Source organism: Panthera leo, chromosome A2 (genome assembly GCF_018350215.1).
Source record: "Panthera leo isolate Ple1 chromosome A2, P.leo_Ple1_pat1.1, whole genome shotgun sequence".
Lineage (NCBI taxonomy): Eukaryota > Metazoa > Chordata > Mammalia > Carnivora > Felidae > Panthera > Panthera leo.
Window position 1 is genome coordinate 108,415,773 of NC_056680.1, and position 144,179 is coordinate 108,559,951.

The 144,179-nt window shown below is 38.5% G+C and overlaps 2 protein-coding genes and 1 pseudogene across 3 annotated transcripts; 1 reads left to right on the forward strand and 2 right to left on the reverse strand.

Annotated features, from left to right (window-relative positions):
* Nucleotides 1-9,587: 9,587 nt before the first annotated feature.
* TSPAN13 (tetraspanin 13) lies at nt 9,588-41,589 on the forward strand. The gene is made up of 6 exons (XM_042919531.1): nt 9,588-9,840; nt 32,284-32,451; nt 33,155-33,235; nt 33,869-33,982; nt 35,215-35,328; nt 40,463-41,589. The coding sequence occupies exons 1-6, from the start codon at nt 9,778-9,780 to the stop codon at nt 40,535-40,537; spliced, it is 615 nt and encodes a 204-aa protein (XP_042775465.1). The 5' UTR covers nt 9,588-9,777; the 3' UTR covers nt 40,538-41,589.
* A 4,725-nt stretch (nt 41,590-46,314) lies between these two features.
* On the reverse strand, nt 46,315-57,862 carry AGR2 (anterior gradient 2, protein disulphide isomerase family member). 2 transcript variants are annotated; one of them, XM_042919545.1, is made up of 8 exons: nt 57,787-57,862; nt 54,833-54,978; nt 54,522-54,585; nt 54,351-54,403; nt 53,818-53,891; nt 51,507-51,570; nt 49,028-49,111; nt 46,315-47,841 (listed from the first exon to the last, which is right to left on the reverse strand). In XM_042919545.1, exons 2-8 carry the CDS (start codon nt 54,969-54,971, stop codon nt 47,792-47,794), a joined length of 528 nt encoding a protein of 175 aa, XP_042775479.1. In that variant the 5' UTR covers nt 54,972-54,978; nt 57,787-57,862; the 3' UTR covers nt 46,315-47,791. The 2 variants fall into 2 exon arrangements, with proteins under 2 accessions (XP_042775479.1, XP_042775487.1); XM_042919553.1 differs by lacking the exon at nt 57,787-57,862 and adding an exon at nt 57,571-57,690.
* Nucleotides 57,863-121,820: 63,958 nt separating this feature from the next.
* On the reverse strand, nt 121,821-129,092 carry LOC122213492 (annotated as a pseudogene).
* Between the last annotated feature and the right edge of the window lie 15,087 nt (nt 129,093-144,179).

Genomic DNA, 144,179 nt, shown 5'->3' on the forward strand with positions numbered 1-144,179 from the left:
TTCTGTGGAGATGATACTGTGCCAGTTCTGAGTCCCATCTTTGAGAAGATTATTAGTGTCTTCCTTGCTTTTAGAGCACTGAGCCACGTATGTAGTCAATTCACAGACACAGCATGAAGAGGCCTTGAGATGACATGGAGAAGGGGTGTCTCAGGTGAACTCCAGGATGTGAGGATGGACCCTCCAGACCAACTTGGCTGCTACCTGAATATCACCAAACAACCCTGTCAATTCTGTACGGAACAGAAGAATTGGCCAGTCAAGCCCTGCTCAAATTCTTGACCTATAAAATGGTGAGATATAATAAAATGGTTATTGTTTTAAGCTATTAAATTTAGGGGTAATGTGTTATGTAGAAATAGATAATGATTAGGGGTTTCCCCCAAATTTATATAGCATTACCAATAATGCATTGTGATTGTAAGTTGTAAAGCAGAAAATGTTAAACTAAATTATTGATAATAAAAAATAGATTTCAATCAACCATGCTAGAGGAAACACTGAATTATGTTTCCATCCTTTTTATGGAAAATACTACAAAATGGTTGTCATGTAAAGAAGAAATCAGAGTAAGAAGACAAAAGAGTAGGGAAAATGTATTATAGAGTTAGATAAGTGGTTAGTAAAAACAATATGCGTTTTGTGAGGTTTGTAGAATTTATCGTTTATTTTAAAAATTTATAATTTGCTGTGTTTTCTTTTTCCATTTTAGACAATTACTTTTTGCACCTAAGTTTTTTTTTTTTTTAATTTTTATTTTTGTACTCTAGTATCCTTTTTCTTAAAGAGCTCCTCCAAGTTTTCAGAACACTGCAGTCAAAGGGAAGGTCTTACAAGCTTCCAAAGAGAGAACAAAAAATATAAATTGTCATAAGCAAAGTATCAGGAATCAGAAAGACTGGATTTTTCAAAAGAACTGCATGATAAAATTTATTAGAGAAAGACCTTCAAACTTATAAAGAAAAACAAATTCCAACCTAGAATTCAATACATTAGGAGCCATTAATAAAATGAGAAGGCAGGATGAAAATATTTTCTGACTAGTGTATGGTCTCAAAAAATTTACCATGCTTCCTATTTCAGGAAAGTTTTAATCATGTGCCAGTATACTTAAACTTGTGTAAATAGGATATGACTTAACTCTGACACACATTTATTTCCAAAAACTAGGTCTCTTTGCCCTAAATTGTACCTGCTAGACTTTGCCAAAAATATCTTGGAGACACAATTGGCACTTTATGGTAGCAACAGTTAATATACAAAACCCTCTGATGTGAAATGACAAAGGTCACCTTATCAGCTACATTCCCTAAAAAAACAGTTACTGTTCAAAAGAAAAATTTGTGCAAGAAACTAAGTTTGAAAATACACTGATGATTTTTTTGTATTTTTTTCTAGAATAACAATAATATCGTTTATATGATATAAAATCTCAGACTACTTGTACTTCAGGCTGTAAGTTTTTTTCCCCTCCTCCACTCTTCATCAGAGTAATCATCAGAAAGGGATCCTCGAGGAACATGAGGACACTCCAGGAGACCCCCTTTACCCTTTTCCAATCACTGTTTCCACACATACCTCCCCAAACGCATGACTATCCTGACGTTTATGGCTACCCATTCCTTGCTTTTATTTAGTTTGCCTCTTTAGTGTTCATCTCTGAATACTGCATTAGAATTGATGTTTTTGAGTTTTATATAAATGGAAGGATGCACTATACATTCTTGTATTTCTGGTTTCTTTTAACCCAGTGTCTGTAAGACACATCCATATTATGGAGGTAGCTGTATTTTGTTCAGTTTCAGTTTGGGATACGTTTCCACTATGTGAGTTTACCATGATTTCATTATCTATTTCCAGTACTGATGGATATCTGAGTTGTTTCCAGCTTGAATGATTTCCAGTGTGCCAGGACCTGCATTATACTATATCAATCTTATTTTAGAACTCATAAACTGTTTATAGGTAAGAGTCAGAAAGATACTTTAAAAAAAAATTAAGTACATTTGGTCACCCTTATAAATGTCAGGTTTCCTTTCATTTTCTCAAACATAATGACAGCTTATTTTAATAAATTCAGTTGACCCCTATAATTGTACCTTTTCCTATTCATTTTTTACCTATTTTTTCTCTGATATATGTGTCTTAACGAAGGCAGTATTATTATTAGCTTTCAGATATAAAAATTATGTATTTACTGAAGTAGCCACTGGACTAAATAAATGCAATACACAGTGATCTACAGGACTCAAAATGGAAAGCCTTAGATTTCCAGAAATTTCTTTCATGTGATGGAACCTTAAAAATATCATCAATTTACTTCCAATTGTACTCTCATTGGTACATCATTAATATAGCACATGAAAAAAAAAATGGAAGGGAAGATGTGGAGAAAACAGAGTCAAAGGGTAAGCAGATTATCTCATGCTTAAAGCTGATTGTCCCCCCTCATTACAGGCAGCTGATCAGTGGTCTGGTTGGTTTGTCTGGCCGTCAAGCAGGATTTGCCTATTAGGCCCTGGAATTCTCTGCAATGCTGTAAAAGCTGAATTTGCTACTACGAATGGTCACAGAAATTTAGAATTGAGATTTTAGTGCCATAGCATATGACAAGATAGTCATATATATGCATATATTTTAGTCCCATTGACATTACATAGAAGGAAATAAGTCGGTAAAAGGAAGAAAAACTTCAAGTTTAATTTGTGGTTGAAAGAAAAACTTTCTCTGAAAATGAATTATCATTTGAAGTCCTTTGGCATTAATGTTGAAACATTCTGCATAGCAAAAGGGAGACAATATTATTATAGGATGGAGGAATATGTCACATACAATTGCTAAAACCTGGCAAAACATCAAAAAGGATAACAGGGAAAATAGCGGAAGAGAGAGATTTGGAAGGAGAGAAGTAACAATTGATCAGCTGCTTTGTCTTATTCTTGGCCAAGAAATTCCCTTCTTATGCTTCACTGGATCCAAAAGATTACAAATCATCTCAAATGGAAGATTCTACAGTCCTTTCTTTTATTTGTCCAGGAGACAGAAGAATATCAGAGAATAATGGACCAAAAAAAAAATGTGGAATAAAAAATGTATTTGTCATTAGAAATCATTTAGCTGGATCAATTTTAGTTAAAACCATTGACAGACATTTTAGGAATTGGCATTTAATTTATTTAATAGTATTTTATTGGTTAAAGCAATATACTGGGGTTTAGCTATAGCAAGGTGTACTGTAGTTGAAGTGTTTTAAAATTGCTATATTATTTATGTGGCCATAAAATGTGCATGAACAATTTCATATTCATATTTCTGAGAAGTCTAAAAAGTTTTTTGGTAGAGTAGTTAACAATGTTGTACAAAAGCTTAGGAGTCGTTTTGTTTAAGATTTATTGAAAACAGTGAAATCCTTGTATTGAATTAATAAGAGGAAAATGTGGAGGTGCGCTTGGGTGGCTCAGTCTGTTGGGTGTATGGCTTCAGCTCAGGTCATGATCTCACAGTTTGTGAGTTCAAGCCCCACGTCAGGCTCTTGTGCTGACAGCTCAGAGCCTGAAGCCTGCTTTCAATTCTGTGTCTACCTCTCTCTCTGCCCCTTCCCTGCTCACACTCTCTCTCTCTGTCTCAAAAATAAATAAATACTAAAAAAAAAAAAAAAAAATTAAAGAAAAATTAAAATATATATATACATTGACCTTAAACTTGAATGGCAAAAAATAATAAAAAATTAAGGGGCACCTGGGTGGCTCAGTCAATTGAGTGGCTGACTTGATTTCGGCTCAGGTCATGATTTTGGAATCATGGGATGGAGCCCCATGTCAGCCTCTGTGCTGAGCATGGAACTTGCTTAAGATTCTCTGTTGATCTCTTCCTCTGCCCCTCTGCCCTGCTTGTGTGCACACACTCTCTCTCTTTCTCTCTTAAAAAAAAAAAAAAAAAGATTAAAATAAAAAAGTTAAGATAATATCAAGCTAAATCTAAACCATGAAGAATTTAAATTTATTTTTTAATATTAAAAAATTTTTTTTAAAACAAATTATTCTCGTTAATTTTTTTTAAATCTGTCTTTTAAATGTTTCTTTTTTTGAGAGAGAGAGAGAGACAGAGCATGAGCAGGTAAGGGGCAGAGAGAGAGGGAGACACATGATCAGAAGCAGGCTCCGGGCTCCAAGCTATCAGCACAGAGCCTAATGTGCCGCTCGAACTCATGAACCATGAGATCGTGATCTGAGCCAAAGTCCGACACTGAATCGACTGAGCCACCCAGGCACGCCCCTGTTTAAAATTTTTTAAACAGACTCTTTTTTATTTTTAAGTGAACTCTACACTCAACATGGGGCTCAAATTCACAACCCCAAGATCAAGAGTCACATGCTTTCCCAACTGAGCCAGCCAGGCACCCCCATGAAGAGTTTTTAAATGTTCGTTAAAGCCTGAAGTGGATTACCCAGATGAAGTTAGAGAATTTCCTTCCCTGATAAAATGATGAGGACTGAAAAATTCAAAGATGGTTTGAAATGTGAGTAGGGAAATATTTTTAGGGGAAAATATAGTTAGACTTATTTTTCAAGAAAATGGACCTCTCAGATCTATTGTGGAGAGCATAATTGAAGCCAGTCCCAATGTCCATCACTGCATTTGTGCTGATGTTTCTAGCCAGTGACTGAGTGTGGCAGGGATACTGAGGCAGCTGCATTGCAGGAGAGTGTGCTAGATTCTTTGCACATCTGACTCAAAGACTCTTTGCTGGCCTTGCCAAATCTTCTTAAAACCGCCCTGAAGTCTAACACCTTCCTCTCTCCCTCCTTCTCTCCCTTCTTTCCTTCCCTCTTTACTTTCACGGAAGTCAGACCTCTGTTGCATTCTTTTAGTGCTCACAGCCTTCTGTAGCACCTGGGAAACCTCACAGATGTGTCTTCCAATAAATCTCTTGCATATCTAGTACAGTCTTGGTGTCTGCTTCTCAGAGGATCCGGACTAACGCACAAGAATGCTGTTTCCCTGGCTAAAAAAAAAAAAAAAAAGAGGAAGAAAGCAAGCAAGCAAGCAAGGAAAAAAAATTAAAACAAAGGAGAGAGGAGTATAGCAATCTCCTAAATTGTTAAAAATTCATTTCACATTCAAGGACCAAGAAATTATATGTAAAGCTAATTAATTTAGTTTATCTTTGTTATTTCCATCTAAAACTATTAAAAACAATATGCTTAGGAGACCCAATTTTAATTAATTAACTAATTAATTATTTTAAATATTTATTTTTGAGAGAGAGAGAGAGAGAGAGACAGAGTGAAAGTGGAGGAGGGGCAGAGAGAGACGGAGACAATTCAGAGCAGGCTCCAGGCTCTGAGCTGTCAACACAGAGCCTGACATGGGGCTGAAACTCAGACCACGAGATCATGACCTGAACCGAAGTCGGATGTTTAACCAACTGAGCCACCCAGGTGCCCCAGAAGACCCAACTTTTAAAGAAAGTAAGTTTCAATTGTCCATTTTATTGATTTTATGGCCAAAGACAATTTTATTGTACAAATACAAAACTTCCTCTTCCACTTAATAAAATAGTCTCTGAGCTTAGTCTCCATTGAAACTCTCTGAGAACTATAGTCCAATGTTCTATTCTTTTTCTCACATTAAAAAAAAAAAACAAAAAACACAGTTTGTTAACAAAGGGGCAATATGGAGGCATTATATGGAAAAAGGACATTACCTATGGCAGATTTTATTTTCCAAAGACACACTGCAGCATTTCCCATATATGTGCTCCTCTGCAATGTGACCTTGCAACCCTCCCATAATAGGTCTGTGTTCCCTCACCTTAATATGGGCAGGCTCATACTGCTGTGGGCATACCAGTAGGTAGAAGTGACCATTCATGGATCTGTGAGTTGATATCTCTTACTAACTTTGGAAAATTCCCGACCATTATTCTCTTTATATATGTCTTTTGTCCCATTTTTTTTGTTTGTTTTGTTTTCTCCTTCTGGAACTGCACACACACTATTTGATTTTTTCCTAAAGGTATCAGAGGCTCTGAACTATTTTTTTCACTTTTTTTTTTTATCTTTGTGTTTTAGTCTGAGTAATTTCTATTTATCTCTCTTTCAACTGAATTTTTTCTTCTGTTTTGTCCAGTTTTCTTAAATCACATTAAATTTTTTTTCTGATTGTATTTCTCATTTCATTTACATTTTTTCCAATAATCTTGATCTTTCTGCTGAAATTCTCCATATGTTCCTGCATGTTTTCCACTGAATATTTAACACATTTATCATGTTTAGTTTTCAGGACCTGTCTGAAAATTTGAACATCAGGATCATCTCTGGGCCTGATTCTATGGATCATTTTTTTCTTTTGACCATAAGCCAAATTTTTTTGATTATCCACACCTTTCATAATTTTTGATTGTGTGTCACAGAGTGTATATAAAAGAACTGTTGAGAAGTATTAAATGATACAGGCCTTATTCTATCAGGCTGCTATGCTGGGTGCCTACCTCGATAGAAGAAAAAATACAGGTTTAATTAGATTCAGTCAGCATTGGCTTCAAATATTTTGATCAAGACCTTTTTTCTACAGGAAGGAGGTCTGTATGGAGAACGCTTTGTACTTTGTGCTCAGTCACCAGCTTTCTGAACCTTGGAAGTTCTCTGTTTTATAACCTGGCTGCTGCCATTTTGTCTGCTGTGGAGTGGTCTTTGTTCTCCAGTCATGTTCTCTGCTTTCAGTCATGTCTTTGTAAGATCTCTCCTTATCCTGCTGTTCTATTTCAGGCATGGAGGATTCTTACAATATATCATAGGGGGATTTCTCTCTTCTACCCTCTTAGCCTTGAGTAGCCAATGCCTTGGATTAGGTCAAGAAGTCAGATTGCTCCATAGGGGTCTTTCTCGTCTTGCCCATCCTGATCCAGCTGTTAACCACTTTCTTTGTATTTGGGGAAGATCTGTGAACCTTGAGATAGTTGGGGAAGGAGTACTCTTCTCTGAACACAGACTTTGAAACTTGTAACCCCTGTACTAAGTGAAGGTTCATGGGTTAAATCTGGCAAGCAATAATAGACTCACTCTGTAGCTGGAGCCCCCTGGATTATACACTGTCACACCAGTTCACACATGGGCAATAAAACATGGTTAAAAGATCACCTCATTTCTCTTTGTCCCTCTCTATGCAGTCTTCTTTCTACAGCCAACCCACACAGGATAATGGCAACTGTGAACTTTTCTTCCTAAGACTGTCTTATTACTTCCCGGATTTTCGTTCTTTTAGATGTCTTTAGGTCTTCAATTCTCTGACAGTTTTTGTTGTTGTTGTTGTTTTGTTTTGTTTTAAACTGTGAATTTGTAACATATCTGGCTCATTCTTATTGCGATGGAAATAAGTGGTCTTTTATAAATCCTAAGGAGAAATTCATCATGTTCACTACCTCCCACCCTCCTCCCAATTTGCAGTAGTTCCTCGGTTTTCCCTATCAAAGCCCATAAATCCTATGAGGCAATGCTTCTACCACTACAACTCTTGCCCGGCTTCTGTAATTGTTCCCTAAATTCCCCTTTAGACTTCAGGAAAATCATAACTACCCATTCTTGCTAGAGCTGAGCCGCTCCATTATTTTTTCTTAGCTTCCTTCAACTTTGTCCACGCTTTAAAAAATAGTCTCTTTATTAAACTCTTTTCAATTATGCTATTTGAATGAACTATATCCTTCCTGCTGGACCCCTAACCAATAGGTGGCCTTTCGTTGAGATAAAGAAAGAGATTCAGCCCACAGGGAGATAGTAGAAGATATTATGAAGGAGACAAAAAAAGAGTTGCCATGACTAGGGGGAGCAATGAAGTGGTACAATATTGGTGGCCTCCAGGAATGAGAAGTGGATGAACCGATCTCCTCGCTTGGACTTCTTTAGTAAGTTTTTGGCTTTTACAGTGGAAGGCTGAGCAGCATTGTATTGTTTGGGTTGGATGGTCATTTTCTAGAGTGATTTTTGGAATACTTCCAAAATCGGGGTGTACAGAAAAGATTAATGTGGAATACAAAAGCAAAAGAATCAATGGAGCCTTCTTGGTGTGGTGGGATTTGGGGAAGTAAGGAGAGCTTAGAAGACAGAGCAGGAAATTCCAAGAACACTAACTATTTCAACCAATTGCAGTGTTCTACTTAACATATGTTTTAGGGCCACCTGGGTGGTTCAGTGGGTTAAGCGTGGGACTCTTGATTTTGGCTCAGATCATGATCCCAGCATTCCATTTGTGAGTGCTGACAGCATGGGGCATGCTTTGGATCCTCTCCCTCTCCCTCTGCTCCCCTCTAATAAATAAATAAACTTAAAAAAAATCCATATATTTAGCATTTGCTATCACATAATTTACTCAGTATGAACCTTTAGGTTCCATATAAATATCTGAACATTTCTTTATAAGAACCTGTTTTGGTAGATGGTACTATGAAACAACCAAGCCTTTACTGGCTTAGCTTAGGTGCCTGGAACACAGCAGGTATTAGAAAACTATTAGTCTTGGGGTGGCTGGGTGGCTCAGTCAGTTAAGTATCTGACTTCAGATCAGGTCGTCTGTGGCTTCCAGCCCTGCCTCAGGCTCTGTGCTGACAGCTCAGAGCCTGGAGCCTGTTTCAGATTCTGTGTCTCCTTCTCTCTGCACCTCCCCTGCTTGTGCTCTCTCTCTTTCAAAAATAAATAAACATTAAAAGAAAAAAGCCTATTAGATCTACTAATACTGGCCTACACTTATTGAGCACTTAGTTTGTGCCAGGCACTGTGCAAAAAAGTGCTTAACATAATATCTCAATTTATAGGTGAGAAATCTGAGGATACAAGATGCATTTCCGCAGTAGACAGTCAATAAAGTGATAATGGACTGACTTGAGGTAAAGACTGTATCATTTAAATATTTTTCACAATTCTTATTTGGGAAAAAAAGAAAAATTTATTGATATTTAGTATTGAAAGACAAAAATAATCTCTCCTGATTTTCTCTGGCATGCACGTATTCATAGTTTATCGGTATTTGCAAATTCCTGTAGGATAAATTTGACGTGACAGGAGTCACATTTATGGGCCATGTACTGTACCTATTTTCCTAGAGAGGCCGAGAATTCGCTCTCTCCTTTTATTCCTTCCCTTATTTCCTTCCTTTTATTTCCCCCCACTTCATTCTCTCTTAAATCATTCACATTCGTTTATTTATTTCTCCATTTATTCCTGCCTTCCTTCAAACAAGGCCAGGTGCTTAATTTTAAAATCTCATTCAAAATGGTGCCACGTCATCCACCAGGGCCAAGAACCGAGAGGTGCTGTCATATTTCTCCCTGCCAGCGTGGATCTCCGTCGAGCCCCGCCCTCTTCTCCTCACCTGCTCCCCAGGAAACGACAGGGAGGCCGCTGTCACACGGTCTGGCCTCGAGCTAGGTCCCCTACGGCCTCCACCCCCTCCCCCTCGGCCCCGGGCCGTCTAGCCTCTCCCGGCTGCCGGCAGGCGGAGCGCATTTATTTGCATATTTCTACCTTTGTTCCCTGCCGGCGGCCAATCAGCGCGCGGGGCGAGGCGGGGGTGCTGGGCGGGGCTCGGGCTCAGGCTCCAGCTGCTGCGGCCGCAGGTTCCAGAGCGGGTTCGAGCCGCGGCGGGCGCGCAGCGCACTGCAGCCGCAGCCCAGGCCTCCCACCCCGGCCTCGGCCAGGCCTCAAAGGCAAGGACAAAGAGGCTGTTCCGGAGGCTCCGCCCGAGCCTCGTTTACCTGCGGTTTCGGCCACCACAGGCTCCAAGATGGTTTGCGGGGGCTTCGCGTGTTCCAAGAACTGCCTGTGCGCTCTCAACCTGCTGTACACAGTGAGTACCCTGAACCGGTTCCTCCCCGCCTGCGGGCTTTGCACCTGCTCGGTTGCTCCTTGGTTCCCCTGCCTGACCAGCGACTCTGACTTCATTCCGCACCCCTTCCCGTCTTCCCACGCTCTGCGCGCCCCTGACCTCACCATCACTCCCTGCCGGAGACCAGGAGCCGGCTCTTGTCGCAGTCTCTTCCTTTCCCTCATTGTGAAGCCGCCGTCCTTCTGGCTCACTGGCCGCGTCTCTGCCACATTGCTCTACCCCGCCCCCTCACCCACCGCCTTGTTTTTCTGTCTTTTGACCAGACCTTTCCACTTTCCCATCCCTATCCCTTCTGATACTCGCTCCTGGCTTCCAACCCCGCCTGGGACGGGTTTGGAGGCGGGAGAGCAGCCTCAGGTTTGAGGACAGTTTTGCAAAAATAGCGTGATCTGAAACTGACAAGGCGGCATATGGATGGTGTGCATCTTGGTTAGCTCTCCGTGCTCTTGTGATTTAAATTGAGGTCACCGAGTAGGTTCACAGGATATCCGCAGCTTCCGAAGTTTGTTTCGTGCTTACATAAAGGGATGCCTTTTTTTTTTTTTTGTCAGTTTGTTCATACTGGATGCTTTTTCCATGTGGTCTCCCGATTTATTAATATCCTAACTCCATTTTAAGCAAAATCCTCCAGTAAATAAGCAAGCCTCCACCCAAGTCATTCCTTTCTCTGCTAATAAGCTTGGGCCTTTTAGTTTTAATGGTGCAGTCTACCTCTGTGATTTTTGAGGTGCAATTCTGGACGAATGGAGAATGGGAGAGCAGTTGCCGTTTATTGATTGCCTATCACAGCCCAGGTCTTCATTCATGATTTCATTCCTCATTCTGACAGCCATCTGAGGCAAGGGACATTGTGTAAATCTTAAACATAAGATAACAGACCAAAAAGGGTTTTAATAAGTTGGCAAGTCAGGAATAGAACCTAGGCTGTGAGATCCAGATCTTTCCAAAGGCTTCTCTCCCAGGTGGAAGAAACTTCCTCTTCTGTCATCATCCCTCCATCATAGTCTATCTCCCTTCTATAAATACACCTGCTGGTTTGCAGCACCCACCCTGAAAACAAACCCAGTTCTCCTGTATTAGCAGCGAGCTAGGCCATCTGTGCAAGCTTAGGTTACATCCTAGGAATGGAGAGGCTGCCTTGTGGTCACCAACAGGAGAGAGAGGCTGGATTGGTTTACCATTAATGTTCCTTTGTACATGAACATGCTTGCAAAGCTTTGAAGGCAAGACAGTGGAATCAAGTATGCTTTTCTGGTTAGTTAGTAGGAATCTAATCAACATGGTCACAGATAGTAGACTTGGGAGAAAAATTGTAAAACACCTGGTGATTCAGCTCCTTGTAATTGGAGAACCATGTCAAGTTTCAGACCAAAATTCACCTTTGTCTTGCTTGAAGCATGCTTATCTTATTGACTGTATATTAAGTAAGTGCTGACCAATTCTCCAGGTATTTTCTTTTCTTGGCATGAATGGCCTGCTATTCAAATTCATCATTTTGTGCCCTGACTTTCGCCCTCTCCCCATGATTTGGTCACCTGTTCCCCAGACACTTAGTCTTATAATATCTGCTTACACACAGTAGAAAGTCTACTTTGCATGCTTACTTGGCTGTGGGGCCTATATAAATTAATGTGCAATCTATGTATGTATATCTATATCTATATACACATATATATGTATAATATATATTATATATACATGTTAAAAGACAAGTTATTTTTAAGTCTAGTTGTTTTCAAGATATGTCATTTTTGGTTGTATTTAGTGTGTATCAGGAAAGCAAGGAGAAAGGTGATCTAAAGGAACATTTTAAGATTTTTATATCTATTCCAACTTATTGGCCTTCAGAATGTATTCTATTGATTTTTAATAGTTATGTAGTAAACCTTAATTAGAAGTCACAAGGCTATATAATAGTTAGCACCCTATTAAATCCTAGACTTTTTAGATAAAACGGGCATTTCTTAAGATGAATTAGTGTCTACTCTTTATGCATTGTGAACAAGCTTAAGTAAGTTCAGCAGTTTAAATTGGAGGTGAATGAGACTTACAAGTTGGACCAGGTCTTAAATAGATGCTGACAATAGCCACTACTATTATTTAGATTCCATATCTTCCTTGGAACATTTTAAGATGAGAAATGTGAAGTAGTTAGGATTGAGGATTGAGGTTGAGGGTGGATTGAGGGTGAAGGATTGAGGGTGAAGACTGAGGAGACATTTCCTTCTAAGGTGGAACTAGGTGGACCTTTCATAGGTTCCAATCCCACCAGGGTAACTACCTCTAAAATAGGCGCAAAGTTGCAGGATGAGTCTGAGATCATTCCTGAAAGTGTTAGTAAGATCAGGATTGCATACGGGAGTGGCAGGTGTAAAGGCCATGGCCTGCTTTTGTGTTGAAGCATTTTCTTGAGGAACTTAAGACTCTACAAGCCCAACTGTCCACATGCTCAAGTGGCCTGCTGGTGAGCCTAAATTGAGAGCAGAATTCATGATCAGACCAGAATGCATGTCACTGAAATAGCTTGGAAGGAACTTCCCCTGAACCTGTCTTGGACTTCTGATCACTAGCCAACGGAACAACAGTTGATTTTTGTTGTTATTTATGGTTGGGTCATTTTAAATCAATAGGATCCTTAGCTTTGAATAAGTTTAAGTTAGTGTAGTGAATATAAACTGTTTATAGATATGGTAGGAAGAGGAGAAGCCGAGTTCTCTTCCCTGCATTTTCATGGTGTTATGAGAAAACGAAAGGCTTGCTTCAGAACTTCGTATTAAAGTAACTGAACATTTCTTCATTCAGTAAATATTTATTTATTTATAACAGGCACTGTTCTCAGCCTGGGAAGACAGCAGTGAACGAGACTGGGCTTTAAAATTAATGTGCTTTGTGAAGCCTCGTTTTTTAAAATGCACTTTTTTTCTGTATGACCTCAGGAGCTTTGTTCAGTGAATAAATTTGCCTCGTGTATATCCCGCTGAGAACATTGAGAGGTAATAAACACATACAAAGGCAAATACCAATTCTGTGAAAACAGGATCTAATTGGGATTCGTGAAGTGGGAAAACTAAATGTGATGTAAGGGAGGGACTGACGTTAGCTGACGTAAAATTTAGGACTAGGAGACATCTTTGTGGATTAGAGAAGTGGGAAGGGAAGAAGCTGTAATAGAGTCAGGGAAACATAGAAAGAGTGTGAAACTTTTTCATAGTGCTTAGGATATAAATGCAAATGAGAGCTACTTTGGGAAAATGGTCTATTTTATTTTTCATGGTTTATTAGAAAATAATTTTGGTTGGAAATGTTCTGACAAATCATGAAAAACAACTTTTTTAAATTATAAGTGGCGCCTGGGTGGCTTGGTCAGTTGAGCATCCAACTCGGCTCAAGTCATGATCTTGGGGTTCTTGAGTTTGAGGCCCACATCCGGCTGGGCTTGCTGCTGACAGTGCAGATCTCGCTTCTGTTCCTCTTTCCCCCTGTCTCTACCCCTCCCCGGCTTGTGCACTCAAAAATAAATTAAAAAAATATATAAAATTATACTTCTGATTTATGGGGAATTTTCAGAATATGAAATAAATGTTATACTAAAATATGTTAACATTTAGAAGATTTATAATTTATCTCCTTGTGCTTCCTAAACAGAGAAGAAGAGGCTTGAAGGAGTTGTGCTAATTTTCAATATATATATAATATATTATATATAAAATACACATGCACATGTATGAATAGTTTTAATTGAGAATGTAAAGAACATAAATAACTAATCTTAAAATGAGAAATGTCATTTCAGGAGTTTGTTTCTTTTTCCATATTCATTCTTTAAATTCTTTCCAAGTTTGTTTTATTGATTTATTTTTTGCAATTTTTTTTCCCTATACCTTTGGTTGCTTTGGGAAAAATCTCCATACAGCATCAAAAATTATACTGATTTACATCCATTCTAAGACCCTGAATTACAATGATTTACCTCTTTCTCTCTCGGAAATTGTATTGTCTTAAAATAGATAAAACATACCATATTTATAGATAAAAAATATATCTATACAGTCTATAGGGAGAAAAAGGGATTCAGGAAGAAAACGTAAGTCTAAATACCAACTCTACAACTTGCTTGGAATTTATCGTTGGGCAAACAGCTCACTTTATTTGAGCTTCAGTGTTTCCATTTATAAACTGGTGATGATATTTTTCACTCTTCCCAATGAGTTTTTAGGATAAAATGGAAAAATGTGGGCAAACGCTTTGGATGTACTACAGAAAGCCAAAAAAAAAAAAAAAAAAAAAAAAAAAAAAAGTTGTTCCAGCCTCAAGTGGAAAAAGTTTATTTTAAATTTCTGAATTACAAACCTGCGTGTGATGATGAAAATATTTTTAGGCTATTGGGGTTTCTAACACTTAAGGGTAGTTAGTGTTGACTCAAGCAGACTCTATGGAGGCATGAGTTCATGGCCTGAAAATAGTAATGTTAATCTTTCAGTTGTAAGGAAAAAATGATGGAAGCACAGTAGGTGTAAATATGGAATGATTAACCTGTGTATGTTTTTTTTTTTTTTTTTTTTAGTCACTCTGGTCATCAGGGTGCTGGAAAACTATAATTTTGTTCAGTCGTAACTCTAAAATAAATGCCACCAGCACTGCAGCCAAAGAAAAACCTATGTATTGCTGTCACTTTCAAATGACGACACTTGTCATTTTTCAAAATTCAGAGCGTCAGTTTTCAAATTATTCCTGTTTCATATTTTAATGTGTGGTTAGGTGTATGTGATTTCTCCCTGTGTTCCTGTTCACACTGCTGAATGAATTTAAAATGGTTACATGGTTGCTGAATATTTTCTTGCATTTTGAATTTAAAAATGATTCACTGTTGACAAAACCTGAGATTTTTCACATGATGCTGTTGTGCTGATATTTATAGTCTGCCTTTGTGCCAAATGCGTTTGTAAAATTTCCCAACTTTCGATTTAAAAATGGTAACCCAAATGTGCTATTTATGCCATTTCTCACTTGAAGTGAGGTTATTGACTTTCGTAAAGTTTAACAACATGAGTCAAGAGGCATTGCAAAAAAAGAAACAATTCATTTTGGGAAAAATTGCATTTCAGCCCAAATCCGAAAAGTGAGATTTGAGTATGTCAGTGGCTTGATTTACACACAGTTTTAAGTGGTTTAAAAATGGGCTATTATCACTTGGAACACATTTGGATTACTGGTGAAGGCAGGTTAGGTTTAGATACTCTTCCTTCACCTGAATTTATCCTCCCAATTATTTTATGGCTGTGAAATGAATGACCCAAACCCATTTGTGATAATAGAGGAAAACTCTTAGTGAAATCAACCCAAATTCTTTAACACGCCATTCAAGATCTTTCCCCACCACACAGAATTCCCCACACAAAATGCCCTTTGTTGCCTTTCCATCTTTGCTGATCCCCTGCCCTCAACCTATAGTACCTTGTCCTGTCTTTGTAAAGTTACTCGAATAAAGCCTCATTTCTTTTCAAAGGCGTTGTTTCCTTAAATTTTTCCTTGGGTATCTTAATACTCAAGTGCCACTCCAGACTAATTCAGTCAGATCCAGGAGAGAGGGAAGGCATGTGATTATTTTTTTAAACCTTTTTAAAACTTCCTACCTAATTCTAAATTACACTGAAGGCTGAGAGTCAGTAATGTAAGATTTTGTTTTACTCTGTCTTTGCCCTTGACCATACCTACTCTCCATATTGTAGATTGCTTTGTGTTTGCTATTTACCCCAGCTAACCATTAACCGTTTGTTGTTGTTGTTGTTGTTGTTGTTGTTGGCAGAGATCATCGCTTTCCCTTTGTTGGATCCTTCAGTGTGTAGCATTTTCTTTTTTTTTAAACACAGAGGCTATACTCTTCAAATACTTCTTGAATCGAATTGAGAGAATTGGCTGCCCCCTTTTCACCAGGAGTAAGACATACCTAATGAAAACTTCATAAAAATGATAATTTGGTCAAAATTAAATCTAGAAGACAGCCAAATATTTTAAAACGTGGAAGTTAGCATTGGGTTACAAAATAATATTAAGTAGGCATTACATTTATATATCCAACGTAGAATCTAATGTGTTTCTTGAAATACTCTTTTTTCCTCTACTGTTGGCCAACCTTTCATATACTGCTACTCAGGTTTTCCTGTAACGTTTCCCATGAACAAATACACTTCCTCTAAAATTGGACTGTAAATCATAGTTGGCTAGGGATTTCACATTACTAGTCTAATATACTGTTAGTCTAATATAAATACAAGATGAAGCCAAATAATTTTCTTTCCTTTATTCATTCCAATAATAAATACCGACTGAGCATCAAGAGCAGTGAACAAAACAAACCGAAATGTGCTGCCTTTATTGGTCTTTTATTTATGGGACAAAGTTAGATGATAAATAAGTAAATACATTATATATCTTATGAGAAGGTAGGCAAGTGCTGTGGAGAAAAATGGAGTAAGAGGAATGAAGAGTGGTGAGGCAGTGGATAGGTAGGGGGGGATAAGTACATATTTAATATATGGCCAGGATTAGTCTGCTTGGGAAGACAGCACTGGAGTAAAGATTTGAAAGTGATGAAACACAAATAGGAAATAGGAAGTGATGAAAGTGATGAAAGACAAAGAGGAAAAGTGTTTCAGATGGATGGAACTTTGAAAAAGATCCACTAAGAGGAGCATTCCTGGTTTATGTAAGGGACAGAGACGAGTCCATTGTGACTGGGACAGAATGAGCCAGGTGTGGAGTGGTACAGGATGTGAGTCAGAGAAGGTCTGAGGTGAAGATTGTGAAGGGCCTTGAGAACCCTGGGAGGATGAGAGCTTTTATGCAGAATGAAATGGGCAGCCATTGGTAGCTTTGGGCCTGATTTTCATTTAAAAGATTGTCTGGCTACTGAATTGGGAATAGATGATAGAGGGCAACAATGGAAGCAGTGAGATCATATGTAAGGTTACTGCAGTAATTCAGGCGAGAGGTGTACCAGTATAATATCAATGGAACAACATTATTTTCTGATGGTTTGGAATGAGGTGTGAGAGAAAGAGAGGAGTCATGGATTACTCATGATTTATGGCTTAAGCCACTGTCAAGATGGATCTTCTATTAATAGGAATGGAAAGACTGTGGGTGGAGAAAGCTTTGGGAGGAAAATAAGGGGTTCAGTATTAGATATGATTGGCCAATCAGATACCCAAATGGAGATGTCAGGTAGCAGACTACCAACAGTGCAGTTCAGGGGAGAAAAGTAGCTGGAAGTTTAAATCCTGGGAGCCATCAACATAGAGAATGGTAGTTAGAGATTATATTGGATGACATCCACAAGTTAGTGAGGTTAGAGGGAGAATAGCACTTATCTGTGGATTGATCCAGGGGCACTCCTAGTAAGAGTTTCAGGAGCCAGGAAAGAAGCCAGAAAAGGTAAGAGGAAAACCTGGTAGAGGTTGGTGTCCTAGAAACCAAGTGCAAATCTTTTTTTTTTTTTTTTTTTTAAAGTGATTTTTTTTTTCAACGTTTTTTATTTATTTTTGGGACAGAGAGAGACAGAGCATGAACGGGGGAGGGGCAGAGAGAGAAGGAGACACAGAATTGGAAACAGTCTCCAGGCTCCGAGCCATCAGCCCAGAGCCTGACACGGGGCTCGAACTCACAGACCACGAGATCGTGACCTGGCTGAAGTCGGATGCCTAACCGACTGCGCCACCCAGGCGCCCCAGTGCAAATCTTTTTAAGGAGATAGAATTGAACATCTGTGTCAAATGCTGTTAAGTAAGATGAGGACTAAGACTTGATTCTAGAATTGATCAGTGGAATCATTGGAAAGAGCAATTGCCCTCCTCCTTTTCATATGATCAACTCTGTACCTCTCAGCAGTATGGGCAAGGTCCTAATCACTTTTCCTTTCCTGGGTGCCCAACACAGCCTTGACATATAGTTGACATTTAGTTAATTGAATGAAGGAGTCAGTGCAGGGCTCTTGCTTCCATAACTCTATTTCTTGTCTCCCAGAACTGCTCCAGAGAAGGAAGGGGTAGGATACAGTTGGAACTTGGTTGGCAGCCGTGAGCGGCGCCTCAAACTGTGATCCTTGGAACATGATAAGTCAGGATCCCTTACTTTTGATACCTTCTATATCATTTCTTAGCAGATATTATATAATAAGTATATGTTATTTTGTGCCTGGTAAGTATAAAATCTGCTTGGCACCAGGGAGAACATAAGGAAGAAAAATATGTGACAAATGCACTTCAGGCTTCTTTGTGTCATTTGAAGAATGAAAATGACACAAAGAACTGAAGTCTTGGCTTCAACACTAAATGTCTGGATATTTAGCAATATCTAGATTATTTATAGAATCTTCAGATTTCTATCCAGATGTTTGGCATGGTAGAAACACATGCTTGATCATCCATAGCTGAGTTGTTCTTCAGTTTTCCACATTAGGCAGAAGTTCAGAGGGAGAATTGAGCGTTCAAGTGTAATTGCTCATTGTGAATGTTGAAGCATGAACAGGGAAGACAGTCTGGGGCCTTTGCTTTCTTTATATGTCTGGGTGGGGGGTACATTTTGGTGGTACAGTCCCTCTGAACCTTATTACTGTTTTGAATTTCTCATCCTCTGCTACCATCACAACCTCTCTCCTGTTTTAGTGCTGACAAACCATTTTTGAATAATTTAACTACAGAATCGAATCCAGTTCTTTTCAAATGTTCTATCTTCCTTTTTCATCCTTAAAGCAGTTCACTTACATAGAATTCAGATGCTAAAAAAATGCAGAAGTAACTAGAAATATTTTGGAAACAATTCACATTTTTCTTTGCATCTCATTTTGAAATGTGGATATTTGATGAAACAATGAAAATCTTTTTTATAGCTTATATAGAGAAAGGATAATCTGGGACATCATGAAGCTAAATTTCTTTCTCCCAAATACTGTATTGGTTAGGGACTAAGCGTTTGCCTGTCCTTAAAACATAATGAGCGCTATCATGAGCTCTTTCTCATTCAGCAGTGTATTTTAAGTACCTCTTCTGTACCAGGCATTTAGCCAGGTGCTAGGAATATCAGAAAAAACATGTGCCTTGCTTGTGTGGCACTTAAAGTATAGAAGGCTCAGTGGAAGAATTGGAAGTATGGCTGGAGGTGGGGAATAGTGGCCAATGAATTACCTCCAGTGGTAATTCAGGCTCTGCACATCCTTGGATTTGTTAGCCTGGGATTTGGACTTTATTCTAAGATTAGAGACAAAAGATAGCTGGCCTGAGAATGGCCTGATATTGCTGGCTTTAAAAAAGGACCAAAGACCACTGTATTAGCAATAGGTAATAGAAACCCAGCTACTGCTGCTTAAAATAGTAAGCTTTATTATTTTCATGTAGTAAGATGTCCAGAAGCAGGTAGTGTAGTCCAGAGCAGGGGCACAATTCAAGGATCTTATCAGGCATCACTCTTCATTGTTTTCCTGCCCTGCCATCCTTGGCATGTAACTTTCTTCCTTTTCACCAAGTTACATCAGCAACTCCAGGCATTATGACTTGTTCCATTCCAGAACAAGAATGATACTGTAAAATGCTTTTCCTTGGAAAGGTGTATCTTTTTTTGAGACAATTTTATTGAGGTATTATTTACATATCATGAGCTGCCCATATTTACAGTATAGAGTTGATAAGTTTTGAAATATACCTGTGAACCCATTGCTACATTCAAGACCTTGAACATATCTATTACCCCTCACAGTTTGCTTATCCTCCTTTGTAATCCCTCTCTCCTGCTGCACAACCCCTGCTCCCCATGTGCAAGCAACCACTCACCTGCTCAGCAGTAAAATTTAGGCTGGAGTTAAATTTGGTAATTCTCGAGAGCGTGTTTGCACAAAGAAGATGCTGTGGACATTTTTCTGGATCATTGATTTACCTTCTTGTTTTGTCCTTAAAGAGTTTTTGGGAGGGAGGTGTTTTCAGCTAAAAAGGAAGGGCTCATTTTTTTAAAAGCCTACATTCAAGGTGAATGATTTAGTCTAGGTAGGGAAAGTGGTCTCAATTGTGAAGGCAAAGTTTCTACAAGTATAGAGGTATGAAAAAACTTACGATAAACATTTGCAAGATGAAGCTTGTGTTAACCAGAATTCTTGATGTGTTATAGATGAGCTTTAAAGACTACGTGGATGAGAGAGCACAAATTCTTGAAATAATGCATAGAATTGGGACATCCAGGAGTTGGATTGTCAAGTATGGCTTGACCAAGGGGATCAGAAAAGGTCAGAACTCTCTTGCTCCTTTTATCTACTTCTCAGCTCAGCTTGCTTACATTCTTTTTGAAGATCTTACCATGTGCCAAGATGGCCACTGGCAGAATCAATTTTAAATTTTTTTTTTTTTAACGTTTATTTCCTTTTGAGACAGAGAGAGACAGAGCATGAATGGGGGAGGGGCAGAGAGAGAGGGACACACAGAATCGGAAGCAGGCTCCAGGCTCTGAGCCATCAGCCCAGAGCCCGACGCGGGGCTCGAACCCACGGACCGCGAGATCGTGACCTGAGCCGAAGTCGGCCGCTCAACTGACTGAGCCACCCAGGTGCCCCTCAATTTTAATTGTACTTGTAACTTACTGTGCCGGAGAAACTCATTATTATTATTTTTTTTTCTTTCAATATCCCTATTGGTTTATGGACCCATCCCATGGACCAGTAACTGTGGACAGGAGGATGAACAACCATGGTTGATAGGCCTATGTTGTCTGTCTCTGCCACTGGTACTGGTCAGATGGAGCCAGTGAAATACTATGATTAAGAGGTTTACAAGGGGTGGGGCAACTGAGTGTCTCAGTCAGTTAAGTGGCCAACTTCGGCTCAGGTCATGATCTCACTGGTTCATGAGTTAAAGCTCCATGTTGGGCTCTTTGCTGCCAGCTTGGAGCCTGGAGCCTCTTTCAGATTCTGTGTCTCCCTCTCTCTGCTCCTCCCCCACTCACACTCTGTCTCTCTCGAAAATAAACAAACATTAAAAACATTAAAAAAAAAAGGTTTACAAGGGATGAATGTGCTGGCTTATAAAGGCAACATGTGTCCATTACAGAGGTCATTCCTCTTCTGAGCAGTAATTTGGTTCTTCTATTCCTAATTCTAGAATATTCTAGCAGCTCCCTCATTTGAAAAGCTTAGTGTTTTGTTTTAGTACTTCAACACAAACCTAAGCTAGATTACAAAGAACATTATACACAATGTATTTTTTTCCTTGTTCTGTAATGGCATTGCATGTATCCAGAAGTGTACAAGTACATGTTTATTAGTTTTAAACAATTTTACCTGCTGCAGTGATGTTGAAGATAGACTTTTTACTCTTGCCTCTCTACTCTGGGCGATGCACTGTGTGCTTTTGTGTGAAAGTAGGCCTATGTGACAACATTTCTAGGTTGGGTAAAAGGAAAATAGAAAGCACAAAATGAACAAGCTACCGTTTGGTGGTTAACTAATAGAAAAATCCTGTGAGTAGAAGACTTCCCTTTTTTTTTTTCTTTTATACATGTTCTTTTATACATGGCTGTGCAGTCAGGTCTCATAAGGAGTAAGCTAAAGAGATACTGTACAAACCCGTAACGATCTGGCCACAAAGCAAGAAGTACATCTTATGCAGTATAATACTGTCTTCTATATTTCTATACAGTATTATATTTCAGTGTTAATAATTACCTAAATATAATGCTAGGCACTATGATATGGAGAAAAAAATGCACCAAGCAGAAAGCTCTGCTCTGTGTCGTTGGGCGTGTGACTTAGCCGTTCTGATTTATCACCTCTAAGGAAGGGGATATGTCACTGGCCAGGTAGCTTTGTGCCTCACTGTTCTGTGAGTTTGTGCTGTCTTGTGAGCCCTGGTTGAGAATTGCTTTCCCTTCCGCTAGCACCCTCCTGTTGCTTCCTTCCTCACAATCCATCCCTGTGTGGGCTACTGGTTCTCCCACCACCTCCTCCTTTTAGGACTTGGTTGGGGAAGTCATGCCAGTTGTAGATACTTTTATAATCTTGCTTTGGTGTGGCTTTTCCATTATAGCTCATCTAATCTCTCTTCTAGAAGCTCTTTTTATGTGATGTACTTTTCTTTGTTTTAAAGAGAAAACAGGAAGGGTGGGTGCTTCCTGCTCATAAAAACATTGCTATTGCGGAGTTAACGGATCCATAATCTGTTTTTATCAGTACTCTGTCTCCCATGCGAAGGAAACTATTTGTTATAGATCTAAATTTACTTTCTATTACAATTGGTCTCATAAGGAAACTTGTTATTATTGAACAAAGGATTCTTGCAGTTTCTTTGTCTACCAAGTTCTGGTGACAAACTTAGGCTTTTTAATTATACAGTTAGAATTAATTTTATTGGAATCAATAATTTTTAGATCACTAGTTTGGAAGACTTCATCCAGTCCTATTCTCTTCAAAATTACAAACCAACCATAACATATAATTACCACTACTCAGAAATAAATTGTTGCATTACTATCTTTAAAGGGCTTCTTTTCAGTAAGTCAAAGAAACGCTTATAAGCAAATCTAATTAAAGCCATATCATAAATCTTTGGGTGCTATTTCTACGTAAAAAAAATTGTGTATATTGAGGGCTTTGTGTTACAATGTGTTAGAAACACCAGCCACACAGAACAAAACGTTTATATTGTTTTCAATTATTTTATTTAAAAAAAAAAAAAAACGGGCGCCTGGGTGGCTCAGTCCGTTGAGTGTCCAACTTTGGCTCAGGTCATGATCTCACGGTTCGTGAGTTGGAGCCCTGCGTCGGGCTCTGTGCTGTCAGCTCGGAGCCTGCTTCGGATTCTGTGTTTCCTTCTCTCTCTGCCCCTCCCCTGCTTGTGCTCTGTCTCTCAAAAATAAATAAATGTAAAAAAAAAAAAAATTAAAACAAACAAACATATTTTGGGGGTTATCAGAAAATTGACTAGCCCAATTAAGTTTATGTTTGGCCAAAGTATAGTCATAACTGCAAAGTTTGTTTTGGATTGGACAGTTAAATCTATGGTCTCTTCCATCTTACAGATGAGGATGTATGTGTGTGTGTCAACATGCCTGTGCTTGAGAGCTGGATACAGGAAGGGGAGATAGTGTGGTGTCATTTTCACACATGAGATCATCCAAGTGTGACAGATCTAGAGTGTTGCTTTCTGTTATAAACAAGGGAAGATTCAACAAATTATTGGCTACTGCTTTCAAGTATATACCACCGTTGTTTTAAAGCCTTCCTTTTTCCTAAACGGAAGCAAATTACAGGATAGAATGTGGACAGTACTTGAAGGTGCACAGATGAAAATTAATGTGAAATATTTGAGAAATGAATGAGAATATCTTGATTTATGTGGCTGTGTTTGAGGAATAGTGGGAACAAAGGCTTGATGAGGCAAGTTAGAACAATTTACAAAGGAAGGCACAGCAGGAGAATTGAGAATTGGTGCCCTGGTAAGAAAGGGGATGTTAGATTTTCAAGGCTCATTTAAATTAGGAAATATTTCATGTGCACAGAAAATATGGTAGACTCTTGTGAACCCAACAAGCTACAGATGCCAGTGTTTTGCCACATCTCCCTCTTGTTTAGAAGTACAGGGGTGCCTGGGTGGCTCAGTTGGTTAAGCGTCTGACTTTGGCTCAAGTCATGATCTCTTGGTTTGTGGGTTCGAGCCCTCCTTTGGGCTCTGTGCTGACAGCTCAGAGCCTGGAGGCTGCTTAGGATTGTGTGTCTCCTTTCTCTGCCCCTCCCCCACTCTCACTCTGTGTCTCTCTCAAAAAATAAACATCAAAAAAATAAAAAATAAATAAAGAAGTTCGGTGTTACAATACAGGTAAAGGATCACTCCATTCCCTTTTCCATTTTTCCCCTCTTGAAAGTAGTCACTATTTTAAAATCAACATCTGTCATTTCCATCCATGTTTATATACTTATGACAATTTTAACTATTAACCACAAAGAACATGCGGTGGCTTTTTATGTGTTTGAAAATTGATGAAGTGGTATGTCTTATCAGTATTTATGTAATGTGTTTCATTTCTTTTCTGTTTGAAACTTATTGATTTAATAGAAATAGATTAAAATCATTTGTATTCTACTGTGTGATCACATTAGAGTTTATGAATGTCATATTCATGGTCTCTGAGGTTGTTTTCAATTTTTTACTGTGACAAACAAGACTGCAGGAAAATCCTGATGTATGATGTCTAGTTGGGGACATGGGTATTTCTCTTGGGTATTAATCTAGAAGCAGAATTGCTGGTTTAGTAAGGGATACATTTCTTTAATTTTCCTAGGTGCTGCCAGATTGTTGTGTAAAGTGACTACAAAAATTTACACTTTGACTTAAATGAGTTCTAGACTCTCCACATCATTAGTGTCATCAGGCCTAATTTTTGCATGTGAGATGGTATCCTGTTGTTCTAATTTTTGTTTTCCTGATATATAATGTGATTTAACGTCTTCCGCGTGTTAATTGCCTTTTGGATTCTTCTTCGGTGGATTGCCTATCATTGCCTTTGGCTACTTTACAGTGTGCTTTTTGTCCTTTTAAATTGTTTTGCAGGTATTCTTTAATATTTATGTGCTGGAAATATCCTCCAGTCCTAGGCTTATTCCGAAGTTGTCTGGTGTTTTTTTTTTTTTTTATCATGTAGAAGTTTTAAATTTTCACATCAGGTGTAGTGTGATAGGTAAGAACACAGAATCCACAGCCATACAGCCTCTGGCTTCAGATCCCCTCTTATCCCCAGTTCTGTCTCCTCTTTGCTGTGTAACGTTGGGCAAGTTACTTCACATCTCTGTGCATGACTTTCCCCATCTGGAAAATGGAGGCAACAGTATTACCTACCTCTTAGAGTACTAAGTGCTTTATGTAAAGCACTTAGAATACTTCCTTGCACATAGTAAACATTACATTAGTATAATATTTGATTTTGGGGGCGTTGTGTTTAAGAAGTTTTTCTTTAACCACAAAGTCAAAACAGTTTTCTCTATTTTTTCCTAAAACTTTAAGTTTTGCCTTTTATATTTAGGGTTTAAATCTATGGTATTAGGTAGGGACTACTGCTATTTTTTGTTTGTTTGTTTTAATGGGCAGGGAATTGTCATAGGGCTATTAATTAAAGACTACTCTTTCCCTACTTATTTGGAATTCTGTCTCCTTCCAAGCCCAGATTATTGGCTTATTTAGTTTTGTGTCAACGACTTGATTTTAATTGCCAAACTGTTACAGTAAGTTGTGATACTTGTTTGGATTTGTAACTTATTTGGTTTTTTTAGTTTTATTTATATGTTTAATTTTACTAATTAAAAAAAATAATAAAACATGCCCAAAAGATGTAGAGTCAGGCTCAGGTTTTGCAGAGTGTGGTGAAAGCAACAAAAAAGAGTCTGGGACAGTTCCTTGTAAGCACTGACAAAGTCAGTTCCATTTGCCACTAAGAGCATTTCTTATGCATAGTGCTGGTGACTGCAGCCGGGCTAAGATAGAGTACAACAGCTATAGCCTTTCTACTTAAGCTTAAAAATGTTCCTAGCCCTTTGGTGACATTTATTCTTCCATGTAAATTAATGGATCATTGTATAACGTTCTATCCAAAACAAACCTTATTGAGCTTTGACTAGAAATACATTGAATTTGTAGGCTAAATTGGAGGTGAATTGATACTTTATTATAGTCAGCGTTCCTACCCATGAACATGTTACATTTCATTTTAGTTTATTATGTTCTTCAATTAATTTTATAATTTTCTCCATGAAGGTCTTTAATACTTTTGGTAGATTTATTTCTGTGTACCTGATATTTGCAGGGCTATTACAGATCACCTTCGAAAAAATACATTAAAAATTTGGGGCAATGCATGAGCACACTGTTGATGTTTGTATATTGGTCCTATTTATAGCAACTTTTCTCATCTTACCAATTTTAATATTTGCAGTCTCTTGGATTTCCCATGTGTATACTCCTGTTAATATGGATAACGAGAGCTGTGTTTCCTTCTCATCTGTGTTCAGTGCTCAGGCTTACTCAGTTGTCTAAGATCTCCATTACAATGCTGAATAGAAGGGGTGATAGCACCTTGGTTTTATTCCTGAATTTTGAAGGAAAGTTTCTCAGGTTTTATCATGGAGTATGATTTTTGCCTTGGGTTTTTGATGGCTATTCTTTATCAGTTAAGGAAATTTGGGAGAATTTACTCTTGTTCTCATTCTTAGAAAATAATTTTGCTGAATGCCTGTCACCTTTTTTTTTTTTTTTCCTTTTTTAATAAAGCTTTATTTATCCTTCTTATAATATGCTTTTCTTCTTCCTACTTTCTTTGACTTTGCTCTGTTTGGCTCTTTTTCCAGTCTCTCTTTTTAAATATGGTTTTGTTTTGTTCATATTGTTTTTATTTCTTCTTTTATCTTTTTAGTCAGTTTAAACATAATAATTTTAGGGGCACCTGGGTGGCTCAGTCAGTTAAGCCCCAACTTCGGCTCAGGTCATGATCTCACTGCTCGTGAGTTCGAGCCCCGCGTCGGGCTCTGTGCTGAGAGCTCAGCCTGGAGCCTGCTTCCAATTGTGTGTCTCCCTCTCTCTCTGTCCCTCTCCTGTTCACTCTCTGTCTCTTTCTCTCAAAAATAAATAAACGTTAAAATATTAAAAAAAATAATAATAATAATTTTAGTCTCATTTGGTTAGTTCTAGTACCTCAACTTCTTGGGGACTCTAATTCTTCTTTTGCTGTGTCTGTTGTATCTCTCTAGTGGTAGATTTTTTTTTTTTTTCTTACGTGTTTTGTGATTTTTGACAACAAAGTTTTTACTTTTTTCCCTGGGAATGGTGTGAGGGCTAGGACTTGCAGATGTTCCCCCTGAATCATTTTGAATTTGCTTCTGTGAGTTTTCTTTCCCTAAATACCATCACTGCCTGTGATGAGCTTTTATCTGGATTGCTTGGCGTGAAGCTTCCTGCACGTCTGGGTAGTGACACTGAGACTCCATACATTTAGACTACAGACTCTAAGCTTGGAGTTTCTCTTTTTTACAAAAAGCTTTTTAAAGGGACTCAAAATTGTTTGCTGTCTTCCTGGATGTGGTGGTACAGTTTCTATAACTGCTTGCCCTGAAAATATAGCTTTCTGGAAGACCTCATTATGTTAGCGTCTTTAGTTTCACTTCCCAGTCCTGCCTGGTTTGAAACCCAAGTCCCTCCTCTTTAGGGACTCTTCTGATCTAGGAACTCGTTTCTATCCTTCCCATCCAGGAACACCTGCCCACCCCCTACCAGTTGTATGCTTACAGTCTGAGTTTGCATTTTCCCTTCCTTTCTGGCCTGTAGGACTTTCCCATAGTTTTTTAGTGCTCAGCTACATATTTAAACAAAATATTATAATCTTTTTCAATAATTTTTATTGAATTTCAGTCTTTTTAAAGTATTTGTAGTAGGAAAGATTCTATGGTAGCTCGGTTGCCCATTATCCCAGAACCCTCTAAGGTAGGCTGAATATTATCCCTCTGCCCCCAAAGGTGTACATCCTAATCTTTGGATATGGGTTGCTATGTTACCTTACATAGCAAAGGGAACTTTGAAATGTGATTACATTAAACATGTTGAGATGGGGAGATTATTCTGGATTATCTGGGAAAGCCCTGTGTAATCACAAAGGCCCTTATAAGAGGGATGCAGGAGGGCTATCCTCCAAGAAAGAGACCCGCTGAAAAAAATAGGTTGTAGTCTGAGAGGTTTGAATATGCTGCACTGCTGGCTTTGAAGGTGGTGGAAGGAGTTACAGGCAATGGAATGCATGTGTCTTCTAGAAGGTGGAAGGGGCAAAGAAGTGAATTCGCCCCAAGAGCTTCCAGAAGGAATGCAGCCCTACTGACACTGTAATTTAGCTTAGTAAGAGCCATATTGGACTTCTGAGCTCCAGTATTGCAGCAGAATAAATATGTGTTGTTTTAAGCGACTAGACTGGTAGTAATTTGTTAAAGTGACAACAGGGAACTGATATACTTTCTTCAATGTTCTTAAAGGAGGAGTGCTTTGTATTGTTATAGGGATAAACTGACAACTATGTTAGAGACACAGAGAGTAAACTTGGTGAGGAATACTCTTGACAGAGAGCTATATAGAAGGGAGTAGGCTGTTTCTTCCCCTATTAAAAAAAAAAAAAAATCAGAGCAGAGATACCCACTAGAATGTTCTAGATAATGTTTCCAATAATAGCATAATGCCTAGCCTGAGACCTGGAATATTTTATAGATGTGATAAAGTATCCTTTTCTTTTAGTTGTGGACATTACTTTTCAAAAGGCAAAAGATTCTTATTAATGAGCCTGTAAGTTGGTAGCTGAGAGAGCAGAAGACAGTTTTCTCATTTTGCTGAGATGTTGCTGCTGTACATAAAGGATTTGGTCTGCTAGGAGGGTGCTGACAAGGATACTTGAACACTTTTCTCCAGCTGCATGGTAGGATTTCATTAGTGGCAAAATATTAGGCAGGTTTCTGTAATTGTTAAGCGAGTTGTTCCTGCCTTGTCCAGTGCCAGGCGTGTGAATTGTTCCATATTAGTTTCCTAGGGCTTCTTTGATGAATTACCTACCACAGACATGGTGGCTTAAAAACATTAGACATTTATTCCCACAGTTCAGGAGATGGACACCCAAAGTCAAGGCATCATCAGGGTTGCACTCTCTCTGAGAGCCCTGGGGGAGCATCTCTTCCTTGCCTCTTTCACCTTCAGGTGGCTGGCAGCATTCCTTGACTTGGAGCCACACCACTCTCTGCCTCTGTCATTACGTGGCCAACTCCTCTCTGTGTCTCCCTCTGCGTCTGTCTTATAAGGATATTTATGATGACATTTAGGGTCAACCTGATCATCCTGAATAAGCTCCTCCTTTTAAGATTTTTAATTTAGTCACATCTTTTGCCACATAAAATAATATTCATTCTCTTTTTCTACCATTCTACACTATGGTCATTTTTTGGGCTTACTACCTACTCCTTTACTATTTCTTTGCAGTGTTTGGCCTCCTCTATTTATCTGGATTTTTTGGATTATTGTTATGCCCTCTGACCCATCCTATAAAAATGTCTTATAAAGAGATTGTCCCATTGTAATTTTTTATTCTCTCCTACACTGACTTCTAGAGCAAGGGCCCGCAAACCACGGCTCATGGGCCACATCCATTCCACTGCCTGTTATTGTAGACTGTCAGCTAAGAATGGGTTTATATTTTCAAATGATTGAAAAAAATTAAAGGAAGAGTAATATTTTAGTGCATACAAAAATTACATGAATTTAAATTTCAGTACCTGTAAATGAAGTGTTATTGGAACACAGACCTGCTCATTCATTTGCTGATGCTTTTGTGTTACAGTAGCAGAGGTGAATAGTTGTGGCAGAGACTATGTGATCCACAAGGCCAGATGGTTGCTATCTGGCCCTTTACAGAGAAAATTGGCCCACCTTTGTTCTAGTAGGGCTTGTCCCTGGCCTTTAACGTATAGTGAGCACTAGTCATTTGTTACTGAGTATTTGACTTGTAAGAATGTCATCAACATAGTAAGGATTTGATATGATTCCCAAAAGGATTTTTTAAAACTAGGAGGTTAGTGGGGCGCCTGGGTGGCTCAGTCGGTTAAGCGTCCGACTTCGGCTTAGGTCGTGATCTCATGGTCCGTGAGTTCAAGCCCCGCGTCGGGCTCTGTGCTGACAACTCAGAGCCTGGAGCCTGCTTCGGATTCTGTGTCTCCCTCTCTCTCTGACTCTTCCCCATTCATGCTCTGTCTCTCTCTGTCTCAAAAATAAATACACATTAAAAAAAAAATTAAAAAAAAAAAACAAACTAGGGGCTTAGAAGAAGTGTAATTATTCTATTATTCATGCTTCTGATCTTTTTGGCTCTAAGACTCAAAGAATTAGAGAGTGATAAACCCGCTTCCAAATTTAATTGAATTAGGAAATAGGCATCATACCTAGGAACTGAAGTTGGGAAGTGTGATGGTTATTTTATGTGTCACGTCCAGGCTATGGTGCCCAAATATTTGATTGAATGCTAGTGTATCTATTGATTTGAAGGCACTTTTTAGATTTAACATTTACACTGAATTGACTTTAAGTAAAGTAGATTACCCCATTGTGGTGTGCCTCATCCAATCAGTTGGAAACCTTAAGAACAAAACCCAAGATTTCTTTCTTTTCTTTTTCTTCTTCTTCTTCTTTTTTTTTTTTAATGTTTATTTATTTGAGAGAGACAGAGACGGCGTGAGTGGGGTATAGGGCAGAGAGACAGGGAGAGAGAGAGAGAATCCCAAACAAGCTTCATACTGCCAGCACGAGTCTGACGCGGGCTCGAATTTACAAACCCCGCGAGATTATAACTTGAGCCAAAACCAAGACTCAGACACTTAACTGACTGGGCCACCCAGGCACCCCAAGACTAAGGTTTCTTAAAGAAGACAGATTTCTGCCTCAAGACTGTATCATAGAAAGCCTGCCTGAATTATCAACCTGCTGTCCTTGTCCTACAAATTATGGACATGCTGTCCCCACAACTGCATGAGCCAATTCCTTAAAATACATCTCTATTTCTAAATATATATCCTATTGGTTCTCTTGCTTTGGCTAACCCTGACTGATACAGCAGGTTACTGTGATGTGTTGCAAATGTGGAGCATCTGAAGTGTTGGGTCCCACGATGCAGTGAGGATGCTGAGTATAGGCAAGGCAAAGGGCTGTCCCTTCATCAACTCCCCTCGTTCCATACCTTGTGGAAGGAAATGTGTTATATTTGGATACCATAGAGTCAGAAATAAGCTCACTGGTGATGGAGTAGAAGATTTTTTCTCAGTCCAAGATAGCCTGAGGTCCTGAGAAGATGGTAAGAGAGGTGATAAAAACAAGACAGAAGCAAACGGCCTTGCTGATAGGAGAACTGGAGAAAACGAGAGAGGGACCAAGCAACTTCCGGATGGCAAAGTTTTTGAGAATTTCTTCCTTCTTCTTCAACCTCTGAAGACAAAAGCTTTTTGTGTATAATAACTGCAGTGGAGAACACCGAGTCCATGTATCTCCCTAACTTGGTTCTGTCACACTGCACACCGTTTCTTTCCTTCTCAAGTTCTGCTTTATGATAAATGGATAAAAATACAAATAGGTGTCCTATTTGTCAATGTTTGGCAGCTTTGCTTGTGTCTCGACACGTGTAAGAATTTTTAGATACCAGGATATTTAAAATTTGTGTTAATAAACTGTATTTACATATGGAAAATAAAATATTTGAATAAAAATCCATTTGAGTGACTGTTGATTTATATTTCAAAACAAATTTTATTGGGTCTTGAAATGGTGCTAGGAGTATATTTTATGATTTTATGTATTTTGATTCCTCTCAATTGTATTACACTGTCACCTGCTCCAAGAAATGGTTGGCTCCCAATTGAATTGAAGATACTGTCTCCTTCCTGCCCCACAACACCGACCCCACCCCTCCCACATACCTGTTTGAGCTTTATCTTCTATCAGTTCATCATAATCTTTCTAAGGCATGCTCTTTATTTGCTCTTTTAAAGAAGTAATTGTAACTTTGAGTTTTACAGGTAAGTTTCACTTACCTCTTCACTTGATTTTATTTTATGAGTAAATGATTAGAATGTAAAATAATTTCTTCTTGCTCACAATGCCATTTTACTCAAAATAGTGCAAGTCTCTTACACTGTTTTTGTCCTAAGAGTTTTAATGATCTTTCACTGTCTGAATTCAAATAGAATACATAATGACATCTAAAGAAGTTATTTTCGACAGTTCCTTGAGAAATTTTGGACTGTTCATAAGGCCTGGGTTCTGAGATAGGTTTCAGGGATATAGACAGGTAAGAAGATGGGGGCCCATTCTCAAGGTGCTCTGAGTCTCCCAGGAGAGACAGGCTTGGCGACAGAATGTGAGTGTGTTCAAGGGAACAGTAGAACCATATTTAAAGAACAGAGTTTATTAGGGATGGGGAAGGTTACAGTGCAACTGGGCTTTGAAGGAAACATAAGTGATTACCATGTGAAGAAATCAACATGTTGGACTGAGAGGTATTGGCATTGATAAGTTCTTCATATGCCATTATTTCAAAAGCGTAGGGAGAAATCATATAAAGCTTAGTAAACCAGATGACCTCTGACTCTCCGTAATAATTTCATAGATTATTATTAGTTTTTTTAAAGCATGACTGATTTGTTAGAACAACATTATCTACTAAGATTTGGGTGTATTCTAGTATTGAGTATGAGCAGTCATTTGCAAGATACTGAAAAATGTTCTTGATATTATTCTATAAATTGATGTTTTTCTCCCCTGTTTCTCTTTCCTTTTTCCCCTACCCCATCCCTGGCCCTTTTGGTTGTTTTTGCAGTTGGTTAGTCTGTTGCTAATTGGAATCGCCGCATGGGGCATTGGTTTCGGGCTGATTTCCAGCCTCCGGGTGGTCGGCGTCGTCATTGCAGTGGGCATTTTCCTGTTCCTGATTGCCTTGGTGGGGCTGATTGGAGCTGTAAAACACCATCAGGTGTTGCTTTTTTTTGTATCCTTTTTTAAAAGCCGAATTTTTACCCCAATTGAATTTGTTCTTACCTTTATTGATTATTCTTTCGATAACTTACAACGGATTTGGAATTATCATTAGGAAATTAATTGCCAGACAGCAACTCCTAGCATGCCCTATGTGTATTTGTTGTGTAATCACAACAATTTGTTGTGTAATCAACATTAGGAATGTTTCTTAACAGTGAAATTACTGTATGTTCATATGTTTCCATTTTCTCCTTTTCACATCGTGAAGAGTGTATTCTGAGAGTTCAGTATAGTCCTCTTTATGTGTTGCAAACTCAAAGTTCCGTTGAACTGATTCAGTGACCTATAGACCCTTTCTAGAAGGTTAATATTTGGTTGAGAATTTCAGTGATTGTTTTTTTAGATTTAATAGTAAGAAATCTTACGTATGTTTATCTATACTTATTTCTTGTTTTATACATGTAAAAATGTTTATTATAATCTAAATGAAGTTCTGGTAGATGAGCTGTTAAATATTAGTATTTTTTATTATGAACTTATACCTACAGTGTATTAATGAAAATAACAATCGTGTGTCTTCTTTTTGAACTTTCTCTAGGTGCCATTTGTTCTGTTTTCTGATTGAATCCCTTCTAGTACATTCTGATGTTGTCAGTACCTCTATTTTATATTATTTTAAGAGTATCAAGAAATGCCTTAACTTCAGTTCTCAGTACATGATTATTCTCTTACTCGTATTCGTTGTTCAGTTTTCTGTATCATGTGCTTGCTTAGCCCTGAACGAGGAGCAACAGGTAAGCAAAGGCATTTATCTCCAGCTTTGTTAGGCCACATAGGGTGTGCAAGAAAAAAGGGGGAGAAATGATTGGAATATAAAGTAACTTCTTGCTCAGAATGGCATTTCACTCCACATACCTAACATCTTTTGTTCCCGATTGCCTTTGTGGGGCTGATTGGCGCCCTGAGACACCATCAGGTGTTGCTATTTTTTGCATCCTCGAAGTAGAATTTTGCCTTCCCTGGGTAAAAAGTGCTACTACTAAAAGATGTTCACCCAGTCTTTCCCCACCATTATGCAGTGAAACATTTGTGATTCCATTCTCACAACTACGCTTTCCAAACTCTAGTTGGTAAAAGACTAAGGATCTCTGGGGCAATGGAAAATTTGTCTTGTTTCAGTCTGAGAATTTTTTGAACTCAGTGCTTTTTTAAAAAATGCATGTAAAAATTGAGACTTTTCACTCTTGGGATAGACACAGTGCTTTAATTTTTGTTACAGATTCAGTTCTTGCCCTTTGAAAACTTCTAATGGTCTTCCAAAGAGTATTTATTTTAGATACTCTCAGTATTAAAAGTTGCAGTCTCTAGCTTTATACATTTTGTCCAGGGATAACACATTTTAATGCATATACTAATGCATTTTCTAGGGTCAGCTTCTCGAAGTTGGTTGGAACAATACAGCAAGTGCTCGAAATGACATCCAGAGAAATTTAAATTGCTGTGGGTTTCGAACTTATAACCCAAATGACACCTGTCTGGCTGTAAGTACAAAGCATAATGTATTTTTTGGAGATGTATTGCATACAGATGAATAATGATTACCATGAAAGAAATGGATTTTCTGATGCTCAGTTGTATTTTTAAAATGCTTTACATATACCATGGACATTATTGTATCATTTGTCCTCAAGTATCTACTGCTGAGAGTGCTAAATATCCCGTGGCCCTGCCAGACACAGATGTTTCTGGTTCTGCCCCTAATTCATTCCCATTCTTCTCTTCCTAAAACAAGTTGTGAAAGAAAAGTAAGAGCCCATCTGCCTTCAAGATACAGAGGAGCCGTACAAATATCTTGGTTTTGAAGCATATCAGGGTAGTGGGAGGAGACCTGTCTATCCTAAATTGTGCTTTTTAACCATTTAAATGTCGCGGGGGAAGGATATGTGGATCCTATTTCCTCCCTCCCTCCTTCCCCATTACAACTTCCTGCTCCTTCTGTGTGGGAGCTGAGCTCGCAATGGACAAATTAGAGCCATACTGTTGTCCCAGGCCAGACCCCTGTATGAGGTCGGAGTTGGAGCTTAGCTCTCCTAGGAAGTTCACATGTGTTAAAATTTTGGGGAAACTCCTATAACATCTCTCTGAGCCCTGAACTGGCTTGTCCCTCAATGAGGCCTCTTTCATGGGATTATCAACTTTCTACTGCTGTGGAACACACGAACAACACCCGTGTATTATCTCAGTTTCCATGGGTCAGAAGCGTGAGTGTGGTTTAGTTGGGTCTTCCACTTAGGATCTCCCCTGGGGGAAATCAAGGTGTTGGCCAAGGCTGCAGTCTCATCAGAGGCCTAGGGTCCTCTGGCAAGCTCAGTGGGTTCTTGGCAGAATTGGGTGTCTGTCTGGTGGTTGTAGGACTTAGGTCCCGTTTTCTTGCTCTCACAATATGGCAGCATCAAAGTCAGCTTGATAATTTCCATTCTGTTAAGATGATATCTTATGTAACACACCACAAACATGGGAGTGACTGTCTATTGTATTCACAAATCCCATCCACAGTCAAGGGGGGTGATTACTCAAGGTGTGTACACTGGGGGTGGGAATCGTGTGAGCCATCTAAGAATTTAGGACAGTACTAAATAGCCAAGGCCCAGACTGGATATAATATTCCAGCCACTCATTTTTATGTGGGTTCAATTTTTATCAGCTTTTTATAACTGTACTTTGAAATAAAAGTCCTCTTTTTTTTTTTTTTTTTTTTTTTAAATTGATACAGAGCTGTGTCAAAAGCAGCCACCCATGTTCACTGTGTGCTCCAATAATAGGAAAATATGCTGGAGAGGTTTTGAGATTTGTTGGTGGCATTGGCCTCTTCTTCAGCTTCACAGAGGTATGTGCAAATAACTCGCTATCTTTCCACTTTTGTCGTAGGGATCCATTTTATATGGCAAGAGAGCATTACATTTTACCTTAGCATGGCCCTTAACTTTTGGAATGTATCGATGAATATTTTCACTGAGACTTAGTATTATAATTGTTTGAACCCTGGCTTGAAATCAGAAGACCTCACAGATCTAGCATGAACTTTAGACAGGGTGAGATGCTTCATCATTAAATCATTTAAAATTTAATGAACTAATAAAATGAATTTGGACTGGTTTATTTCTAGAGTCTCTTCTATTTATAGAGTTGTATGATAAGTTATAATTTTAAATTTTGGAATAGGTAAGACATTCATACTGTTTAATATATATAGTATATAACACACACACACATATACACATATAAAGATAAGCTTTGAAAAATCGCCTTCCAAACCCATCCTCCATTGTTCCTAGCCTTCCAAAACCTACAGGTAAACAGTATTATTAGTTTCTTATTTATATAACTTGTATTAATATATTTTTCATATTAATACAGTTACAGATAATATATGTGTCTGTAAGCAAAACCACACTCATATTGTTTGATAATTGTAGAGGAATGCTAATTCCTTTTGCATCCTCTTTATTAAATTCTCAGTCTCTGTGGACATTTCTTGATAAAGCTGAGTTGGCAATATGTATCAAATTTTTTTTTACTCATACATTATTTTGAGAGAGTGAGCGAGAGAGAGAATCCCCAACAGGCTCAGCACTGTCAATGCAAAGCCTGACATGGGGCTCAGACTCATGAGCCGTGAGATCATGACCTGAGCCAAAATCAAGAATCAGGCACTTAACTGACTGAGCCACCCAGGCACCCCTATAGCACATTATATATGTGCTATATATTATATATTGTATATATAATATAATTACATATATTATATATTTATATGTTATATACATGTATATATGTTATATATTTTATTGTTTTCAGTTTCCTTTTTTTTCTCCTCGTGAGAAGAAAAAATTCACACTTGGCTGTTATTTACAAAGTGGAGATAAAGACCAAGGTTAATATTCATTTTTTAAAAGAAGTCTCCCCTGACATCTCTTCCTATTCTAAGCATTTTTTCTGTTTCACTTTGTCTCAAGAAAGAGCTGTCTAGTGGGTTGGTTGTGACATCGGACAAGAAAATTGATGTATTGTTTAAAAACAATTCTGTGCATTATTTCTTCATTTCCTTTAATCAGTATGATTTTTTTTTTCCCCATGAAACAACTTAAAAATACAGATAGAAAAAAATCGGGATGAGCCATCTCCATTACCCCATTAGCCAGATTCAACAATTATCAGGATTTTGCTACTTGGTTTCCTTTTTATTTTGGGATTTATTTTGAGAATTTAATTCTTTATTTATTTTTTATTTTTTTAAAATGTTTATTTAAAAACAAACCATGAGATCATGACCTGAGCTGAAATCAAGAGTTGGATGCTTAACCAACTGAGCCACATGGGTGCCCTGAATTTGATTCTTTTGAGCAGCTCCGTTTTCTTCTCATCAGGTTACACTACCTTCAATTATGCCTATTTTTTTTTAATTTTTTTTAACGTTTATTTATTTATTTTTTTTGAGACAGAGAGAGACAGAGTATGAATGGAGGAGGGTCAGAGAGAGAGGGAGACACAGAATCTGAAACAGGCTCTAGGCTCTGAGCTGTCAGCACAGAGAGCCTGATGCAGGGCTTGAACTCACAGACTGCGAGATCATGACCTGAGCCGAAGTCGGACACTTAACCGACTGAGCCACCCAGGCGCTCCACCTATTTTTTTTTCTAAAAACAGACTTTATTTATTATTTTTTTGGAGCAGGTTTTGGTCCATAGCAAAACTGAGAGAAAGGTACAGAGATTCCCATATATCCCTGCCCTTAGATAGGCATGCATAGTCTCCTCCATTGTCACCATTACTCACCACAGTGGGACATTGTTACAATTGATGAACCCACAATGACACATCATAATCACTCAAAGTCCATAGTTTATGTTAAGGTTTACTTTTGTACATCATATGGTTTGGACAAATGTATAATGACATGTATTATAATTACATCATTATAATATCATACAGAATATTTTTTGCTGTCCTGCCCTGTAGGTAGGTCTTCTCTGTTCTACCTATTCATCCCTCCTCCTACTGTTTGTTTGTTTGTTTATCATTTCTGTTAAGAATATAAACTCTTGAGTCTTAGGTATCTAAGAGCTAAGAAGACATTGTTCTTTCATAGACTCTTGCTTTATATTTTATATACCATGTCCTTTGAAACCTGGTTAGAGATTTTAAAAATAATTTATCCCACATGATATTTTCTGGATAGTAAATATTTTATGGGTACTCTCACTTTTCAATTTTTTGTTGTATTCGGTATTTCACTGAATCATAGGGATGAGGCTAACTAACCGAACCAATGATTTCCTCTCATAGGTGAAACAGAATGATTTGATTTGAACTATTTATCATGCCTGAAAATAAACTTAAACCCTAAAAAAACCATTTAGAATCTGAGAACAAAGTTAAAAAGTTAGCACACGTTCTTTGTAGAAACTGTAGAAAATACAGAAAATTATTAAGATGAAAAATTACATGTATTTACTAACTAAAATTACAAATACCAATCTTTATATTTTGGCATATTACCTTTTGTCTTTCTATATTTAACAAATAAACATAAAGCATAATATATAGGCTTATGACACAATTTCTATGTTGGTGACCTCCATTCTAGACGTAGGTTCTAGGATCAGCTGAGTTCATGATCCCTTCTAGTCAAAGTTACCCTTGAAAATCTTCAAATCATTTTAAGCAGCTTTGTAAGTTTAAAATCCATTATCTAACTTTGATCTTTTTGCACTTTGGGTGTGGCCTCCCTTCCAAACTCCCTGGAAATGAGGGATGAGACAGTGGCTCAATAATAAGGCAAAAGAAGAGACTGTCTCATTTTGTCACAGCTGAATTGGAGGAATTAAGTTTTGGTAAAATGTGGCCTCCGATTATGAGGGTCTAATTTTACCCATTTGCTTTGTTTCCCCTAAGAACTGTAACATACACTATCGGCATATATCCAGGGCTGATAGTCAGAATATTTAAGGGGCGTCTGAGTGGCTCAGTCAGTTTAGCATCCAACTCTTGATTTCTGCTCAAGTCATGATCTCCTGATTTGCAGGATCCAGTCCTGTGTTGGGCTCTGCAATGACAGCAAGGAGCGTGCTTGGGATTCTCTTTTTCTGCCCTCCCGTCTCTCCCTCTCTCTCTCAAAATAAATAAGTAAACATTAAAAAAAAAAAAAAATTAAAACCGCAAAAATTCTCACCAAAAGCTCTTTCCATGTGCAGCATTTCTGAGGCAGAGTGAAGGAAATGATGCTTGGGTGGGTTGGGGGGTGTCCACGGAGTTGCTCTTTGACAACGGGTGTGTAAATATTTCAGCATTGTAACAACCAGCCTGGTTGAAGTGGTAGGTGGAATGTAAGCCTGAGAATGGCCTTCAGCACATCAGATTTCACATACAACCACAAACACTGAGAGCATCACTCTGGGTTTGAACCACGGTTCTAGCACTCATGACCTGTGTGACCAGCACTCGGTTATTTAGCCTCTCTTGGCCTCAGTTCCTTTGCTGGTGGAATAAGGATAATGATTGTTCTCATCAAGTAGGGTGTTTGGGAAGTTGAATTTGTAAAGTGTGAAGAACAGAGCATGTCACAAAGTACTCTTGGTGTGTTAAGTAAATTCCTTTTCTCTCCCTGTTGTATGTATTTCAACCCAAACTTTCCACTTCCTTAAAGTAGACTTATTTTTCCTTGATTCACCTCAGCGATCGTAGTTCCATCAGCTCTTACGTGTTGTAACTAATCAGTGCTGGTCGTCAATTTTATAACAACACCGGGGTTATTATTGTGGTAAGGGAGAAAATTGTGGAGTGATCATAATTCTCTAGAACTAGTTTAGAGGGCTCATGAGTAGTAATGAAGTCAAATATACAAAATTTAGGTGAAAAGTTTTTACAGATCTAAAGTAGAAAATATAATTTGAAATTCATTTTGTTCCGTTAAATTTTTATATCTTTTCAGTCTAGGAATTTTTGATTATTTTAAGTAAATCAACTTTGAGAGGGCAGAAACAGAATGAACACATTTCTTAATTAAAAAAAAAATTATGTTGGTTAACGCTTTGGTAAACCTGGTGTAAGAAACAGCACAATAACAACTTAGTACTTTTCTAGAATTACGGATCTTTGTGCCTTTCGGGAGGTAGGAATTGTAACATTTTTTATTGATCTCCATTAGCAAAATTTGTTACTGTGGGGTTTTTGTTACTGCTGAATTTTCCCTCAACTCAGCTTGTTTCTGAATTATCAGAATATGTGATATTTTAGCTATCCAGAAAATTCAGTGTTTGTAATAGGTTCCTAGTGCTGCTCTAACAACCACGATTGGAGTTGCTTCAAGCAACACAGGTTTATGATTTTATGCTGCTAGAGGTCAGAAGTGTCAAATGCAGACTCCTTCTGGAGGCTTTCTGGGAGAGCCTGTTTCCTTGCCTTTGGCAGCCTCTAGAACTTCCTACGTGTGCAGCTTGTGGCCGTGGCCTCCATCTTTGAAGGCGGCACGTGGACTTCGCCTCCATCGTCGAAGGCAGCAGTGCAGCATCCTTTCTCTGACTGTCCCCTCTGCATCTGTCATCACATCACCCTTTCTCTGTGACTCTGATTTTGTTTGTCCTTCTTCCTTCTTATGATTACATCAGCCAGCCCACCCACATAATCTCCCTGTCTCAAGATTTTTAACCCAATCACATCTGCATAGTCCCTGTTACCATGTAAGGTAACCTATTCTGTCAGGTTCTGGGGATTATGTTGCAGACATCTGTGGAAGGCCATTATTTGGCCTACCACAGTAGTCATAGTAATTGTTCTCAGGGCCTCTAATTTGGGCTAGTCACTGCACTTTAAAAGGAAAAAAGAAACCTCTTCCTCTTTGAACAAATAATGCAAAGCGCTTCAGAGGTCCAGAATTATGTATTGATGCACTGAAGAAATATATGCAACTGTTACTTTCTCTTTCTTTTTCTTTTTTTTTTTTTTTTTTTCTTCCATTCCAGATCCTGGGTGTTTGGCTGACCTACAGATACAGGAACCAGAAAGATCCTCGTGCTAATCCTAGTGCATTCCTTTGATGCGAAAACAAGGAACATCTTTCATATTCTGATCTTGTTCACTTTCTCTAACTTAAAGTTCAGCTAATTTGCCTGTTTAAGGAAGCAGTATCTGAAAAGTTACATTATTGACAGTGGAATTATATATTTTTATTCTTACGTTTCTCTAAATGTTTTCCTTTTCCATTGCTGAAAAAAATTAGATACTCGTGGTCTCCTCTGAACCTCAGTGGTACCTGTAATCTACTGTATTCACAGTGTCTGGCACTGTCCACTGTGGCCTTTCTTAGCATTTTTACCTGCAGAAAAACTTTGTATGGCACGATTGTGTTGATCATATTGTAAATCTAAATATACATCTCACTGGAATAATTAATTGTATGTAGCACTGTGCTGTGTAGATAGTTCCTACTGGAAAGAAGAGTTGACATTTATTAAAGCCAGAAAGGGTGAAATTCTGTTAGGTTAAATTCAGTAAGGGAAATCCAAATTCCCCCATTTTTTTTTTTTTTTTTGTCTTTTTAGGAAAGCTGTATTGTGAAAATTGTTAACATAAAAGTGATAATTTAGTTCCAGTAGTCTTTTATGATTACACTAATGTAGCCTAGAAATAGCTATGTCTTTAGGAACGTGTGGTTTAGTTTTTGATTCTTATAGGTAAGTACAAAGGAGAAATGGTCTCATGAATGTTCTGATGTGTATGTAACATTTGCTTCAGGTTTCGAGATGTAATGAGTTTGGGAAATTGAGAAAGTCTAGCTATGTAACCTTCTTATTCTTTTATAATAATTTGAAGTCCAAAAGACTGCGTTTTTAAACAAGTTACTATTAATGCATTGGCCCATGTAGCAAAAAGATATTTGATTATCTTACAAATTGTTAAATACCTTTTTCATGAATTTTCTCAGTATTGTGACAGCAACTCGTCAAATCCAAGCATATTTGAATGTGAGCTCCCATAATTTGAATTTGAAATAGTATTGTGGTTCTGTAGATTATGTTAAAAAATTAAAGAATGGAAACCTTTCTTTGTGTGTGAATGTTTCAATTAAATTAATGGAAGAATTGCTAAATGAATTGAGTGAAATGGAATTCTTTTCTTTATTGCTTTATTCGCTCTGACCGACAGTCCAGTCCTGCCATTGTAGTGTATAATCTAGCCATGGAAATGAACTCCCAGCATTGATGTCTACTGGTAGTCCTCCCCACATTCTTTCTTGAAATGTTTCAGTGTTTAATATTTTCTCCACAGTGAGAATTCTCCATAGCGTTTTTTTAAAAAGAGAAGTCATTCGTATTTATTTGTGGAAAATATGTAAGTTCCTTCGTGTTATTGACAGTTCATAAGTTCTTGCATTCTATGTGCTATATAGTCTTTTATTGGTAATTGTCACGGCGATGGGTTTTAGGCCAAGAAAGGGGGCAAATGGTCGATACATAGAATTTTAGAGCATTTGGTGGTGGTGTCACCTCTATGACTCTGGAAGACCGGGTGATCTTACAAGAAAACCAAATTGTGCAGTTCCCATGGTACTGTAAGGAAGGAAAAATAGTTTTCCCTTTGCTCTTCCGAGTTCTTGTCTTAGACCATGTTTAAGAAAAGTCAGATCAACAAGGGAAAAGCAGGTTTATTAACATGAATATCTTATGTATACATAGGAAATACCCCCGAAAACTGAGAAACTCCCCATGATAGCCAAGACATCATCTTAAATACTGTCTTTAGCTAAAGACTAAAGAAAGGGGTGTGTGTTGGGAGGTGGAAATTGGAGGGAAGGATAGTTACAGGGGTTAACAGGAAAAGCAGTGTAAACAAAGGCACGTCTTGTAAAATGGGTTTTGGTCAGTGACTTCTACATTGCTACCTTTCTTGCGATTTAGAGTCATTCTCTTCCTGGTGCAGAGAAGGAGACACCTTTACATATAGGTATTTCCTTTATAAATGTAAATTTTCCTTAAAGAAGGATTAACCTCTGCTCTCATTGCAGAACTGCTCCTGTGTCCTCTTTTTTTCAAGAATAATCAGCTCAAGGGGTGCCTGGGTGGCTCAGTTGGTTGAGCATCTGACTTCAGCTCAGGTCATGATCTCATGGTTAGAGGCCTACATTGGGCTATATGCTGTCTGCACAGATCCAAAGATCCTTTCTCTCTCTCTCTCTCTCTCTCTCTCTCTGCCCCTCTCCTGCTCATGCTCTCTCTCAAAAATAAACATTAAAAAAATAATCAGCTCAAAATAATCTTTATGTCAAAGAGTGGCATAGTCTGCTCTCCTTCAATGCCACATTGAGCCCTGGGCAACCGTAACATTGTTCCTACTTATCCCATAAGATGAGATTGGAAGTGATGCATGAAGCAAGTGAGATTTTTGAACACTGTCTTTACTTTAAGACATTTTGTATTTTCCTCGTTTGCTTTGTTAAATTTGGAAGTTCCCTTGAGATTCTGGTATCTCTTGATGTAATACTTTTCTTGGTACAAAATGATTATATGTGGAAAGGGCTCTTCCATAGCCCTGTTTGCGCTCTAATTGCAGTGACCTTATTTGGGTCAACCCAATTACGAATCAGGGTCTGGGAAGCATGAATCTTTAGGGCTACTAAACTATAGCATTCTAAGAGTGGGTGGTAGCTAATGATTAACCATTCAAGAAATAATACATTCTCAAGTACCAAGAGCAGCCTTGTTAGATTAATCTGGGCCTCTGTTCCCTTGGGCAGATCTGAAGGTGATGGATTGTCTAGCCTCTTCTGGGAGGTCTCCTGTGGATCTTTGTTTGCGTTCTGCAGGCAGAGATAAAGCTCCCATTGCACACTTTATTATAAACCCACTGGAAAGGCCTCTGAATCCCAGATGGCCACTAATGCGGCTACAGAAGTCAGGCTGATCCCAGCATTACAGGAGGGCCACTGCCTATGTGCACAGAGATGTTGCCACAAACACACGGCATCAGAGGAGGGTGAATTTCAGATCAGGGTCAGTCCTTGAGTTACGACAAACGGCTGTAATGCACACTCAAGACTCTAGAGCTCCTCTCTTCTAAAACTAACATTTATTTTAAAAAAGAAGCTACACTTGTTTTTTAAATTTCTTTTTTTCTATTTACATATTCCATTAAGAGGGATATTTATTTCTTAGAACATTTGCCCAGTCAACCTCGATATGAAGGGTGAAATTTTAGTTAATATAATGCTAATACAAGGGAAAAATGTGAGGCTATAATTCCTAAAATCAGAGTTCATGTAGCGTACATTCATCTCAGATACTCTGTGATCTAAACAGTGACTTTGGTATGAAAACCAGTTCTGCATGTTCAGCCTAACTAATATGCTACTGAGTACAACCGTGCAGAGAAAAGAAAAGAATCCAGAAGAGTGGCTTAAAATCTTAGTTCCCTTAAGCCAAAAACCTCCTCCTACCTTTTTTGTTTTTAAATATTTGTTTATCCCTGTTTTAGTTTATGCGTCCTTTTGAAAATGCACTGAGTAAATGTATGAGACGATTTCACCTCATAGCTGGTATTGCACAAATTACAATCACATTTTTACACCGTATTTTGTGAGAGAAAAACACTTTCAGACATTGTGACTGTACAAATAGGATCATTCACATGTCAATTTTATTATTAGAGTTGACAATAAAGTTAAGTACCGCGTTTTTCAGGTTTCTGGAAATTCCAGGGGATTTGTATGGAGTTGCTATGCACTTGTTATGCTTGGGGCTAGCAGTTAATTTTCCACCTGACAATGCCAAATGTAATTAGAGTGCGTGTTATTGGTCAATGCTTTCTGAACAATTTTAAGGGAGCAATCCAGTAATGCCCTTTACCCCACGCCTCCATTCAACCCCAGAGAGAGAGAGAAGAGAACAGAGGTCTTCTTGTTTGTCGTGATCACAACCGGGCAATTGTAGTCACTGAAATACCTCTGGAGATAGTGGGCAAGGGGGAAAATCAGACTCCTGTACCATGTGCCAGGCTACTTCTCATCCGTCTCCTCAGGAAAATCAGCTTTTGGAATTCATTTTCAAATGAGGGCCGGAGGGCGTTGCTTGGAGTTAGAATATATGGTAAACAATGGACTGTGATATCACTCGGAGGGTGAAACCACCTTTGCTTACTTTCAAGTTCTTGCGTTTTACAGTTTAGGAGGTCACAACTTGACGAGTGGCTTTTTCAAAGGTTAGGCTCATTTTACTTGGACTTTGAACTCTGACTCATTGGTGAGTGACTGAAGAAAGTTCTGTTCTTGACACAGAGCATGTTTTAAATTCTCCGCCAGCTCCTGTGCTCACCAGTGATTGCTGAATATAAGGACCTTAGAAGCTACTTAGGATTACTGACTGCATGAAACACACAAAAAACCAAAACAGAGCTAAGCAGTCATAGATGATCATTTGAAGCCTGCAGCTCTTAAGCAGGTGAAAATGGTTTAACCAGGCATGTTGAACATCCGTGTAAATGACTCACAGGTGATTTATGTTACCAAATTTTTTTCTAAATTCCTTTCTCTTTTTCCACCTAAGCCATGGGGCCACCAATAAAACTGAGAAAATATTTTTTTTTTAGTGTGGTAAAATACACATAGCATAAAATGTATCATTTTTAACCATTTGTAAGTGTATAATTAAGTGACAGTAAGTACATTCACATTGTTCTACAACCATCACCATGAGCTTTTTCTCCCCCCCCCCCCCCACTTTTTAATCTGGTCTAGTTAGTTAACATACAGTGTAATATTGGTTTCAGGAGTAGCATTTGGTGATTCGTCCCTTACATGCAACACCCAGTGCTCATCACAACAAGTGCCCTCCTTAGTACCCATCACCCATCTAACCCATCCCCCACCTCCCTCAGCTCTCAGTCTCTTGCGGTTTCCATCTTTTCTCTTTCTCCCCCTCCCATACATTTATGTTTCTGAAATTCCACACCTGAGTGAAATCATATGGTATTTGTCTTTCTCTGATTGACTTATTTTGCTTAACATAATACATTCTAGCTCCATCCACATCATTGCAAATGGCAAGACTTCATTCTTTTTTGATGGCTGAGTAATATTGCATTGTGTATATATATATACTTCATCTTCTGTATACATTTATCAGTTGATGGACATTTGGGTTTTCTCTATAGTTTGGCTGTTGCTGATAATGCTGCTATAAACATTGGGGTGCATGTACTCCTTCAAATCTGTTTTCTTAGTATCCTTTGGGTAAATACCTAATAGTGCAATTGCTGGACTGTAGGGTAGTTCTACTTTTAGTTTTTTGAGGAACCTCCATATTTTTCTCCAGAGTGGCTGCAAACTAGTTTGCATTCTCAACAACAGTGCGAGAGGGTTCTCATTTCTCTGCATCCTCACCAACGCCTCTTGTTTTCCTTCTGTTGTTAATTTTAGCCATTCTGACAGGTGTGAGGTTGAATCTCATCATGGTTTTGATTTGTATTTCCTTGAAGGTGGGCCATGTTGAGCATCTTTTCATGTGTCTCTTAGCCATCTGGACGTCTTCTTTGGAAAGGTGTCTATGCACCATGAGCTTTTTCATCTTCCCAAGTTCACAGTGCACACCTGGTAAACAATAACACCTGCCTCACCCATTCCCCTTAGCCTTCAGCCCCTGACGACTACCATGCTCCTTGCTGTGTTGGTGAATCTGACTAGCCAGACACCTCATGTAAGTGGAAACAACGTATTTGTCCTTTTGTGACTGACTTATTTATTCACTTAGCATAGTGTTTTCAAGGTTCATCCATGTTGTAGTATTTGTCACAATTTTTTTTTTCCTTTTTAAGGCTGCATAGCATTCCATTGTATGTGTTTATCGCATTTTGTTTATCCATCCATCCACCGATGGACATTTGGGTGGCTTCCTCCTCCTGACTATGTGACAAATGCTGCTATGAACATCAGTACACAGATAGCTTTTCCCTGCTTTCAGGTGTTTGGGGGACATACTCAGAAGTGGATTTACTGGATTATATGGTAATTTTGGGTTTAATTTTGTAAGGAACAGCCATATATATATATATATTTTTTATAATGGCTGCGCCATTTTTGTGTTGACACTGTGCCACCAACCTTTTTATTCAGCTGTTTGAAATAATACTCCCTTGACCTACAGCATTCTTCCAATTCTGTGTAGTTAGGTTGTCAACATAGGCTTTCACTTAAATTTATTTGAACACAAAGGAAAGTTAGGGAGATGGCAAGAAAGGGTTTGTTAGAACAGGCTTTGCTGATGTTTCCATATGCTTAAAGCAAAAGTTTATGTGTTTGCATCTTCTCTTTCTAACCTGTGTGTGCACACACTTCCTCCTTTTGCCATTACAGCACATATTCCTAAATTCTTTTTCACTTATCCTTTTGTTTCTTCATAGTGTTTATTTTTATAGATGACAACATAGTGCCGTGTGAGTTCATAAACTATGTAACCATTATATTTCCAGGTTGCCTTTTTTTAAAAGTATGTTTAAATAATGTTGCCATTGGCATCTTCACAGAACTCTGTTTTTCTTGAATGATTTTGAGAGATCAAATGTATCATAAGGCTAGTTCTTAGCATTTCTTGAGGGTATGTTCAAGGGTGCAGATGTTCTTTGAATGACCTTTTCACTGAATTAGTGCTCTGATGGAGAAAGCTGTCTGCTAGAGGCTTTCTCTGAGAGGGTTAAATTGTGCAATATCTAACTAAAATTGAATTCTTAAAGTGTGTATAAGGAGTTCCCCACCAGGGTGGGGAGGGGTTGTCTTCAGTTAGGTACCCAATCTTCTTGGGATGCCTTTGTACATATTCTTTTACACTAACACATATTCTGTGTTGATGCTTCTGTTGACTAAGCTCATGACTATTTTAGGCACCCAGTGACAAACTACATAATGAGGTGAGGTGATAACTTTGGCTGTCTTTGGTCTTCATTGCTCCAGTGAAGTTTGTCTTCTTGTCTCCTCTTTGAACATTTTGTGTGTCCAAAAGTCCTATTTGGTGAATGAATTAAATAGCTTTTCTCTGAAGGACTAAGTTGGGGGAAGAAATAACATTGAACACCCCCAAAAGGATTTATTTTTTTTTTAAAAAAATCATGGCTGACTATGGTAGTATGCAAGATTGTTTTCATACATATATACTTCAAATTAAAAAAAAGTAACTGTTGTAACAATAACCCTGATCTAATTAATCAGTGTGTCCATCTGTGTTCCTGCATTCTCCAAAGTCTTCTAGGATCTTCTTAAGTCTCAAGGCCTGACACAGAAGGAAAAGCTTGCAGATGTTGCTTTTTCTCTACAATTCAGTCTTCAGCAATTTGAGAGCTTTCTTCATGTTGTCAAGCACTAATGGGGGAAAAGGTTGCCACAGTCAAGATGCCACCAGCAATTGTGTTGATAGATCTAGTAAACCCCTAAACTTGGGTACTTTATTCATTGTCTAAATGGGGTTCTATTTCATGATAGGGTGAAGAGTTGGTAATCTTATTATGAAATTTTTTCCCAAAAGTATGTGAATGGCTTTTATTTACATTCCAGTTCTCTTCCAATATTTATTGCATGCCTTTTCTACAAAGCACTGTGATATTAACTGTGCAGGATACCTGCCTTTAAGGAGTCCAAAGTCTTATTAAGATACATGCTCTTATCTCGAGAATGTCCAGTGCTTGGAATGTGCTTCCCTGGTCCTCCCGGCATCCACCAGAGGCATTGACAATGGACCATGATAATCTTTGCTGCTGCCCAGATGCAGCTACACTGTCTTTCCCAGTGTAATATTTTAGGTCAATGCCGCTCAATAGACATTACGGTGATGATGAAAAGTATCCAGTGCCGGTGCACTGAGTACTTAAACTGTGGTTAGTGTGCCAGAGGAATTGAATTTTGAATTTTAATTAATTGAATGTTGAAGTGCTATGTGTAGCTCATGGCTCACATATTGGGAGATATAGTTCTACGCAGCCACTAGTCATTGAGCAGAATTGGTTCTTGGGATAAAGCCCAACTTTCTTCCCAGAAGGACTAATTAGATGTGACAACTAGGTACAGTCTCCCACTGAGGTGCTTTATCTGCACTGTCTTGTCTTTCCATTTTATGGCAAATCCAGGCAAAGAGAGAATCTTTCCAACTACTGGGAGCCGTCTTTCCTTCTGATCTTTAAAATTAAACTTAAATTCAATGTCAACAGACTGGACTACGTTATTTCATTTTCATCTTTTGGAAAAACTACATAAGGCATGCAGATTACCACTATTACTATTGTAATAAAACAATTACTACTGCATTTATTCTTTGGTAGGAGTTATGGGATAGACTGCTTGAGGGAAAGTTGAAAAGCAGGTAATGTGGTCACAGAATCCTCCAAGAGAAAAGGATACCTAATCTAAATAGTCTTCCGTTGAGATTTAAAATAAATGAGATCTAGGGGAGTATGATTTGCACAAGGCTAGTTAGGGTCAAACTGATTCTCCTCACCAGAGCTCTACTCCTAGAGCAACAGTAATAGATATGTTCACAGGAGGTAACACTTACAGAGAGCTACATCTGAAGGTTCGTAAGCGTAGAGACGATTTGAGTATCTTCCAGTGATGTCAGCTCTAACTGTCAGGGATGGGTCTACAAAGAAAAACCAAACAGGAATGAAGTCTCTGTTTTCAAGTAAGCTCTGCTGTGTGAGGAAGCCTATGTGTTTGTCCGTGGCCCACGCAAGGAACACAGCGTGTGATCTGTCTCACGGAGTTCCATGCCATCCACTCTGCATCCCGGCCAGTGGATGCAGTCCCCCAACCAGGGCCCGGAGCATTTGACAGCTTTGGAATGCTATTTGTGGGAAAGATTATGAACCCTGCTGTCCTATCTATAGCAACTCGAAAACACAATAATACATACTTTCGGGGTGGTGTTTGGTGCTTTGGTGGAAACATTGGCATTCCCTACTAAAGAATTATTTTAAACTTTTGAAATGCTTATGTGGTAATTGCAGTGTGTTACCAAGAGCAACCTAGATAATTAGAAACCCACATCCAATGCTAGTTTTCAGAACCCAGGGTTGTTTTTAATCAAGTAAAGAATGCCAACCCGTAAGAGAAGTGAAGTTCAAATAAGCATGTAGTTCCCCTGTTTTTTTTTTTTTTTTTTTTTTTTTTTTTTTACTTTATTGTTATCTGGATACATTTGAAAAATAAAGACTTAAGAGTCTTCCCTCATGCATACATATGTCCCTATAGGTTTAAGTCCATTTTTTCATGTTTTGTATTTGACTTGAAGCTTTCAAGTTAACTTTTCACTTAATGAGAAAAAAAGGTATTTTAACAATAAGGTGGATCGAAAAGGGAGATACTAGGGTCTACACACGTCTAGGCACCTTGTCTTGCAAGAGAAGATTGAAAGAGCTTAAGGTACATGTCCTGAAAATCAGATGAAGAGGTCCTGTGAGAACCAGATGCTTGTATGTAGAGTCTGTTGCTGGTACTTAAGTGGGCAGTCTTTCATTTCAGAATGTTGGAATGGTACCAACTGACATTAATTACAGAAAGCAGACATCTATTTGTTCAACAAAGACTTAAAACCTATTATATTTCTGCTACGTGCACAGGATACAAACACACGGTCTACTCTTTGTAATAAATTAACATAAGAAAAGCTTTTTAACAACCATTGGCTCACAAGCCATGGCCTGCACCCTGGAACCACTAAGAGAGCTTTAAGAAATACCTCCAGCCTCCCCGCCCCCCCCCCCCCCCATGCCTTCCCCTGCGCAAGATTCTGATTTAACGGGTTTAAGATGTGGCTGGGTAGCTTGAGTTTTAAAATCTTCTAGGTGATTCTAATATGCAGGCAGTGTGGAAACTCCGGAGCTGGAAGAGCAAGCAAGCTGCCTGAGGTGGGTTTTTTGGAAGGCATTGAATGTGGGTTAAAATGCCCTTAGACAGGGATAGTATGAAAAGAACTCCTGCACAGAATGTAACTGGGTGACCTATAAAGTCCCGGTTTAAGGGCTCTCAGTTTTCTAAATCCTAACAAAATGGAATCTGTACTATTAGCTCCAGTTCAGCTTTTTTCCTTTATATCCCTCACTTGTTCCTCTCCCCTGTTAATGTGTCTTTAGTGAGTTAGATGGTCCAATAGTGAGTTAGAGCTCAGTGAGCGTGGGCTCTGCCATGGGGTGGATTTATTTATACAGTGTCCTTAAATCACTCTGACTTGGTTCAAAGCCACTCCCAATTCATTTGTTTAATCGTTTAACAAATATTTATTGCCAGCCTACCGGAGGGTCATTCTGCAAATAGGAGGGTGAGAAGAAACAGACACAGTACCTGCCCCCAAGAGCTGTGGTACTGTGGGGGAAAATATATACTAAACAATCACCCACTAAATGCGAACTTATCACTGAGATAAGTGTGACTCTTGAGAGGAACATGATGTCACAAGAGCACATAGTGGGGATTGTGCCAGGTCAGTGAACGACAGGGATGACGGAGGAGGTGATGGGGGAAGTGCATGGGGGAAGCAGGAAGACCTTTCCAGCAGAGAGAACAGCACCTGAAAAGTACCGGTGGCTGGAAGGAGCATGACTCCTCTGATTTCTTTTATTCCAGTGCATCTTCCTCACTTTCCCCAAAATAATTATCAAAAATGTCAGAATGAAAAATCCAACATACGAATTGGAAGTTTGCCAGATGAAAAATAAGTATTTACAGGCCTGATGTATTCAGGAAAATGGGCAATGCATTTAAAGAGTTAATGGGAATGCTTCCTTTTCAGATGTATTTGTGACAGGACATGATAAGTTAATGTTAGCAGATGAGAAACAGATGAGGAAATAGGCAGAAGCTTGAATTTTCTAATGAAAATAGGTTGAGAAGTGTAAAGGAATGTCATACCCCTTGTTAGGGCATGACAATGGCAATGGCCATGACTGAATAGGAGATGGGGAGGGGGAGTCGAGAAGAGATACCGCAGCACGTGGGAAATGACAGGTGTGCTTAATCTCACTGTCACTTTTACTTACCAACAAACATGATTCTGGGGACATACTGGCCATCAGGAGAAAGGTGTTTATCAGTTGTTTCATACTAAGATTAAAAGAAAAGACAGCTTTTAGTTGGTCTGTTCTTTAGTTGTTTTCATACTTGTTAATCCAGAAATGTGTCCGTTACAGGGCTAGGCATCTTGAGATACTCTAAGGCACATCTCTTCCACAGAGAGTTTATAATACACATGGGGAGGCAGGTTATACACATGAAATAATAAATAAGATAGAACAGACTGTAATTCAAAACCTGATGTAGAGGACTGAATGATAGGATCAAGAGGAAAAACATTCAAGAAGTGAGAATATGGAGGGAGTTATAATGTTTGGGAAGACATGTTGGGTGAGATAGGAAATAGAATAATGAAAGAAACAGAAGTCACATTTAGAGAAATTACAGAAACAAACAGGCTTGTCTTATAGCACTTACCTTTAAGGAATGCACTGTCAATTGAGAGATACAGGTAGGAAAATGAATATCAAGGATCCAGTTGGTGAAGTGTTATGATGGAGGGTGTTCAGGTGCAGTGGGTGACCAGAGCAGGACATTTAGCCCCGTGTGCAAGTTTTACTAAGACTTTCTGAAGTGAGTAGGGAGGAGTCTTAAAAAATGAACAGGAGTCGGTTACGTGGAAAATGAGGTCACTGCAGACAGTGGGGAATGACTGCACAAAGGTAGAAGAAAGGCACAGCACTTTCTGGTCTGACTACGTGTTTTGGGAGGATTGAAATATAGGGGATGCATGAGGTATTGGCGAGAGAAGATGCTAGAGAGCTGCTTCTGGGGCTGGCTCTTGAGCAGTCTTTCATACTATGCCAGTGTTTGCATTTGTTCATGAGTAGACAAGAACAACTGGAGAGATTTAGAAGAAGTACCATAACCCCAGTTTGGTTTTTGGAATCGTTACCCTGATGGCCATGTGGGACTAGCTGGGACTTATTTTGTAGGCACAGAGCCATTTAGCAATGCTGTAGTCAACTAGGCGGAGAAAAATTGTGACACTAAATAGTAGTCCTCATTCTACAGGGAAATGACCAATAGCAAGAATATGTAGCAGTTAGACCACAGGGTTTCTTGACTGCTGAAGGTGAGTAGGAGATTGCCATCTAGAGTAACACTTACAGTGAAACAGGGAATAATGAAAGAAGAGCTCTTTGAAAATCTTGAACCAAGCTTATAAATTCAGCCTTGGACCTGTTGAATTTAAGCTTAACTAATGCAATATCTGGACCACGATTGCACACACAAGTTGGAAATCGTCATGTGTTTGGATGAGATGTGGGGATTACCAGTGTGTGGGCATTGGTTCAAGACAGCTGTAGATGAAGTTGTCCATAGAGAATATAAAATATGAAAAAGACAAGTATGTCAAGTAGAGATTCACCAAGTCACTAATACTGAAAGTTAGAAAGAGGAAAGTGAACCCATGGAAGAGCACTGAGGAAGATGAGAATGCTCTTTGTTTGTTTGTTTTTTTTAATGTTTATTTATTTTTGAGATGGAGGGAGAGAGAGAGAGAGTGAGAGAGAGAGAGAGAGAGAGAGAGAGAATGAGCAGGGGAAGGGCAGAGAGAGACAGAGACACAGAATCTGAAGCAGGCTCCAGGCTCTCAGTTGTCAGCACAGAGCCTGACACGGGGCTCGAACCCTTGGACTGTGAGATCATGGCCTGAGCTGAAGTCAGATGCTTAACCAACTGAGCCACCCAGGCGCCCCGAGAATGCTCTTTGAAGAAGCCAACCTATGTCAACTTGGAAAGAAGGGGGAGAGAGAGAGAGAGAGAACTTGCAGTAGAAAGCACTTGCAGACAGAAAGCCTGACCAACAGGAGGGGTGTTGATGGTGAAGGAAAGTGGGAATGAAGGGAAGCTATTTTGCATGTGCAGTGATTTCATTTAGACCACCAGGAAACTGTCTCTCAGGGAGAGAGGATACAAGGACTAAGAAGGACTGCAGGCAAAGGGGCACAGGAAGAGGCTTGCGAAGACAAAAACCTTCCAATTATTACAGCCACAGAGAAAATCCTGACCACAAGAGCGCATTTTTCAGACAAGCTAAAATTATTAATCACTAAATAAAAGCATATGCATGCAAGATAGATTATTAATGAACTATGTTTCTCTCTCTCTCTCTCTCTCTCTCTCTCTCTCTTTCTCTCTAATCTGTGAGAGGAGACATTTGGAACAGACCCCAGTCCGTGCCGTGTGGCTAGAATGCATAGGAAAAGATAGATTGTCGATTTCAAATAATGAGTCACGGAGGAATGTCAGCAATGAAAAAAGTGAACTTACAACTAGATTGAGGAGGACGAACTGCTCTGCCAATTTCTGGATTTCTTTATTTTCAGCAAACACTTTCTTTAAAGCTAGAATACAAAGAAGAATCACTAAGTATCCATTTCATCAGTGGCTGAAAGCATTGCTTTCAATTGTATTTTAAGTTGAACTGTACTTTTATTTTATTTTTTTAATTTAAAACATGTGTATTTATTTGACACACACACACACACACACACACACACAGAAGGGGAGGTGCAGAGAGAGAGAATCCCAAGCAGGCTTCGTGCTGTCAGTGCTGAGCCTGATGGAGGGCTCAAACTCACAAAGTGTGAGATCATGACCTGAGCTGAAATCAAGAGTTAGATGCTTAACTGACTGAACCACTCAGGCGCCCCTGGAGTTACTTTAAAATAGGTTCTTACTACATAAGATGTTATGTTTCATTCAACTATGCTAGGTGCTAAGGATATAAAGATGAATGACCTGAACCTTGGCCCTAAAGCTAAAAGCCTATAAAGGAAATTATATTTAGAAGAACAAATTACCTTGACTGTGTGGGCATTCATCCAAGTGATGAATAATCATTAAGGGTTTGTTGCTGTAAGAGACAAAGAGCGATTGGGTAATTTTTAATGAGTAGGATTTCATGTACAGCTACGTATCACTAGGTGGCGCACTTGCGAGCTTTAGGAGAACTCTGTAACCCTCCTCTTTACCTTGTCTTGGATTTGTATAAAGCTTCTTCGTATGTCTGAGTCCAGATGAGTTGGTCACCCCAACCTAGAACAAAATGAATCAGTATATTTAAAGCTATTATAATTTCAGACTAAAAATGTTGAAAAGCAATGGTGAAGACTGGGATAAATATACACTGGATACCAAACAAGTATAAAACCCTTTAGAGAAAGCAGAAACATTGATAAACTTTGATGAATTTAGAAGAAACACATGCAAAAATATGTTTGGCACACAAGTCTCAGCTTCTCAATTAAGTGGCATTGGAAGCCGACCGGAAGCTCTCTCCTACCTCTGGAGAGGGTCTGGGGCAGTTTGGGTGCCGAGTCCTTTGTGTCCTTCTTAGCTCCTGATTTGACTGTGATATCTTTGGCCAGAGTGTAAGAGAGGGCGACAAGGAGCAAGAATGCTGACACTGAGATCTTCTCCATGGCAAATCTGATGTGGAAATAAGCAAAATATCAGTAAAACAAAAGGGAATGAGCAGCTTTAAAATCTTCAGACTGCATCACGGCCATGGGATACAAAGGAATTGAGGCTTAGCTGGTATGAAAAACTACCTTCCACAGAATTTTCCTAAAAATACATAGTGTGGATATCTATTGACTTTTCTACTAACAGGCGTACAACCGTGTGTGTGTGTGTGTGTGTGTGTGTGTGTGTGTGTGTATACTGATGTAGATCTCCATAGAAACCTACAGTATAGAAATAGGTTTATAGATATTTTTTAAGAAAGTAGATAGATGTATATACTCTTATAGCTAAAGGAGTTTACATTTAAACTTTATATTTTGAAATTTTGAGTACTGGACGGCACCTTAGGGGCTACTCCTCCATTCCCACTACCCATGCCTGATGTTATAGATGAAGAGTCTGAAATTCAGAGAGATGAAAGCTTAGGAGGTTGGTACAGAACCCAGTCTTATGGATCTTTCCATTTGCAGGGCTGGCTCCCATTTTCCCATCCTGAAACAAGGGCCCTAAACATACACACGTCTCCAGCCTTCTTGTAAAATGGGGACATTGCCGTTAAAGAGTAAGATCTAAGTAAAATGAATCCTTATTTAAATTAAAACCTGCCAACTTTGTCGCTTCACTGAAAACTTGTACCCACATAACTCTCTCCCTAGTCTAACATTTACTCAAATTCCATTTTTAGTTCTGAATTGACTAAAATATGTCGATGCAAGTTCAGTCTACTGAGACAGTTCTTCAACTCTCTCCGTGGGCCTGTATCAGTAGGTGACTGTGGGCATGTCTTTCAGTGCCCAAAATATTCTATGGGAATCATAATACAGAGAACCAACCCATGGGTATCTCTTTGTTAATTTTTTTTCCCTTCCTGTATTTCACAGTTAATTCTTTGGGAAAGCTTCACTACTACAAAGCAGATGCCTATAAGTAGGAAAGTGAACGGTAAGATGAGATCCATGAGTGAGGGAGGGAGAGAGCTAGCTGGTAAAGAGAGTTGCATTAGCAAGTTGCTGTAGTTATTGATCACATGCAGAATTGGGGATGGGGTTCCAGGAAGGACAAAGACTGAAATTGCTTAAACATATCTCACTCATATTGGTGTAGGTCTGAATAAATTCTGCAAAGGAAACAGGATGGATTACCAATGGTTAGTATTTTTAAGCTGGGGGTGGGGGAGACCTTTCTCATGTTCTGATAGCTTGAGTGGAAATTGTTGTTGAGCGTTAGCTGTTTTCGAAAAAAAAGCATTGCTAAGTTACCAAACCCAGATGATGGCTTGGATTAAACTGACCAGTTACTATCCAAACCATCACAGGTAGCCACAAACGTCTAACTCAAAAAAGACAAACAAAAAGCAAGGATACGCTTCCTTCATTTTCTACACAGATAGCCAACAATTCCCAGCCTTCTTAGTACAAAGACATCTTTTTAACACTAGAAAAGAAAAAAACAAAACAAAACAGAACTTTGACATGAGAATAATTGTACTTTTTAGATGTTAGTTGGTTCATAACAAATAATTACTTTGTGGCAAATAATTACTTTGAATTTATCAACAAACATTTGATTTTGTATTTTACTTATAGCAACAGCACCTCTTTATGTTAGAAAAAATAATCACCAACTGATGGTGAGACGTTTTATCTATTTTGCTCACCGGCCGTTCTTGTTGCCTGACTGTCAGGACCCCTTGTAATAGCTGCACAGCCTACCGGCTGGAACTGCTGACATAATACATGCATTTTATGGCAGGGTGACCCATTGAAGCCTAATGTCACTCCTGCTTTATAAATACACCACTGTGGGCTCACTCCTGACATTCATTCTACTGAGGTTTCATGCGAAGTGGACTCTGCCTGCAAATTCCCTGCATAAACCACCTCAAAACAGAACGCCAGCGTGCCTGGGTGGCTCAGTCAGTTAAGCCCCTGACTCTTGATTTCAGCTCAGGTCATGATCTTAGGGCCGTGATATCAAGCCCCTTATTGGGCTCTGTGCGGGGCATGGAACCTGCTTAACATTCTCTCTCTCTTCCTCTGCCACTGTTCATGCTCCCTTCCCCTCTCTCTCTAAAACAAAAGAAAACAAAAAAAATCACAATGCTAACCATAGAAAATGATGAGAATTTGGATACAAACACACACTCTATGAAACGGTGGTTGTATGTCCGTCCTCTTATCTTTAGCAAGGAATGAACTTGCAGGAGGTTTCAGTGTCCCTGTTCGTAAATGCTTCAGGAAAGCCAGCCCATCTCTTTTCTTGTAGCCCATCCCATGAATTTCAAGATTGAAGGTGCAACAAGAATATCTTTACAACAGAGAAAAAGAACCATTTTTCTGATCTGCAGTAATATTCCCAAGTGTAGTTCCTAGTGGGCAGTCTGAGCTGAGATTTCGTAGTCCTGGGGAACTGTGCTTTAGCCAGTGGGAAAGAAGCAGAGCATTAGATGATGAGCAGCACATAGTGACAGAAGACCGTAGGCCCTGTCCCAGGCTTGAAAGCTCTTAGAGCTCACCCACTCTTAAACCCCTTGTTTCTAAAAGGAGAAAGCATTACCTTGAAATAGCTCAGGAATGCAGCCCTCCACCAGCTCTGGCCAAGGAAAGGTCCTGGTAAGACTTTGATGGAAATTCCCTCCCCGCATCTCATTTCATTGCCCTGGGAACTACCTTGCACTTCTCTCTCTATTGATTCCTGTAACTTGACACGGTAATCAGAGCCCCAAACTCACTCTAGCCAGTGCCCTGCCAACATTATTGTCGGGAGACTTACCTGGATTTCCCCACCCACTTGTCTGTGCGAGCCAGCTGGCCTCACTGCGGTCCAAACCTCCTAGTGAGCCAGCTCAGCTGAGCCTCTATTTATGCTCCCGAGCACAGCTCAATCCCACCCACTAATCCCGTAAGGACAGGTTGCAAACTCAGAAAGGAACTTTCCTTTACCCCAGCAAATAGCTCAAGAGTCCCTTGTTTGTAAAAATAGCATCGCAAAGGGTATGCTTTTCAGTGTGCCTGTTTTTAACTGTTTGTGAAAGTCTATTGTTAAAGAGATTTGGAAAGTGGGCAGCGTGCCAAATCCAGGTAAGCTTTAAATGAAGACATTTGATTTGCCTGGAGGCTGATTTGTCTTTACATGATTGGATGGAGTGTGTGGTGTGTAGAATTTTTTTCTCCCCCTTGGGCAGATTGCCTTTTTTGAGTTGAGAACACCCAGGGGTGATTCACAATTCAAACTTCGGCAGTCATTGGACCTGCTACTCTCCATTGTGGGACACATTATTTTCTGCCATACACTTCCTCTTCCTGACGAACAAAATGTACATTCACCATGGCTATGAAAAAATTGCAAATCAAGCATGCATGCACAAAGTATTTCAAAGCTGAGGAAGTCATTGAAAGAAGATACCTAACACTATGAGTTTTTATTAATTACATTGTCGTTGAAAATATGCAACAACTTCCCTCCAAAAAAGTTCAAAAGTGATCCACACATACTCTCATTTAATGGCAAACTTCCCTGCTAGGCAAGCAGAAGCCATTTACCTCAGTTTTCAGACCTGGAGCCTCATGTCTGCGACTTCTTTTTTCACTCAAGATTATGTAATTATTTACGAAAGATTTTAAGACTGAACTCAGATTTTATGTAAAACATTTCAATCCTGTGTTTTGTTCATGAAGCTATGTGCAATCCTTAAAAGCTCAGAATGGATAAATCTTTAGCAACAGAAAATTAACTAATGGGATACAAGCCCTATGAAAGTAACTTTTTAAAATGAGTTAAGATCATAATGTTTCCAAACACCTTCATGTAGATATATTTTTTTTGATAAAACCAAAATTTCCATGGGAAAAATAGTGATTCCCAAAATGCTGAATTTTCTTTCACTTCTAAATGAGTTTACAGAGAGGGGCCACCTGGATGGGTTAGTCGGTTAAGTGTCTGACTTTGGCTCAGGTCATGATCTCGTGGTTCATGAGTTCGAGCCCCGCATCGGGTTCTGTGCTGACAGCTTGGAGCCTGGAGCCTGCTTCAGATTCTGTGTCTCCCTCTCTCTCTGCTCTTCTCCCACTCATGCTCTCTCTCTCTCTCTCTCTCTCTCTCTCAAAAAATGAATAAACATTAAAAAAAATTCGGGGCGCCTGGGTGGCTCAGTCGGTTAAGCGTCCGACTTCAGCTCAGGTCATCATCTCACAGTATGTGAGTTCAAGCCCTGCATCAGGCTCTGTGCTGACAGCTCAGAGCCTAGAGCCTGCTTTGGATTCTGTGTCTCCCTCTCTCTCTGCCCCTCCCCTGATCATGCTCTGTCTCTGTCTCTCTCTCAAAATAAAATAAAAACATTAAAAAAAACTAAAAAATAAATAAATGAGTTTACAGAGATAATTTCTTTAGATATTTGAAGACAATTATTTGAGTTGAACTTTATTTAAAAAAAAATTTTTAATGTTTACTTATTTTTGAGAGGGAGAGAGAGACAGAGCAGAGCATGAGCATGGAGGGGCAGAGAGAGGGGGAGACACAGAATCCGAAGCAGGCTCCAGGCTCTGAGCTGTTAGCACAGAGCCCGACGTGGGGCTTGAACTCACAGACTGTGAGCTCATGACCTGAGCCCAAGTTGGACCCTCAACCGACTGAGCCGCCCAGGTGCCCTGAGCTGAACTTTAAAACTGGAAAGGCTTTTACATAAACCCTTAGTCTATTCAGCTCTTAGAGGATTCAACTCAGCCCCCGCATTGTGCAGATCAAATAGTAAAGATGTTTAAAAAACGAATGACTCTGAAGGTCCCACAACTAGTTTAGGGCATTGTCGGGACCAAAGCCCAGGTGTCATCCAGTGCATCACCTGCTCAGAGTGGACAGTGGGTAGGATTTGGGGTCGCAGGATTTCAGTCTGAATCCTGCATCCTGGTGCATGCTCCCTGGACAATCAGAGCTGGCATTTAACTCCTCTGAAACTTCGGTTCCCTTTTCTATAAAATGAGGGTACTATGATCGTAGATGACTGTTTTGAGTGTTAGATGAGATTTTAATGAATTAAGAAATGAGAAAGTACCTGGTGTATTAGTTTGCTAGATCTGCTGTAACAAATGACCACAGGCTGGGTGGCTGAGACAACAGAACTCATTGTCTCACAGTTCTGGAGATTGGAAGTCTGAGATCAAGGTATACCAGCAAATTGGGTTTCTTCTGAGGCCTCTCCTTGGCTTCTCAATGCCATCTTCTCCCATCTTCACCCAGCCTTCCCTCTGTACTTGTGTCCTAATTTTGTCTTTTAAGGACACCAGTCATCTTTAACTTCATTACCTCTTTGAAGACCCTATCTCCAAATATGGGCATATTCTGTGGTACTGATGGTTATGATTTCAACCTGTGAATTTTGAGGGGATAATTCAGCCCATACACTTGGTGATTAAAAGTGTCTCTGGTTTGTTATAATTCATCGTAATAATATCGTAACTATTTTACTATACTCCTGTGCCTGCTGTTTTGTCAATAAATACCCGGTATTTGTCGTAGTGACTAAGATACGGCAGGAAGGAAGTAATTATTCGAACATATCTTACACACATCGTAATGACTGTGGTATCTTTGGCTCACATATCTGTCTTGGTGTGAAGCAATGAGGGTTTTGTAGATGGTACCAGTTTTTCTTATATATTATTAAATGTCGTTACTTTTAATAGCGATGTCCTGTAATCAGTCTTTCAGACTTGCCTGATACTGTAAAAATCTGTTGTTAATAAATAACCATTTTATTAATTTTCTATTTATTTTGAAAGGGAGCGCATGCACACGAGTGAGTGGGGGAGGGACAGAGAGAGAAACGGAGAGAGAGAATCCCAAGCAGGCTCCACGCTGGCAGGGCAGAGCCCAGTGCAGGGCTCGCTCTTAACAACCGGGAGATCATTACCGACGCTGAAATCAAGAGTCTGTTGCTTATCCGACCGAGCCACCCAGGTACCCCTGGAATTCATCCTTAAGAGGAAGTGTCCTGTAGTGGTAAAGAGGGCGAGTTGTAGATTCAGACTGGTTTGAGTTCAAATCTACCTTTATGATTATTACATTTTCTACTAACCCCTTCAAATTACTTCAACTTTCTGTACTTCAGTCATCTCATCTGTAAAGTGTGGATAGACAGCAAGACGTGCTTTATATAATCCGTGTAAGATTATGTAAAATAACTGAAGCAAACTGCTTAGAATGGTAAGTAGCACATAGTAAGTGTTCAAAAATATTAGTTATTGTTACAGAAGGTATCACTTGCTTCTCTGTATTATAATCATTGAGGCCTTGGTCCGTTAACTCCATTACATAATATTGAGTGTGTGAACTCCGTGACAGAAGAATCTTTGATTCCTCTTTGATTATAGCCTATCATAGGACTTAAGCTTTCAGACCATGTTGTTGAAAAAATGAATTTGTCATCGTAACAACCTCACCAGATATGATTCTTTTAAAAATAAAGAAAATAAATTCAGATGTGTGGCGGTAACTGATCCAATGACATGAAACTGATGAGTAGAGAGATGACTCAAAGCCCTCATAATTGCTGATAATGAATCCAATATTCCTTTCAGTCTACCAAGCTGCCTTCTGATGTTAGGAAGTAAAGAGAGGAAACTGTAATCAAATGTTAACCTTCCCAAATGGAATGATGATGAGCTTTATGTAGAGGAAGATGAAAATAGCTTCATGTCCTCAAGGACTTTGCCTCCGCTGGAGGCTTTTCAAAAATATTCATCTAACCAGCAAACCAGACTGCTGAATAAATAAGCTTTCTCTAAACTCTAGCTTAGAGAAATAGACACATAGCATTAGTGTTTTGACATATAGGATGAGTTGATTGCCATTGCAGTTTAATCTTGACATACGATGGGGGCTTTTGTGTACAAAATTAATTGTTTCCCACGTCTTGGGGTTTAAATGCTATTCAGTTTATTAAAGGTAAAAATTTCAAGCCTAGCTTTTTCCTAAATCTACAGGCTTAAGACTCAATTTCAGTAAATTAAATTTACCAGATTAAATGTAACCTATGGACTTCAATACATTAAATTAAAAGATCATAAATTGGAACCCCCAGGTGGCTCAGTTGGTTAAATGTCCGACTTTGATTCAGGTCATGATCTCACGGTTCATGAGTTCGAGCCCCACGTCGGGCTCTGTGCTGACAGCTCAGAGCCTGGAGCCTGCTTTGGATTCTGTGTCTCCCTCTCTATCTACCCCTCCCCTGCTCATGCTCCGTTTCTCTCTGTCTCAAAAATAAATAAACCTTAAAAAAAGTTAAAAAAAAATCACAAATTGATATTTTTATTCCAATAGATTAAATTCAATTAATAATTTATTTTACAAACTTTGTTAATGAAATTCCCTCAAATGTTTTTAACTCAAGTTCACAAATTTAATACCTGCATAACTAATTCTTTTAAACTTTACTTGTTTTTATGTTTATTTGTTTATTGTTTGTGTGTGTGAGAGAGAGAGAATCCCAAGCAGATCCTTCGCTCTCGGTGCAGAGCCTGATGTAGGGCTTGATCCCATGAACCTGTGAGATCACAACCTGAGCCAAAATCAAGAGTCAAATGCTCAACTGACTAAGTCACCCCGGCGCCCCAGTTCTCTTAGACTTTTGAAATGCCCCACAGGGCAGATTTGCAGATGTCATTAGCAAAACCATTCTAACCACTTTAGCAATTCTTTTAAATATTGTAAATAGAAATTACTGGATAGTAATTTGAGTACTATGAATCATTTAAATATTGCTCATGAACAGTAAATATCATTTTCAAATTAATATTCTAATTTTAGTTTATTTTTAATCAGTCACAGGCTAATATTCAGATTCTTTAAAATATTAGCTTTTCTTCTATCTTACCAACACTTAAAGAACAAACACATAAAGGTATTCCAATGCTTTCAAAACTTATTCTTCCATTTCACATAGAAGTCTTGATACTATGAATCTGAGTGAGGAACTTTGTCAGTTTTATTCTTACTTCCATTCCTCCTAGGGGTTAGCAAAGAGAGAGCAGATTTACCTCTCATGTGGACAAATGTTTCTGGGACTCAAGTTTGGGACTATGATAGGCATCAAAGGCTGCAACATCGTCACTGACATGTTATACTGAGAGTTGTACAATTAGGTGTGTTTCTCAAGGGCAAGTGTAGAGCAGAAGCATCAGCACCGAGCCTTGGTCGTATTCTTCCATTTAGGAGAGTGAGAAAAATGTGCTTGTAAAGCACACAAAGAAGCAGACAGAAAAGTACGAGGACATCCGAGACGTGCCATGCCCTGAATCCCAGTGTAGCAGGACCCCCAAGCCCTAGTCAACAACCAGCGTCAAATGCAGGTGAGACAGTTCAGGGCTGGAGCAGGGTCCCTATGCATGGGCTTATAAGCATTCGAATGGTTTCCAGAGCTGTTTCTGGAAAAATACTCACACACGGATGATTTTACAGTTATTTCAGAGGGCTCATTTGTACACTCAAACTAATTTCAGGATCCTTTTGCAGGATCCATACACCCCAGGTTAAAAACTCTTGCTCAAGCATTTGTGTATCTATTAGCCATCATAAGGAGCCCACAGCTTTAGGATTTTGCATTTGTACTTGTTTTATAGCACAGTCTAACATTTCTTCCTGGCTATCAGAAATTTTATACCTGGTACTAAACTGGAAGGAATCCTAATCTCATAGGCATTAAAGTCTCTTGTTTGACCTGAATGAAGGTCCACGTTTGGAAATCCTTTTAGATCATGGTAGAGGTGTGCCTTATTATAGGGAAGAAGAAATAAAAAGCAATTTAAAATGTATCCAGTGTGGGTAAGTGCTTTCCCTATGAACTCTAAAATCTTTTTGAAGATGAGTATTTATAAAGGAAACATTAACATCGTCCTGTTAAATTGAATTGAAAATCAGGAGAATTTGAAGTGAATAACCTCATAAATACTTAGAACCTTCTGTTGAAGTGATATGCTAGTGACGAGTTTGGATAGGCTGGGATCAGGGGTAATTAAAAAAAATACACTAGATGCTGTAACTACTTTAGCTATATATGAATGAAGTTTTCCTAATACATTAAGGAGACGTGTCCTTAGCAGTTGGAGTCTGACCCTAGAGTCAATATTGTTACATGACAAATACACTTCTGAGGGTGGGGACCTGAACAAGCAAAGATGCTGTCTGAAGCTGTCATTCCTCCTTATGCAAGTGACGTTTTTAAAAAGCCTAATCCTACCTTCTGAGATAGTTTTACTATATAGTTTCAGATCCATGAAATTTCTTCTGGTGATTTTTTACCTTTATTTCTTTAAAAGCTATTATACCATTATTTTCATATCCAAAGTGAATACATTGTCATACAGTCACGAGTAGAGTTTTCTGTCTTATTATCTGGCCCTCTGTGCACTGACATGACAGGTGTTTTATAAGGGACAGTGGTAAATGAATACAATATGCAATATGGAAACACAAAAACATTACATGTCAATATCAGCTTGATATATAAAACACATGGTATACTCTATCACATAATACAACACTTCAAAATTAGTGAGGTCTTCTTTAACAAGCAAAAAGCTTATAAATTTTAATATTTTCACCTACAGCAGAAAACACTATTTACTATTAAAACAAATGGGTTAAAAAAGAAAGTACTATTATACTTATACTTTTCTCACCTTACAAATAGTCATAAGTAACTTTCTAAAACCTCATTTTTGTGTGTGCCTATAATTGAATATATTTCTTGGAAGATCAAAATAATCCTTCTGTGACTCAAAATTTCCCTTGAGTGTGCTTGTGTGTGTCTTTTATATACCAATTAATTCTGTTATATTGTTTCTCCAAATGGAATAATTGGTTTCAAAATCAGAGTTTGGATAATTGTGAGGTTTTCAAAAAAAAAAACAACACTTCTATAATGTTGACTTAAAGAAATATGATCACTAATGGCTTTCACAAATTGATCTTTTTGGGACACTTTGCACTATCCAATTTTTATGTTTTATCCTTAAAGTTAAGCACCAATGAAACAGTAACACGTACTCGTGTTCTCAGTATTCTATTTGCCTGTGTTTTCTGTGTGACTCATTCTGTAATAACTTTATTCTCAAAGTCCTCAGCAATCAGTCAGCCCTGAAAGCAAACAGGGAAGAAACTCGTCACATTTACTTTCTTCCTGATTTAAGACCTCGTCATCATTCCAAGACTAAGTTTTGTGATGTTCACCACATTGTATTTTTCTCATCTTTTTTCCAATGTAAATATCACATTTGTTCATTATTTATAGCTTTTTTGACTCTCCACAGTAAGACAAAGTGGGTTCTAATTCAGTCAATATTTAGGATTTTATTTTATTTATTTATTTATTTATTTATTTATTTAGTGTTTATTTATTTTTGAGACAGAGAGAAATAGAGCATGAGTGGGAGAGGGGCAGAGAGAGAGGGAGACACAGAATCCGAAGCAGGCTCCAGGCTCTGAGCTGTCAGCACAGAGCCCGACGCGGAGCTCGAACTCACGAACTGTGAGATCATGACCTGAACCAAAGTTGGAGGCTTAACCGACTGAGCCACCCCAGCACCGCATAGAGAGGGAGACTCTTAAGCAGGCTCCATGCTCAGCACAGAGCCCAATGCAGGGCTCAATCCCAAGACCCTAGGATCATGATTTGAGCTGACATGGAGAGTCAGACGTTCAACCAACTGAGCCACCCAGGTATCCTGAAAGGCAGCTATTCTATAAGGAGGTTTTCATTTGGAATCATTCAGGTCATTTTGTTTAAAATACTAGAATTAGTACAAGGATTTTTTTTTTCAAGCACCAAGTTATGTATAGGACATGTTTTTTAAAAAAATTCGAACAAATACATGGACATCTTTTTACAACTTAAAGATTATTCTTATCTGATTCATTTCACTAGCCCTACTCAGACTCATTTTATACTGCTCTTAAATGAAAATCTTCACTTCCTCAAAGTAATTGCAAAAGACTTTTATGTGACATGTCCAAAATTTGTGTCATGTACAGCTCAGATCAGTTTAGAAAACAGGGATTAATGGCTTTCTGAAGATGGACAAAGGAAATAATGCAAAAAAAAAATCTGTGCAAATGATTGAAATTTCTGAAATGATACATTTTAGTGTATGTCTTAAATTGTTATTGATAGCTATAGCTATGATCTCTGAAGTTTTATTAAGGTGCTAACACAAACAGTTTTCTCAAAATGTAATTGACTACTGATCCTATGTTGAATATTCTTTTGATTCTTTTTTTTTAATATTTATTTATTTATTTTGAGAGAGAGAGAGAGAGAACATGCCTGTGCAAGAGCAGGGTGGGGGGCAGAGAGAGAGAGGGAGAGAGAGAATCCCAAGCAGGCTCCATGCCTTTAGTGCAGAGCCATACACGAGGCTCAGACATGGGGCTCAATCTCACAAACCGTGAGGTCATGACATGACCTGCCGAAATCTAGAGCTGGTTGCTTAAGCCACTGAGCCACCCAGGTGCCTCTCTTGACTCTTGGTAGTAAATTGGGTGCCATGGTTAGACCATTTTCCCATTGCAGTCCCGTTTGTCAATGTTTATCATAAGCTTTTCCTGCATAATTTTGCCTGTTAGAGTCATTTAAATAGTTTGGTACTACTGCACTATGGAAAAGTGGATAAAAGGACTTCAAACGATAGCTTTGGGATTACTAAACTAACACATGAATTTTAATGAAGAATTTTTTTCTGCAAAATTACTCTCGTAAGTAAAAATAAAATTTTTTATTTCTATGGGTTTTGGGTGTTACTTTTGTAACCATTCCAAACAGTATACATTACTGAATTTTGGCAAAACTGCCTGCCTTTGTTGACTGACTACATGTTCTGAGCTAGATTAAACCAGAGATCTAGTATGAAGTAACAGAATATTTATTCTGGCATGTGATCCAAGACAGGCTAGACTTAAAAAATGAATCCCCAAAGCATATCATGCTGGAAACAATAATACATCCTAGGAAACACTTCAGGTTTCAGTGGAACTGCAGATTGAACTAGCTCATGATGTTTTTAAAATGACAGCGTTCACAGGTAGCTTTGCATACCGTTCTGAGTTTCGGATTCTGTGGCCATTTTCCCTTTTGCAAGGCACTCTGGAAGAACGTTTCAGGGTTTCAGGTTAGGTAATAATGCAACACTGATGTATGATGCTCAGAAGAAGGACACTACCAATGCAAAAGTGGTGCCCAGGGCACCACTTTATGCTAGCTTATTGCCAGGTGCTGGGTGAGTATAAAGAGTTTCATATTTTATTTCCAACCACAAGTCATCATCGACTATATGGCTACAAAAATGCATTGTTTAGTCTGTCTTGTTATCCGAAGTCCAAGACAAAAAGTAATTCCAGAGTCATACCTGAATGATTAATGCAGAAGAAGAAGAAAAAAAGACAGTGCTTTTTCCACCTAACAGCAAGAGCCAGAAGACCCTGGGCCCTCTTTATACCCTCAGCATGTCTCCGCAGCTACATGTGCTGCTCTCAAAGCTCCTCTTCCAAGGTTGCCTGTATATTCACTAGGCAGAGCACTGTGTTACAAGAAGTTGTGCAAACCAGAATGGAGTCATTCCTCTGTTAGTATAATGGCACTGGGGCTCTGAAGAGAATTATCTTGTGTTCTCATTGCTAGAATTGGGGCAGAGTGCCGTCCTTTGACATTTTGGAACAGTGTCCTTTTATAGAATTCAAATGAACTCACTTCACGTTTTCCTGGAGAGCACCCAGATGACATTCCACTGACACTACCCCAGTTCATGGATATGGTATGCTCTGATTATTTTTAAACGACGTTTTCTGTCATTTCTAGAAGTTTAATTGGGTTCTTTATCAACCCACCTGTTTATATCGCATTATACCATTATTGTTTCTTTCCTTTAAACATTTCTTTAGTAATTTTAAACCTACTTATTTGAATTGGCAGTGCTAACCAAACCTCTTCTTTGTTAATTGCTCGTTCACTCTTCCTTGGGGAACCAGTTTTTGCAGAGGTCTGTACTCTTTGCTTGTGAACGCATTCTTCCACTGGGGTTATTTTTCTGCGGGAGTCCAGTTGCTGGGTTGTAGATACGTTTCTATAGAGAAGTTTCAAATTTGTGTGTGGCAGGTGCCTGAGTAGTATCTTTGATGAGGACAGTTTTTACATTCTCCTCTAGAAGATTCCAGCACAATGGGGATAGGAATCCCCATTGTTTGCTTTATTTTGACTTTCTTTACTAGGTCTCTGGAAAGACAAGTTGTTTTCCTGTGTTTCTTGGCCACAGGGTGGATTTTCAAGCCCCTTTTCCCCTGTTCTCTAGTTTCAGCAGAGATCGTAGTTTTAGCTCTCTATCCTGGACCAAAATCACTTTTCCTGAACCATTTGGCACTGTCTGGAACGGTCAGTTGGCGATAAGTAGGGTATAAAAGCAACCCAGTCCCCTACAATATCCAGGTCTGAGTTGATCTGTGTTCATGCAAGTGATTACTTTTTACTCTGTATTTGCTCAGCGGAAAAGAGGGTCCAGTGCGACAGCATAGAGTGTTGCCTAAGAGGTGATTATTGCCATGGCGATGAGGGAGTGTCTTTATTTAAGGTTGTGGTGGAGCCAGCCCTAGGCTTTACTTATTGATTGGTGAGAGGAGACTAAGGAAGGGGAGTAGGTGAGGAGGGGAGCTGGCCACAAGCCTGGGATGAGCCAGGTGGTAACTACAAATGTAGTGCATAGCAGATGGATACCCAGTGACAGGACTGATGCAGGCTGGGTAGAATGACAATACTATCTAATTCTTTCTGTAAGGGTAGAAGATGGCCTCTATTTCCTGCTTTTATATATTTATTCTCAAAATAGGAAGTGATGACATTCAGGATATGTGTGCCCCAGTGTAAACATCTAAGAAAGTAAGCTAATGGGATAGAGGATGAGTTAGAATATTTCCTAGGATGTGTGTCTTTATTACAAGAACACACAGTGTTTAATACTAACCATGCTCTTTTTTTTTTTTTGATTTTTTAAAAAATGTTTTATTTATTTTTGAGATAGAAAGAGACAGAGCATGAGCAGGGGAGGGGCAGAGAGAAAGGGAGACACAGAATCTGAAGCAGGCTCCACGGTCTGAGCTGTCAGCACAGAGCCCGATGCGGGGCTCGAACTCACGGACTGTGAGATCATGACCTGAGCTGAAGTCGGATGCTTAACCGACTGAGCCACCCAGGCGCCCCATACCATGCTCTTAATTTAGCTAATATTCTATCCAGGGGTGTTTATGTGTACATGTGAGTATACATATATGTATACATATAAATACATATTTATATATGTGTGTATATATGTATATATCATCTATATTTATATCTACATCTATATCTATACCGGGTGCATAAGTATTTCGGTGGTAGTGAACCATTATAAAAGTGAAGGAAACTTAATTCAGTCGAAAAATAATTGTTACGTGCTACCTGTTCCAGGTATTTTATAAACATAGGGGATTCAGTAGTGATGAAAACAGCAAAATTCTTGCCCTCATTAAATTTACGTTCTTGTGAAGAAAGGCAGGTGATAAATAAAATAAGTTAGCCAAACCTAGAGTGTGTTAGATGGAGGTAAGTGGGGTAGGGGAAAATAAAGCGAGCAAAGGGACATGGAGAGCTGGTGGTGGATGCCTGTAATTTTAAATCAGGCGTTTCGGGAAGACCTCACAGAGTAAAAGGTTAAGGGTGCCAGCCAGGTAGAGGCACGAGCAAGGGCAAGTGTGTGGAGGAAGGAGTGTCTGTGGAGGTGGAGCTGAGTGCTCTAGGAGGGGAGAGTAGGAGACAAAGCCAGAGCTCCACTGAAGGACTGTGGAAATTTCCGGGTGCGGCAGAAGGCACCTCGTCCAGTCTCCATGAAACTAAGAACACTGGGCCAAAGTGCTGGGATGTTTGTGTGAGCAAATTCTTTGGATTAAAGGGTGGAGCAGAATTCTGGGTGGTGTTAGAGGGGGCGCACTTTGTTCCCAGGGTTGGCCTTGGCAATGACAGAGCCCATGAAACTTCCTGCTGAAAGCCACCTCAATTCCTACTTCGACAGTTTCAGCCTGTGTTGCATCCCTGAAGCACTGCTTCAGAATCCTTGCTCTGCGGTGATCAGTCATCTGACAAGCCTGTCGATGCCTAAGTCCTGGATGATACCTGGTTGTCACCCACTTTGCCTCTATAGGATGCTTGAGGATGAACTTCCTTTAAGATTCAAAGAGAATTCAATTTGATTCCTTGCGCATAGAAATTTACTTTTGTATTTAATTGCACGTATGGCATTGTGCTAGGTCCCTCAGGGAGGTACACAGAGGAGGGAGACGTGACACTTGCTCCCAGGGAATTTACTGTATAAGATAGGGATGGAAAGGAAACAGACTTGCATAAACAACCACAAATTCTAATGACAGAATTTCAGAGATGGTTACTGACAGTATGGGAGATATGTTTTGGGAGGGGAAACGTACCGGTAATTTCTATTTTTATTCTTTTTTTTTTTAATTTATTTATTTTGTGAGAGAGAGCACAAGTTGAGCGGGGGAGAAGAACAGGGAGAGAGGCAGAGAGAGAGAATCCCAGGCAGGCTCCACAATGCCAGTGCAGAGCCTGATGTGGGACTCCAACTCATGAACCATGAGATTGTGACCCAAGCTGAAATCAAGAGTTGGATGCTCCACCGACTGAGCCACCCAGGTGCCCCTCGCTGGAGAGTTTTATAACATAAAACCGTGAACAACCGTAAAAATTGATTTATGTTGAGCTGTGATCATCAGTGCCCTGCATTAGCCTGGACCATGGCGCGGTCCTTTGGGACAATCTGATGCTGTGTTACCAGCATGGGACACAAAGACAGCACTTGGGTTTCAATCTTGGTTAGTAACTGAGGGATCTTAGATAAGTTGCTAATCTTTTTGTTGTTCACTTTCCCATTGGTAAACTAGGGATAAGATAGTAGCTATGGTACAAAGTGTTTTAGAAGAAAAAATGATATTAATGTAATGGACTAAGAATAACACCTGGAACACACCAAGACCTTTGCAAATGTTACATATTATCCCAAGTAATAGATTTTTCTCCTCTTTCCCCTTTTCTAGCCCTTACTTTTCTCTAGTTACACTATCTTTATAACAACATTTATTGCATAAACAACACAAATTATTGCTCCATTAAGAATAATCTGAAAGCTTTCAAGAGAAAAATCTATGGAGACATCCTATGAGCCTTGGGAAAAGAGATCTTAATTCCCCCAACTGTTAAGGATGACAGAAATTTCTAGATAGCTTCTAGAATTTAACTTTTGTGGATGTTACACATATACCGTGTGAGGGGTGGTGTAAAATAAAGACTGAAAATAGCCTTAGGGAAGCAGTGGAGGAATTCTTGTGGAAGGGTTTTCCTTGACAAGAAGGTGGAGTATCTTTTCTTGAGCAGCAGGAAGAAACGTGGGAAAGAGGCAGAGGGTAGTTGATGAAACTTGATGTGATTTGTTTTAGTGTCCTTTGCAAATAAGCGATGATTTTGTCTGCTTAAATGAAGCTGGAAATTGGAGAAGGAAAAGGCTCTTTCACTCATCACAAATAGTAAAACTCCACTTACCCAAAACTGAGGTAACTTGCACACCCTATGTGTTGGGGATGAAGCACAAGTTGTGAATGGGATAAGACATAATAAGAACGGATAAAACAGGTATAAGTCAGTAAGGGCCAAACTGAGATCAGAGCATGACTTTGAAGTCATGGACAGCCGATGTTTATAACCTTTCTTCAGAAGAACAAATTGTTTTTGAATTAGAGAAATCATACAGCAGTGGCTCGGCAGTTCCAACTCATTCTTAGTGGTTTTGCCTGTTTGTTTTTAGTCTAAAGTTTGTCATTGCTTGGATTTTTTTTTTCCTCTCTGACCAACCCCTCCCAACAATTTCACACTAGTAGGAGATAAGCTGATAGCATATTTCATGGATAATTTAGCAGATAATTTGGATAAGGGGGAAATATATTCAAAGTAGAGAGGGAAAGAAGAATTTCTTTCATATTAAATAACACAGTAATATTTTTTATTGTATAGCACTAGATTCATATTCTATCTAAGCTTTTTTTCCTGCTAGGATTAAATCTCATTTGCATAGTCAAATGTACTTTGGGGATACAATTTTTAAAAAGCTAAAAATGTTCAACTTGATGACTTCCTTCTCACTTGACTCAGAGTGAGGATAACATTGATGGTTACGCTTGATCAATTTTGTATGCCTTGGGGCCTCAGCTTCTTCATTTCTAAGAAGAATATGATAGTAATGAACTAATTTGGGTTGCTAAGAGGAAAATAAACAGTAAGATTGTAAAAGGTTGGCTAAATATTAAATGCTATACAAATACCTTTGGTGCTGCTATTCAGGAAGAACTCATGACCTTTAGATAAAGTTTATTAAATTTCCAAGGTAAGAAAATGAATGAACAACAAAGCAGTCATTGCAGTTGGAAATCAGTCCTGTGGTACTTTGCTGATAAGTAGACTGTTTTCCAGTTACTTTCCTTTTGAGGAAGTACAAACACTTTAGTAACATGATCTTATGAATAGTCCTAGTCTCATGAAACAGGGGGCCATTTTTACAAAGAAGGAGGCTTGAGCAAAGAATATAAGTGACTTGATAAGGAAAAGCAGTATGTTAGGTGAGAGGGAAAATTTATATCAACATCTGGTTCTGTAGGTAATGAGTCACTTACTCCATAATTCAACCACAGTTGCACCAAGAGCAGCTCCTGGCACCTAGTAGGTGTTCAATAAAGTGTTCATGGCTTGAGTGAATATTGTTTCCAAAATGTCCTGTTGTACAACCAGCAGTCTGTTAAATACTGTGAAATATGCTATGAACAGATTTGTTCACGACCGTTTCATACATGTTTTAGCACCGTAATCCTGAGGTTATTTTTTTTTTCTTTTGGCCAAATTTTATTTCTATTTGGCTAAATTTTCTTTTTATTTCTTTTTCCACAAAAAGAATAAGCAGTGGCCCAAGTGGAGTAGAAAACAGTCCCTTTTCTAAATGTTACACATTAACCATTTGCAGAACACTTTTACATTCACTTTCTCTGAAACTCCATGAGGTAGGAAGGGTAGGGATCTGTGCCACTTTTCTGAAGAGGAAACTGAAATCGAGGTCACATCCCTGCCCAATGTATTATGACTACTACTTTGCTAGAAATTAGTGTGACTAGAAAGGATGTCTCCTGATTCATATCCCCAGGTTCTTTTTCCTTCCTAAGAAAGATCCTCTGGTAAAAAATAAACAAATGAATACATAAATAAAATTTGAAGCTCAGTCCTTCAATAAAAGGATTAAAGTACTAAGAACCTCTGTTAAGTAGGAATAAATTGCCTAGAAGAGGTCTATTATTAATACTCATGGAATTTTTATGTCATATTAGTTGGAACAATAGGATTAGGAAGTACTCACTATGTGCCAGTCTCGTTACAGATGCTAATTTAATCATCACAATGACTCCACAAGGTAGGTACCACAAATACTCCTTGCTATCAAATTTATTTAGTGTTGGGTAGCAAAGTTGGATAACAAGGGATATCATGCCATCCAAATCAATTTGATTCCTGATTTTCAGACAGACGTAGTGGGAATTCAGACAGGAAGGGATTTATTCAAATTTATTCAGTTCCTAAATTTAAATACTAAGGATATCTATTTTATTCTATTTACTCATAAGGAAACTGAGGCCAGGGAAAGTGAAACAATTTGCTACGCAGCTAGTAAATTGTGGATGTTGAACCTAGGAATCGAATCCAAAGTCACGGGACTTCTTATTTACTGTGATACGCTGTCTTTCACTAGGATACTCGGGGAGTCCCAGTAAGTTTAGGATTTTAAATGCTGAATAGAAAAGCAAAAGAAATCGTTAGAACACGAGATACTAGAATATGGGCTCGCGGTGGGGGGTAAAAAGGGAGACCAGCTTTGTGATATGGGTGTGTAAATTTCGGCCAAATGACATCAGCTTACCTGTACTTTCACTTTAAATCCTGGGAAGCAAAACAAAAAAACAAAAACAAAGACCTTGTCTCTAGAATATCTGCTGCTCAGAAGCCCTATTTAGCAATTTAGTTTAATGTTGTTACAAAAGTGATTAACCCAGCTGGAATCAGTGTTTGCTACTCTGGCTTCTTCCTGTGTGTCTGAGGCACATGCTGAATAGGTTCTGCTTCATTCAGCAAGTTGCACCAAAACCAAACATTTTTATTAGTGCTCTGTTTTCTAATGATACTCTGTGGACATTATTGCTAAGAGATGTTGCCTGGGAAAATGGTTTTATAGTCAAATAAACTTCGAAATCACTGCATTCTATAGTGCCCTTGGTGTATTGCACATTAGCATATTAAAGGCATTATGAAGCTCTATGGGAAAGAGGTCTGCTTAACTTTGCTTAACCAAGCATTTTTCCAAATTATTTGATCAAATACAATTTGTGTTTTGTTGTTGTTCTTATTTGCATAATATCTATTAGCATTCAATGGAACAAACTTCAGGAAATCTTGCACGAGTATAAAAATATGTTTATCAAAATAGATATTTTATAGGGGGCACCTGGGTGGCTCAGTCACTTAAGTGTCTGACTTCAGCTCCGGTCATGATCTCACGGTTTGTGAGTTCGAGCCCCACGTCGGCCTCTGTGCTGACAGCTCAGAGCCTGGAGCCTGCTTCGGATTCTGTGTCTCCCTCTCTGTCTGCCACTCCTGTACTCGTGCTTTGTCTCTCTCTCTGTCTCTCTCTCTCTCTCTGTCAATATAAATAATCATTAAAAAAATAAAAAATAGATATTTTAGAGAATCAGACTACTGCTTTGTTGTTATGATAATGTGCAACCTTATCCTAGAAAGATATTCCTACAAAAATTTCTTATTCCTAGAAAGATAGAGCTACTTATACATTTGCATGTCAGAATGTGTCTGTGTTCACAAAGTTCTTTCATGTGCATCATCCCATTTGGCTTTTAAAACCATTGTTTGAGAAACTAGGTCAGCTCTCCTTCTCTGACTTGACATAAAGAAAAATATGGCTTGAAAGGGTGGTGTCACTCTAACTCCTCAAACAGCCAGAGCTATGAGGATGGCTGTCATTTTGTTTCAAAAATGTGTTGAATTATTGTTGGGGGTACTTGTGATCTCAGTTGTGTTCTTCATCCTGGTGACTGGTCTAACATTGATCCATCAACATCCTTTGCGGTTGTCCCCATTAATTGTCAGTGGGAGACATCTTATATAACATCTGGCTGTTGTGGAAAGAGAAGTTTATGGCCATGAAACTGAAAATAGAAAAAGAAATGTTCTGTAAGAAAACAGTGGTATCGATGTGTGTTCTATACAGTTGAAATAACTAAACACCACTAAAGCACTAGAGATTTTTATAAAGATTGGTCGTTGTGAAGTTGTGTTAACTTTCGGAAAAAATACTAAACATTGGGTAATACCCTGGAAGCCGATGGGAATTATAAGTATTATATTCTTCAAACAATCAGGGCTAGGGATATATCCCTAAAATATTTTTAATATTATCATGGAATGTGACTTTTGGAAATGACTTTAGAGATCACTTACTCCAGATTCCTTATTTTACAAATGGGAAAATAGGCCTAGAGGAGTTAGGGGGCCTGCCGAACACTTACTGCTTTAGCACAAGACTGGACAAAGAAAAGCACAAGAAAAGGCCGCTTGCTACAGTGAAAGAGAGTGAGGGGAATTTTCAGGGCCAGATCTAGATTGCTTTAGGTACGCAAGTATGTCAAAATCCCTCAAGAAAGCCAGACTGAAGAGAAACCCAGTCACTGTATCAGAATCTGTCTATAAGACTCATCCCTTCAAAGGCCCCCTTATGTCTAGAGTAACGCTTGAATACCTGCTATCTAATTTATAGAATTCCCACCCATGATTGATTCCTGAATAAACAGTACTTAGGAAGCTCCTCCTTGTGTGAGAACCTATCAAGGTAATTCAATGACTCTCCCTCTTACTTCATGGTGGCCATAGAGATTTTTCTTTGGTTCTCGCTTCATTGGGTATCTATATATTCAGTCTACTCTTCTGGCTATGTATCTTCTGGGTTGCCTTTTAACGTTGTGATTGTAATTCCTGTCAGCAATTTTTCTCTCTTCTAAACTCAGGATTTCTCCTGGTATCTTCTCTTAACGCTTTGAAATGGCGAAAAAACATTTTTCCAATAAAATTCTCATACCGTGACAGTCTGACTGAGTGGAGACAGACAGATACAACTGGGACTTTTGGCTCAGATACTTGTAAATGAGATAATATACTTCCAGGACTTGTTTCAAAGATTAATAATAATTTGTACAAGATATCCGGTGTGTAGCTATTTAAGAGGGGCTCAATAAGTGGAGGGTATTAGGATTATCACTAATATTGGATGCAGGACTCCCTCTCTGCAAAGCTTTCACATCAGTGTAGCTGACAGCTTGTGCCAAAATGCAATATAGTAAAAGCTATTCTGTATGTGGATGAGGGAGGGAGGGGGGTACAATTCAGTGCAGTCCGAGTGCCCTTATCGCATGATCTTGCTTAATCCAAGGCTTTATTAAGTCTCTGGGAAAACAGGTCTCTTGTTCTTCCGATAGTCAGCCCTATGTATTATTTTTCTCAACACACATTATTATTGATATTGAGTCTAAGACTGTAGTGGCTATTAGGGGGTCCCCACTGAGTATAGACCATGTGTTGAAATTTCTTTTTAATGTTTATTTTTGAGAGAGAGAGAGAAAGAGAGAGAGAGAGAGAGGGCGGGGAGCAGAGAGAGAGAGGGAGATACAGAATCTGAAGCAGGCTCCAGGCTCTGAGCTGTCTGCACAGAGCCCAACGTGGGGCTTGAACTCACGAACTATGAGATCATGACCTGATCGGAGGTGGGACCCTTAACTGACTGAGCCACCCAGACGCCCCTAGACCCATGTGTTATAATCAGCAGTCACAGTAGAAGGAGGTTGAAGCTGGGGAATAGCTTTGTATTGATGAAGAACATGACTAAGCCAACAGCATTTTTTTTAAGTTTATTTATTTTGAGAGAGACAAGACAGTGTGAGTAGGGGATGAGCAGAGAGAGAGGGAGAGAGAGAGAGAGAGAGAGAATCCCCAGCTGGCTCCACACTACCAGTGCAGAGCCTGTTGGGAGGCTCAAACCCATGAAACTGCCAGATCATGACCTGAACTGAAACCAGAGTTGAACGCTTCACTGACTGAGCCACCCAGGTGCCCCAGCCACCAGCAGTTTTTACCCAAATCTTAACAGAATAAGATTCCCCCCACCCCCATCTTCATTAGGTTACTTAAACATTTTTAGAATTCCATTTTGAGTTATCTATAGTATTTTTGAGTGTATCTGTGTATATTTTCTAGTTGTAGTAATAGGTTATTCACTTATATATTCATAACAATTTATTGCCATCAACATTTTACCAATTTGAGTGAAGAACAGAAATTTTACTTCCCTTTGAGTCCCTTTATCTTCCTCTTTTAATATAAGGTCTTACATATTTTTCCTCTACACATCTTGAGCACCAAATGATATCTTACAATTTTTGCTTCAGGCATCAAACATAATTTGGAAAACTCAAGAGAAGAAAGCACATTCATTGCATTTATCCATATTTTTACTCTTTGTTATTCTTCCTTCCTTCTTGAAATTTCAAGATTCTCTCTTTTAACATTTGTATTGTGTCATGTTTTCTTTTTTTTTAATGTTTGTTTATTTTTGAGAGAGAGAGAGCAAGTGAGCGTGAGTGAGGGGGTGGGGGCAGAGGGAGAGGGGGACAGAGGATTTGAAGCAGGCTCTGCACTGACAGCAGTGAGCCCGAAGTTGGGGCTTGAACTCATGAACCAACCGTGAGATCATGACCTGAGTAGAAGTCAGACACTCAACTGACTGAGCCACCCAGGCACCCCTCAAGTGTTTTTTTAGCCATTCTTTTAGAGTAGGTGCCAGCAAAAAATTCTCAAGTTTTCTTTACTGCAGAATATTTTGATTTCCATTTAATTCCTGAAGAATATTTCATGGGATACAGGATTCTGGGTTTACAGTTTGTTTTTTTTTTCTTTCAACATTTGAAAAATGTCCCCTTTCTCTGGTCCTCCATGGTTTCTGATGAGAAATCTGCTGTCATTTCAATCATTATATCCCTGTAAATAGAGGAATGTATTATTTCTCTGTTTTCATTCACTTTGTCTTTTCTCATTCAAGTTGAGATTTTCTTTGTTCTTGGTATGTTGAGAGTTTTAACTTTTTTAGTGGATTTTGGACATTTTTGATATTATGAGATTCTGGGTCTTATTTAAATCTGATTTATTAGTGACACATCTGATGCCATACTGATGATAGAAGTGGGGAACTATCTCCTTACTGCTCAGTGGTGATGGAAATCCAGATTTTTCATCAACCTCTGTTGACCCAACCTCTGGGGCCGAGTACCTTGTTAGTGCTATTAGAGGTGGGACTTCTGACTTCCCACTGGGGATATCCTACAGGGATAACATCCTGCCAGAGAAAGGAAGGGGTGACTTGTTACTCTTCCCTGCATACCTTTACTGACAACCCAAGGGTGGAGAGATGGTGTAATTAATGCTGGGAAGTGGCGAAAGTCTTCTCTTCCGCTTGGTCTCCTTGACACCATTGCACCTGGGAGGGGTGCCATATTACCACCAAATGGTGGTGGAACTCTTGGCTTTCTGCCTAGCCTTTGCTGACAAGGGTGATGGGGAAGCCTCAAATTTTCCCATAGTGTGTGCCTAGAGTAGAATGGTTATTGTCTAAAAGTTTTCTGTCTTGCTGGGTTGTGTCTTTCCTGCTCTTTTGACTAGAAGTGCAGGCTTTTCTTGGAGATTATTTTGCGTGTATTCATTACCTGTTTCAGGTTGCCAACTTCTTCAGTCCCACGTTTAGGATGTCTGAGGCAAGAAGAAAACCCAGGGAACCCAACACAGTGCCATTCCTTGGGTCCTGAGGTGTCTACCTGCTTTGCTTTCTTCTTTCTGTTTTTGAGAGTCTCTATCTCTGTTTTTCTCTCTCTCTTGGTCTCCCCCTGTCTCTCTCTGCCTCTTTCTCCTTTTAAAACATAACATCCATGAATAAGAGGTCTAAGGGAAGGATATACTTTATCGTGTCCCAAACTGGAATTTCAGAGTGAGATTTTTATCCTTACAAAGACTCAAATAACTCAGTCTAAGACGAAAGCTTAGAATTAGGCAGAACTAAGACAAAGAACTGTAACAATGTTGTTCCCATCTATCAGAGTCAATTCTGTGCCAGGAACATACAATATTTGTTTCTAATCCTTATGATACCATGATAAGGCAATTATTATTCCAATTTTGTAGATGAGGTGAATAGCTTCGTAGAGGTCAGTAATCTGCCTGAGGTCTCCCAACTCATAAATGTTGGAGCCAGGAATCAAGTCCTTGTCTCTGTGATCCTAAAGGCTGAGCTTTTGTTTATATACCAAAATATACAGATGAGGTGGGTATGGAGGCTGAACCTGCAGACAGAAAAGAAACGAGTACCCCAAGTTTCAAACAAGTATGAGGCGATATAAATGTGAAAGTATAAATATTCCCTAAAGGGTCAGGGTTAGGGTTAGGGTTAGTGTGCTGGTGTACATGAACAGGCTGGAAGAAAATATGCCCACTAGTGGCAGAGAATGCAATATTCCCTCTTTTTGTACTTGGATCATTGTAGTAAAGAGCTCTGAATATACGAATATTAGGATGGGATTCCCTTCCATTTGTATGACTCATAATTCTTTGTAGCTCAAAAATCATAACATTGGTAGTATTGTATCCACATTTATTGAATAAACAATCATCATAATCAAACACTTGTTAGGCACTGAGCTAGTTGCCTTGCTACAGTATTTCTCTCCCCTGCAATAGTATGTCAAGTCGGTATTCTTATTATTACAATTTCTTACATGAAGAAGCAGAGGCTTTGATACAAATTAGGTGACCTACCTAAAGTAGAATAGGTAAAAAAAAAAAAAAAAGAGAAGCTAACATATGTTAAAAATGGCTGAACGAGGATTTGAGTCTAACACCACTCAAAATATGGGTGCTCGACCACAACCCACACTGCTAAGGAGGGCTGAAGAAGCCAGAGGTATGACCATGACTCAAATAGGGAGCAGAGCATCTCTGTAAATTGTCCTTTATTCGAGCCAAGAATCAGATTATGTGATTAATTAACAGCTGTCAGTCCAGCCACTTAGGAAGGCACTTCAAATTTGACCTTTTAGGGAGGGTTGTGGTTTATTTTGATGCTAAGACCCAAAGACATGTGTCCCAAGTTTATCTTAGTCTGTTAGTTATTTCTAGAAAGCCCTAGAATAGCTTCGTGACATCCCAAGGGATGCCCAAGGGCATCATTTTTACATACCATTATTTCTCTCTGGTCCCTTTTTGTTCTTTTAATCCAAATCTTGGCCATTGGTGAGTCTGAGTTTTTAGGTACAGTAGAAGGAAGAGACAGGTAACTTTGTATGGACCACTTTCATAATGCAATTGCATAAATGGTAAGTTCCCCTTTGGAACAGTGCCTTTGTGTTGCCATGAAGTCATACTGCCAATTATCATTAACTCGGACTTTATGATAATGTATATCCGGCTAGTTTGACGTAAAACTTTGATACGCCTTTGGGAAAGGGAGCCTACGCCAACAAAAATGGTATAAATAAGATTTCCAGTGGGAACATTAACCTATTTAAGAAAACGAACTAATTAAAACCTTGAGCAGTTTAACATAAAACCTAGTATTAGTGAAATAAATGCTTCTTACACAGTTTACCTCCTGTATTAAAAACAGACTTTTTTTTTTTTTTTATCCATTTGCTAACCATTTAGTAACAAGATCCAGTTATTATCTAAACTTGAAAATAAACTATATTTCTTTTTAACTAGTCTATTTTATGCTGTGTCCTGCAGTAGGAATGAGGCATTTACAAAGGATCCTGGGGTGGGGGTGGGGGTGCCGAAGTGTCCAGATTTTCAACAAATTTAACAGTGTTTGTGAATCTACTGACTGGTGGTATTTGATGGGTGTCTTTGAGGCTCTGAGAGCTGTGAAGGTAGCAAACAAAAACAACAAACGACTACTTGTAGGGAATGGTTTGGAAAGCCTGGCACTGTTTCTAATCCAAGGGGATTTTCCACACCCTTAAGTATATGTAGTTCCTTCTAAAAAACTCTTCCTAAAAATTCCCGGGCTTCTATGATGCTGTGCTCAACATATGAGTGTGGGCTTGGGCTTACTAACCAGTTATCATCGCCTTGGGTCCCACTTGTACTTCCAGATCAAAGCTTGAAAAAATGGCTCAAAGTATGTGCAACTCAATGATGGATTTGAATTTAAGTCCTTAGATGCAAATGAATAATGAGGTTCATTTCCCGAACAGCATTTTTCCTATTTCTGAAGGTAAGTTGAAGATGGTAAAGTGTGGTCCTTTGAGTACCTATAATTTAAAGGAAGGTGAACATTCACCGAGTATCAGGATCTGAAATTTCTTCTCTTTTTAGGGACTAGGTTACAGCAGCCAGAGCACTTACATAAGCCAGGAAGCACTGGCTTGATCTCTGGTGGTTTTGTTCAAGTCTATCCGTCCTGAGTCAAATGACCCAGAGGGAAATGGCAGACAGATCTCCCTGTAATCCCTTGCTAGCTGCAGAAATATTTTATCTGCTGCGTTTCCCCCCACCCCCAAATGATGATGTTATGGTAAAATGGTAAAAAAACACGTTCTTAATTGGTTATTCTAGATTTTGAAACTAAAGCTTGAAAAAATCATATCTCTGATATAAAAGCTTTTGAATAGGAAAGGATTTAAACTACCAGCACTAGCTTTAGGTAATATAGAAAGATACTTAAAAGAGAGAGAGAGAGAGAGGACTTCTTTTGTTTCTTCACTTCACTGTGTGTCTGTGTATGTGTGTGCGTGTGCACATGCAGCATTTAAAATTACTCTTACATGGAGACATCCAAATTTGTGTAATTAATAGCTTGGGTCAATTTGACATTTTGTTATAAAATGGTATTATGTAAGCACTTACTGTCAGAGACTTCAATAAAGGGCTTCCCCCCCCCCCCCCCTTAAATAGTCAGAACTGGCTTATTTGTGGAAAGAATGTAGTTTAATTACTCTTAATTTGCTTTTCCATTCTCTACTATGGACCTTTATGTTGTGAGGTGTTTCCATATTTTAATTTAAGAATGAAAATTTCACCTACCTTCTTCAGTAAGATGTTGGATAATAGCCAACATTCTAGGAGAGCTTAATGCATTCCTTAGATGAAAAGTATAAGGATTAGATTATTTTTCAAAAGTTAAGTTCTATCATTTGTTTTGTGTTGTGATACATATGTTTAAAAAACACCCAAGGGGGCGCCTGGGTGGCTCAGTCGGTTAAGCGTCCGACTTCAGCTCAGGTCACGATATCGCGGTCCGTGAGTTCGAGCCCCGCATCCGGCTCTGGGCTGATGGCTCAGAGCCTGGAGCCTGCTTGCGATTCTGTGTCTCCCTCTCTCTCTGCCCCTCCCCCGTTCATGCTCTGTCTCTCTCTGTCTCAAAAATAAAATAACGTTAAAAAAAAAAAATTAAAAAAAATTAAAAAACACCCAAGGGTGTTGGGTGGCCCAGTGGGCCGACTCTTGATTTTGGCTCAGGTCATTATCTAATAGTTCGGTTCGTGAGATTGAGCCCCACATGGGGCTCTGACAGCACAAAGCCTGCTTGGGATTCTCTCTCTCTCTCTCTCTTTACCCCTTCCCCACTTTCTCTCTCTCTCTCTCTCAAAATAAAATAAACATTAAAAAATAAAGAATAAAATAAAAAACACCCAAGATTCCTTTTTGTTTAAGTAGCACAATAAAATGTCCTTATGGCACTGTCTGGAAATAAAGCTTTCTATATAAAAAAGTTTCACTAGCTCATTAAAATAATTTATTATCTGACAGAAATCTGGAAGGTCATGTTAATTAGACAGTGAGAAAAAATGCAACGTGACTGTGTCTCTAAGGAAATTTCAGGTTATAGCCTAAGAAGTTAAAGAATAAAGAAAATAAATAAAGGGCCTTTTGAAGAGTCTGCCATGTCAATACTTTTGAAATATTTTGCTGTCAGTGTTGATTTTTTTAATGGCATATTGAGCTTCAGAAGCATTGATTTGACATTTATATTTATTTTTCTAGCCAATTAGCACAAGTCTGTATTTCTCTTACTCATTTGTTCCCTAATGATTTCTAACATTTACTTATTTTTGAGAGACAGAGAGAGACAGAGCACGAGCAGGGGAGGGGCAGAGAGAGAGGGAGACACAGAATCCGAAGCAAGCTCCAGGCTCTGAGCTGTCAGCACAGAGTGTCACGAGGGGCTCGAACTCATGGACCATGAGATCATGACCTGAGCCAAAGTCGGATGCCCAACTGACAGAGCCACCCAGGTACCCCTATTCCATTTTATAATAGAAGACATTTACCTTCTCTTTGTTATTTTGGAGGTTTTCTCCTTTCCCTATACTTGGGGATCCTGTTGACCTTGGTGTTATTCTTTAAAAAAAATTTTTTTTAATTTATGTTTATTTCTGAGAAAGAGACAGAGCATGAGTGGGGGAGGGACAGAGAGAGAGGGAGACACAGAATCCGAAGCAGGCTCCAGGCTCCGAGCTGTCAGCACAGAGTCTCACGAGGGGCTCGAACTCATGGACCATGAGATCATGACCTGAGCCGAAGTCGGATGCCCAACTGACAGAGCCACCCAGGTACCCCTTTTCCATTTTATAATAGGAGACATTTACCTTCTCTTTGTTATTTTGGAGGTTTTCTCCTTTCCCTATACTTGGGGATCCTGTTGACCTTGGTGTTATTCTTTAAAAATTTTTTTTAAATTTATGTTTATTTATTTCTGAGAAAGAGAGAGACAGAGCATGAGTGGGGGAGGCACAGAGAGAAAGGGAGACACAGAATCAGAAGCAGGCTCCAGGCTCCGAGCTGTCAGCACAGAGCTTGATGCAGGGCTAGAACTCATGAACTACAGGATGATAATCTGAGCCGAAGTCAGTTGTCTAACCCACTAAGCCACCCAGGTGCCGCATGACCCCTAATAATTTCTGAAACTACCTATAAATATTTGTACTTTTTTGTTCAAAAATTAATGTCTTGTCTCCTTAGGTAGTCTCCCTGAAGATGTCTGTTTTCTATCTGTTTCTGTCTTTCTTTGTTGGCTCATGTTCCTCACAAAAATACTTACTCCTTTCAAAGCATGTTGCTTCAAAGACCCATTGAGACCCGTTGCTGTTGACTGGGACATTAAATGCCCTCTTCTTTAGAATGTTTTTGGTATGTTAAAAATATAAAGCTTTCTATAATACTTCGATTTTTTTTTTTTTTAAAGCAGACTTCATGCCCAGCACAGGTTTGAACTCACAACACTAACATCAAGACATAAACTGAAATCAAAGTGTCGGGCACTTAACCAACTGAGCCACCCTATAGTAGTTTGTACTATAGTACAAAGAACCTTACAGTACTACAGGCACCCCATAGTACTTTGAATTCTATTTCCCTATTTCCAACTCCGGCCAGAAGTGTCTATTTGGTACTTTCAAAATCCTCTACAAGATAAATTAAATCAAAAGCATTGTATAGTAATGGAAATTGCATAGACTTAGGAATCAGGTAGAAGGGCAAATTGGTTATACCTTCGAGCCTCAGCTTTTTTACCTATAAAATGGGAGCAATTATACTAATTTCATAATGTTTCACAGATATGAAAAAGCAAATACTCTAGTAGACCACACTACATATAAAGGCACAAGAAAAGTCATTATTTTTAACTCATACGAATTCTTTAATCTTAAACAGAATGCTTATAAGCAGAGTTGTTTTTGCCTGCTTTTCTAGGCACATGCTAGCTCTACTGAATTTCTCTCCTTACTCAGTTTGTGATGGGTCCTGAGTGTTGGTATTTCTGACAACTTTATTTTCTGTTAGCTTTGCTCGATGTAGCTAGAGAAGCAAGTTTGAAAATTTTGTTAGCATTGGCTCTCTTTCCAAGTTTATGAGCCTAATGATCTTTTGATGTTTCTGAGTGGGTTTCTGCGCATGGGCAGTGGGTACTTGACGTTTCAAGATTAAGTGTCTCTCCCAGATGTTTTGGTGCATGACTCTGCTGAAAGAGGTACTCGTCTTCCGGGTTGTCTTAATGTTGGTCTCTGTCTCTTCCACTTTATCTAACTCTCTCTGGCAGATGGCATTTTCCAAACAGCTTATGACAATACCTCCCCTTCCACTCGCTCTCTTTCAGTGTGACTACGACATTCCTCCCATTGAAATGTGGGTTCTGTGCTTCCTCTTTGTAAATCTGGTGGTGTTCTGTGACTTTTTGTGACTTCTAAGTCTAGGTCGTGAAAGCAATAAAATCTCTTGGGATGCTTGCTCTAGGAACCCTGCCACCATACTGAGAGGACAACCCAATTAGTGCCTACTGGCAGAGCATGAGGAGAATGCACATGCACATTTTCTGGCTGACAGACCAGCTGAGGTTCCAGTGACAACCAGCAGCAGCTGCCAGACATATGAGTAAAGACACCTGAAGATGATTACGGCCCTCGATGAGTTCCCCTTCCCCACCTTCAAGTCTTCCCAGCTGAGGCCCCCAACATCATGGAGCTGTGCTCCGTGTGAAGTCCTGACTGACAGAATCAGGGTGCATAACAAAATAGCTCTTTTAAGAAACCAGGTTTTCAGGTAGTTTGTAAACTAGCAATAGTATCTAGAATGCTTTCCTTTCCCACATGCCTTCCAATGGGCATGTCAATAGAACTTGATGCTATATTACTTATGTATATATATTTTGAATGAATGTAAAATTATAATAATAGCTTACATTTACTCAGTGATTGCTACGTGCTAGGCTCCATTTATCCCAACCACTTTACACATCTTACTTAAGTCTTCAGTAATACTAGGGACGCCTGGGTGGCTCAGTCGGTTGAGTGTCCAACTTCGGCACAGGTCATAATCTCACCGCTTGTGGGTTGGAGCCCCGCATCAAGCTCTATGCAAGCCTGGACCTGCTTTGGATTCTGTGTCTCCCTCTCTCTGCCCCTCCCCTGCTCATGCTCTGTCTCTCTGTCTCTCTCTCAAAAATAAATAAACGTTAAAAAATTTTTTTCTAAAGCCTTATAATAATACTATAAAAGAACATAATTGAAAGTAATAATATATAATACAAGGTCAGAGAGAGCTTGATTTACTTTTTGGGTGTATAGATTGAAAATGTTCATTGGCAAATATACCAAAAATATTTCATTCATTTAAAACTACTTCCTTTTAGGGGTGCCTGGGTGCGTCAGTTGGTTAAGCGTCCAACTTCAACTCAAGTCATGATCTCATGGTTTGTGAGTTCAAGCCCCGCATTGGGCTCTGTGCTGACAGCTCAGAGCCTGGAACCTACTTCAGATTCTGTCTCCCTCTCTGTCTGTCCCTCCCCAGCTCACTCTCTGTCTCTCTCTCTCAAAAATAAATAAAAACATTTTAAAAAAATAAATAAAACTACTTCCTTTTGAACTTTAAGCAAAATACCAGAAGTTACCTTTTCTTTCAGTAACTTAACTAGTTGCTGAGATCCAGGGAAATGCGAGTTAGTAATTCTAAGCTTAGAAACCAAGATTAGCACCACATTTTGTCTTTGACAAACATTTCTATTCTAAGATGCACATTTTTTATTGTTTTACCAGCCCTGAAAGGGTCATGCTTTTTATAATTGATCATGTGTTGTAGTTGGATTAGCAACACTTTTAATTGTTTATAGTGTTATATATACAAAAAAAATCTTATAATAGATTGTATCTTTCTTTGGTAAAATGCACATATTACGTTTTCATTTATATTTTCAACCTATCAGATTCTGGAATCTGCCATACGCTGTTGTTGCAACAATGGCATACATATACAAGGAAATGATATATAACTCAAGAACCATTTGAAATGGCTGACGCAATGCTAAACTGAATAGTTAAAGACTGTCAAAGATCTAGCAGGCTCTAAAATGAGGCCAGCATTAGCATCCCATTTTTGCCATGTACATACATGTATTTTTACTGAGAGAACTGTCATCACATACTCACTTGGTAATCAATATTAACGGGGTCTCTACTGAATGAGACTTATAGGGATACAGCCAAAACCCAGTGAAATTTACTAGGACAATTGCTTGTGGTATTACCCATTACTCCCCCCTTCTGCAAATAGAGGCATCTCCTGCATTAAATGTCTCTGGGACCTTGTTGTATCCTGACATTTCTCTTGTAAAATTTACTTTCTTCTAAGTTAATTATCATAAATTTAGATTTTCCCAAAATATCACAGCATATCTCCAAGCTTTTATACCAATTTTTAGTTTTGCCATCCTTGTTGTAGTAACTGTGCTAAACATAGATTATTGTTTTCATCTACAGTATCTAATTTTCAAAGATTAATCATACTTCTAAAAGTTTAACTTAGTTACTTTACTACAGTGGATCAGTCTAAATTCTTGCGATTCATAAGAAAATGATTACAATATAGTGCTTTAGATAGTGCTTCTGATCAGGTGGCAACATGTCTGCCTGTAATCAGGGTTATTGCATCTTCTGTGGCCATTGTAAATAGGTCTCTGGCTCCAAAGCTCCAAATGTGTTAGTTTATATTTCTTCCTTTAGTGGAGTTGCTAAGATAACAGAATTTCTTGTCTACTCAAAAAAGCAAGGTTTCAAGATTCATTCTTTTCATGCTTCTCTGAGAGTTTCTTTCTTTCTTTTTTTTTTTTTGAAGGAGAAAATGGCTAATAACTAATTATTTTAAAATTAAATGAAACCTCTATTTCAATTAATACTATATAAATCATTATAATTAAAAGTAGACAGAACTTTTAAGTCATTATACTGTATGCGATGAAGTCTCTGAGAAACGTAGTGATTTCCAAGACCCCATGGGTAGATAGCTGGCATGTATAATGTCACAGTTTATTAAATAAACCAGAGTTAAAGATGCAGTGTTCTGAATTAAGATCAGAGGAACAAAAGGAATCAGCCACTTGAAGAGCTGCCGGAAGAAGAGTATTTTAGGCAGGAGCAGTGAGTGCAAATTATCTGAGGTCTGAAAGAGCTTCTTGGCATGAGAGGGCAATATGAGGGCCAATGTACCTGGATATGGTGAGTGAGAGGAGACTGGTAACAAGACTGCTGGAGAGAAGGCCCAGAGAAGGGAAATAGATCATTAGTATCTTACAGGTCATGAAATGTGGACATTGTTGGTTGTCTACCTAACTTCCAATTCCCCCTTGTTATGGAGTAAATATCTTTGTCCCTCTAAAATCCATATGTTGAAACCTTAACTTCCAAGTGTTAAGGAGGTGGGGCTTTGTGGAGGTAATTAGGTCATGAGCATGGAGCTCTCATGAGTGGAATTAGTGCCTTTATTTTATTAATTTTTTTTTAAATTTAATTAAAAAAATTTTTTTAATGTTTATTTATTTTTGACAGGAAGAGAGACAGAGCATTGAGTAGGGGAGGGGCAGAGAGAGAGGGAGACACAGAGTCCAAATCAGGCTCCAGGCTCTGAGCTGTCAGCACAGAGCCCGACATGGGGCACGAACTCACTGACCGTGAGATCGTGACCTGAGCCGAAGTTGGACGCTCAACTGACTGAGCCACCCAGGAGCCCCTTTTAAAATTTATTTTTGAGAGACAGAATGAGCAGAGGGAGAGAGAGACAGAGGGACACAGAGGGAGACAGAGAGAGACAGAGGGAGAGGGAGACAGAGGATCTGAAGTGGGCTCTGCGCTGACAGCAGCAAGCCTGTTGTGGGGCTCGAACTTACGTACCTTCAGATCATGACCTGAGCTGAAGTCTGAAGGATGCTCGACCGACTGAGCCACCCAGGGGCCCCTGGAATTAATGCCTTTATAACAAGAGACCCGAGAATGCCTTCTCCCTTCCTCCCTTCTTTCTTTCTCTTCTTGCTCCTCTTTCCCCCTCCCTCGCTCCCTCCTTCAATACCATGTGAGGATACAAGGAGGAGACAGCTGTTTCCTGGAAGAGGCCTTCACCAAGAATCCAGCCATGCTGTCACTGTGATCTCCGACTTCCAGCCTCCAGAACTGTCAGATATAAATGAGTGTTGTTGAAGTCATCCTGTCTGTGGTTCTGTCTTAGTAGTCTGAGGCAGAGCATCCCGTTTCCATTTTCCTGATTTTCTGGCTCTTGTCTATCTTCATGCATTACCCTTGCACTTCAGTGGGAAGCTAACCCCATCTCTAGCTCTGTGATTGGGTTATCATTGGCTTAGACCAATCAGCTTATTCCAATAACTCTGGCCACAGTCATTGTTTCAAGTGTGGGCTTGTGACCCAAGAGACCAAATTGGGGCAAACCACTGGATTCTTGCCTCCTCCTTTTGGACACAAACAAGAAAATCTACTTTCCTGATTGTGTCTTATAGACTTCTTATGAGCTATTACCGGGAGATATTGACCACGGAGGACAGTAGAAGAGCACAGAAAATGGAACCTTGATGACATTTTTGAACTGCTTCACTGTTAGATTTTTAAAATGTGAATCAATAAATTCCCTTTGCTGTTTAAGCCAATATGATTTTTTGCTTTTGTTTTTGTACTTAATTTCAGCATGCACAGTCAATGGTTCACCCGGAAGCCATTAAGTGGCTTGATATAGGGAATGGGTTACCCTTGTTCCATTTTTTAAAAAGGTATTATTTAGATTAAACAATAAATTAGATTTATTAATTTACAGAAGGAAAAACTAGAGGAAGAAGAATAGTAAGAGGCGACTCTAATAGTCTATGTGAAACATTACAGAGAATAAACCTAGGGGGTGACATTGGGATAGAGGAAAGGCTATACAGAAAGTCATTTCAGCAGTACTATCAACAGGACTTGTTGAAGGGTTGTGGGGGATGAGGAACAAAATAATTCTGGATGACTTCCCCCAAACTCTACCTACCAAGGTTTTGATTGTAATAATTAAGTTGGTTCCATTGACTGAAATGGACAAGCAGCTGAATTGGAGTCTGGGGTGGAAAACAAGAGTTTTAGTTTGGGATATGTTAAATTTTGAGGTAACTGTTTCTTTTGTTTTGTCTTGTTTGTTTTCTAATGGGGAGATATCAAACATATAGTTGTATAGGAGTCTGGCATACAGTGGAGCAATCTGGGCTGGAAACCAAATTTGCAAGTCATTAGCTTATCAGTGGCGGATTTTTAAAAAATGCAGTTAGATGAGTTAAGTTACCAAGAGATTGTAGATAAAGAATAAAGGAGGGCCTGGTATGGAGTCCTAGTGCTTTCAAAGCTTGGGGGTTGATTAGAGCGCATGGGAGGATATCGGGGAAGATTGGTCAGGAAGGCAAGTGGAAATTCTGCAGTATGGAGAGTTTAAGGAACAAAAAAAGAAAATATTTCAAGAGAGGCATCCATTCTGTGGATTTCTCCTGAGAGTAGTAGGGAGAGAACTGTCCATTTATTTGGGCATGATGGAAATGTGAGGTAGAAGAAAACTCAATAATCAAAGAATATATATTTCTTATTTAAGAGAGATATATTCTCATATTTATGCTTTAAACATAGTATTTCATGGATTATGAATCCTAATTAAGCAGAATGTTTTATGTAAGTAATGATCTTAACTCAAATAACTCCCAGGTCCTATAAGGCTTCATCCAACAAAAGTAATTAAAAATGATCCCTATTTTCACTTGCACTTCTCAAAAAACACGAATGAAGATTCATGTAATAACTCATAACCCCCAATTTTTTAATTCTCTTTGCTTTGCTCTTCCAATTCTCTCAAAATTGCAGAACAGAGAAAAAGAGAAAGAGCGAGAATGAGAGAGACCCACAGAGAGATGGAGAGAGAGGGAGGGAGAGGGAGAAAATGTGTGTGTGTCTCTCTCTCCTGGTATTTTCACCAAATCTCTCCCAGCTACCCATCTTTGACTTTCTCTTTTCTTTTACCTTCCTCCACCTCTCACCACATTGCCTTCTCCCAATGGTTGCTGAGATTTTTGGTCCCAGTAGTAGCCATTTCAGGCCACTCTTGGATAATTGGAAGATCGAATTACTGCATTTCTCTGGACCTTCATTCTGAAGGGAAATGCAAGAAGTCTTTGGGAAATTGTATCTCACTCTGATTGCTTTTTCTTTGTGGAGAAATTCAGATGAATCAAATTCTCTTCCTTCTTAAATCTAATTTTCCACTCAGGCTGGAGGAGGTTTATGGGTCCAATTATTTTGCTTTTTAGAGGAGTATTCATTTAAAGAAATTTTCCCACTGCTACTAATTTTCAAACGTTAAAGTACCACATTTTAGAGGACTTCAAGTTCACGGCATTTGTGAAATTGATTTTCATTCCAATGGCTGACTCTTGCTTTTCTTTTGTGGCTGCTTTGGAGAAGGTTATCTGTTTTCTATCATGTCATCACCCGTTGGAATCCATCTGTTTCATTCCCCCCTACAGAGGGACAGCTTTTTCAAGTTCAGCTGGGAAGCTAGACTCAATACGAATCTCCACCTATTCAGTAAGTCATGAAAAACAAAAGCAAAAACAAAACAAAACAAACCAGGTCCACACGGAAGTGACAAGTGACGAGTGCATACTTGTGTTGTAAAGATATAACGTGAAACTAATACTCTGTTAAATCCATTGAGCACTTCCTCGTGTTCCTTCATCAGTACATTCACATTTAGGATGAAAAATGACCATGTCATACTGTGCAAAGAAAGGACATAAATTATTAGAGAAAGAAAACTAGATTGGCCACACTCTGGCTCAGTCTGGGAACTTGACTAGTGTCCTTTTATTAGAGCTAAAGTATGCTTATGCTGTACACTACAAATCGCTCTCCAAATGGGAGAAATCTACTATTTCCCCAATACACCTCACTACACTTCTGCCTTCCAGCCTTTTTCCTTTATTGGTTAGGGCAGGATCTAAACACGAGAGAAAGCAAAGGACTTGCGGCACATTCACCCCCCTCGTACAATAGTTTGAATGCTGAGGTGTCCTAAAACTTCAGATATTCGTTAGAAACTAAGCCGAGGAATTTTTTTTCTTATTTATTCTGGTCCACTGCAAATATTTGTCTATTGAGAAATGTATAATACATTAGAATCATAAACCCACCATCTGCTTACAGTGAGTCAACACCCACCTGGAAGGAGACGGATACAGGCTGGTATCCTGTTCCTCCTGCTCCTAAGTGAAGGCAGCTGACGCTAAGAAGCCCTGCTTTGTTTGAGCTGCCCCCTGCTAAGATTTCCTGATAAAATTACATACGGGTGTGTACATTTTCACAACCTGTAAAGATTACTTTCAGGCTCTCTTAGAGAAATCTTTTTTACAGTAATTGGGTCAAATGGAGGCTAAAAGTTACCGTCAGCTTTGGGTATATGGGTGCATGTTTGAATTCTTCACATTAATGATCTAATGCAACGAATGAAACAAAAGAATAAATCACCTCAAGTTTTGCAATGACCACAACAGGTCTGGCTGGCCACATTTGCTGAGAGATCTTTACTGGGAGAAAGAATGATAGCAAAAAAGGATGCTCTACTCAAAGTGGTTGGTCTTTTTTTTTTTTTTTTTTTAATATTTTTGTAATGTTTATTTATTTTTGAGACAGACAGAGAGCATGAGCAGGGGAGGGGTAGAGAGAGAGGGAGACACAATCCGGAGCAGGCTCCAGGCTGTGAGCTGTCAGCACAGGGCCTGACGTGGGCCTGAACTCAAGAGCCGTGAGATCATGACCTGAGCCGAAGTTGGACGCTAAACCGACGGAGCCACCCAGGCGCCCCAGTGGTTTGTCTTTTTAATTCACCATAAGTTCTCATTTTAACTGACCAAGACATTTAGGGTTCTCCTTGAAATGCTTGCTTTTGCTACTTAACGTAAATGTATAGAATCTGGAAAATGAATTTGTAGTGGAGCATCGTTCTTGAAGGAGCTGCCATTGCTTTTTGAAGCAGCTCTCCAGAAGATAAAAATACCAGGATTTCAGAATTTCACATCACATAAAGCGTTCCCCTGAAGGGCTTGCCTCTGAGATTGCCCTTCTTTGGGAAGACTTCAATACAAAACAAAGATAGAAAGATGACTAGTCATTACGTTTTAGAGTTTGAAAAATTTTAAACAAATTACCAAGGAATTTTTATGAAGATTTTAGACTGGAATTAACATGACTGAAGCAAGAGACAGGATTGTCTATGATGATTGGGTGGTTTGTACATGTTATTTGCCAAATAGAAGTACAAAAGCAAATCAAGTTAAACTGCTCTTATGGCACACATCGCTTTACTCTCAATTTTTTCTTAGGAGACCAAAGAGTTACATGACTAATGTAAATAAAATTCTTAAGTGCCCCTTAGGATTAATGCAACGGGAAGAAGTTACTTCAATATGATAAAAGATAATGTTTTTAGGTAGACAGGTGATTTTAAGAAGTAGTTGAAAGCCCACTATTGTTAGTATTTGGAACCTTTAGCGCTTTGAAATCTCCAGGTTTCCCTTGTTAAACATGGAAGCTCAGGTGGAAGTATTAATCACAAACATCTCGAGAGCCAAAGTTGCTGAAGTAAGGCTTTCCCCAGAGCCGTTCTACAAGGAGGGGTTCTGGATAGTAGTTGATGTTGAAGGCAATATGTAACTCTGGAAGAGGTCTTCAAGAGAAGGGAAGAATGCTACCAAAGGTAACCATCCTCTTTACAATTTTCCTGTGCATATAGTGTATAAAGTAAGAATACTGGGTCATTTAGATCAGGGATTTTATCAAGGGAGTGTGTTGAGGATATTGGAGTCATGCTCTCCTGTGCCTCCTCTCATGGCTCCTACAATTCTCAGATGGAGCCTCACTGAGTCACCAAAAGCTGGCAGAAACTTGTCCTTGGGGTTGGGGGTGGAATCTCAATGCTGGAAAGGGTGAGTGAGACTGCCTGTGATTTTTCTATACAAAGTTAACTGAAAGCATGTGAACTGCCCTTCTTTTATAAAGGACATACTCTGAAGACTTTTGGTTGTGACACGATGTTAGTTTTGATTAAATACTGCATTTTTCACAATCTACAAATCCAAAGCAGAGTGGCATGGCATTTCAGGGTGTTGACTCTGGAGCCAGATGTGCTGGGTTTGACTACTGGCTCCACTAATTACCTGTGTGACTTTTTTTTTTTTTTTAAACCTACTTATTAAACATCTTCAGGCCCTGGCTAACCCAGAAGTAAAATGAGGATAACAATATTTGTGATCAATTAAGGAGATGATCCAGGAACAGACTTCAGCACAGCCCTAGAGTGCAGGAGAGGTTCTGTTCATGTCTGCTTTCATCATAACTGAAAGTACCAAAATAATGGCTCTTTCTCGGGTGTGACTTGTGCTTTTGGATTAAAACCACAGCATTGATTTTGGGTCTTTCATCGCACGACTTCATCAATTTTATAAACGGTCTTGAGTACTGAAATAACATTTCACTGAGAAGAAATGTGTTTGGAGGGTAGAATTGGAATCTAATAAACTTACTGTAAATAAACAACTCTTGCATTCTGGCAAGGCTTCTTGGTAAGTGCGTGACGAGAAGTTGTGATGTTTTCTTTCCAGTCTTGGAAATCCCGCAAGTAAGGGAGGGAAAGGCTAGAACCTGAATTGGTTTGCCATTGCTCTTGTAATAAAGTCCCACATATGGGGTGGCTTGAACAACAGAAATTTATTGTCTCTAGCTTTGGAGGCTAGAAGTCGGAGATCAAGGTGTTGGCAAGCCTGGTTGCTTGTGAAAGCTGTGAAGGAGAATCTGTTCCATGCCTCCCTCCTAGCTTCTGATGGTTCGCTGGCAATAGTTGGTGTCTCTTGGCTTCTGTTGTATGGCCAAGACTCTGCCTTCATCATCACAGAGTTGGCTCTGTGCGCATGTTTGTGTCCAGATTTCCCCCTTCTGTAAAAACATCAGTGATACTGATTCAGGGGCCCACCCTACTCCATTATGACCCCTTCTTAATGAATTATTCAGTGACTATTTTTTAATGTTTATTTTTGAGGTAGCTCAAGTGGGGGAGGGGGAGGGAGAGGAGGACAGAGGATCTGAAGCAGGCTCTGTGCTGACGGCAGAAAGCCCAAGGTGGGGTTCAAACCCTTGAGCTGCGAGATCATGACCTGAGCTGAAGTCAGATGCTCAACTGACTGAGCCACTCAGGTCCCCTTTAGCAATTATTTCTAAATGAGGTCACATTCTGACAAACTGCGGGTTTAGGACTTCAACCTGTGAGTTTTGGGAGATAAAATTTGACCTGTACCAGTATCCTATCCTGGAATACTAGGGTAGAGTTATAAAATTTACAGTAGCCAGTACTCAACAAAAATCTACTTGCTTGATTTCAAAGCTGTGGGCAGCATGTTTGTTTGCTCTTTTACCAAAAAGTGTTGATAAATTGGTGTTTGTCAAGTTAATCACTGCAAACACCAGGGGAGTTACACATTTAATAGCATCCTGTTGTTGATGCTTGCCCAACACTGAGACAATTTATTTTGTGAGTGGGTGTTTGTGTGTGTGTGTGTGTGTGTGTGTGTGTATGCACGATTATGCAGTGGAGGGCAGGGGAAGACAGAGAGACTTAGGCTTTGTGCTTTCAAAGTCTTTCCATTTAGAGAGAGAGAGAGAAAGAAAAAGAGAAGACCTTGCATAAAAAAACAATTTTTAAACACAGCAGAAAGGGCTTATGTGTCCATATTAGGATGTCTATGAATGCACGGACTGTGTAGTTTATTTCAATTTAACTGCAGTATGTTCTAAGGAGTAGAACTGTAAAATATGAAGCAAATCGTACTGATTTCCATAATGGTGGGACACAGTCTTGTATCTTTCAAGGTTCACGAATTCTGCATCTTGTGTAAGGACAGCTCTACTTACAGGTGGGGCCATCTCTTCTCTGCTCACGCATCATCCCATTACACCACTGAGCAAGTTAGTGCCCATCACCTGTCTGATCACTAGACTAGGAACTCCCCAGGAGAACAAAATTACCTTATTTTCACCTAGTCCATCTTTTGGGCCGCAATACAAACACCGTAACTGATGAAAAATAGAAATTAAATGTTTGAATAACTGGGGAATCTTAAATACTATAAAATGAGGGGTTTTTTTGAACTCCAATTGTGAAATTGATTTGAAATAGAAAAGAAAGGTCACCATTTTAGGCAAAAGAACAAAACAACAAAGAAAGGGAAAACAGTGGAGAAGGAGCACTTACTATTTTTTTATTTTAAACGTTTGTTTTTCAGAGAGCGAGAGGACAAGAGGGGGAGGAGCAGAGAGAGAGGGAGACACAGAATCTGAAGCAGGCTCCAGGCTCTGAGCTGTTAGCACAGAGCCCAATGTGGGGCTCAAAACCGGGAGCTTTGAGATCATGACCTGAGCTGAAGTCGGTCTGAAGTCTGTCTGAAGTTTTAGCTGAAGCTAAAACTCCTGAGCCACCCAGGTGCCCCCTTAGTAGTTTTAAACTGGGGTTGCCAATATTAGCAAATGAAAGTACAGGTCACTGATATAAGTTTGAATTTCACATACACAGTGAATAAATTTTTAGAAGTATGTCCCAAACATTGCATAGACCTACTTGTACTAAACAGTTGTTTATTTCTAATTTATATTTAACGGGATGTCCTTTACAACCATATTCTAATATCTTTTGGAGTATGTCATGTTTTTACTGTTTTATCTCTTTGAAATGCAGATAAGAGCTCAGCTCATTTATAAACCTGCCTGTACGTACAGAATTGTGCACACTATTTCAGGTAGTCAATGTTTATCGGTTGTTTAACATCAACCAGGATATAGAATTTAATTGTTAAAGTAGGTAGGGTAGAGAAGGAAGCTAAATTTGTTATAGGCCACACCAATAAAACTAATCAAATAATTATATGTATATGTATTTGAATATTAATATATTTATACTTTTATTCATAATTATGTGTATTAAACTACAAAGAAACATTCATTTTTACGATGAAGAATAATTTATTGCATAACATTTTTGCACCAATTGAAGAAAAGTAAGTGACTATTCAGTTTCATTTTTAAATTTTTAATTTTTAAATTTTTTAATTTAATTTAATTTTTTTGTTTTTTTCATTAAAAAAATTTTTAAAACAGCAACTAAATTGTCAACTGATCTCTTTGTGTGTTTCAGACAACCATTCACATTTTTCACCTCTCTACTCTTGTATGCATCAATGGAATCAGCTATATTACTTTAGCTTTCATGTTAAATTTTTAAATCCAAGAATGTCATTTCACTCTGATATCTTAACATTTATTTTTAATAATGTTTTGCAAATAGGACACATGGATATCTAGTACTCATGGTCTTGTAATGCATTTATATCCAAGTAGATTAGTTGATAAAAGTCTACTTAAAAGAACAGAATAGGGATCAAATAAAACCTGAAAAAACTTATGAAACATTGAAACTAGTCAGATACCTATATTATATAAAGGTGTACTTTCATATCAAATTCAAATTATTTAATACAATTCAGCCCTATAGGTTAGTAAAATTTCTGCCCTGTGGGAAGCATTCTTTCTTGGGAAAATTACTCCCAGCTGATGATGAGATTTCCATTAGTAATGAGAATTTTCCCAGCTGATCATGAGATTTTTTTTTTCCCATAAAAAATTAGAATTTTGGAGGGTGTTATTTAAAGGAATGCAAGACATGGTAGTGATCCTCCTGAAACTTCGTGTGAAGAATTGAGTTGGTGGTTGGATGTTTGATAATTTCAGAATGGATATAATCCTCTCCCGCTAGGCAATTGAAGAAAGTTTTTAATATTCCAAAGGCAGGTACATTTTTCCTAAAATTATCAAAAGTAGGAAATATCCACCCAATAATTAAGATAAATACGTAGTTAAAATTTTAAAACATACTTTAATTTGTTGTAATCAGTTTTTAAGCGTCTACTTCAGAATAAGAAAAGAGGTCATAGTTAACTCTGCCATATGCTGCTAAAGGTTCAGATAATAAGCAGAAAGAGAAGCCCTCGTTTGCTTTGGCAACATGTGGATCATTTAGGACGCATAGTAGCAGGTTTGATACCGTGGAGGGGCGGAGTTAAGATGAGATTACTTGGTGGAGTGAATGAGAGGTGACAAAGAAAGAGCCAGTGTTGACCTCTCCTCTTCGGGTCTGTTTCTACCACAGCCCTCAGCTCATGACACACTTTCTTTACTACCAACGCAGGCAGAAGTCAAACTACTGAATTGTCATGCTCAGATCTTGACATTTGTTCTCAAACATTTACCTTTGTAAGAATGTTGCAAACACCTTAAAAATCTAAATGGTTGTGCTACAAAATCCATACCTTTGCACATTTAATATTAGTCAATTAACCAAAGGTTTTCAGGGCACCTGGGTGGTCCAGTTGGTGGCATCTGACTTCAGCTCAGGTCATGATATTGGGGTTCATGACTTGAAGCCCCACATCAGGCTCTGTGCTGACAATGTGGAGCCTGTTTAGGATCCTCTCTCCCCCCCTCTGTCCCTCCCCCACTTGTGTACTCATTCTCTCTCTGTCTGTCTCTCTCAAAAAATGAACATTAGGGGCGCCTGGGTGGCTCAGTCGGTTGAGTGTCCGACTTCAGCTCAGGTCACGATCTCGCGATCTCGCGGTCCGTGAGTTCGAGCCCCGCTTCGGGCTCTGGGCTGATGGCTCAGAGCCTGGAGCCTGGTTCCGATTCTGTGTCTCCCTCTCTCTCTGCTCCTCCCCCGTTCATGCTCTGTCTCTCTCTCTATCTCAAAAATAAATAAACGTTAAAAAAAACAAAATTAAAAAAAAATGAACATCAAAAAAACCCCACAAAGTGTTCTTCATGACTTTTGACCTTGTAAAAGTAATCCTCTACAACTCTGAATGTTTTAATGCTTTGTTCATGTTTTTTCTATCACTGAAATAGAATATTATCTATTTACTTTTATCAGTAAAAAGAAAGTATCAAATATTACCTTCATCTGAAACTGGCCCATTTACATTAAGAGCTGTAAGAACATGGGAACTTACCCACAGCATTAAAGAAGGTTATGCTAATGGCATACGTGTAAATTTAGCAATTAGACCATTCAGAGTTGATAATCAACTTTGTTTATGTTAAACAATTTCATCAGAGGGGTTTTGAGGGAGTATCTGTCTTAACAGATCATTTTGTTTTTTTTTTTTTTTTATTTTTTTTTTTTATTTTTTTATTTTTTAATATATGAAATTTACTGTCAAATTGGTTTCCATACAACACCCAGTGCTCATCCCAAAAGGTGCCCTCCTCAATACCCATCACCCACCCTGCCCTCCCTCCCACCCTGCCCTCCCTCCTACCCCCCATCAACCCTCAGTTTGTTCTCAGTTTTTAACAGTCTCTTATGCTTTGGCTCTCTCCCACTCTAACCTCTTTTGTTTTTTTTTTTTTTCCTTCCCCTCCCCCATGGGTTTCTGTTATGTTTCTCAGGATCCACATAAGAGTGAAACCATATGGTATCTGTCTTTCTCTGTATGGCTTATCTCACTTAGCATCACACTCTCCAGTTCCATCCATGTTGCTACAAAAGGCCATATTTCATTTTTTCTCATTGCCACGTAGTATTCTATTGTGTATATAAACCACAATTTCTTTATCCATTCATCAGTTGATGGACATTTAGGCTCTTTCCATAATTTGGCTATTGTTGAGAGTGCCGCTATAAACATTGGGGTACAGGTGCCCCTATGCATCAGTACTCCTGTATCCCTTGGATAAATTCCTAGCAGTGCTATTGCTGGGTCATAGGGTAGGTCTATTTTTAATTTTCTGAGGAACCTCCACACTGCTTTCCAGAGCGGCTGCACCAATTTGCATTCCCACCAACAGTGCAAGAGGGTTCCTGTTTCTCCACATCCTCTCCAGCATCTATAGTCTCCTGATTTCTTCATTTTGGCCACTCTGACTGGCGTGAGGTGGTATCTGAGTGTGGTTTTGATTTGTATTTCCCTGATAAGGAGCGACGTTGAACATCTTTTCATGTGCCTGTTGGCCATCCGGATGTCTTCTTTAGAGAAGTGTCTATTCATGTTTTCTGCCCATTTCTTCACTGGGTTATTTGTTTTTCGGGTGTGGAGTTTGATGAGCTCTTTATAGATTTTGGATACTAGCCCTTTGTCCGATGTGTCATTTGCAAATATCTTTTCCCATTCCGTTGGTTGCCTTTTAGTTTTGTTGGTTGTTTCCTTTGCTGTGCAGAAGCTTTTTATCTTCATAAGGTCCCAGTAATTCACTTTTGCTTTTAATTCCCTTGCCTTTGGGGATGTGCCGAGTAAGAGATTGCTACGGCTGAGGTCAGAGAGGTCTTTTCCTGCTTTGTCCTCTAAGGTTTTGATGGTTTCCTGTCTCACATTCAGGTCCTTTATCCATTTTGAGTTTATTTTTGTGAATGGTGTGAGAAAGTGGTCTAGTTTCAACCTTCTGCATGTTGCTGTCCAGTTCTCCCAGCACCATTTGTTAAAGAGACTGTCTTTTTTCCATTGGATGTTCTTTCCTGCTTTGTCAAAGATGAGTTGGCCATACGTTTGTGGGTCTAGTTCTGGGGTTTCTATTCTATTCCATTGGTCTATGTGTCTGTTTTTATGCCAATACCATGCTGTCTTGATGATGACAGCTTTGTAGTAGAGGCTAAAGTCTGGGATTGTGATGCCTCCTGCTTTGGTCTTCTTCTTCAAAATTACTTTGGCTATTCGGGGCCTTTTGTGGTTCCATATGAATTTTAGGATTGCTTGTTCTAGTTTCGAGAAGAATGCTGGTGCAATTTTGATTGGGATTGCATTGAATGTGTAGAGAGCTTTGGGTAGTATTGACATTTTGACAATATTTATTCTTCCAATCCATGAGCAGGGAATGTCTTTCCATTTCTTTATATCTTCTTCAATTACCTGCATAAGCTTTCTATAGTTTTCAGCATACAGATCTTTTACATCTTTGGTTAGATTTATTCCTAGGTATTTTATGCATCTTGGTGCAATTGTGAATGGGATCAGTTTCTTCATTTGTCTTTCTGTTGCTTCATTGTTAGTGTATAAGAATGCAACTGATTTCTGCACATTGATTTTGTATCCTGCAACTTTGCTGAATTCATGTATCAGTTCTAGCAGACTTTTGGTGGAGTCTATCGGATTTTCCATGTATAATATCATGTCATCTGCAAAAAGCGAAAGCTTGACTTCATCTTTGCCAATTTTGATGCCTTTGATTTCCTTTTGTTGTCTGATTGCTGATGCTAGAACTTCCAGCACTATATTAAACAGCAGCGGTGACAGTGGGCATCCCTGTCGTGTTCCTGATCTCAGGGAAAAAGCTCTCAGTTTTTCCCCGTTGAGGATGATGTTAGCTGTGGGCTTTTCATAAATGGCCTTTATGATCTTTAAGTATGTTCCTTCTATCCCGACTTTCTCAAGGGTTTTTATTAAGAAAGGGTGCTGGATTTTGTCAAAGGCCTTTTCTGCATCGATTGACAGGATCATATGGTTCTTCTCTTTTTTTTTGTTAATGTGATGTATCACGTTGATCGATTTGCGAATGTTGAACCAGCCCTGCATCCCAGGAATGAATCCCACTTGATCATGGTGAATAATTCTTTTTATATGCTGTTGAATTCGATTTGCTAGTATCTTATTAAGAATTTTTGCATCCATATTCATCAGGGATATTGGCCTGTAGTTCTCTTTTTTTACTGGGTCTCTGTCTGGTTTAGGAATCAAAGTAATACTGGCTTCATAGAATGAGTCTGGAAGTTTTCCTTCCCTTTCTATTTCTTGGAATAGCTTGAGAAGGATGGGTATTATCTCTGCTTTAAACATCTGGTAGAACTCCCCTGGGAAGCCATCTGGTCCTGGACTCTTATTTGTTGGGAGATTTTTGATAACCGATTTAATTTCTTCGCTGGTTATGGGTCTGTTCAAGCTTTCTATTTCCTCCTGATTGAGTGTTGGAAGAGTGTGGGTGTTTAGAAATTTGTCCATTTCTTCCAGGTTGTCCAATTTGCTGGCATATAATTTTTCATAGTATTCCCTGATAATTGTTTGTATCTCTGAGGGATTGGTTGTAATCATTCCATTTTCATTCATGATTTTATCTATTTGGGTCATCTCCCTTTTCTTTTTGAGAAGCCTGGCTAGAGGTTTGTCAATTTTGTTTATTTTTTCAAAAAACCAACTCTTGGTTTCGTTGATCTGCTCTACAGTTTTTTTAGATTCTATATTGTTTATTTCTGCTCTGATCTTTATGATTTCTCTTCTTCTGCTGGGTTTAGGCTGCCTTTGCTGTTCTGCTTCTATTTCCTTTAGGTGTGCTGTTAGATTTTGTATTTGGGATTTTTCTTGTTTCTTGAGATAGGCCTGGATTGCAATGTATTTTCCTCTCAGGACTGCCTTCGCTGCATCCCAAAGCGTTTGGATTGTTGTATTTTCATTTTCGTTTGTTTCCATATATTTTTTAATTTCTTCTCTAATTGCCTGGTTGACCCACTCATTCGTTAGTAGGGTGTTCTTTAACCTCCATGCTTTTGGAGGTTTTCCAGACTTTTTCCTGTGGTTGATTTCAAGCTTCATAGCATTGTGGTCTGAAAGTATGCATGGTATAATTTCAATTCTTGTAAACTTATGAAGGGCTGCTTTGTGACCCAGTATATGATCTATCTTGGAGAATGTTCCATGTGCACTCGAGAAGAAAGTATATTCTGTTGCTTTGGGATGCAGAGTTCTAAATATATCTGTCAAGTCCATCTGATCCAATGTATCATTCAGGGCCCTTGTTTCTTTATTGACTGTGTGTCTAGATGATCTATCCATTTCTGTAAGTGGGGTGTTAAAGTCCCCTGCAATGACCACATTCTTATCAATAAGGTTGCTTATGTTTATGAGTAATTGTTTTATATATCTGGGGGCTCCGGTATTTGGCGCATAGACATTTATAATAGTTAGCTCTTCCTGGTGGATAGACCCTGTGATTATTATATAATGCCCTTCTTCATCTCTTGTTACAGCCTTTAATTTAAAGTCTAGTTTGTCTGATATAAGTATGGCTACTCCAGCTTTCTTTTGGCTTCCAGGAGCATGATAAATAGTTCTCCATCCCCTCACTCTCAATCTAAAGGTGTCCTCAGATCTAAAATGAGTCTCTTGTAGACAGCAAATAGATGGGTCTTGTTTTTTTATCCATTCTGATACCCTATGTCTTTTAGTTGGCGCATTTAATCCATTTACATTCAGTGTTATTATAGAAAGATATGGGTTTAGAGTCATTGTGATGTCTGTATGTTTTATGCTTGTAGTGATGTCTCTGGTACTTTGTCTCACAGGATCCCCCTTAGGATCTCTTGTAGGGCTGGTTTCGTGGTGACAAATTCCTTCAGTTTTTGTTTGTTTGGGAAGACCTTTATCTCTCCTTCTATTCTAAATGACAGACTTGCTGGATAAAGGATTCTCGGCTGCATATTTTTTCTGTTTAGCACACTGTAGATATCGTGCCAAGCCTTTCTGGCCTGCCAAGTTTCAAAGGAGAGATCAGTCACGAGTCTTATAGGTCTCCCTTTATATGTGAGGGCACGTTTATCCCTTGCTGCTTTCAGAATTTTCTCTTTATCCTTGTATTTTGCCAGTTTCACTATGATATGTCGTGCAGAAGATCGATTCAAGTTACGTCTGAAGGGAGTTCTCTGTGCCTCTTGGATTTCAATGCCTTTTTCCTTCCCCAGTTCAGGGAAGTTCTCAGCTATAATTTGTTCAAGTACCCCTTCAGCACCTTTCCCTCTCTCTTCCTCCTCTGGGATACCAATTATGCGTATATTATTTTTTTTTAGTGTGTCACTTAGTTCTCTAATTTTCCCCTCATACTCCTGGATTTTTTTATCTCTCTTTCTTTCAGCTTCCTCTTTCTCCATAACTTTATCTTCTAGTTCACCTATTCTCTCCTCTGCCTCTTCAAGCCGAGCCATCGCGGATTCCATTTTGTTTTGCAATTCATTTGAAGCGTTTTTCAACTCCTCGTGACTGTTCCTTAGTCCCTCGATCTTTGTGGCAAGAGATTCTCTGCTGTCCTGTATACTGTTTTCAAGCCCAGCGATTAATTTTATGACTATTATTCTAAATTCACTTTCTGTTATATTATTTAAATCCTTTTTGATCAGTTCATTAGCTGTTGTTATTTCCTGGAGATTCTTCTGAGGGGAATTCTTCCGTTTGGTCATTTTGGAGAGTCCCTGGCGTGGTGAGGACCTGCAGGGCACTTCCCCTGTGCTGTGGTGTATAACTGGATTTAGTGGGCGGGGCCGCAGTCCGACCCGATGTCTGCCCCCAGCCCACCGCTGGGGCCACAGTCAGACTGGTGTGTGCCTTCTCTTCCCCTCTCCTAGGGGCGGGATTCACTGTGGGGTGGCGTGTCCCGTCTGGGCTACTTGCACACTGCCAGGCTTGTGTTGCTGGGGATCTGGCGTATTAGCTGGGGTGGGTAGGCAAGGTGCACGGGGGCTGGAGGGGCAGGCTTAGCTCGCTTCTCCTTAGGTGATCCACTTCAGGAGGAGCCCTGTGGCAGCGGGAGGGAGTCAGATCCGCTGCCGGAGGTTTGGCTCCGCAGAAGCACAGAGCTGGGTGTTTGCGCGGAGCGAGCAAGTTCCCTGGCAGGAACTGGTTCCCTTTGGGATTTTGGCTGGGGGATGGGCGGGGGAGATGGCGCTGGTGAGCGCCTTTGTTCCCCGCCAAGCTGAGCTCTGCCGTCCGGGGGCTCAGCAGCTCTCCCTCCCTTTGTCCTCCAGCCTTCCCGCTTTCCGAGCAGAGCTGTTAACTTCTGACCTCCCAGACGCTAAGTCGCGCTTGCTGTCGGAACACAGTCCGTCCGGCCCCTCCGCTTTTGCCAGCCAGACTCGGGGGCTCTGCTTGGCCGGCGAGCCGCCCCTCCGCCCCGGCTCCCTCCCGCCAGTCCGTGGAGCGCGCACCGCCTCGCCGCCCTTCCTACCCTCTTCCGTGGGCCTCTGGTCTGCGCTTGACTCCGGAGACTCCCTTCTGCTAATCCTCTGGCGGTTTTCTGGGTTCTTTAGGCAGGTGTAGGTGGAATCTAAGTGATCGGCAGGACGCGCTGTGAGCCCCGCGTCCTCCTACGCCGCCATCTTCCGGAACCCCCCCTTAACAGATCATTTTGTACCATTATTGCTGGATCTGACTGGCATTATTCTGTCACTACATATACTTGATAGTGATAAAAAGATCAAATTACTATTAGTTTGAGGAAATCACATGTGACCTTTGATACCACAAGAATGGACTGGCTCTCTTAAGGTTTAATTCCAACCCGTGCTCTATTCTTTTTGGTGGTCCTAAATTCAAACGTCATAAAACGTATTGGATTTCTCTGTTAAAAAAAACAAAATTAGGAGGTGTCTCAGAAATTCTCCACCATGACCACCAATTCCAGTGATGGTGTTTTGTGAGTGTCCGGTGAGTGGGGCAGTACTGACCCTTCTGTCACAGTCCAGTACTAGCTTGTGGCCTGTTTAAGATAACTTGTGAAGACTTAGATACTGTGAGTCCTGAGGTTCACATGTATATAATCTGTGAGAGTATCTTCCAGTTATATCAGCTCTGATTGTTAAAGAAAGGTCTGCCAAGAAAAAATAAGCCACTGATGCGGTATTTAAAACGTTCCTAAAATTGTTCTTGCCTCTTATTCTAAACAAATGTTAGGCCAGTATATAAGCAAAATCAGTTTTCATGCATGTGAATTCATGACGAGTTAACCTGCATCCTCTTCGATTGTGTCCTGACTCCTTCACTACAATTTGGGAACTAGACTGAAAGTACATTGGGATATTGATTTAATAGCATCAGTTAATGTAACATATATTTGAAATTTGCACATTACAGACACAGTGAATTTTGATTATAGAACTTAAAATAGCTGTTAATGACTGGGTTAGTAATATCTTCTCTCCAAGAATAAGAGTACTTGAACTAGCATTTAAAAATGAAAAAAAAAAAAAACATGATGCTACTGAGTTTGTAAAACTGATGGAATGAGACATCACATACATAACTGCAAACATGATTCTAGGCACATATTGTCCATCAGGTGATAAATTCTTATCAGCGGTCTCATGCTAGTGGGAGAAGGAAAACATGTTATTGGATTGGATTGTTTTTGACAATTCATTTTGAAAATATTTTATGTGAACAAAATTTTAAGTACATTGTATATTTTGACCTTTGACAATTATAATTGTCATTCTGTATTAACCCACACTTTGTATCTTTTGGGGGGGGGGTTAATAATAGCAAAACATTTTTCAAAATTTCCATTGAATTGTGATATTAAGAAAAGATTGTAGAGGTCATGTATCATGATATTCAGCATGATGTTGTTAATCTGAGCCATTTCTTGTGTTTCTTAATTTTGGGCAAACAATTTTTTTAGTGCTGTGGAGAGAAACAAAATGCCAGTTAGTTTTCAGAATAAGGATACTTTGCATATAACAGGAAAATAAAACTAGTATTTTGCACTTGTTTGCATTTAAACTTTGACATAAAATTCTAAGGACATGTAATATCAATACATCGAATAGATTGCTAACAATCATTGTAGTCTTGAGGAGGCTTAGTAAAATGGTTGTATTTTAGCGTTTGCCATTTTTCGGTGGTGGTGGCGGCGGGGGGTTTGGTGAGGGCCTTCTTAACAATTCTTATGAGGTCACTTTTTCCAACTCATGTTGGAAATCCCATAAGATAGAAGGAGCTAAAATGATCTTGGGCAGTATCGACAAACCTCCAGGTGGTGAATAACCATTAGTGCCTTCTTATTGAACCGAGAGTATAGAATTAAGCAATTTGAGTCAAAATGTACAATGAAGTTTTAAATTTTTGTACTTCATACAAGACATAAAGTAAAATTTGATTGACGCATCATAGAAATGTAGTCTGTTGTAGTGGTACTCAAAACATGGCCCCAGAACTGGGAGTTAACACCACACAGCTCATCAGAAATGCAAGTTCTCTGGCTCCATTCCAGACGCACCCAATCAGGATCTCTGGAGGAAGGATCTAGGGATCTATAGCTTCACAAGCTCACCAGGTCATTCCATTTATTTATTTATTTATTTATTTATTTATTTATTCATTCATTCATTCATTTGTTTATTAATGTTTATATTTTTGAGAGAGGGCAAGCAGGGGAAAGGCAGAGAGTGAGCAAGACAGAGGATTCAAAGCGGGATCTGCAATGACAGCAGAGAGCCTGATGTGGGGCTCGAACTCATGACCCCTGAGATCATGACCTGAGCCCAAATCCAGAATCAGACACTTAACCAGCTGAGCCATCCAGGCACCCCTCACCAGGCACCCCTCACCCCTATTTTTTTTTTTTTTTTAAGTTTATTTTATTTTGAGAGAGAGAGAGACAGAGAGACCTAGAATCAGAGGCAGGCTCTGCACTGTCAGTGCAAAGCCCAATGCAGTGCTTGAATTCTGAACCATGAGATCGTGACCTGAGCTGAAGTCACCATCTTAACTGACTGAGCCACCCAGGCACCCCGGTCATTCTTCAGTACATTGTAGTACAGCTAAAAAAAAAATAAGAATCAAATCTGTCTCCAGAGATGAAAGGATATGAACAAAATAATCATTTTCACTGAACATCTGGTGTAAGATTTCAAGAGTCAGAGTTTTTATTTGGGGTTTTAAAAAAGTTTTTACGAAAGAGCTGATGATTTTCACGTTTTCGTTCTTGTAACAACTCACAACATAGAAGCAATCTCAGTAACAGTTATTTCTCTAGACATTTTTCAGTATCCATTTGATTTTAGCCTTCTGAAAAGTTTTTTTTTTTTTTTAAGTTTATTTATTTGATGGGGAAAGGGCAGAGAGAGAGAGAGAGAGAGAGAGAGATGCTAGGGACAGTAAGGGTAAGATGGTTAGCTGACTGACCCACCCAGGCATCCCTGAAGAATTTTTTGGTAGCTAACTGACTATCCTTCTCTTTAAGGTAACACAAAGATGAGAATTTTAACGATAGCGAATGATAAAGAAAGAATGATTTGCATATATAAGATGCTTTTTTATTTTTTTAAAATTTACATGTATTTTGAGAGTGAGAGAAGTGGTAGAGAGGGAGGGAGAGCGAGAAGACCAAGCAGGCTCTGTTGCTGTCAGCACAGAGCCCAAGGAGGGACTCGAATTCATGAACTGTGAGATCATGACCTGAGCCGAAATCAAGAGTTGGACACTTAATCAACTGAGCCACCCACATGCCCCAAAAATGTTTCTTTATTTTTCACGGCATTCTGGGTACAAAAAGGGACTGTGGAGTATATATATTTTAAGCATAAGTCTTCAAAAATAACAGAAGTAGTCATAAATGACTTGTCATTTAGTAACCCTATTTTTTTTAATTTAGTCTATTTTTTTTTAGTTAATTTAGTAAACCTATTTTTTTAATTTAGTCTAATTTTTTTTTAGTTAATTTAGTAACCCTAATTTTTTTAAATTTCTAAATAAGAAACTTTGAATTCTTGATAATTAATTCTGTAACTTGGAGCAAAAATAAATTTTAGTTAAGAATGAATCTTACAACTTAGCTTTTCAGATTTATGATGTAGATAGAAAGCTAGCATTTGCCGGGGCGCGTGAGTGGCTCAGTCCATTGAGCGTGTGACTTCAGCTCAGGTCATGATCTCACAGTTCTTGAGTTCAGGCCCCGCGTTGGGCTCTGTGCTGACAGCTCAGAGTCTGGACCCTGCTTCGGATTCTGTGTCTCTCTCTTTCTACCCCTACCTTGGTCAAACTTCCTCTCTCTCTCTCTCTCTCTCTCTCTCTCTCAAAAATAAATAAACAATAAAAAAATTAAAAGAAAAGAAAGCTAGCTTTTGCCAACAATTTCAAACTTACGGGTGAAAAGCCTGGAAATCTGATGAATGACATATTATTCCTGCCCCCCCCCCTTTTTTTTAACTAAGCCTAAGAATATATATTGACGTTTTAGGCAAATAGAGAACTCAGACCTCCCAAACATTAAGTAGTAATCTTTCTACTAGATAATTCTTTCTCAAGTTAAGCTTTGGTAGATATAGGTGTCTTGAGGCACAGAATAGTGTGATAGCATGGGGCTGTCTGATTCCTGAACTTGAGCTACCATTTCTTCCCAGCACGTGCCCCACAGCCGGGAACACGGTGTTGTGTCTTGTGTCTTGTATACAAAGAAAAGGCACTGATGTAACTCTTGGAGAATTAATTTCAGCATCAGATTTCTGGGCAATTGGAGTCCAAGAAAAAATTTATCAAGACCACGTCCTACTCACTCTTAAGAGTTCAACTGTCAATGGGTTGTTCAGATATTTAAACCTAGGCTCTATTTCATTTCCGGACAAGCAAGAAGTGCTTCTATTTCTGGTAGATATTGAAGTAGAGAAGTCTAAAAAATAGCTTAAAAACATTGTAAGTGGAGAAGCAGATAGTAAATATTTGAGGTTTTACAGGTCCTTATGGTCCCATTTGCAACTACTCACCTCTGCTATTATTGTAAAAAAGCAGCCATGAACAATACGTAACAACATGAGTGTTACTTTGTTATAGTAAAAGGATTTGTTACACATGTAACACAATGTCACACATGTAACTTTCATGTGCCACAAAATATTCTTTTCAAAAAAAATCTTAGATTTTTAAAAATTGGAGTGTAGCTGACACACAATGTTAAGCTAGTTTCAGTACAACTTAGTGATGTGACAAGTTTACACGTTGCTACTTTCACCATCCGGGTAGCTACATCTATCCCATTACATTGCTACCACAATATCACTGACTATATTCCTTGGGTTCTTTTGATTTAAAAAAAAAAAAAAATTAAGGCAAAACTTGTCATTATCAGCTCACAAACTAAATAAAAATAGGTGGCCACTCATCTAACATCTCATGAATTAGCCCAGCAGATTGTGAGAAAGGGCAAAAATTGTTGGTGGCTGAACATCTGAGGGTCTAAAACTAGAGCTTGTCAAGTCTAGTTGCTTATCAGCATCCTTTGGTGAATTATCTGTTAAAATTCTTACATGAAAAATAGGTTACAAATGCAGATAGTTTAAAATTCAAGTTAAAATGGTGAAAATTCTTCCCATTCCTGCCTTCCAAGCGTAAGCGATGTTAACATTTCTTACAGTTCCTTCCAGAGGTTGTCAGTTCACATAACTGAATGTACATATGGATTTGTATATATAATAATGGATATGGGTGTGTTTATGTGTTTATGTAAATGTGTAAATTATGAGAAGGAATTGTATATGTTTAATGGGAAGGAAGTTAATGTAGTTTTACTTTCTTACAAAAAACAGTCACTCTGTGATCCAGCAATTTTACTTCTGGGTGTATATTTGAAAGAAATGGAATTAGGATCTCAAAGAAATACTTGCCCTCCCATGTTGATTGTTCTTTGTTTGTTACATTCCTATTTGAAAATGAGATGACTCTATAGACTTCTCCTTTTCCCTTCTGTAATATTGTCCAGTGTTTTAGTCAATTCTCATTTGGAATCTATGCCTCTTCATTTATTGGAATTGAGGGGCACCTGGGTGGCTCAGTCGGTTAAGCGTCTGACTTCAGGTCAGGTCATAACCTCACGGTTCATGAGTTTGAGCCCCATGACAGGTTCTCTGCTGTCAGCACAGGGCCTCCTTCAGATCCTCTTACCCCCCTCTCTCCTCCCATCCCCTGCTGGTTCTCTATCCCTCAAAAATAAATAAATACACTTAAAGAGTATTGAAATTGAGTGTTATTTGGATACTTGATAAATTCTTGGAGTTTTTCAAACTGAAAGTTTCCTATCTCCATACCCATTTAATTGATCTTCAGGGATAAAAATGGTGTCACTTAGTCACTGAGCAGAGAACAGTGATTGGCACATAGCACTGGATACTCAGTAAGTACTTGACTGATCGATCTACTTTGAATAACAGTTAGAGAGAAAGCTCTCTGAATTGTTCTGATGATCAGACAGGCTTTTTATAACTGCTGGTCTGAAACTATTTTTCTATTTAAGCTTGCATAATACCTAATTGAATGATGCTGTTTTGTTTATGCACCTTATATTCAAAAGCTTGCTTCTTGGGTGTTAACTAGACTTGATGTGGTGATCTTATTGTGTTATATACAAATTTCAATCATTACTGTATACACCTGAAAGTAATATAATATTATGTCAACTATACTTCAATAAAAGTTTGTTGGGTAATTAAGAAATCAATACAAATGTGGATAGAGATCTTGTCTATAAAAAAATGCCAGTGGCAACTGTTAGTCAAAACAGCTTACTATAGCAGAGCAAATACCTGTATCCCTTTAAAAGTGGACACACTAGTTTTTAGTTGTTGTATGAGAAGGTGTCTTACATCATCTACCAAAAATAACTGGGGGTGTTTTACCTTTTTTGAATATGAAAAGACCTTCTTCATATGACTATATCCAAATGATGCCATCTCTCCATCCTAAAACAGAATAGAGAACTAAATACATTAACTCAGGACCATGGCAGAGCTCTGAAATGGGCATTGTGATAAGCAGGTGTCTATCTACAGACAGTTAACTAAGTTAGCAAGCAATTGTGTGATGGTATAGAGGATACATAATTATAACTAGATAGAAAGAGATGGTGTCCTTGCTGATGACAGTGCTGAGGTTTTTGACTTTTTCAAATCTCCAGGCCCATGTCAGTGCTCGTTCAGTGCTGTTTGAATTAGTGGTGATTGAGAGAACATCTTTGGACCATGCAGAAGGTCTGACTTTCAGAATGTACAGGAGGAAATAACAGATAATCTTTGCATATTTGGTAAACATGAATGCTTTGGACTATACTATACAGTGCCTTTATATCTTGAGTGACAAGAGATGTTGGCCCTTTCAAAGTCAGAATAGATAATGTTGAAACAAATTCCTAATTTTACTTTGAGCTCTGACATGGAAAAAGTCTAGTGAGGGAATTTCATGGTTGAGAGACACAATAAACAAATATGCTTCAGAAGCCTCCAGAAGAATGGAGGAGAGGGAAACAGAACATAATGAGTAGAGAGAGAGAATCCACTAGGCTTTAAAAAAATGAAACAAGTAGTTGGGAAAGTTATGAGATTAAAGAATAAAATCATTGAGAAGAATGCACAAAACATTCAAAAATATTGCACAGTATATTCAGGAAATATCTCGAACTACAGATGAGAAACATTGAATTAATTTGAAAATAGAGTTGCAGACTGGTTTGGACACCCAACTGTATATTTTAATTGTTGTCAAACTGTGCTTTCTGGTTTTGATATCATGGTTGAAAGATGGCCAGGAATTAAGAAGCAGAATTAGGAAGCAAGGCAAACATGATTGCTTAACTTTGCTGATGGGTTTGTTTTTGTTTCCTTGTTTTTTTTTGGCAACAACTTTATTAAAATAATCATGCATTAATACAGTTCATCCATTGAAAGTATGTGCTTTTTTTTTTTTTTTGTATATTCACAGAGTTGTGCAACCATCACTGTCATAACTTTAGAACATTTTAGTCACCTTAAAAGGAAATGCTGTACTCTTTTTTTTAAGTTTATTTATTTTGAAAGAGAGAGAGAGAGAGAGGGAGAGAAAGAGAGGCAGAGAGAGAATCCCAAGCAGGCTTCATGCCAACAGCACAGTGCCTGACAAAGGGCTCGATCCCAGGAACCAGGAGATCATGACCTGAGCTGAAATCAAGTGTCAGATGCCCAACCAACTGAACCATTCAGGGGCCCCAGAAACCCTGTACTCCTAAACTATCACTACGTAATCTCTGCATTTCCCCTGGCCCTAAGAAACACCTAACCTACTTTCTGTCTCTATGGATTTTATTTTTCTGGATATTTCATGTAAATGGAATCTCCCAAGATGCAGTCTTTTGTGACAGGCACTTGCAGTTAATGGAATGTTTCCAAGGTTTATTTGTGTTGTGGCTAATATTGACTTAATTCCTTTATATGGCCAAATAATCCATTATATGGATATACCATGTTTTGTTTATTCATTCACCAGTTAATGGACATTTGGCTTCTTTCCTGCTTTTTGGCTTCTATAAATCCTGCTTCTATGAACATATGTGTACAAGCTTCAGTGTGAATATATGTTTTCATTTCTCTCTTGTGTATATACCTACAAGGGAATTGCTGGATCAAATGCTAAGTCTACACTGAATCTTTGGAGAAATGAAAAGACCATTTTTCTAAGTGGTTACACTATTTTACACTCTGTTATTAGCAGTGCAACTGGTTCATTTTACCTGATTTCAAAATCTTAACATTGCAAGACCTCTTCTATTAGTTTAGTGCCCCACCTTAATGAAAATTCCTTGCTATCTGTACAAATCCCAGAAGATTTTCTTCACAGCTTTACTTGAACCTTTGTAGTAACTTCACATCACATTTTGCATTAGGTAAGCGTTACTCTTGAAATAGCCTCTAAGACTGTGCTCCTACTTACTTTCCCTGTCCTGTTGCAAATCTTATGCATTGCTGGAACTTCAGCAGTGAAAAGAATTAATTTTCTCTGCTCCCTATTCAGCTTAGTTCCACAAACATTGAAGGAATGTCTGCCATAGGCCTTAGTCCACTTAGCACTGGGTGTACAAATGTAAAACAATGTAATGTCTGCTCTCAATTCATTCATGGCCTTGTAGGGAAGCCATACTGTAGTATAATTATATTTATACACTGTATCTCATAATAACAGTAGGCTGAAAGTGGTACAGAGTTTCTGTTCTTTACCATAATTCTGTCTCCAGCTCTGGCTATACTGATCTGTCTTCTGAGATGTTATTTATTTTCTAGTATGTGTTTCCTGAGTACCTGTTTTATGCTGGGCCGAGTGCTGAGCAGTTCTTTTGATTCAAAAGGAAGTTAGGATTTGGGGGCTCAATATTTTTTTTCTTGAACCAGTTATTACCTTTTTCCAATTAATCTTCCATTTTCTCCCTAACATACATAACTGTTGGGTGCTGTCCTCTGCACTGAGGGTCTCCATATGCTACTCTGTACACTATCTCAGACTCTGCTTTCTGGGCTTCATTTTGTCATTTGTTTCCTACATGCTGCTAGATGGTAAAATGCTAAACCAAGTGTAAACCAGCTTTTTTCTTTTTTAAGTTTATTTATTTTGAGAGCAGGTGTGTGACAGGACATGAGCAGGGAAGGTCAGAGAGAGAGGGAAGAGAAAATCCCAAGCTAAAAGTGCCATTAGCACTGGAGCCTGACAAAAGGCTCAATCCCATGAAGCATGAGATCATGACCTGAGCCAACATTGAGGTGGACACTTAATTGACTGAACCACCCAGTTGCCCCAATTCTTTTTATAAATTAAAGTTTATTTATTTACTTGGAGAGAACAAGAGAGAGAACACGTGTGGGAGAGAATCCCATGCAAGCTCTGTATTGTCTGTGCAAGCCCGATGCAGGACTCAGTTTCAGGAACTGTGAGATCATGACCTGAGCCAAAACCAAGTCAGACAGTTAACTAACTGAGCCACCCAGGTGCCCCCCTCACCCAAACAATTCTTAATGGAGTTTCCAGATGATGTCAGGCATTTTTTCCAGTAAAATACTTTCTTAATTGAAATAGCATACTCATCAAGTTGTTTAAGATTTATGGCACATTTTTAATGTATTACTCACAAATTTTACCAAAAAGTTTAATTGGACATTTGAAAGTGAATACGCAGAATATTGGTGCCCTCTGTTACCCGATGCAGTTTAACTCTGTCCTGGGGGGTCTTTAAGGGTAACAACTAGTTTAATCTTTGGTACATTAAGGTTACTGAGCTCACAGTTTTAAAACTATTGTGTTCATATACAGAGATGCCTGGTAAATTATACTTAGGGAAGTATTTCCCTTTTTGAATTTATTTTGCAAAAGTTTATTGCTTTTTTAAGTATGGAGTTTCTGTGGCTGTTAAACTGAAGTAGAATTAACTTGGCTGAACACAGATGGATAATTGGCTTGTGATTAATACAACTGTGAAGCTGTATCAATGAATGAACTTGGGAAGAAAGTCAGTATTTTAGAATTTAAAATGATGCCATTGTTGTTCTCTCTTTGGTCCATTGATGTTACCATTTCAAGGAGTGGTCAAGTGTTTTATGTCATACTGCTGATTTTTGAATTGGCTATGTGGAGACAAATGATTCTATTCCTATTTCTTTTACATGGAGATGTAGGAATCAATTTTGAGAATTTTCTTTATATAATATCTCTTTATAGATGAAGATTCATGTGTTTGTTGCCTAGGTCAAGGTAAAACACTAAGTATAAAATAGAAGTGTTTTTTCCTTTTTAAAAAACAAGTGATTTCTAAACATAGAACCAATGACAAATTTAGATTATGAGGTCGAAAATCACTGCAGCTGTTAACTGGAATCAATATAGCAAATACTTGATGAATTGAAATTCTTAGCAGGTGGATAAAGGATAATTCCCTGCAGACCCTTCTATAAAATCATTCTACAGTATTTTCTTAATAAATACAGGTCAGGGAATTGGAGCAGATTTTCAGGGGTCTTAGTTGGTTTTAGAATATCATTATGACCTGCCAGTCAATAATTATTTTCCAGGACTCTGGTTACCGAAGCTGTAGGCAAACAAATCAATTCTTCCCTATTTTTATCAAAGATGGAACAAACTGTTACTGTCTTTCAATTGTTGTTGATCAGTCCTTTAAAAACATCTGACTTCTGATTTCTGCCTCCCCCCCCCGCCACCCCCCCCCCCCCCCCCCGCCATTTGGAGGTAGTACATAACACATTATTCCAGTTAATTTTCTTTTTAAGTAGGCTATGGATAAGAGACTAGGTATCTTCAAACAATCTAAATGACATAGCTGAGAAAATAAAATGAGATCCCAATACCACCTGAGAGTGTCAGGGGAGTTCTCTTTTCCTTACTGAGAGCAAAGACAAAGTTAGAAGGAAGTGTGATGAGGGCGAAGCGGAGGAAGGAAGCTACATGTAACGTAAAATCTGGTCCAAAAATTTCTCACAAGAAGCTAGATGATAGCAAATCATTGTTAGAATCTAGTAGGTTACTTCAGGCTGTTATTAAAAGACATTGACTAAAAGTCAGAACAAACCTATGGTGACAGATGGGTCTGTTTATGTCAGTTGACATGGAGCAACCAGTTAGAACTTGGATTCACATTTTAGTTAAAAAGTATTTTAAAAATATCATCAGCTCAGTTCGAGTCCACTTGGTGAAAAGCCACATCCTGGGATTGCTGGGAACAGTACAATGAAATTGAAAGAGAACTGAACCAGGACACCAAAAGTTTGCTTCTGGCTGCAAGGCATGAAACTCAAATAAGATGATGCTTATTAAAGGCCTTGCAACTGTGAGGGGCAATGCAAAGGTGACTCCTGGCATGCAAAAACACTCTTTTGACTTTTTTTTTTTTTTTGACTCTTCTTGATTGAATAGATTAAAACCTCCTTTTAAATCTATACCAAGATAATAAGAGTAGGCATGAGCAAACATTGCTTAAAATGGAATTCAGAGGACTGTCATTCTTGAGTTTTTTTGTGGTCACTTATCTTTGTAATCCTTCCAACAGTTACTCAGCCTTTGCCTTTTCGACTTAGAATGCTGTCCTTTAAAATTGTTCTTCTCACTCTAATATCGCCCCTTGCCAGCAGTGAATCCCTTTAGAACTCCTCCAGATTGAACATGGTCACCACTCCAGATTGGCTCTATTTAAATTACTTCTGTCCCTAATCTGCAGTGGACCCATTTTTTTTTTTTTAAGTTGACTTAAGTCATCTTTATACCCAATGTTGGGCTTGAATTCATGACCCCAAGATCAAGAATCACGTGCTCCTCCAACTGAGCCAGCCAGGCACCCCTGCATCAGAGCCTGCATTTGAACATGACTTCTTTGTGTTCAAACATCGGAAAACCCTGTTAAATGGTAACCATGACACCTGATAAGAATCTCCATTTCGGCTTCTATAACCTATACCATACATTTCAGAATGCCACCTTTACCTTACGGACTGGTCATCTTATACCTTAAAGACAGAAATAAAAGGGTAGATTTAGTAGGGGGTAGGGACACTTGAATCTGGAGCACAAAGTCCAGTGTGAGGAAACCACAGGCTCTCTGTCAAGTTTAAGTTGCCATGGAGAAAGGGAAGCAGTCATCAAGGGCAGAGTCTTTACCTGGATCCAGTGGGCTTCTAGATGGTCTGTGTCAGAGCTGCGGTAGAAGGCTCAAAAAGCCGTGAAATGGTATGCAAATTTCTATGTGCCTCTGTTCATTGTCCTGGGGAATAAAGCTCCTAATTGCCTTAAGATTCTTCCTAGGGTTTTGTATGCAAAGAAGTGTTAAGAAAAAGTGAATGAGGCGAAAACACTTAAAAAGGGCTCTCTAGAGTTAGAGCTAAGTAGGCGAAATCTATATCAAATCTGTATTAAATCTCTATCAGAATCGATATATCAGAAGAGAGAAAGAATAATGTCACTGTTTTCATATTTTAAAGCTGCCAAATTTAGAGTTGAGTGGGAAACCATCTTTTTTTCAAAATTGAAGTTATGCTGTATTGTTGTCAAAGACTGTTACACTTTAAAAAATTAAAATAGTGGTTTTTCATTTTATGCTGATGAGTTGTAAAACAGATGTCAAATACATTCTATGACCGAGCAAATCAATTCATATATTACTATTTTTGGATTCATAATACTTCACTTGGTAAAATAGAATGTTTATTCTGCCTCTAGTATTTTACTTTTCAAAAGTATTTTAATACAAGTCATTTACTTAAATATTACATTTAAAAATCTCTATTTTAAAATAAAACAATTAAAAAACAGGAACAGTTGTTATTTGTAGAATAGTTTTTAAAGGGTCATTTTGGCTAATGTCAGTTTATTATACTATCATTAATGAAAGTAGAGAATAAAAATAGGAAGTTAGCAGAGGAAATCCAGTTCAGTTAAAGAAGACTACTACAATTTCATTTAACTTTCCTCACCCACAACTGAAGACCTCACTTCGGAATAGTGACACATTGATCATGTAAACGTAACTGAGCTTGACCAGAGATTAATTAATCTGGAAATTTTGCTTGCTTACCTGAACTAGCATGTGGTCTTGTTGGAAGTATATTCTGGATATTTCTGGTTAAAAATGGGTGTGCATTTATAGACACACACACACACACACAAACACACACACACACACACACACCTGATCAACAGCCCCACCTGCATTGAAACAAGATCACAGTCACCTGCAAACTTAGAAAAATAGGCTTGTCTGAAAAACCGGTATTACTTTGCAGTTCTCAGGATTCTTATGCCAGAAAGCTTTTTTCTTTTTCTCTAAATTAAGATTGAATGTCGTCGTAAAACGAGTCTAGATACTGTCTTTGGGCTTTTTTCTCTTGTACCTTTTTTCGCTTCCCAAGGTAATTTAATGTGTGGCTGGAGTTCAACACCAAAGGTGGGGGAAGGAAGAAAGGAACTTGTATGAATGTAGGTACTGTGTGTTTGCCATTGTTCTTGTTCCTGCTGGAAGTTAACTGAGGCTTGCAGATTAGATAGAAAGCACACAGAAATTCCTCAGGGTTCCTCTGTTTACAGGAAAATAATTAACAGAGTGTGGATCTTTTTTTTTTTTTTTCCTGAGAAAAGAGAAATAAAAATGCTGTTTTAAGATTTAACACTTCTCTAATCTTATAAATTGATGACCTTACTATGCCAAAAATAGGAAAACAGGCAATTGGATGAGTTTGTTGATATTTATCTAATAGTTAGATTTAAAAAAAAAAATTTACAGTACATGGTTGTGGTAAAACATTTTTTAAAGTACAGTGCTGTGTCAAAATAAAAAGTAGAATTCTGTTCGTCATTCACCAGCCCTGTCTTTGTCTGTTCAGCCCACCTCCAAAATACAGCTCTGACCGAGTTCTACTTCCTTGAGTTAATTACTATTAAAGTGCAGGACAGTTTCACCACATCTGACCTACCTGTTTTTTTTTTGTTTGTTTATTTGTTTTGTTTCGTTTTGTTTTGTTTTATACAGCTCAGGAATGAAGAATGATTTTTACATGTGTAAATAATGAGGGAAAAATGATATTTTTTGACATGTAGAACTCAGATGAAGTTCAAATTTTAGTGTCTGTAAATAGAGATTGCTGGATGGAGTGCAGCTGTGTTCAATTCCTTATGTATTGTCTATGGTGACTTTGGAATTCTAACAGCAAAGTTGAGTACTCTGACAGGGAGTGTCAAAGATAAAATATTTACTATATGTTCTTTAATAGAAAAAGTTTGGTGACCCCTAATCCAGGGTATTGTTCCATGAGTTTTCCTCTCGATCTCCCTCTTTTCTTGTTTCTCTGTTTTTGTCTACTCAATATATTAACAAATACACTGTTAAAGAGTGGGAGAATTGTTAAAGAGTGGGCATGATGTTTATCTTCCAACGTTAAAGTGTGCTTCTAGTATTTTAACTTTAGACCTAGTGATGGTTTGATTTACCATGTTAACATAAACATTTTTCCTATACTGCATCTCTTGAAAGAAAGAATACTGGTTTTGTCCTATGAACATGGATATGAGGTTTTTCACTTTATATAGTAAATTTATAGTTTTCCTAATTGAACCTTCCTTGTGGTCCTAAGAGAAACCCTATGTAGCCAGGTTGTATTTTTCTTTAACTATACCATTTTTTTACGTATTTCTTCAATTGTGCTTTCTTCCTTACATGGGTTTCTCCAAGGGAATCTTCCTTGGAACATGCTTTTTAAATAGAATCCTTCTTTCCATACTTTGGGTGTTGTCAAATAGATGAACATAAGGGAAGGGAAGCAAAAATAATAAAAACACAGGGAGAGGGACAAAACATAAGAGACTCAAATATAGAGAACAGAGGGTTACTGGAAGGGTTGTGGGAGCAGGGATGGGCTAAATGGGTAAGGGGCATTAAGGAACCCACTCCTGAAATCATTGTTGCACTATATGCTTACTAACTTGGATGTAAATTCGAAAAAATAAATAAACTATAAAAAAAAAATAGAATCCTGCTGAAGATGAAGCAACTTGACAGACAATTTTAATTTTATTTTACCTTTTTTAAACATTTTATTTTTAAAAGTTGATTTATTTATTTTGAGAGCATGTGAGTACCTGTGAGGGGGAGACAGGGGAGAGGGGGAGTCCCTGGCAGGCTTCCACCTGTCAGCGCTGAGCCCAAAGACTCCATGACTTGAGGCAGCTCCATCTGACTATGAGATCATGACCTGAGCCATTCAGGCACCCCTACAATTTTAATTTTAAATCCAGCATTTATGAATCAAAGAAACAGGTGGGCAGTGATCCCTAAATATTTTTCTCACCGAGAGTTGGAATGCTTTTACCTTGTTCTTGATGGCTAGTGATTTATGGAAAAATCTCAAAATACTCTGACATCCCTATTAAACTCCTCACATATTATCTATCGTAATAGATACGGAGATGGTGGTACTGCCTAAAAGGTAACAAAATCAGGTCCGTGTTATCTAAGCTGATTAATGTCTTTGGTTCTCACCCAGTAGTGTGATCATATACTATGTGCTCTAAACAAGGACGACACTGGGAATAAAAGGAAGTAATAAAAGCCATTGGAATTGTATAATTTGAAATAATAATTTAAAATGTTTGTTGGCCCAAATTGGTTTTATTGCATAACACATCACAAATTGTTCAGTTAATGATGATTTGCTAAAGTAAAATTACTTAAAATATATTCATGTACATTATACCAAAATTTTAAAAAATATTCTTTGTATATATGAACATTAATCAGTTTTTTTTTAAAGTAGGTTCTATACCCTGAGTGGGGTTTGAACTGATAACCCTGAGACGAAGAGTCACATACTTCCCTGACTGATCCAGCCAGGCACACCTACGTTAATTGGATTCTTAACAGTATTTGTCTCTTACACCGGGTACCTGGTAGTTTTCTGAAGATTTCTTTTTCTGATATCATCCAAAATAACTTCAATGTGGTCTTTTTTCTCATATAAATGACAGCAATTACCTTCAGTTTTCCTTGTGGTTAATACAGTTAGAATTATCATAAGTTTTAAGTGGCACTTCTCTGTAGACTATTTTTTCTTCCTTTCTTTCTTTCTTTCTTTCTTTCTTTCTTTCTTTCTTTCTTTCTTTCTTTCTTTCAGAGTTTAATGTATCGTAATAGCAAACTTACAGGAACAGCACAGAAGACAGACAGCATTAAAAGCCTGTGCTTGCATGTAGGACAACTCATTTAGAAAAGTATAGTGAATGGATGGAATCTACTGGATGATAAAAATGCTGCAGACACTATTTAGTTGCCGCCAAAAAGAAATTTACTTGTTTAAAAAAAAAAAAATCCAAATGCTGGCATTGTCCAGAAAAGTTTAACAGGTTTATTTATCATTGTTATAAAGTTAAACTGCTGAAATGTGTTCACTGAAACGTTTTGACTTGCCTGAACGCTTGATGTCCCCGCATTTATATTAAAAATGCACACACGAATGAAAATGGAAAAACTGCCAATACTTGATATCTCTTCCCTATTTTTCCGTTTGCAATCCATTTTTTTTTTTTTTTAAAGAGTGAAATGTTTTCCATCAGCGTGGATGCTTAAGCACGTTCGCCATGTATGCGGCATGCTGGCTGGATGTCTTTTGGCATAATTGTTACTTACATGTTTGGCATAGCACACAGGTTGGCATCTTCAAAGAGGCCCACCAGGTGGGCCTCCCTTGCATCCTGAAAAGCCACGCTCTGGAAGCGCAGATCTGTTTTGCAGTCCTGAGCAATTTCTCTCCCCAGACGTAGGAAAGGAAGTTTGCAGATGAGAAGTTCGGGGGTTTCTGACTGATTTTGCCAAGTGCCACGATACGGGGCTTGTAATGATGAGGTTTCTTCACCTTCCAGTAGAGGGCGCACTCTTGCCAGCGGCTTTTGTAGCCAGTTGCTTCCTCGGTGCTTGACCACCGGTCGATTTGCCGGCAGTCTACGAGCCATGGTACAGAAACCTCCTTACTGACACCCCCATTCTTCTTTGCTGGAGCTCTGCGAGCTACAGTCGGTAGGCGGCGGCTGCCAGGAAAATTCGACTCTATCATTTTTAATTAAGAAAATACTCTTTCCATAGGTGCTTGGTTACCTGGTAAGTTTGAGAAATTTTATTTCAGTGGAGGATAATCTCTTGAATCTTAGAATCATAGTTAGTCTTACTGAGAAATGATCTCAAATACTTCATTTCAGTTAGAGTCACTTCTTCAAAAGCAAATTTTATCCTATGAAACATGCAGTATAAATGGTTTCTTTTTATAATTATTTAAAATGTTATATTAAATTTCCAAGCTATTGTAGGTTTTTCAATTTCTTTCCATTGGGGAACAAAATGTAAATTTATCCAAGTTAATAAATATTTTTAATAAATCAAGATAGTACCACTTAGGGTTCATTCTTTCCAGGGCAATAACCACATTTTTACAAAATTATTTGGTCACATAAATTGAATGTAGGGTTAGAATTACCTATCCATATATAATGTGTGTATGTATTTGCATGCCTGTGTCCATCTGGCTGTTTGAGTTTGTCAGTCTTGAACTGAGAGAAAATAAACAGTATGAAAGATGAACAGTGGAACATAGGTCTGCCTCTTACATATTGCAGGGCATGGGTCTCTTTCTTAGAGGCAATAGTTACTACCAACTTCTCAGGCTTTCTTCCAGAAATACGTTCTCTATATTCAAGAATGTCCCCATTTATCATTCACTATCATCTCTGTATATACCTACCTATGATAATTTTTTACTTTTTATTTAAAAAATTTTAATTCCAGTATGGTTAACATACAGTGTTAGTTTCGATGTACAATGTAGTGATTCTATAATTCTATACGTTACTGAGTGTTCATCATGATGAATGTACTCTTTAATTCCCATCACCTTTTTGGCCCATCCGTCCACCTACCTCCCCTCTGATAACCATCAGTCTGTTCTCCACAGACTCTAAATAGTTTGCTTTTTGGTTTGTCTCTTTGTTTTTCCTTTGTTCATTGGTTTTGTTTCTTAAATTCCATATATGAGTAAAATCATATGGTACTGTTTTTTCTCTGACTTGTCTCCCTTAGCATTATACCCTCTAGATTTATCCACGTTGTGGCAAATGACAAGATTTCTTTCTTTCTTAAGGTTGAGTAACATTCCAGTGTGTGTGTGTGTGTGTGTGTGTGTGTGTGTGTGTGTGTACATTTGTGTCTTGATTTTGGATACTAACCCTTGATGAGGTATATCATTGCAAATATCTTCTCTCATTCAGTAGATTATATTTTAGTTTTATTGATTGTTTCTTTTGCTGTACAGAAACTTTTTGTTTTGATGTAGTCCTAATAGTTGTTGCTTTTGTTTCCCTGGCCTCAGGAGACATACCTAGAACGATGTTGCTATGGCCAGTGTCAGAGAAGTTATTGCCTTTGCTCTCCTCTAGGATTTTTATGGTCTCAGGTTTAGGTACTTAATCCATTTTGAGTTTATTTTTTTATAGGATGGAAGAAAGTGCTCCAGTTTATTCTTTTGCATGTAGCTTTCCAGTTCTCCCCACACTGTTTGTTAAAGAGACAGTTTTTTTTTTTCCCATTGCATATTATTTCCTTTGTTGTCAAAGGTTAATTGACCACATAATTTTAGGTTTATTTCTGGACTTGTTATTCTCTTCTATCGATCTCTGTGTCTATTTTTGTGCCTTTTGATTACTACAGCTTTGAAACCTGGAATTAGGATACCTCTAGTTGCATTCTTTTGATAGGGATTGCATTAAATCTCTAGATTGCTTTGGGTAGTATGGATATTTTAACAATATTTATTCTTCGACTCTATGAACATGAACATCTGGCCATTTGTGTCATCTTCAGTTTCTTTCATCAATGTTTGATAGTTTTCAGAGTACAGGTCTTAAACCTCCTTAGTTAAGTTTATTTCTGGGCCGCCTGGGTGGCTCAGTCGGTTGAGCGGCCGACTTCGGCTCAGGTCGTGATCTTGCAGTGTGTGAGTTCAAGCCCTGCGTCGGGCTCTGTGCTGACAGCTCAGAGCCTGGAGCCTGTTTCGGATTCTGTGTCTCCCTCTCTCTGACCCTCCCCCGTTCATGCTCTGTCTCTCTCTGTCTCAAAAATAAATAAACGTTGAAAAAAAAAGTTTATTTCTAAGTATTTTATTATACTTGGTGTAATTATAAATGGTATTGTTACCTTAATTTCTCTTTCTGCTATCTCCTTATTAGTGAATAGAAATGCCATGGATTTCTGTATACTGATTTGGTATTCTGCGTCCTTACTGAATCAATTTATCAGTTCTAGTAGTTTTCTTGGTGGCCTTTCAGGTTTATATACACTTGCCTATTAAATTTTTATATTAACATAAATGATGCCGTTCTGTCAATACCTCTGAACGTACCATTTTCATTTACTAATAATGAATATTGTACCATATCAGAATAGGTACTTATGCAACTATTCACTAAATGGAAGAGAAAGAATGACCTGGAGAGAATATTTATCCATCTCTATTTTCTAAATCCTGTAGAGCAAATAATTTTAAAAATAGTGTTTTCTGGAAAAAAACAGACTCTTTGGTTTAAAGGAGTAGATATCTCCAGAATTCGTTAGTGAGCAGTGTTATTTTATATCAAACATTTTAAACGCATAGGGTTTTCATAAGCTGCTCATGTTCAGCATCTGCAACCTATGGATTCTTGTTATGTCAAGAATGATTGCATTTTCTGGTACAAAATAATATCCCTCTCATTTCCTTTAAGCCTCTCAAGTTTCTAAGTCTTGAGGATACTACAACTAAACACTTGGTAAACAATTGTTTTTTTGTTTTTGTTTTTTTTTTTTTCAACAATATGGATAAAAAAGAGACATTCCTTGGTACTTGCCCTGTGGGCCCTGTAGGCACAGCACTTTTCCTCCCATACAGGAAAGGAAGAGAGGAGTAAGCAGTGGGTCTGGGGAGCAAACAGGGACAGGGCTCCTGGATGATGTATGGGACAGCTGGCTCCACTGAAGAACTGGAGAGAGTGTGGATTAGTAAAGTAAGTAAAGTAAGATGACTTGGTAGAGGTGTATCAAGCCAGATATTAAACCTTAGGAGTGTCCTCTGTTTCTTAAGCTGGCATCTTGGGCCAGATTTATACAGTGAGTGTCTTTGTGGCTTCCTACTCCATGAAGATTCAAAGTTTGATTGCACTTCGTGAAAACTCCAGCAGAATTTAAATTTACTCCCACCTACCATGTCATGACTAAGCCTATGTGCAGGACTTACTGCAAATCTCCTGGATGGTCGTTCCTTTCAGTTTTGCCTTGAAGGCACACCTTGATAATAGGCATATCAATCCTCTCTCACTCTGGTCTTGAGTGTACTTGAATTTTCACTTTGGCTAACTGCACCTTTTTGTAGTTTCCAAGAAGGAATGATTTTTTTTCTTTTTCCCTGTAGTTCTCAGAGGAGAGTTTGGAAGAATGTGGACTTCAGTTGCCATCTTGATTTGAAAGATGTCATTTACCTCACTTTAAATTGAACCTAAAATGGGTTCAGTCACTTGGCCAGGCTCACATTAGGTGGCTCAAACTTAGATCTATTCAACCCAAATTTTATGTTTTCCCCATTAAGGGAGACATGACACATAGTGCTTAAGAGTGGAGGCCCTAGTGAAGAATAGACAGGTTCTAACATCTGGAAGAATGGGCCCATTAATGGGCCATTTTGGGGACCTCAGTCTCCAGGGCTGATTGGAGAGAAAGCAAAAACCTGCAAGGGGAATTTCCCCTTTTACTGTCTTCTTTACAATGGGACCACTGATTTTAATCATGTATTTGATCATGCTTCATTTAACATTCTCATCATTGCCTTAACAATTGTCATGACAACTGATGACTTACAGAACTCATTTGAGAAATAATGATCATGGAGCCGTATGTCCTCTGTACCCACCTTCCCATTGTCCTGCTCCAGGCCCAGAATGTCTAGGTTCAAATACCTCATTCGTAGCCACTGCAACCCAAGTTAAATCATTAATATAGGTAGCGAAGACGATAACATTCATCTTACAGACTTGTAAGAATGAGTGAGGTAAGAATGAATGAGTGAGGACCTGAATGAGTAAGAATGAATGAGTGAGGACCTGAAAAGTGACAGAAGGGGAACTCTGCCTTCCCAGACATGTTGTTCTACTGTGGACCAGGCTCCTGTAATTGTTACTGGAGATGACATAGAAAGTACCAATGTCAAGTTGGTCTCTTTTTGGGAGAGATGATAAATGCATATAAAAAAATGTTGGATGAATTCCCAATATTAGTTTCCTTACTTATTACTATAACTATTCTTCACATGGGCCCACTAAGTCCAGAAACTAAGTAAGAAAACTCTTGATCAATAAAATTAGTGGATGTGAATTTTCAAAAATTCACATATGTTTAGGGATTTTCCAAAATTGTATAAAAAAAAAGATGATTCACAGGTTTCAAGTACTAATTCCACTTCTATTTTAAGCAAATTTAATTGTGTCTTCATCATGTTTTCATGGCTCACCAAGTTACTTTAGTGAATGCTGTCTGCCGAGAAGGTGAGATTATAACCTGACCACTCCAGGTAGTTGGGAAACTACAAAGGCTGAGCTGAATATATTCTCTGGTTCTGACATTAGGTGTCACTACAATCAAGGGAAAGCAGAGCAAGCAAAGGAGTCCAAAGTGGAATTGTAATATGGAGGGAGAAAGATACACATTTAAATTGTGGTGTGAAGTATCTGGAGAAGAACCTATGACTTCAAGGTTTGCATATTCACATTGTCATTGAAAGAAAAGAACATCCTAATAGATGTAAAAGCATCCATTTTCCTAAAACTCATAAGAAATACTTGCTGATACTTTGCATATCTTGCTATTTCTTCCCCTAACTGATGGTAAAACTGACAGAGGCTGCCAGGAATTGTCAAAAAAGATAATTTTAATTTGTTATGAATGAGACCAGCTCACCTTAAGAGTCTAATTCTTAAAATTACTTAAAGGAAGATTTTAAGTTTAAGCTTCAAGTATATTTTAATTACATAACTTATTGGATGTTTCAAAAGACATTTTGTTTGATAAAGATGTTATCAACCATTGACCTTAAAGATTGAAATTAAGATTCAAGGACCTTAAATTAAAAATTTATTTCCTACTTGGAAGGTTTTTTTTTTTTTTTCTTCCATGTCACTGCCATTTGTGTGCTAAGTGTATAGTTATCAGATACATTCACATTTGTTTAAGGAAAATATTTGTAAACAGTTGGAGAGAATGGAGCCCATCTAATGTTTCCCCTAATTGTTAGGCAACATGGTCAACTGAAAAGTCTGAAAAGTTCATACTCCTAAGAGATGTATGAAATTAATTTTCCCATGTGTATGCATTGGCAAACACTGTTGGAATAGATTCAGAGTATTAACGACTCTAATGTCATATGTATTGATGAGTCAAATGGATGCTAACTCAAGTGATGTCTGAGGGTTCTAGGGGGAAAAAGAGTGTTCCATTTGTATGTGGGGTAGGACTGATGATGAGCATTTCATGAAGCAGCTATTTATGAATCAAAGTTATGAAGTAATTGAACATACTAACAACTGGAATGGCAGTATTGGATTGAGTATCAGCTTCATGTGTATATAACTCAACTTACCAAGGGTCCACAGGATCTCTGGTTTAGACTCCCAAAACAAGTACCAAAGTTCAGTCTTCCTTCCCTGTTGATAATGGTCTCTACTGACAGATTTTGAATGGGAGTGGTTTTAGTGATTGGGAGTTTGGACCTGGGGAAAAAGTGGGAAAAATCCAGAGGGAAGATTGGTCTGTGCATTTCTGTAACTCTTTCTTCCTCAAGCTGTGATAGAGGCCTGGATTAACCCCCTCTCAAGGTTCTTTTGGGCATTATGAGCTTACTGGTTTACTGAAGATTTAGAAAGATGAGTATCTGACACAAGTACATTACTTTGGTGATGCTGGGGAGTATACTGATGATGGAGATACAAGTGGGGTTCTCAGTGTTAGAGATAAACACAATTTAAGGTGTCTTGAACACTGCTTTCTTTGTTCCACTTGATAACTAATATATCAGCTTGCATTATATGAAAACTGTTGCATTTATTTGGTCAGAGAGAGAAGACCAGACGGTATGGTCTAGAGAGCAGGCTGCTGTCATGTGCAAGGTGTTTCTGCATCATTTGCAATGGCTAGATTATGATCCCATAGTAATTGTCCAACTCTTATTTGATATTTTATTGACGGTTTGTATTTTGTTGGTTTTCTTCTCTGAAAAGAAATGGATATATGACATATCTCAGACTAGTGATTTTAGTATTGTTTTGAATCTGCTGTAATTATTGAAACTGTTCTTGTGCTTCTCAGTATTATCTTGATGATTCACAACCAAACTTACAACTAAGTTATCCAGGTTATATTAATCTTTATATTAGCATGCCTTAGAATTGCTAATTTTTTATAACTGGAAAGAATGAAATATCTAAATATGTCTCAATCTGCCTCTGCCAAGCTGTTTCAATAATTATGTTCACAGCCAAAAGTATGGATGTGTCATAAAATGTTAAAACTATGAACATATACCAGTTACTATGGCTTCAAGAATTAATGATTATCTTCATAATTAGGGACCTTGTCTACCAACATGAGGAAGCCACTGATGTCACGATATGCTGTATTTTACACTATACAAAAATTAATTTCTTTTAATTCCACAGTTTAGTATTCTTTACCCACATTTACTTAGTTTGTTTCTTTAAATTTCATTGATAGCTGCATACTTTTTGTTCCAATTCCTTGACAATTTTATTTCTTATGATTGATACCATCATACATTTATGGATTTCATGGTATAAGTTAGTTGTACTCTTCTCAAAATGTGAAATTACCTTGATGCTATGGTAGCTTTAAGTATGATACCCGCAAATGAGTTTAGAGGTTGGAGTATGAAAAGTGTCACAGACCAAACTGACGAGCTCCTATTACATGGCTTATTGGATCAACACACAGAGAGAAGCAAGGGGAAAGAGATGTTATAATTAACATGACTTATATGGAATGCAAATGGAGAGGAAGGCCACATGCTTAAATCTTGTGCTATATATAAAATCTGTACTTCCTGCCCCTTTCTGCTAGATAGCTCGTCCATGCTAATAGTGGGTTTATGATAATGGAATTTGGAGATGGGCAAGGGGATCAGTAGAAGAAAGGTACCTGAGTCAACTTGTCCTATTGAAGAGAAATAGGACAAAACATTGGACCGGTAGCTCTAAACAAAGAGCAATGGCTTTTATTTGTGTGGGGTAGAAAACGTGGGGAGCCAGTATGAGTGTCGTCAATAGGTGACTGATTTAAGCATGACATTAACGAAGGAGGCATGATTGGAACCTAGGAAATTTGCAAGAATTTTGGCACCTTAGTTGAGACTTGAAATCACTTAATTGTATGCAAATTATTTTAGGTTACACTTCAATGACTTTTTTTTTGTCTCCAAAATATCTTTATTATTTTTTTTCTCATTGACAATTCAATCAAGGGTAGTACATTACATTTAAGTATATGCCTGTAGCCTTCTTTAATCTACGATAATAACCTCATGCCTCTTTAAATGACATTATAAGATATTCTCCAGTAAAGCCACCAAGGCATTCTTATTTCTTTGTGTGAAGATTTTTCATTACAGATTCAATTTCTTTAAGGCAAATATTCAGATTTTCCATTTCCTCTTTTGGACATTTTATCATTTTTGTCATCTTAGTCCTTTGAATCTGTCAAAAACTCTTCTTGTTCTGTTTTCTATCCAGCTTCTTCTTAGTGGAAGGGACATTCACCTCTAGGAGAAAGTGACCCAAATTCCAGGAGCACATTTTCTGGGTTTATTTGTCCCATTCCCCACCCATCTCCCTCCATTGACACTCAGTTTGTTCTCTGTCTTAAGAGACTCTTATCATTTGTTTCCACCCTCTCTCTTTTTTCCCCTTCCCGTATGTTCATCTGTTTTGTTTCCTATATTCCACATATGAGTGAAATCATATGGTATTTGTCTTTCTCTGATTCACTTACTTTGTTTAGCCTAATACCCTCTAGCTCCATCCCCATCATTGCAAATGGGAAGATTTCATTCTTTTTGATGCCCGAATAATACTCCTATATATATTTCCCACATCTTTATCCATTCATCAGTCGATGGACACTTGGTCTTTTTCCATAGTTCAGCTATCATTGATAATGTTGCTATAATAACACTACTATAAATATTGGGTGCATGTACCCTTTCGAATCTGTATTTTTGTATCCTTTGGGTAAATACCTAGTAGTCCAGTTGGATCATAGGATCGTTCTATTTTTAATATCTTGGGGAACTACCATATTGTTCTCTGGAATGGCTGTACCAGTTTGCATTCCCATCAACAATGTAAGAGAGTTCTCCACTTTCTCCACATCCTTACTAACATCTGTTGTTTCCTGTGTTGTTAATTTTAGCCACTCTAAAAGGTGTGAGGTGATAACTCACTGTGGTTTTGATTTGTATTTCCCCGATAATAAGTGATGTTGAGCATCTTGTCTTGGGTTTGTTGGCCATCTGGATGTGTTCTTTGGTAAATGTCAATTCATGTCTTCTGCCCATTTCTTAACTGGGTTATTTGATTTTGGGTGTTGAGTTTGATTAAGTTCTTCATAGATTTTTGGACACTAACCCTTTATCAGATACATTGTTAACAAATATGTTCTCCCATTCCATAGGCTGCGTTCTACTTTTGTTGATTGTTTCCTTCGCTTTTTATCTTGATGAGATGAAAGTCCCAGGAGTGGACATTTGCTTTTGTTTCCCTTGCCTTTGGTGACATGTCTAGTATGAAGTTGTTCTGCCCAAGGTCAAAGAGGTTGACACCTGTATTCCCCTCTAAGATTTTGATGGTTTCCTGCCTGACATTTCGGTATTTCTTCTATTTTGAATTTATTTTTGTGTATGGCATAGAAAAATGAAGTTGAAGATTAGTTGGCCATATAATAGTGGGTCCATTTCTGGGTTTTCTCTTCTGTTCCATCGATCTATGTGTCTGTGCTTGTGCCAGTACCATACTATCTTGGTGACTGCAGATTTGTAAAAAAACTTGAAGTCCAGAATTGTGATGCCTCCTACTTTGCTTTTCTTTTTTCAGGATTTCTTTGACTATTTGGTGTATTTTATGGTTCTGTACAAATTTTAGGATTATTTGTTTAGCTTTGTGAAAAATGCTGGTGGTATTTTGATAGGGACTGCATTAAATATGTAGATTGCTTTGGGTAGTATAGACATTTAAACAATGTTATTTCAGTGCATGGACGTGGAAGGCTCTTCCATTTCTTTGTGTCCTCTTCAATTTCTTTCACAAGTGTCCCGTGGTGTTCAGAGTACAGATCATTCACTTTTTTGGTTAGGTTTATTCCTAGGTATCTTAGGGTTTTTGGTGCAATTGTAAATGGAATCAATTCCTTGATTTCTTTTTCTGCTCCTTCATTTTGGTGTATAGAAATACAACAAATTTCTGTACATTGATTTTTATATCCTGCAACTTTGTTGAATTTATTTATTAGTTCTAGCAATCTTATGGTGGGGTCTTTGGGTTTTTTAACATAGAGAATCATGTCGTCTGCAAATAGTGAAAGTTTGACTTCATCCTTGCTGATTTCCATGGCTTTTACTTCTTTTTGCTGACTGCTGACTTCCAGTACTGTGTTAAACTCTGTCTTGTTCCTGACTGTAGAGGAAAGGCTCTCAGTTTTTCCCTACTGACGATTATATTAGCTGCGGGTCTTTCATATATGGCTTTTATCATATTGATGTATATTCTACCTATACTTACTTTGTTGAGGGTTTTTATCAGGAACAGATGCTGTATTTTCTCAAAGGTTTTTTTCTGCATCTATTGACATGATCATATAGTTCTTTTTTTAAAAAAAATAATTTTAGAGAGAGAGGGAGGGGAGAGGGGCAGAGGGAGAGAATTACTAGAAGGCTCCATGATCAACATGGAACCTGATGTGGGTCTTGACCCCACAACTCTGGGATTGTGAGCTGAGCCAAAATCAAGAGTAAGACACTCAATTGACTGAGCCACCCGGGTGCCCCAGGATCATAGGGTTCTTATCCTTTATTTTGTTAATGTGTTGTATATCATTGATTTATTTGTATATGCAGAGTGGTTTTTTTTTTCCTTTTTTGATAAACACAGTATAGTACTGTAAATGTATTTTCTTTTCCTTTATGATTTTCTTAATATTTTCTCCAGCTTCATTTATCAAAACCATATAGTATATAATACAAATAACACACAAAATATGTGTTATCCAACTATGTTATAAGTAAGGGTTCTTGTCAACAGTAGGCTATTAGTAATTAAGTTTTGGGGGTATCAAAAATTAAATGCAGATTTTTGACTGTGCACAGGGTTGGTGCCTCTTACCCCTACTTTATTCAAAGATCAACTGTATACTCATGTAACCATCTGCACAGTTAAGATATAGAATATTTCCATCAACCTCCAAAATTCCCTTAGGCCATTTCCCACACCTGGTCCAAGAGACCACTAGTCAACTTTGTTACTATAGATTAGTTGTGTCTTAAAAAATTTTTTAAGAAAATATTTATTTTTGAAACAGAGAGATAGAGAGCATGAGCAGGGAAGGGGAAGAGAGAGAGGGAGACACAGAATCCAAAGCAAGCTCTAAGCTGTGAGCACAGAGCCCGATGGGGGGCTTGAACCCACATACCGTGAGATCATGAACTGAGCTGAAGTTGGACACTTAACCAACTGAGCCACCCCTAATTTTGTCTTTTTAAAGAAACATATATATGATGTAGTCTTTTGTGTTCAGCTTATTTTGCTAACCACAATGTTTTTGAGATTCATCCATTTTGTTGCTTCCATTAGTAAACCATTCTTAATGATTGCTGAATATTATTCCATTGTGTTGCTATACGTCCATGTATTTAGCTATTCATCTATTGCTCAACATTACGGTTGTTTGTAGCTTTGGGTTATTATGAATAAAACTGCTGTTAGCATCCAAGTGCCACGCTTTGTGTGGATATGTTCTTATGTCTTTTGGACAAACGACTGTTTCAGGGTCATGGGGTAAGTGTGTATTTAGTGTAATAAGAAACTACCAAACTATTGTCTAAAATTGCACTAATTTCTATTGACATGACTTGTTCCACACAGTTGTCAACACCTACTATTGTGAATCTTTAATTTTAGACATTCAAAGGATGTTTAGTGATACCTCCTTATAGTTTTATTTTTATTTTTCTAATCACAAATTACTTAGAGCATTTTTTCATGTACTTGTCATTTGTATATCTTCCTTGGTAAAAACTCTATTAATGTATTTTCCTTACTTTTTAAAAATGAGGTTGTTACTAAGTTGTTAGGAGTAGTTACATATGGTGAATACAACTTTTTTTTTTTAATGGAGAATATTGTCTTCCAGTGTGTAGCTTATTTTCTAATTTTCCTAGGTCTTTTTTATTTCATTGTCAAAAAAATCGTATTTTCTGTATGTTCTTTCTGTTTTCTATAAAATTAATAATTTTTGTCCTTGTATCTATTAGTTATTGCAAGAGAAAGTTGAAATACCTCATAATCATGAATTTATCTCTTTTGAGTCTGTCACTTTTTTTGCCTCATGGGTATGAAACTCCATATATATGTGTATATATGTAGTATATGTGTATACATACATATACATACACATATAATTTAGGATAGTTGCATCTTTATGACAAATTGGCCTTTTGTTGTTATGAATTCTCTCTCTTCATCTATCCTCCAGTCTACTTTTTCTGTCCTTATCCTGCAGTCTCCTATTTCTGATATTAATATAACACCTCTTTCCTGGGATTTATGTTTGTATAGCATATGTTATTTCTATCTTTATACTATAAACTTCAAATATTTATAGTTTAAGTGAGTTTCTTGGATAGAGGAAACAGTTGTTTACTCTTCTAATCTAGACTGATTACCTGCTTTAATTGGGTCATTTAGACAACTTTCATTTAATGTGTTTATTGATATAGCTGGGTTTAAATCAATCATTTTATTGTTTGTTATCCATTTGATCCATCTGTTACTGGTTTCTTTTTTGCTTTTTCCTTCCCAACTAAGGATTTTTCTTTATTGTTGGTTTATGAACTCTGTTTTTTATATTAGTTTTTAGTTAGTTCTGTTCAAGTGTTGACAACATTTATCTAATGTATCACAGCCTACCGTCATATATTATACCACTTCCTGTGGAATGTAAGAGCCTTACATCAGTTTACTAACATTGCTTCTTCTAACTTTTGTTTTATTGTGGCCATATGTTTTATTTCCACATATGTCTTAGTCACATAATACATTGCTATAATTTCCACGTCTTGTTGTTAAATCTTGTAACAGCTACTCCTTTCTGGAAAGAAGTGAAATCTCTGTGTCTTATGAATATTTAATGCTTACTAAGCTCTCCATTTCTCCTTATCCACAAGTAATGCTCTTGTTTTTTTCCATCCTTCTAAATCTTGGTAAAAACACACATGTGCTACTTGCTTATTCCATTTGTTCTATCTGTTTCACAGATTTCTTCCTATACTGGATACAGCTTACATGTTTTTCCATCACATTTGTTTTCTTCTCTTCAGCGATGCTATGTTTTGTGCATAAGTTTTTCTAGTATGTATTAAGGATTGTGATGACAACTATTATAGAGCGATCTGTTCATTCACAGATGTAAGCAAGTGGCTTTGTTCTTAGATATAAGGGAAGAAGATCTTTGAAATATTTTAGTTGATTAAATCCATGGCATGCTCATGGTACATTGATTTTTGGCTAAGCGTAACTGCCAGGATTTTTTCCTATAAGGGTTATTCAGGTTATTTCAAAGGTAAATTCATAAAATTATTCTGGGTTTATCAATTCTTTTTTCTGCTATAAGTGACTTTCTAATGCTGCCTGACATTTAAGAAAAATAATTATCTGGCACCTGGATGGCTCAGTCAGTTAAGTGGCTGACTCCTGATTTCAGGTCAGGTCATGATCTCACAGTTGATGAGATTGAGCCCTGTGTCAGGCTTGTGCTGAGTGTGGAGGCTGCTTGGGATTCTCTCTCTCCCTCACTTGCACTGTCTCTGTTTCTCTCAAAATAAATAAATTACGGGGTATTGTACTAAATATGTGGGGATTTCTCTGTGAAGTTTAAAGAGGTTCTAAGTTTTTGTTTCCTCAAGGTACACTGTTTGGTTACCACCCTCCTGATGTTTACATGAAGTGGACATGGTAAAAGGGCCCACCGTGTTTCTTCCTTGGAAAAGCCTTATCAAGGAAGACCATGAGAACTGGCTTAGCTCTCCCCAACTTAGTGCATTTTTCCTTGGATTTTTTTTTTTTTTAACTCTTGATACAGTGGCAAAATGATAAGGGCCAATATAAGGATGTGAGTCTGGACACTAAGAAGCCATTGGTTAAGACTTATCTAGGCTTATAAAGCGCCAACACATTTGCACACCTCACTAGAGCTGGCTTTTTTATAGGAGACCATGACTTCAATGCCTTGCAGTAATAAACATATACATTGTCAGGCGTGTCTACTTTGTGAATTTTCTTTACAAACCAGTGCAGATGGTAATGGGTTGGTCAAAGTTTTAGCATTCCAAAAATCTTTTTCATAGCTTTTTCCCCCATGGAGTCATGGGTAAATTGTGGTGTAGTATGACAGATTGCTATTAGTACGGGCAAGATCCACATACTTGAGAAGCAAAGTCCCTCATAGGTTAAAACTCCAGCATTGGAGGCATCTTCTCTGGTTAATACCATAACCTACAAGTGTTTTAATTGATGGGTAGAATTTGTGAAATCTGGGCTGATGGAAATATTAATTCTGAACTCTTAGGTCAAACTCCCATGTGGAAAAGCAAGATTGGCATTGGAGAGCATTTTGATTCCTGATTCTTCTTAGTGGAAAGATGATGCTAGTTAAATATTTGGGGGAGAGGACAGAAAAGGCTCATCTCAAAAAAGATAGCATTTAATTATGTAGGTTTTGGGTTTTAAATTAATGGTGCCATGATTGGTGGGTTGTACAGTGTTTGCTAACCTGGAGTGTTCTGTTTCAGGTTTAGCTTCAGTTTCCTTTATATCAATGTGATTGATAAGCACCTGCCAACATCTAGGACCCAAGAGGCAGTCAAAGAAAGAATAATTTTCTAATTCCCCCACCCTTCTCCATGGGCTATCAAGTTAATTCTGATTTCTTTCTTAGATATTTCTTATTTCTGTAATTGGGTATAGGAGTACAGGTGAACAGAGAAGAAATAGAACCGACCTGTGGTGATCTGAGTGGTTTGATTATGTGATATTCAAGGATTCCATTTCTGATCAGGGGCTTTTAGTAGACATTTATGAAGACTTGCTCATGGTTGTCCTTTCAGGGACTCCAGAATTTAGGCCAGCCACTTAGGGATAATGAGGCTGATCAGTAAAGAGTTAAGAAGTGTGAGGGCATTTATACCAGCCATGTTTATACTACTTTGAGTAGAGGTAGAAGAAAAACTTGACAGATAGTAAACCTAAAGTTAAAAATTAAAAGTGGTTCTGTGGGAAAAAGAAAAGGAAGGAGGAGAAAGATACTTAGACTGAACCCACAGTATTTGCACAGTACAAGAAGCAAGTTAAAATATCTTTTACAACCAACTAAAGGCTTTAGGGGAAACACTGGACTATCAGAAGAAAAGCTCAACCTTTCTGTTGAAGAAAAAGGAAGCTCATTAAGGTTGAGTTATGTCCCTGAGTGAAGTGGCGAGTACTCAAAATCAGAATTGAAGGGTTAAGGAAAGGCGAATCTTTGAGAGGGAACATATGATAAAGGTCAGTCTGGTTCTCATGGCCCATAACAAAAGAGGCTTGAGAGGGACAGTGTGGAGCCTACTGGGTTGTCATAACTCTCTCTCTCTCTCTTTTTGAACAATATCTGGTAAAAACACGGTAATCTGCTCACAAGAGATTGACACTAGATTCCTGAATGGAATCCACTGTTAACTGAATATTGAAGTAGTTGAAATGCAAGAGTAAAAGCATAACTAGAAAATGAGGAAATATTTTTAAATATCTGGAGTGGTTACTAAATACTGAGAAGGAAATTTGGGAACTGGGATCAGTGGTATCACCATTGCTAATTCTGACTTGAAGAGAAAACTACTATATTTTGGATGCCAAATTCTGAAAGATGGCAGTGAAATTGTTTTTTCTTGGATAGGTAAATGTAAAATCAGAGCGGCCCTGTTTACCTCTTGATAGGAGATTTCTCTTAAGTCCAAATTCATTCGAATTTACAGATTGGGAGATTATGGAAAACTAGGAATTAGTGCTAAACTGACCAAAAATAAAACCATGGTCTTTTTGTCCTTCTATTTTCTCTGTGTTTTATAATTTCTCTCATATAACACAGTCAGCCATTGTGTATGGTTGACTCAATACTCTACTTTCACGTCAGTTTTAGTAATTAGACTGCACAAGAACTACCACTCCTCCAACCCCTACCTCTGCAGACACTGCTCCTTAACTTTAGCCTTTACTGGTGTAAGATGTTGGGAAGAACCCTCTAGCTCTGAGCAGTGTCTTTATCAAGGGATCTGGGGCACTTAGTTCTGCTCAACTACTCCCCAATGTTCATTGATTTTTGCTGTTTACATTAGCACCTCAAAGATTCTATGATCACCAGAAGATACTGCTGAGGTACAATTCTCAAAATCCCTATTTTAAGATTCTGATTATTTAGCGTCTAAGTTATTGGGGAAAGAGATGTGTGAACAATCCTGTAAACTAGAGCGGAGTTTAAACTGTGTTAACTTTGGTGAATGTTATTATTTGAGCTGAAATTAAGATGTTTGCTTTACTACTCCCGTGATGTCATGAGGTAAATAAAAATAACGAAACCAAAGCCAGGGTGATTTCAGTCTTCACTGTGTTACTCCAGCAGTTTCCAGGAAGTCATGGCTATTTACTATGAGGGATTGTAGAACTGGTTAAAACATTTCCAAAAGCATCATCAGAAAGTGTTAAAATATGTGTTGTAACATACACTATATGTTCCGGGTACACAGTGGTCCAGAACCTGGTCTGCAACTCTGTAACCCTAGTATCTCATGAATATAAGCTATTTGGATGAGGTCTCTGGGGTGATGATGAAACAAAGAGAGTTGTGCTGAACTCGGTGAGAACTCGACAGTCAGGTACATCTTGCATCCAGTAAAGCTGCCTGGATGGAAGCAACAACATACTGGGAGACAAGTTTGAACATTTAAGTGTCAAGGAAGGGGTTGCAAGTGACCACCCTACGTGGTTGCATCTGCCTTTGGGGTGCCTGGGTGGCTCACTGGTTAAGCATCCGACTTCAGCTCAGGTCATGATCTCAGAGTTTGTGGGTTTGAGCCCTGCTTCAGCTTCTGTGCTGACAGCTCAGAGCCTGGAGCCTGCTTTGAATTCTTTGTCTCCCTCTTTCTCTGTCCTTCTCCTGCTCATGTTCTCTCTCTCTCTCAAAACTAAAATAACATTTAAAAAAATAAAAAGAGAGAGAGAGAGAGAGAGAGAGAGAGAGAGAGAGAATTCCTTAATAAGAGGAATTTTAGGGAAGAAGTCACCAGTGATGAGCTACTCTGAGGAGCTTATAAAAGTGTCCCTCCAGAAAGAGCCCTAAATTTCTTCATAGAGTGTGGGATGCCAGCTTAAAATAGTACCATTTCAGGTAAACGATTTCCCATCCATTTTATTCTTAATTGTTTCTCATCGTGTACCTACTCCTCTGCCCCCATTGCCCATGCTCACCCCTTCCCATCCTCAGGAGGGAGAAGAAAATAGCTAAGGAATAGGGAAGGAGACAAAAAGGAGATACGGGCAAGTGGAAGGAGTAAAAAACAATCCAGCTGTGCCCATCCCTCCACCACCTTTGCCAGAAGGTAGCGTAAGCCAGGGAAAGGAAGAGGTTTTGGTGGTTAATCAAAGGAATTTTGATTCATATTATGGACTGAAAATTTAATTTTGTAATTAGTTTACAATTTCCAGTGTGTACAGAAATAGAGAACTGTGCATTACCTAAGAGTGAGCAGAAAGGCACTGGACCTGCTGTAGATCAGGAATTATCCTCACGAAATACATTTTGAAGTGTGATAAGAAGCCAAAATGAAGTGTTTTGAATACAACTGGAGTCATGCATGGTCAGCATACCACAAATAGTATGGAGAAAAAAGCTGAGGGGCTGTGGTGTTAGGGGTGCAGAGGACACTGTGAGGAATGAATAAGTTAGAAGCTGTGCTTTTGTTGGCTGGGGCCTTTTGGGGTTGCTTTTGTCCTCATGTCCCTCCCTTTTGATTTGTGTGATCTGTCATGGATAGAAGGCCTCGCTGTCCTGGGAAAGCCTGTGGAAGAATTCTCTCATCCTGGATACCAATTTGCTCCTGAGAAGGTAAATATGAAGGCCAACATTCAGGTGTAGCTTCTGGTAAAGGGAGTCATGGATTTTTTTGTGTTATGCCAGAGAAAGAAGAGAAATGACAAGGTCCAGTCTAGCTCACTAGGATCCATTCCTGGAGGCCTGAAAAGAAAAGCGTAATTTATTAAAACAGTGTTCGTGACTCTGGAACGTCCCTTCTTCTGAAGGGTGTGGCCTGAAATGACTGAATGGAAATACGAAGTGCTGTGTAACGTTGGTCCCCAATTTATCTTTACTTCAGAGATGACTTAACAATTTTTTTAGACTGATTTGTCTATTAGAAAAATCTGGAATGCTTACTCCTGTACTTACTTGCTTTTTCCTCAGCTTTTGCATCCTGTATGTAACTTTTTATTTAGGATGGTGTCATAACTATCAGACAAACCACAGATTACTCCCCTGAGCAGTTCAGGAAATTATCTGATCATGAAAATGTCACATTTTAAATGTGTCAACAGCATACTTCTTTCTCCTTTCTTTGCTTCTTGACAAAAGATCTCAGTAATTTAGATGCTTTTTGTTCACACATAAATGAAGTTTATATAGTTTTTGTGTTTCAGGTTGCCTTTTATTATAAACGTTGTTCAAAGGCTTTGTCCCAGCAAATGGACTCAATGGGATATCACTTTTCATTCTTAATTTTCTCAAAACAGAAATAAGGTCAAACTTGTTTTAAGCTTTGAATGAATTCCAGAAAAAAGCAGTGAAATCCAATTAGCTTTCTTAATGATGTGAATTAGGGTCATCTGCGTGTTAGGTAATCTTAAACCACCCATCTCTGCATTCTTCTGTTAAGCCTGTCTTTGAAAGGTCTTTTCCACAATGCTGGGAATACTATAGCACAATGTGTACTGTGGGGTAATGTGGGTGACATGGGCTTTGGGGGGCCAGATGTCATTTTGAAACTAGATTCTCCTTTTAAGATGGAAATAATACCCTTGGAGTTTGTTAGTGTAGGGAAGGAAAAATTCTCCCTCTACCCTTCAAGGTCTTCCAGCTGGACTAGGAATTAAATTTATATGAGACCAATGAACAGAAGAAAAACAACAACAACAACAACAACAAAGTTTTACGTGGGCAAGGAGGCCCAGTAATGAAATGGAGATCTCAGGAAATGACCAAGGCAGACAAGTTTTATGCTAAACAAAGAGACAATACATCTGTGAGAAGTTGACAAGACAAGACTTAGCTTTGAGCCCTTCCATCAATAAGTAATGATGAACAGAATTTGGGCTGGGGTTGTTTATATAGACCTCTTGACCCTGAATTTCCTATGTCTGGTGATAAGAATGTCTGTACCTCCTGATCCAGGGAGAGTACCATTCACATGGGAGATTTATTTCCTGCTCTCAGAGGAGGGTCTGGGTGTCATTGTTGCACAGGGTATGTCCTGAGTAACTTGTAATTAAAATAATCAGTACGCCAAAGGGGTGCATTTGGAGACAGACTGCCCTTGGCCCCTACATTATGATTAAGTAAGATGCTTATGTGAACTCAGTTAAGTGCCTACTCCATAAGTAATACCCTGTCTATAATAGTTAACATTATTAATGATAAAGATAATGTTTTAAAGGTCTCTTCTATGTTTTAATTGAATTAAATATCTTAGGATTTCAGAAATTCGTAGGTAGTCAACTAATACCAAGAGTAGTGAGCTTTATTATAAGTAAGGTATGAATACAAAAATTAATGAGTTATTTCAAATTTCTTGTAGAAGAAACAGATTAAAGAAAGTGGCCATTGTTAGGGTTTTGATTTCAGTGGTAAGTTGACAGCGCCATCTGCTGATTGGAAAAGAAACTTTGGGAATATGTTGAAAGACCAGAAATTCAATTTGGTCTCTTTTCTGTATTTTTTTTTTTTTTTTTTTTTTTTCCCAGCAAGGGAAGGCAACCTTTCATTTCCTCACTTGGGAAATGTAATTTTATTGAAGAGCTTGGTGACACAGAATATTCTCTTCAAGTATCTGTCACTGTCTTCAAGGAAATGATTGCCTAAAGTTGTTACCTTCTTTAACCTTTACCTTCTTAATCCATTTAGTGACTGACTCTTATCAAGGAATTAAAGAGAAACAGAATTTGGCACCTAGAAATAAGGGTTTTTGACATAAGGGTTATTTTAGGCTAGTTATTTTGAAGAAACTGCAGACCAGGGAGAAGCTTTAAAACTTTTCTAAGTGAATTTATATCTATAAAAGAAATCTCCATTTGTAAGGGTGTCTGCCCCTCTGTACTGGGAAAACAAGGATGACTCCTAATCTCTAGGAAATCTTACTGAACTGAAATCTGCATAACAACCTTCTTCCGGTTTACTGTCCTTTTCCTCATAACCCTCCATAACTGGCCTCCCTACCCCTTTGTATCTTTTTTTGTCTTTAGCTGAAGACAGGAGGTATACGTGTTATTAAATTTCTGTTTTTCTCGTATTAATCTGTCTTTAGTTACAGGGGCTGGGGGGGGGTCTCATCCAAGAACCTAGATGGTATAGGAAAAATTACTTTTTCCTTCTTCTGTTATTGGATTTTTTTTTTAATGTTAACATGATATGATCTATTGAAATTGTGAAATATAACATCTTCATGAACCTAAATTTCAGGTAGGTTTTCTTGCTCACTTAGAGGCTCATCCAGGATCAGATTAATGTGGATAGATGCTAGTGATTGGCATTTTGCTCCTTTTTACAAAATGAGCTATACGCTCACAAATAAGTAGGCTGCCTACAGAGGCCAGTGTGAAAAGACTCCTGGGTCTGACTGACAAATTGTGCAGAGATGTCTGTGTTACATATCCTAGACTGGACCCTTGACCCAAAAAGATAACCCAAGTCCCAGGGTCATTTGGAGCAAGAGCATGATTTGGGGTGTCTTCTAGCATAACCATAAATTGAAATCTATAGATTCTTATCTATAAAAGGTGGCAAATAAACGAACATACCACACGACACACCTTTCTAGTCGTGTTTATTGGGGTAAAATTTGTAGCTGGGGTATAGGGGTGCAAGAGCATCTGGCTCTGGGGGTCCAAAACAAACCAAGTGCAGGCACTAACCCCTGACAAAATCTATAGGCAGAGCAGTGATGGTGAAACCAGAAAGGTATTTCAGTGAGACCAAAACTGGCATCTCACAGACTGTCCCTGAGGTGCCAAAAAGACTTTTAGGTTTATATAAGGAAAATGTGAAACAGAGGTTGAGGGTATGAGCAGGTGAGCCATGAAGGTTAAGTTGAGTTGTCTTGGATTCAGTCGTGAGGGGACTTGGTGGCTCCGGGCAGACTTTACTCCTTGAGGCAGTAGTTTGTATTCTTACCAGAGCATACTTGGCCCTCAGAGTCTTTTTCCTGAGTTAAGAGATATGCTGGAAAGAAGAACTTAATCAATTAGAAAGTTTGAGGTCAAAATGGAGGTAGTTGAAATCCTCTTTCAAAATCACTTAAGATGAGATTTATCATTGTAACCATTTTAAAGTGCACAGTTCTTTAAAGCGTACATTCACAATGTAGTGCACCCATTCCCACTATATATTTCCAGAACATTTCATCACCTCCATTGAGCAGTTATTCCCATCCTTCTACAACTCCTGGCAATCACTAACCTTTTGGTCTACATGGGTTTGCGTACTATTGATATTTCATGCAAATGGAATCGTAGAATATCTGGCCTTTCTTGTCTGGCATGTCTCACTTAGCATAGTGTTTTCTAGGTTCATCCATGCTGTGACATATATCATTCCTTTTTATGGCAAATAATGTTCCATTTTATCTATTTACCAAAATTGGTTTATTTATTCATCAGCATTTTTTTGCTGTTTCTGCCTTTTGGCTATTATGAATAATACTACTTATTTTTTAGATTATTTTACGTGTATGTCTATGAGTGGAACTGCTGAGTCATGGGTAATACTTTTTAACCCGGTGAGGAGACACTGCACTGTTTCTTGTGGTGATTACACCCTTTTATATTCGACTAGCAATGGAGGAGGGTTCCAATTTCACATTTTTACTGGTGCGTTTTTGAATATAGCTGTCCTAATGGGGGTGAGGTGGCATTTCGTTACATTTTTGGTTTGCATTTCTCTGATGACTAATGACAGGGAACATCTTTTCAAGTGCTTGTTGGCCATTTGTGTATCTTCCTTGGAGAAATGTGAGGTCCTTTGACCTTAATGAACTTTGAAAAGCATCAGACTAGGGCAGAGAGAATCATGAGTAGGCTCTTGAAAATTCTGAAGGACTGAACCTCCTCAGTTCACCTCAGGTAGGTTGTGGTTCTTGTTAGGCTACATGAGGAAACCAGCATAAGAACCAATCTCAACAGCAATCCAGGTCTTAGGAAGTATTGGAATGCAGGTTACCACTGGTTATCCATTCAGTACTTACTGACATTCAACACTTGGGGGCCATTGTGGGAGTGTGACAACCT

Coding starts and splice junctions, on each gene's coding strand:
- TSPAN13 (XM_042919531.1), top strand. CDS start 9,778: ATGGTTTGCGGGGGCTTCGCGTGTTCCAAGAACTGCCTGTGCGCTCTC. Junction 9,841..32,283: donor CTCTCAACCTGCTGTACACA/GTGAGTACCCTG, acceptor TTGTTTTTGCAG/TTGGTTAGTCTGTTGCTAAT. Junction 33,983..35,214: donor CAAATGACACCTGTCTGGCT/GTAAGTACAAAG, acceptor AAATTGATACAG/AGCTGTGTCAAAAGCAGCCA.
- AGR2 (XM_042919545.1), bottom strand. CDS start 54,971: ATGGAGAAGATCTCAGTGTCAGCATTCTTGCTCCTTGTCGCCCTCTCT. Junction 51,571..53,817: donor TCGTCCTCCTCAATCTAGTT/GTAAGTTCACTT, acceptor TTTTAATCTTAG/TATGAAACAACTGATAAACA. Junction 49,112..51,506: donor CCCCAGAATCATGTTTGTTG/GTAAGTAAAAGT, acceptor TTTTCTTTGTAG/ACCCATCCCTGACAGTTAGA.